This window comes from Xyrauchen texanus, chromosome 43, assembly GCF_025860055.1.
Source record: "Xyrauchen texanus isolate HMW12.3.18 chromosome 43, RBS_HiC_50CHRs, whole genome shotgun sequence".
Lineage (NCBI taxonomy): Eukaryota > Metazoa > Chordata > Actinopteri > Cypriniformes > Catostomidae > Xyrauchen > Xyrauchen texanus.
Genome location: NC_068318.1, coordinates 18,600,510 through 18,722,405, shown reverse-complemented (window position 1 = coordinate 18,722,405; position 121,896 = coordinate 18,600,510). Strand labels below are relative to the sequence as shown.

The following is a 121,896-nucleotide window of genomic DNA, read 5'->3' as shown; positions in this document are numbered from 1 at the left end:
TACAACTATGTTGCCATCACAACGTAATGCTGTAAATACGAATGTAAAAATGACGATGATTTAAACAACTTTACAGCTTAAATAATACACAAGTTTCAGCAGAAGAATTCATTTAACTTTTTGTAATTATTTTTGTAACTATTTTTGTAATTAATGTAACTGCTTTTATAAAACAATACATTTCTTATTTCTGCCTTTAAACGCTCAGAAAATTGGCCCCAATCACTTCCATTGTAAGTGCCTAACTTTAACCTCTATTTTTGTGGTAATCAACATTATGCCACAAATGCTGTCAATCTACCTTAACTTGTATTGAACCCAGACCTTTCCTTTAAAAATATGTCCAATGGAAAACTAATTTTCGCCAAAGTACTTTAATTACCACAGTTATTGCTACTACTGTAAAACTATAACAATTAATTTGGTCCTCATACTGTCCTACAATCTCCTTCAAACAGAACAAAAAGCTTAAAGAAATTTTCTGTCACTTGAGTTGAACTTTTTTGTTTTGATAACAGTGGTGGCTATTGACTAATAACACACATTTTAATGTAATAACATTAGGCTGTTGCCAGGGATTTAGAATGTGTATATCATTTCACTCATCAGCAACAACTATTTCTATCTTCCAAAATATATTGGAGTCCCATGATGGTTATGCATATTGACTATAAAATAAAACCTCTGTAGAACATGACATGAGGACTGAATGGAGAATTCTTTGGGCTAGCGTTGGACTGGGTCATGAGCTCTCTTTATGATCACACCTGTCAGAGGCACTTGTTTAAAACAAAGAAAACAAAACAGGAATTCATCCAATGTATGATTAAGGAGTCCATTAGTTCCTCAAACCTCAGAACTGTCAGCAATGTCAAGGCTGCTTCGAACTATAACAGGCTGTAGGCTAGATGAAACACTTGGGGCTTGTTTAGTAGGTGTCCGCCTTGAGCGAACCACCAATGCCATCACTACAACAACAAGGACGGTGAGAAGCAGTCCCATGAGGGCTCCCGCCACCGTTACTGCATTCTCTTCCACATTTCGTGCACTGAGATCCCGTGGAGACAGTCCGTCTGCGAACAGCTCCACCCCAGACGCAGCATGCCCACGACTGCGGTCCAGGGCAATGTGCATGATATTCGTTCCTCGGTTGTTCTCAGGTCCGATCTCCTCTGCCAGAAAGGGGACTTCTCTGTTGGACCGCTTAGAGCGTCCTCTGGCCTCTGCTGTTAGGTCACCTGACATTATTGAATGGTATACTACGCTTCGCTTGCCAATGCCACGTTTGGCATTGTCTTTTGAACGCAGTGTATAGATGGTGTGAATGTACCATTCCCTGCCTGCAGCCACCTAGAGGATGAGAAAGACAGTTGAGAATTTGCACGCCTTGACTATCTATAATATATGGTGAATTATTACAAACTTAAGACACTATGAAATCAAAATTGGAGATTTGTGGCTTTTAGTCCATGTCTATTGTCTTTGAGGCCATCTACTGTATATTCTACTACTAAAAGGTAACTTTTTGCAGATATACACAATTAAAAAATATTTTCAACATGTTCCATATTTATTTAAAATTGTGGTTACAGTATAGGGCACTTGCAATGGAAATGAATGGGGCCAGTCTGTACATGTTAAAATACACACAGTTTCAAAAGTATAGCCACAAGACATAAAACATATACATGTTAACATTATTTTAGTATGATAAAATCGTGTACTAATCTTATCAGTGTACAGTTCTATCAAATATTTGAACCAGTGCCGTTTCTGAGCATATGGGGGCCCTATGTGAAAACCTACTTGGTTGACCCCAACCCATCCATGTAACTGTGCAATTGAGCCATAACAGTCTTAGTTGCAGCTTTTAGTATATTTAACAAAAAAAAAAATAAAAATAACAAACCAACAACCTTGCTTTACGGGGCCTCCTGGTGGCTCCGGTGTCCTTAACGGCTGCTTAAACCACTTAGAGCTAGAAACGGCCCTGATTTGAAATTCATTGCCATGACAAAGAAAATCTAACAAAACTAATGTAGAACAGAGATTTTATCACACTAGAGTAATGATAACATACAGTAAATAATGTCTACATCTTGTGGCTATTCTTTGAAAAAGTGTTTTTTTTATGATAATGGACCGGCCCTTTCACTTCCATTGTAAGTGATTACTGTAACCGCAATTTTAAATAAACAAGGGACGAGTTTTTCTTTTTGTGGTAACCAACATTATGCTACAAATGCTTTCGATTGAGCTTAACTTGAATTGAATTCAGAGCATTCCATTAAAATGTACAGCCATCCTGGAAAACAGCCCATAAATATTGATGAGTCATGTTGCACTAAACCAATTTTTGTCCAATCAAATACGTTCTGGGCATGCTTGAGAATGTCCCTCCCCTCATACCACCTGCAACTGACTAGCAAGTAGTAAATCATAGTTTATGGCTGTGACATAAAGCCAGTTGGCTTAAAAAAATGCCTTTCATATGTCCTGCCCAAACTTTCTGTTTCAATAGGAAATACATCAACACAGGAATGAAATAGATTTCATGGGGTCTTTAAATGTAATTTCAATTCCATTAACCATCATGAAGATTAAACCTGGAATAGGGGAGTTGAATCCAGCCTAAATCCATCAGAGCCTGGTTGTTTCACCAGAGAGAGGGCAGAGGGGTCGTCCACAGCTAGCAGGGTGTTAAAACCCACATCTCCAAAACTCTTTGCCTGAGTCTCTGGCTGAGCTTTGTCCTAGAGGCAGATGGATTCATGAGACCATTTTCATTTAAGGAGTTTTCACAATAATCTGGTTCAGTCATTATGCATGAGCAATAAATAATTTTTTCTTACCTTACTATTAGTATCGTGCAAATGTCTCATGCAAGATACTTTTGTTTAATAGCTACTTTGGTATTCAATTTTGTTAATTTTATGCATTTATTGTGTATTTTTTGCAATATTTGTGTATAGTATGTGCCTTGTTCATATTGTATATGTTTTTATATCGTACTTTTATCATTATCTATCTATCCATCCATACACATTAAAATTATCTTTTGCTCCCACCTGCCGGCTAAAATCTGCGATGTCACAAAAATAAACATAAAGAGACACATATACTTTTTACACATCTGCACTGCTCTTACACTTTAGTTTAGAATGGAATAAACACAAGCGGAGAGATGCAAACAGTGAAGCATCCGAGTGCTGATGTTTGAGACATCAGTACTCATGGAACATCTCTCGTCCAATCAGATTCAAGGACTGGAACTAACTGTTGTATATTATATTATATTATAATAAATCATATTATGCTGACCTTCTTACATGGATGTTCTTATTTTCTTGCATTTTATTTTAAAGATGAACAATATACTCACAATAATCTTGAAACGGTAGAGCAGGGAAGGAGTGTCTGCAAGGCATCCAAACTCAAACTTGGTGGGGTTGTATTTCGGAACATATCCATCAGCTCCAGTGCACAGATACACATTCTCAATGTTACAGTAAAAGGAGTCACCTAAGTTCTGTACAGGGTCCACCATTACCCGTCCATAGATTGTGTCACCTTATGGAGAACATTCCTAAGTGTCAGCATTATATAGTATAATCCAGAACTGTGATTGAAACATAATTAAAAAATTGGTCCTAGGCTTTCAATGTAAAGAATTACAAACTGATTAAACCTGGTTTGACTGAAACACAACATCCTCAACATGCTTTGCTGTGCAAAAATGCCTAAACTGATCAAGTCTAAAAAGATTTAGCTTGACAATCTACAAGAAAACACAAACTGAATTAGTTCCATACATAATTACATAGGTGTTTGTAGAGGACGTACCCTGAGAAAAAGTTGCATCGCTCTCTTGACCGAAGCCCAAAGATCCATCTGACAGCCACAATGCTTTATCAGACAACAGAAACATCTGCGTATTCAGACTGAACTCCACAGCAACAGGGTCACTCACCTAAAGAAAGTGAATACATTTACGTGGCTTCTTTCAAAAGTATTTTAGATTTAACTGTTGTCTATATATCTGCTGATAAAATCCATTTGTGGCAGGGTGGAGGGTGGGGCCGGGTCGTGATTATACACACCCGGTCCCTTATCAGGCTAATCAAGCCTCCGAGAGGGATAAAGGTCGACTGCGGAGGATTGTGCGGGAGAGAGAGATAGTTTATGGACATGTCTGTCATGTGTGTGTTTGTGTCTTTTAAGTTTATCATTAAAACTATTATTTATATTGTCAAGCTGGTTCTCGCCCCCTCCTCTCCATTGATCCCTTTACACTGGTGCCGAAACCCGGGAAGGAGGAGGCGAGAACCGGCTTGACAATATAAATAATAGTTTATTTTAAAACAAGTAAAAGTAAAACAAACCATACTGAATTCTTGTTATTTGATGGCCTTACAAAACATAATATAAAATAAAATACATTTTACAAGCCATTTCATCTTCTTGTGAATGGAAAATTCATACCTAAAATACAGCAACAAATGTAACTTATTTCAATTGAGTACTGTGCTGAATGTCTAATTTATTAAAACCAATAGCTCATAACAGGCCTTTATGCACTACATTTAACCTAATTCCTGATTTATATATTTATTTTGTTTACCTGCTGAAAGCGGATATCAAGCTCAAAGGTAACTGGCTCTCTAGGGTTGCAGACTGGAGGTACAGAGTACTCCTCATTTAGTGCTGCTGTACAGGGGATCAACTTCAGTGTGTATGTGCCTGAATAATCACGAACCTGCAGGTCATGGATGTCACAGATCAGTTAATTATAAATACTAACAAATTAGACACTTATAACACATAATGTACATAATGGAAAATCTCTCAGTGAGAGCACATTGTTAAAAGAGACTTACGGCAAAGTCAGATATAAACATCCATTGCTGGACAGGCTGACTGTACGTGGGCTCTGTCCTGATCAGAGAGAGGTTAAAGGTCAAGCCTGGGTGGTCTGCACTCAACACCATGGACCTCACAGGTGATGCTATGTAATCAGGTTAGAGACAGCAAGTTGAGTTAATCAAATTGAACTAAAAAGTTAAATTAAGCTTTGATGTACTCTATGTGGTAAATACTAATGTATTTTAACAACAGACTGGGTTCTTACATGATCTTTTGATCCTATTTGCAGTCTTCAGACCCCTCAGATTTGCTGCTAAAAAGATACATTATTTGGTACAGTCCTTGTACTTCATCTTTGTTTCCAGGAGAAGTATTTTAATAAAGAAATATACAGTAGCAACTTGGAGCATAAGGAAGATATAAAAAAACGCACCAGGATGTGTCACCACAAACAAGCCCCTGAAGCGAGCTTCTGTTCGGAAGTTTACAACAAGTCTCCCCTGCTCATTAATCCTCATGCTGGTAGGATAAAGGGCACCTACATGAATTACATTTCTGTATTAGTTTTATAGCTTCGCTTGTGTCTTATGACCACATGGGACATTCATTTGGCCCCAAATCGTATCTGGACACTGAAGTCACACTTAAAAAAATGTATCAATGTCATTGCAATGTCATTGCATTAAATAAATAAATTCACCTTTCTTAACCATTTTGCAATGAGTTTTAAACAATTGGTCCCAAGATCATTTTTAAAGGATGTACTGTTGCCCTCAAGTTCACACAGGTGTTCTTGAAGAGTAACCACAGGTGTTGTTCATCACATTATAGGAATAGTTCATCCAAAAATTAACATTCTCTCATCATTTTCTCAACCCTCATGCCATCCCAGATGGGAATTTCTTTCTTCTGCATAACACAAACAAAGATTTTTAAAAGAATATTTCAGCTTTGTAGGTCCATACAATGCAAGTGAATGTTGACTAAAACTTTGAAGCTCCAAAAAGCACATACAAATGTATTGTTCTCATCCAAAATTTATTAGATTGCTTCAGAAGACATGAATTAACCCACTGGAGTCGTATGGATTACTTTTATGCTGCCTTTATGTGCTTTTTGGCGCTTCAAAGTTTTAGTCATCATTCAATTGCTTTGTATGGACCTACAGAGCTGAATTACGCTTCTAAAAATCATTTTTCATCTGCAGAAGAAAGAAAGTCATACACATCTTTGGGCAAACTATTCCTTTAACTATGTTCCACTATGTCTCATACTCAAAAAGTCTCCAAATAGTATTTATATAAATTATGAACATATTTTTACAATTGACAACATAACAAATGACTTTTTTTGCTTGAAAACAGAGCTTGTGATGTTTCACTTTAAAATAAAGGTAAATTGCTGTGATATTTTGTTATCTAATGCAACAGCTTTCATATACAGAATTTTTACACTTTGGGGTCACTGCATCTTTGAAAATATTTTAGGATTGTAAATATAACAGCCATGAGGTACTAGAACTTTGAGATCAAAATAAACTGAAAATAAACTAAAATAAACTATGTACGTGTTTTCACACTGAAACATGCATAAAAGTGGAACATCTTAACTTGCCTTGCAGTTCTGCCTGCGCAGGGCTGCCAACACCGTCCTGCCACAAGATGGCAGTGTCATACACGAAAGTGAGCCGCAGCTCTGAATGCAGGTCAAAATGCTGCCAGCCTCCTGCACCAACTGGGGAATGAAACACGTATGAGACGTGGAGTGGGACTCGTAGGGTCACGTACGACTGCACCAGGTTCAACACCTATGAAAAAAACACATTGCAAAAGTTACTGAAGATGAGTAAGTAGTAATATAGGTACATTTATTTATTACGAAACATTTACTAATTTCCATAGTCAATTATGATCAAAATACCAGACTATAAAATGTGCTCCCCAGTAATGAGGCCAGTGTGAACACCTGTGGGACCGAGTTTAATCAAGACTAGAAAAATCCTAGAAAAACGTTCAGTGTAACATGGTCATTCTGTTTGCTTGATGCAATATGGCATCACAAACTCTGTCTCAAACATTTCCAAACACTGTTTATGAAAAACATCAGGTGACTATTTGTGTACCCAGAGGGTATCAACTTTGTCTCAGATGTTTTTGCTAAAATGTCTTAAATGAAATCCAAATAGACAAATATGAAACACTTGTTCGTCATTCGATTTATGAACCTCTGACCTGCCCATCTGTTCCGATGGTTCCCCCGCAGTCTGTGAGCAGCTCAGACATGTCATAATAACTCACAAACTCCCACAGACAAGCCTCCAAGTTCAGGTTCCTGTAAAAGCGTAGTGTGCTCAGCCCCCTGAGAATGCTGCTGTACTGATACGGCAGAGCCTCTCTGGCACTCTCTATATTCTGAGTTGCCTTGGTCAGGAAGCCGTGGTTTGTGGAGACCTCATTAAAGTCCAGCAGATTGGAGCACCTGTGGTTTCCCACGCGAGTGCCATCGGGGCTGAGGGTCAGCTCGAAATTAGACAGAGACTGAGTGGAGACCACTGGGAGCAAGCCTGGTGAGCAGAGAGCACAACGCATACAAAGACAATGATGATAATTAACAAACTAATATTGTATTCATCACACTGACTAGCCTTAAACAAAAATTACAATGTCATACAGGTTCTAATAGGCTACAGCATTGAAATATAACATTTAAATGAAAAGTAAATTTCAATATCTGAATCTAAGGAGGGTTAGAAGTAAAGCATTATGGATTACCTTTGAAACATATGCACAGAGACACTATTTGAAACAGTATTTAAAGGGATAGTCCACCCAAAAATGAAAATGATGTAATTATTTACTCAGCCTCATGTTGTTCCAAACCAGTTGATTTTCTGTCTTCCATGGAACAAAAAGGAGATGTAAGGCAGGATACAATTAAATATTATAGACCTTATTCACAGCAGCACCATCTTTGATTGACAACTAGGCTGTGAGGGACAGACCGCAGCTGCAGTTTAAAGTGTTTCTGGATCATTACGCCGACTAAACACTGAGAAAACATATCTTTATAAGAACATTCAGCAGACCAAAAACTCCAGACAACATGAGTGGTGGAAAATCAGATGTGATCTAGTAGCTTAATACAGCTTTGTACTCTGCGTGCCATTGAAGAGATGGTAAGTCTATCCCTCACAGCCTCATTGTCAATCCCATTAAAAATCAAAGATGGTGCTAGCATGAATAAGGTCAATAAAAGAGAATGGGGGCAGGTTAAAAACAAATAAATAAATCATATTCAAGTCTTCTGAAGACATTTGATATGTTTGTGTTAAGAAATTTAAGTTGCTGTTCACTGGCATTTTAAAATGCGTTGCACCAAGTTTAATGTCAATAGAGCGCAAAAGAGCCTGCAGACTTTTTCAGCATCTTGGTTCCTGAAATATTATTCTATTGAATTTTTTCCCATAGGGATTAAATAAAATCCTTAAAAAAAGAGTTTTAAGTTATGAACCAAATGAACCAGCTCTGATTTGAATCAAAACATTAAACATTTTTATTTGAAGCAAAAAAAGTAATAAAAAATCTGACAAAAAGACAAAGTTATAAGACTGTGTAATTAATGTCTTTAAAGGGATAGTTCACCCCAAAATTAACATTCTCTTATCTTTTACTCTCCTTCATGCCATCCCAGATGTGTATGACTTTCTTTATTCTGCAGAACACAAATTATGATTTTTAGAAGAATATTTCAGCTCTGTAGGTCCTCACAATGCAAGTAAATGGCCAGAAATTTGAAGGTCCAAAAAGCAGATAAAGGCAACATTAAAGTAATCCATACGACTTCAGTATTTTAATCAATGTCTTCTGAAGTAATGTAGTAGGTTATTAGTTTGGTCTAGAACAGACCAAAATGTAACTCCTTTTTCAAGGTACATCATGCCATTGAAATCTCAAGGCACGATCATGATTTCAAGCTCAATTACAGTACATCGAAGTGTAACAGAAGTGTAATCGAGCTTGAAATAATGATCGGCAAGGAGACTGCTGTCAAGATTTATAGAGAAAAAGAAATCATATTTTGGTATGTGCTCTCCCCAAAACCAATTGGATCACTTCAAATGACATTGATTAACACACTGGAGTTGTATGGATTACTTCAATGTTGCCTTTATGTGGTTTTTGGAGATTCAAAGGTCTGGCCACCATTCACTTGTACTGTATGGATCTTCAGAGCTGAAATATATATTTCTTTTTTGTGTTCAGCAGATGAAAGTAAATGATGAGATAATTTGTATTTTTAGGTGAACTAACCCTTTAACGAGGGCATGAACTTCAATCACATGAAGCATTCCAAATGATGTAATCTAATTAAAAACTATGGAAAAATATAACCAAATGTGATGTCAATTTTTTTACATTAGTTAATGCATTAGGTATCATGAACAAACAATTATCTATGCATTTTTTACAGCATTAATGAATCTTAATTAACGTAAGTTAATAAAACTACAATTATTCATTGTTAGTTCATGTTAGTTAATAGTGCATTAACTAATGTTAACAAATCCAACTTTCGATTTTAAAAGGGTATTAGTATATATTGAAATTAACTAGGGCTGTTGATTTAACGCGATAATTCAGTGCGATTAATTTGACGCGTTAAACAAATTAACGCAATTAATCGCAATGCCCCCCTGACCGTAATATGTAAGATTCCTGAGAAATGCAATCTTGTAGTACCATCTATTTACTCCAGAGGGCAGTATGTGCAACTTCAGCTGTATGGCAATGAGCAGTTTATACAGTGAAGAAAACAACCATCCAGCAGACACCACAACACAAACATGCGTTACGTTCTTGCGTTCAAAACACTTGATAGAGCGCAAATTCGAAATAAGGGATCTCAAGATGTGTTCTAAGTATTAAACTATATTTAACTTGATACAGTGACCTAAAAATGTATGTTTATAACGCAATGCACCCGAGACGCTACACAAGCATGTCTGATGCAGGTGTACATTGACGGGTCCTTAAACAAGCCCGCATAATAAATCTTGAACTGATTGACAAATTCACTCGTGAAATGGATTGTTGTGAACTGTGTACAAATGATTGGGTTATGATCAATAATATGGTAGTAAACAATACATTGTATTCTAAAGTCGCTTTTTGTATTGTCTTATAAATGATTAACTCTTCTACTACAAGAATGTATGCATTTTAATTATCTGAATATGGTTTTATTTTATTTATATATATATATATATATATATATATATATATATATATATATATATATATATATATATATATATATATATATATATATATATAAATAATATAAATATTTGTATATGCGATTAAATCAGGACACCATGTAATTAATTCCATTAAAATTTTTATTTGATTGACAGCCCTAAAATTAACATGAACTAAGATTAGTAAATGCTGCAAAAGTATTATTTATTGTTAGCTCATGTTGACAAATGGAACTTTATTGTAAAGTGTTACCAAATTTGTTGTGAACTATGCCTTTAATTGCCCATTTTGCAAGCTGTAAAGTGAGTTGTTGCTGATTGTCATCACAAAATCTATAAAAAAAAAAGTTTTTGGAAAGCGGAAATAGCTTTTGATGTGCTGCAGAAAAGTAGCTTTAAAACACCTATCTTTGTTCAAACACTTGTTTTTGTCCTGTACTGCTGACATGCAATGTAACTTATGACAAGTATTTCTCAAAATAATTTAATATGGCCTTTGCTCCTTTGTATCGTTTCTATCTCAGAATCATTTTGATAAAAGAAAAAAATAGTTTTGACAGAAAATGCTCTCAGCAAATTTGCAACTTGATATTTGTTTATTTTTACACATCACTCCCCCTTTGATTCGGTTTTCTCAGGAGGAAACTGAAAATTTGCAACTGAATTTTCCCCAGGGGAATATGTGAGAGGTGTTTCTTTGAGGGACTGAACTAAGCAAATGATCTGGCAGCCAGAGGGGAAAATTATTCTCTTACCGTCTATGTGGGGCATGGTGACAGTAAGCTTGATGAGATTGGCATATTGAGGGTCTTCAGCACCTGTATAACGTAGTTTGGCAGAAAAGGGCTCAGCACCTACTGTGCCCAATTTACGTGGTTGGCACATCCCTGCTCGGAACATCAAAGACATAAACATTACTTCAAGCATATTACCACCTACTGACAGTCTAATTCCACATTGCAAATGGTATATTATAACCAGTGGCCCGGGAAAAGCATAATGTCCTTTGGTTCCATCATACAAAGCAAACCATTTTCATATAATCCCACTTAATGTGATGGTTTCAGCCTCACCTTCTTCCATGCTAATAGACACAATGAGGCTGCTCAGCTCCAGCCCCTCATCCCCGTTAGAATTCACAGCACGGGCTGCACACTGAACTCTAGAGCCCGCTTGGAAATAAATGGAGTCTAGGGTGATCATCTTGGAGGAGGTGAAGAAAGTGTCAAAGTCAGCTTCTTTCATGGGGCTGGTGACGCCATCCGGGCCACTGGGTGCGCTAATGAGCCATCGGTAACGCGTCAGGGTGTCATTGATGTGCTCGCTAATGCAGATGGAGCCTGTTGTGTCATAGTCTGGATATTTGGTGTTGCAAGCCTTGGAGTCAGAGAAGAAAACAGTTCAAAGAGAATTTGATAATTCAATTGCAATTAAAGTACTCCTAATTAGTGCAATAATATAATATAGCAGATCGATCTATCTATCTATCTATCTATCTATCTATCTATCTATCTATCTATCTATCTATCTATCTATCTGTCTGTCTGTCTGTCTGTCTGTCTGTCTGTCTGTCTGTCTGTCTGTCTGTCTGTCTGTCTGTCTGTCTGTCTATCTATCTATCTATCTGTCGCTCTTATCTATCTATCTATCTATCTATCTATCTATCTATCTATCTATCTATCTATCTATCTATCTATCTATCCATCTATCTATCTATCTATCTATCTATCTATCTATCTATCTATCTATCTGTCTGTCTGTCTGTCTGTCTGTCTGTCTGTCTGTCTGTCTATCTATCTATCTGTCGCTCTTATCTATCTATCTATCCATCTATCTATCTATCTATCTATCTATCTATCTATCTATCTATCTATCTGTCTGTCTGTCTGTCTGTCTGTCTGTCTGTCTATCTATCTATCTATCTATCTATCTATCTATCTATCTATCTATCGTTTATAAACATAAATATTAGGGGAAGCCATGCTTCTGGTATTTCTGGGCATGTACTATAGTAGTCATGTATAGTTGTAATCATGTAAATACAACTATACATGAATAACATGGTAGCCATTCAGCATCATCTGATACCATCATTGTACTATGAATCAACAAAAGTACTTTTTTGTAAGACAAAGCAGACTTCCATTGATAATAAAAGCATTTATTTCAAGGTGCAACATGGAGGATTTAAAAAAGTTTGTGCTCCTTGTGCTACTTCAAGAATATAATTTCCTTTCATTTTTATAATTAAATATAAAAAATTCTAACAATCGCTAATGTATTTTATTTACTTGTATTTCCTATTGAAAACTCTATTATAGTTTTTCTCAGTCGCTTTGGTGCATTTCTCACATCACTATTTACATTTGCACAACAGTTAGTTCAACCTCCACAACATTTAGTCATTTGTGCACATCATAGTAGCAGTTTCTCATTCCTTCCAACAAATTGCGAATGCTTTTGGACATGCATCAACTGCTTTCATACAACTCTCTGCTGTTCTATAACATTATCACTTGCTTATGTCATGTCAGTCAAAATGAACTATACTTGTGAATGCTGAATAGTCATTCCATATAAAACTAATAGTCCTCATTTCATTGCTTTAGTCATTACATACAAAAATGTTGAACTAGTTGTCAAAATCTGTCAAGCAAATAAAATTAAAAAAATGTAATCTTTTTTTCCTGAAAATATCTCCTAAATTGAACAATTTCTCTCAGGTGAATCTTTCACTGATGAGAAGGGGTGTGTGACGTATTAGTTGCAACCAATGATAAGCCACTTCTCTACAATCACTGTCAGAGCTGAATCCCATAAACCCCCACTTTACAAGCATATATGAACCAAGCAGGACATAGTGTGTACCATTTCTACAATACTGTGACACATAAATGGAAGGTCAGCCTCGTGGAAGAGGGGTGAGGGTGCGGGGAGGAAGAGGAAGGGGACAAAACAGGGGAAGAGGAAGAAGAGGCCAAGTACATAGGTGGATCCCTGATGAAATCAGGGCTACAATTGTGGATCATGTTGTCAATCACGGCCTAACAATGGCTGAGGCTGGTCGAAGGGTGCAGCCAAATGTTGGGAGAACCACTGTAAATTCAATTATTCAAACATTTCGTCGGGAGAACAGGTGTGTATAAATGGACAGTAATTCAGCACTTAACAATCTGCACTGCACTACTGTCATTGTGTCATACATGAAGCTTGCAGTGGGACAATAACTTGTCACTGTACATTTTACATTTAGACGTACAGCTTTACTGTATCACACATTTAGTGTATTGTAGTGTTACAGTAAAGATTTGCCATATTTACTGTAATTTTACTCTGCACCACACAGGATTGCAAGACAACCTCGCAGAGGTGGAAGAGGGCCCCTTTTACTCCAGCAACAAGAGGAAGCCATTTGTGCAATGGTGATTGCAAACAATGCCATAAGGTTGAGAGAGATACAAAGTGCTGTTATAGAGGATGACAACGTCTTTGGGAATATTGAATCTGTTTCAGTCGCTACAATTGACAGAGTGCTTAGGAGGAATGAAATGCGCATGAAACAATTGTACAATGTGCCATTTGAACGGAACAGCGACAGAGTGAAGGAGATCTGTCACCAGTATGTACAGGTAAAACATGTATGTGTTCTATGCATATACTGTAATGTTCAGTGCTGTAAACTGTTTACTTTGTGTAGTGTCATGCACTACACTTACATGACAGTTCTGTGTATGTGTATTCACAGTGCATACTGTACAATATGTTGTCCAAAATGCATTATGTTACACAGGAAAAGTTGTTATAGTTTTTCTCACTCCCTCTTCTGTAATAAAGCACGTACTGGAGCTGGAGGCCAGGGAACCGCTGCACACATTCATATACCTTGATGAGGCAGGTTTCAATCTGGCAAAAGGTAGAAGACGTGGAAGGAATCGCATTGGACAGAGAGCAACCATTGATGTCCCAGGCCAACGAGGAGGGAATATTACTATGTGTGCAGCCATCTCAGAAAACGGCGTCCTCACCCATATCCCCCGTCTTGGTCCATACAACACACAACATCTGCTGACTTTTTTAGACGCTCTTTACAGGGACATAATCCCTGAGAATGAGAGGGGTCTAACTGGAGACCATCTGAGCAAGCATGTTGTTGTTTGGGATAATGTGCGTTTTCACCACTCAGATCTCGTCAGACAGTGGTTTGCAGCACATGATAGGATGCTGGTGGAATATCTCCCTCCCTACTCACCATTCCTAAATAGAGTCCTAATAGAATCCAATAGAGAAGTTTTTCTCTTCCTGGAGGTGGAAGGTATATGACCGTCATCCACATACCCAAATGGCCCTGCTAGTGGCCATGGATGCAGCATGTGATGACATCACAGCAGAGTCCTGCAGAGGGTGGATTGCCACTCGAGAAGATACTTTCCTCGCTGCATTGCAAGAGATGATATTCGCTGTGATGTAGATGAAATTATGTGGCCAGACAGAGAGGAACGTCTGGATGTGCATGAATGATTACAGTACTATGTATGTTCAGTTCCAATATGTACTGCAATATTGTTTACAGTTGTGCACAGCTCTACCCAAAGGGAGTTTATGTTTGTTGTAAATAAGGGTGTATTTTTTCTTTGGCACAATGCTGTGAACAAATTAGAATTGCAAAGAAGTAACAATGTGAAACATACATATTCAGTGTCTTGTACTCAGTTATCTCACTAAATACAGTAATGTGTAACTTTACTGTATTTTTCAAATGGCTGTGGAAGTAGTATATAGTGCTGTCTTGAGCATTTTCAGGTAGTGTCACCAAGATCTGACTTTTTTGCATTGGAAAACATTTACAGAGTAAACTGTCATAATGAAAACATGACAAAGCCATTTGACTATCTTGTTCATAAACAATGGTGTCAGGACTTTTCATCTTGACGACACGGACACTTTCGTTGACATGAATACTTGCTTTTGAGGAATGAGCTATCCATTTTGAGCAAGTGACACGCTTTTGCAGGTTATCAACTAGGTTTTGCAGTTTGAACTAATTGTTTTGAGAACTGCATTAACTGTTGTGCAAATGTAAATAGTGATGTGAGAAATGCACCAAAGCGACTGAGAAAAACTGTAAATGTACCCCATAATCATTAAAGCTTATTTAAATTCTGATTCAAATGTACTTTGAAATTATCCTGCTAATAATAATGTGCTCTGCTAATATGAAATGAACAGATCAGTGATGCCTGTCAAAGCAATGCAAAAAACATTCTTAGCAGAACTTGCTTTCTTTCAGACAAGAGATTTTGCCGATATTACTGACAAACCCACCGTGACACAGACAACGGGATACCCTGCAGGTGGATGGGAATTCTCTTTAGTTTTGCTGACATCATCATAGTGTAGCAATGACACAACATGAGGCAGAGAGGGGAATGTGACATCAGCCATACTGTTGGTCTCCTCAATATAGACTATGGCTTTAGTCATCTGCTAATACAAGAGGCACAGCTTTAGTTAAACAAATGTCTATGTTAACAAAGTGTATAAATAAGTACAATATATATATATGTTTTATAGTATATATGTATATGTTTTGGGGCATTTTGCCATTTTTGGTGCCATTTTTGCTCCAAGCCCCCCCTAAATATCACCAAAATTCACAAAGCCTCAAAACGAAAATGCCCTAGTAATTAATCTTTCTATTTTTTATTTGTAACATCTTATATAATTCTTAAAATTCTATTTAAGTCTGTTACATACAGTACATTATGGCTCAAAATATTAATGAATGTTTTTTAGGGTAATTAGGGTAAGAGATAATAAAACAGTTTTCAATCTTGAGAACTTTATTAATGAATTAATTAACTGATGTGAGAAAACCCAGAGGGCATATATTGTTAATTTCTGATACTGATATTCAATTCTATTCTATTCTAGGCCAATGTAGTTTAGTATGGGTTTGAAGCACTGGACATAAATGGATGGCATTCTGTTGTGTTTTTATCTAGTAAGGAAAGAAAAAGATAAAAACAAATTCCAAGAGGGCAAATGTTGTTTGAGAAGATAGTAAAATGTATTTCTGACACTGGTGTGGATATATCTGTCACTTTACAATAGCTTTGAATGTGGCAAAGTAGAATTTAGAGCCAGAACTATCCATTTTACAATGCAAAACATATGCACACTGAACATTCAGAAAATGTCTCACCTGAGTTTCAGCAACCATGTTCTCATCTGGTTTCAGGTGGACAGTAAAGGCCTCTCTTATCTCTCTTACACCATCAAACAAAACCTCCACTTTCACTACATGCTCTGTGTCACCCACTTTAAACTCCACATCTGCACAAACACAAACAAAAAACAGCTGATTACATACTGAAAAGATTAGCACCCTCCTTAAGTATTCCGCTCTTGCGCTCCACCTAAACACTTCCACTCTTGATTGCAACTGTCATTTGCATCCTGAACTCTATATAACCTGATTTAGATAGGAAATGCATGCAAGTGGTAGCTACTCTGGGCCGCTGCTATAAAGCAACTGCCAATCTACAAAATAAAATTAGATGCAGCATATTTAAAATGCAAAAGAAAGGGTCTGGCCTCATGAATTCTGCACAGGCCCCAGTAGATTCCTCACCCTGAGAGATAGGATGGTAGTCTTCTCCAGATATGGCAGAGCCGTCCTTGGTGTGCACTTGCACCATGGACACCTTTGAAGTGTCTCCCGTCCTGCGGATGGGGATTTTCACCAGCATCATCTGCCCTGACTCTTTTGGTTCACTCACACTGAACTTTGTCTCAGCAAACTTGATGATGGGCTCTGAGATATGAAGATGAAGGGTTTGAGAAGACATAAAGAATCAAGAACTTACTAAGAGCTTTTTTTGTATCTTAACCAAAAGACAATTCATCACATTTTACTCAAGTTTGACCCAATTTCTGGATATCTTAACCTAAATGTCAGGTAATTCTTTTAATTTTTATCTAAAGTGCATTTAAAATGAAAACCACTTTGATAAATAATGTCTTCGTTTCTCTCTTACTGTCAGAGCTGTCTTTGATCTTGATGAGCATTTCGTTTTGGTTGCCTAAGGATGCTCCGTACCACAAGTCACTCATTGCGCTGCCCAGAACTAGCCTGAGTTCCTCTTCTTCCTCATGAATTGAGTCATCAATCAGCTTTAATACACATGGCTTGTCAGTCTCACCTGGGGAACAGAAGAGGAGGATCAAAGTCTGGAAAAACACAGGAAACACCTCAATATTTTTAATTCCCCTATACTTTTAGAATTACATTTACATTTACATTTATTCATTTGGCAGACGCTTTTATCCAAAGCAACTTACAAAAGAGGAAAACTTAAGCAAATCATCTTAAGGAGACAGTGGTACGAAAAGTGCCATACTACAAAGTTTCACTATCATCAGAATATTATACAAAACAGATTTAAGTGCAAAAAGAATTGTAAATTATTATTATAATTTTTTTTTTGTGACCGGTTAAGTGCTCTTGGAAAAGATGTGTTTTTAGCCGTTTTTTGAAGATAGAGAGTGAGTTAGCTTCACGGATTGAGTTGGGAAGGTCATTCCAACAACGTGGTATGATGAAACTGAAAGTCCGGGAAAGTGTTTTGGTGCCGCTTTGTTTTGGTACGACAAGGCGACGTTCCTTCTGGTGGGAACGTAGCTCTGCTTTTAGGTATGCTGGAGCAGACCCAGTGACTGTTTTGTAAGCCAGCATCAGGGCCTTGAATTTAGTATGTGCATGAACTGGCAGCCAGTGGAGAGAGACAAAGAGTGGTATAACATGTGCTCTCTTAGGTTCATTAAAGACCAGACGAGCTGCTGCATTCTGGATCATTTGCAGAGGTCTAATAGCACATGCAGGAAGGCCTGCAATGAGCGTTAAAGTAGTCCAGTCTAGTTATGACAAGTGACTGAACGAGCAGTTGTGTGGCATGTACAGAGAGGAAAGGTCTTATCTTCCTGATATTGTAGAGTGTAAATCTACATGATCTTGAAGTCTTAATTCTGCAGTCTTGCAGAATTAGAGCCTAAAACATTTCTATAAAAAAATAAAAATCTCTTTGGAGATCAAACTTAGCCAACGTTCACATACCAGCAGAATACGGCTGTCAGGCCTGAGTAGAGGGCTAAAGATGGTAATGTTTACACAATCTGGTTATAAAAGAGATAGAAAATCGCATTCTATAACCAATGTGACTTCCTTACATTTAAAGGTCTCGCAGCTGAATTATGAGAGCTATTTCGGTTGATATGTGCCGTACGAACAGAACCGCAGTCGACAAGGATTTTGTCTGTTGCATCATTGACATGAGGCACACACTTTACTCTTTGCTGCCAATCACTACTGTTACAACAGTCAATCTTTTTTTGTTTGTTTGTTTGTTCGTCCATTGATAAGTTTGTTGCAACCCCTCTAATCAGCAACCCTATTTATGTAAAGAGGTATTTTACCAGGCAAGAATGTTATGATTGATGCATCAGTGTTGGGTCTCTCATCAAAATCAGACACCACCTGTGCAGAGCCCTGCCGTGTGTAGCAGCGCACAGTGGACTTGCGTCTAATGTCGCCGCTGCGGTGGACCATTGCTGTGATGTGACCTTCACTCTCCTCTGCAGTTATCACAGCCTGTTTAAACTGCATCTTTGGCACTGAAGAAAGAGAATATACAAAATCAGCCACTAAGATACAACAATCTACCTCTAGATTAAGGATAAAAACTTGTATGGGACAAATCCAAATTAAGTTCGAAACGTAAGTTTGGGAGGAGCTTGTTAATTTAGGCCTCCAGTCATATCCCAAGGATATATAAGCGGCTATTTACCTCACACTGGTGACGATTCTATCGGCATCCCTCCACCTCCCCTACTCCACCTTTATATTTCATAATGTCTATACCAAATATTATTTCAAAATTGTCTTTCTTTTTCCATGTAGTCCAGGGATGGGAGGGCTCTCGGAGCTCGTAAGTTTACCTTAATGCACTCCTGGACTATATGAACCAATGAACTTGTGAATAAACAGATGTGCATTTGGGTGGTTGCATTATGTGTCAATGCACTTTTTGATGAACATCAAGATTTTAGGGTTAAAATGTAGACAAGTGTATGAGGGAAAGTGTATATTTGAAAGAAAATGAAAATTCCCTCATCATTTACTCACCCTAATGCCATCCCAGATGTTAATGATTTTCTTTCTTCTGCTGAACACAAATTAAGATTTTTAGAAGAATATTTCAGCTCTGTTGGTCCATACAATGCAAGTGAATGGTGACCAAAACTTAGAAGCTCCAAAAAGCACATAAAGCACCATAAAAGTAATCCATACGACTCCAGTGGTTTAATCCATGTCTTCTGAAGTGATCCAATTGGTTTTGGGTGAGAATAGACCAAAATATAACTCTTTTTCACTGTGCATCTTGCCATTGTAGTCTCTAAGCATGATCATGATTTCAAGCTCAATTACACTTTTTAGCACTTGACACATGTGCAGAGCGCTAGATGGCGCTAGGATGTGCAATCAAGATTGAAATTATGATCACCAAGGAGACCACTGATGTCAAATTCTATAGTGAAAAATGTGTTATATTTTGGTCTGTTCTCACCCAAAATGTATTAGATCGCTGCAGAAGACATGGATTAAACCACTAATGGATTACCTTTATGATGCATTTCTACAGAGCTGAGATATTCTTCTAAAAATCTCTTTGAGTTCAGCAGAAGAAAGTCATACACATCTGGACTGGCATGAGGGAGATAATTTGAATTTTGGGGTGAACTATTTCATTAAGTTATGTAACTGGTCAACTTGTAATTTTAAAATGAAGTCAGTGTGTTTTTATCATATTAAATCTACTTTCTGCCAACACAGATTAATTTTAATGGTCCTGTGGTGAGACAAATACAGTTTAAAATTCCATAAAAACTGCAAGCATAATAATTATAAAATAATTTTTAAAAAGTCTTATGGTAACTGAACCAGAGTGTTCTTGACTGAAAAAAATTGTGGCTACTGATTTTACATTACAGCATGACACAAATGAATAAATAAGTTGTTATATTTGCTAAGTTGCTATAATATCAGAAAGCAGAGGTCAAGTTTTAAAACTTTAGATTTAGACCTTTCTACTGATGAATATTGTACAAAGATTAAGTAATACTTGATACCTGTATTTAAAAACAAAGAAATGGCCCACCATTGTCAGCCTAAATGTAAAGAGAATAGTTTTAGATAGAGTACAGCATGTCACACAGCAGGACATGTCAAGTGTTAACTACCCATCCGCCTTTATCTCAGTTACTATCTATGATGTTAGAGTTCTGTACATCTAACACATCAGCTTAAAAACAACATTTTATTTGGCAACACTCACAGTCTGAAATTGAGTCGTTGATAAAGATCGTGACTTTCGCTGGCTCTCCCAGAACTCCATTGGAGGGCATCTGGAGGATAAGCTCAAATCTCTCCGTCCCTTCCAGGATGGGCTGTCCCAGGTCATCCAGGATGGTGACCCAGACTGTCTGCATGCTCACACCTGGTGCAAAGTTCAAGTTTCTGCTGATTCCCACATAGTCCAGCCCCGCTAACAGACGAGCACACAGAAAAAGGGGTAACAGTCAGAAAGAGGTCAGACTGAATTTAATGGCAAAAATGTAGCTTCCTTAATACCAATTAATCCTCTCTCAGAGAGATTGCTGTTTCTGCTTTTCTGTTAGAGATCAATGAACAGTGTAGAGCCTACAGGTCAGTTTGGGACAACTGCACAGAGTATTCAGATGAACAGAGAGACTTTCTCATTATTATTATTTCAGCTCAGATAAAAGCTCCAAGCTCTTAGATGCCACATGTCAGTTGTTCAAGGACTTCACCAAAAGCAGTAATAACTCCAATCTTTTACTCTTGCATTCATTAAACACGCTGTACATGGGAGTTTGTAGGTTTTCATACAGCACTTTCAAATCATTAAATGGGCCCTGAAGTCTTGCAGCAAAAATAGTCTGAATATACAGAAGCTTTTCATTACCATTTACCAGAATTTTTGGTTCTCAGGAAAACTGTCAAGAAAATGTCTTGGTCAAATTTAACCCCAAATTAATAATAATAATAATAATAATAATAATAAACATAAAATTATATATTGCATAAAGAAAATTAAGCCAATATTTAAGACAATTAGAATTTTTAGGATACTTTTTTTTAACTCATTACCGTAAGGCACCTGGACGTTTTACTATTGTTATTCTCATTGTTATAAATGATGAAAATATCATAACGGTCATCTTTTCTGGAACTGCGTTACTGAGAATTGGGGGTAAAACGTGCTTAACTGTCATGAAAATGAAAAAAAATCTTAATGGCCCTAAATAGGCTTCATTTTCTATAAGCAAAATACAATTTCTTATTTGTTCTTATTTGTGAATTAAAATAAGACCAGGACATTTAATTGACAGGTTTCGTGAGATTCACGCAAGGATTGATATGTACAATACTTGTACAAGAATCCTTACTTGCATGAGATTTTACCTACATCAAATCATAGGGATGGCTTAATAGCCGCAGGATTCCTTACCTTCAGCGGAAACAGGGTCTGTTTTGCGGGATCTAACAGTGACTGTAGCTGTTTTAGAGAGATCTGTCCCTGTTCTCCATACATGCACTTCAATGTGGCCAGCACTCTCGTCGATGTGGTACTCCTGATTGCTGAAGTAGAACACTGGAGCTTTGGGGAAAAAGAAAGAAATAAGCAAACATATATTTTTAGCGAATGTTTGCATTTAGATAGTTTTATCATAGCTTTGCAGTAGAAGTTAAAATATGTTTAAAATACATGTACTAAGTCTGACCCGACCCTCCTCCTTTCATTATGTGACAAACCAGAGCATCTTGGCTGTTTCCTGAACGAAATACTAGTGTCTATACATAATATTACAGCATTAAAAGTAAGAGTAGTATGGTTATATTATTAGTATTACTCTAATTACTTTGCATCTGTACAGTAATGTGTTAAAAATAACCTTGAATAAATCCTCTTGTTTTTTTAATAGTAAACCAATCTTATACCAAGCAATAAAAGTGTACGATAGCTAAAATCAGCCCTATTCTATAACAACCAGTTTCAGCAGTCTGTTTGCAGACTGAACGGTGGACATTGGTCTCCATGGCAACAAAGTGACACCTTGTATTCCGTTTTGTGTTTTTCTCACCCACAGTGGTTTAGAGCAGAGGTCCCTGCAAGGGGTTTTAAGTGCTGTTGTTTCACAATATCTGCACGAATTCACATACAAAGATATGCGTTTAACCTCTATGTAACCTTCCTGTTGAGAACAAGCTACCGACCTTAAGACCAGGTCACCTTTTGCAGTGTTTCATTTTAATTAATTAATTTACAAAAGCACAAGGTATAAATTCCACTTACCGACCTCTCAAAGATGAGTTATTGTTATTGAGTTATTGAGTTTAAATCTGTGAGAATTTAAAAACCAAAACTTGCTTCACTGCACTGTAAAAATTTTTTTTTTGCATGTTGTATTTTTGTCATTCTCCAGTGTAAAATTAATCTTATTTTTCTTGCCCCATTGCCAGTATTTTTCTTTATTATTTAGCCAAAATGTAATGAGGTGTACTGAATGATTAAAACAAGAAAAAGCAATAAATGACCTAAAAAAATACAATTAAGTTATTTCAAGTTATATTGTCTGATTCTCTGAACTTGTCTTATTATCTCAGACTGATCGGCCTGTGAATTCACTGAACTTGGCCTGTGCTTACCGAAATTCTAATCATGTGTGAGAACTAATTTCCAGGTGAAATGTCCACAGGGTGGTGCAAAAAGCAAGTTGTTTCTAGTTGTAAATGATGTAATACAGTCAACAAGAATATATATTTTATCTACCCTACACCCTAAACCAAATCCCAACACTGTTAGTGGAGTAAAAATGTAATTTTAGAGTGAAAATGCAACCTCCGAATCATGCTCATCATTGATTAAGTGAACATGATTACTTCCTGGGACCTGAAACAAAGGCTGTGTCTCGTTTGGAAGGATGCATCCTCAGGAGGTCGCATTTGTCTACCGCACACGTTATCGAGGCTGTGTTGTTTCAGAAAAGCGATTAGGACACTCCGAGTGCGACCTTCGTATGCAACCTACTTTCACAGGAATTCGTAGGATGTATGAGGTGTATCCTTCGTGGGCACTCACAACCTACAATTCTTTGCTTCAACGGAAATGTCTAAAAAAAATGACACCAATTTGCCCGTTAATATGATGTTCAAACATAAGTAATGTTAATTCCCAAGTTGAAGTACCTCAGTAGATGGGTGCAGAGTATATAATATGTATGATTATATAAATATATAAATAAAATATAGTATTAGACTAAAAGTACACCTGTAAAATCTATTTTCTTGTCTCTTTACATTATATAACTCTCCTAAAATGTACCTCATGCATTCCCTTCTAAAGGGACTTTGTCACCTTCTCACTCAAATCACTCGCGCTTGTTAAAGAGTGGCGTGTTGTCATAGCAACCATGTTTCATTCTGTTTTTGTTTGTCCTACGAAGGCCGTCTCGTTTAAACAAGGCTTGTTTAAAGGAGGACACTCAGTATACTGCAGTCTTCAAAGGACGCGTCCTACCTAGCATGCAGCCTTCCAAACGAGACACAGTCAATGACTCAGAGGCAGCTGGTGCAAAAAACTTTCAGTAGCACCACAGAAAAAGGTAAACACATTTGAATTGATCCAAAAAATGTCTGATGGAGGATGGCGCTTGTCAGTAATTCGACAGAATGGGGTAGATTTCAGGGTACCAGGGTACATACAGAAGTAACATCTTGATTTCCCTTGACTATTTTACACAGTTTTGCTGTTCAAATAAATGTATTTTCTTCTAAAGATGTTTACATATTTTTTTCCTGGAAAACAAGACAAAAATAATTTATACAATTGTTTATTTTTTTTTCCTCGCACCGTTCACTTTTATTTATTATTTTATTTTGAAGCCGTGGTCTAGTGTTTACCGTAAACACAGAACAGTTCATTTAGGACACGCAAATTCGATTCCAGATTGTGTGATCCCACTCCCGCTCAAAAAGCCTTACTGCAAAACATGTAACATGTAAACATGTAACGGCATTCCGGGCCGCGTCATCAGAGCGTGCGCGAATCAACTGGCTGGTGTTTTTACGGACATTTTCAATCTGTCCCTCTCCCTGTCTGTAGTCCCCACATGCTTCAAAACATCAACCATTGTGCCTGTACCGAAGCAAGCTATAATCACATGCTTAAATGACTGGCGTCCTGTTGCTCTGACCCCCATCATCAGCAAATGCTTCGAGAGGTTAATCAGAGATCACATCTGCTCTGTTCTGCCCCCTCTTTGGACCCATTGCAGTTTGCCTACCGCAACAACCGCTCCACTGATGATGCCATTGCATCTACAATACACACTGCTCTCTCCCACCTGGAAAAAAGGAACACATATGTGAGAATGCTGTTTGTAGACTACAGCTCAGCATTCAACACCATAGTGCCCTCCAAGCTTGATGAGAAACTCCGGGCTCTGGGCTTAAACAGCTCGCTGTGCAGCTGGATCCTGGATTTCCTGTCAGGCAGACGTCAGGTGGTTAGAATGGGCAGCAACACCTCCTCATCACTGACCCTCAACACTGGAGCCCCGCAGGGCTGTGTTCTCAGCCCACTCCTGTATTCCCTGTACACACATGACTGTGTGGCAACACATAGCTCCAATGCCATCATTAAGTTTGCTGACGATACGACGGTGGTAGGTCTGATCACTGACAATGATGAAAGAGCCTACAGAGAGGAGGTGCACACTCTGACACGCTGGTGTCAGGAGCACAACCTCTCCCTCAACGTCAGTAAAACCAAGGAGCTTGTTGTGGACTTCAGGAAGAAAGACGGAGAACACAGCCCCATCACCATCAATGGAGCACCGGTGGAGAGAGTCAGCAGCTTCAAGTTCCTCGGTGTCCACATTACTGAGGAACTCACATGGTCCGGCCCACACTGAGGCCGTTGTGAAGAAGGCTCACCAGCTCTCTTCTTCCTGAGACGGCTGAGGAAGTTTGGAATGAACCACCACATCCTCACACGGTTCTACACCAGCACTGTAGAGAGCATCCTGACTGGCTGCATCACCGCCTGGTACGGCAATAGCACCGCGCATAACTGCAAAGCCCTGCAAAGGGTGGTGCGAACTGCCAGGAACATCATCGGAGGTGAGCTTCCTCCCTCCAGGACATATACACCAGGCGGTGTGTGAAAAAGCTCGGAGGATCATCAGAGACTCCAGCCACCAGAGTCATTGGCTGTTCTCACTGCTACCATCAGGCAGGCGGTATCGCAGCATCAGGACCCGCACCAGCCGACTACATGATAGCTTTTTCCCCAAGCAATCAGACTGTTGAACTCTTGATCTATCAGGATCAATAATTAGCACTGCACTTTATTAATCTATAATCTCACACTGGACTGTCAACATATTCTCCTCAATACAACTGCTATATATATATATATATATATATACACATATATATTTCATATACTCCCACTTATTGTATTGTATTGTATATTCTGTTCTATATTCTGCATTGTATATAATTATTGTGTTGTGTAAGTATGTGTACATCTGATTTGTAAATTGTTTTGTGTAAGTATGTGTACATTTGATATGTAAATTGTTTTGTGTAAGTATGTTGTTTATTGTAATTGGTATATGTCTCGTCACTGTCATGACTGCTATGTTGCTCGGAACTGCACACAAGAATTTCACCTACTGTTGCACTTGTGTACATGGTAGTGTGACAATAAAGTGATTTGATTTGATTTTGATTTGATTTAAAAGGTCATAATTCCTGGATTTTTCAAAGGACTGGTTGACATTTTTAAACTCTGCTTGTTATGACAAAAATATGATCAAATATTCAACCATATCATGATTCAGAAGCATTCAAGTTGTTTTAAAATGAGCCAAATGTTAAAAATGAGGGGAAACATTAAAAAGGGATTACCATGTTGAAATATTCAGTGGCACATGCCCAGAAGGGTAAAGTTGAAGGGCAAAGCCCCTCAGGGTAAAATCTCATGCTGCATTATATTTTTATAGAAGGGCAGAAGCTTCAAGTAAGCCCATTTTTACAGGTCTTATCACAACGGAAATATGAATAAAGAAATATGAACTACACTGAATCATCCAATCATTATCATACTCAGTAGGGATAGCAAGGTATGATTCATCTATAAAACAGATGAGCTACAGCATCTGGATCTTAACAGAGCAAGGATTTTGTTCTTGTATCTACAATTTTATCAAGATAAAAGAACGTAAAAAAGTTCCTTATGATCAAGCATTTGGAGATCTTCATATTTGCAAGTTTTCCAGGCATAAATTAGCCCCAAATTTAGGATAAAACTCAACAAACTCATAATCCTCCCCACTGTATAATCTACAGTATATGTGGGTTTCCAAACAAAGAGCTTTGATTAAACAACACCAAAGGAACATGGTTAGATCCACAATCCAACATTCATAAAAAGCTTGAGTTCTTTCAATCCCTCAGTTTCATTTGGCAAATATTTGTGGTTCTCTACCCTGAGACCTGTTCCAATCTGAACCGCAGCACATCATTTCTATTTTCAGTAGACTTCTCTCAGGCAAGAGACTGTCAGCAGAGTTTAAAGCTTCAGGTGATGGAAATAAATTCTGTGTGTTCTCATGTTTGAACTTGTTAGCATGTCTGCCGTTGGCAGGGAGTGTAGATGGGTTTTGTGCAATATTAACAGCTTTGTGAAACATCATTCTGAAAACTAAGTAGGAAAAGGAGGAGAATTCAGATTTTTGCTTTGTTTAGTCCATTGTCTTCTCTGTCGAAATCTGTGTTTTAAAAAACAATTCAAGGTCAAATAGATTAGTTAACCACTAGCTGAATCTGCAAAAGGGACATTTAAAATATGTCCCCCCCCCCAAATCTTCCTTTATAAACATATACCAAAGTTTTTTTAGAATGCATAGTTGGTATCTGTTGTAAGAACATATGTACTCACAGGTGGACACAGGGATGCACCTCATCACTGCCAAAGTTGTAATAAAAATAAAGGAAATTCTCTTACTTTCCTAGATTATTTAGCATGAATCTATAGTTCCCCCAAAAACACAACTGTAGTAAAACAATTGTAAGTCTGATTGCTGTTGAAATCGATCTGTGCATACCGAATCTCAATTTACTTCCCCAGTGTCCAAAGCTGGAAGTGTTATTGAATGTATGGGCTCGGAGTGGTGCTAAAGGTGAATTGTATTTTTTGTTGTAAATTATATAATAAAGTCAATATGAATACATATTTTATTAATCCTACTTCCTAACCTCAACCCTAACCCTAAACCTAACCATCATTGATGCAAATTATTTTATTTTAATAGCGAAAATTTAACCTAAGTATCGTGCTCACCATTGTTTATGTGAACATAATTAATTCCTGGTTCCCACAGGACCAGAACCCGTGTCTCCCGTGTCGAGATCTCCAATCACATGCGGTCAGCACAAAATGCAGGTCAAAATGGGGTCTAATACATTTCGTGATCAGATCACAAAAACCAAATACAAACGTAATCAAAAATGATTGTGACCGTCATCATGAAATCAGAGACCCTCCCCTCGAAATCTGATCACAAGTGGTCAAGGTGTAAACAGTGATGTGTCACATCTGGCCACATGTGATCAGATCACGCGTGACGCATCTTAATATCAGCTGGAAACGGGGTAAGAGGAAGCTTGATCACATCAAATGTGATCAAACATTTTTTGCTAACAAAATGTCTAATGGGACCGCACTTGTCAGTAATTTGGCTGAATGTTGTTGATTTCAGAGTACATGAACTTTCAGGGCAGCATGTCAATTTCCTATGTTGAAATGTTTATAAGGGCTATCAGAGAACAATTAACATTCTATTGCAATATAAAATAAACAATGCATTTTCTTAAAAGCAACCTTAATTAACTTAACTGACATGAACCATTTTCAAAAAACACTTTAAAAGAACACAAGGTGTGAACACTGGCCCACTACCTGAACATTAAACATAAGTATTGATTTAGTCTCAAGCTACACAGTTGCTTTACTAATGCAAAGGCAGTCTTTATGCCCTAAGGCTTCAACAGTGCTCAATGATTTCCCAGTGATGGATATATGTGAGCAATAATACCATTGTGTACATTCCACACAATAATGACAGGAAACAGCACAAAGCATTTCTAGAGACAGCTGCTCTCTGATGTTACTTAATACTGCTTACTGAGAAGACTATTTTGGCTCAGTGTGGAGCAGTTTTTGATTGTCTACATGTTTTTGGGGTGCATCTTCACGCTGAGTTCTGACATCTACACCCCTAAAAAAATAGTAGGGGGTGAATATGTGTACATAATGTGAACGTAATGCTCATTCAAAGTCAGCATGAGTGTGTTTATGTTAATTCTGCAATTTGTTTTGAGCTCATTTTTAAATTGCTCTGTCATAAACATTGGACATTTTCTGACAATGAACATCTGTCACACGGAAGGCTCAAGGCATCAGGGATTAATTTTAAACTACAGATGTCTCCGTATATATACACACTTCCTCTACCAACAAATACATACACCACTGCTGCATCGGAACACTTTCTGTACTTCGTAGTTTGTACTACAGGACACGCAGATCCTATATTAAGCGAGACCCTGCATTATGGACAGCATGCCACATCAAGGAAAAGATGAACCTGTGAACTCCTTTTCCTTCTCAAGTAAAAGCTTTAAAGATGTTAAGATATACTACAGGAAAACATGACAAAAACACTAACTAAGAAGATAATTTTTGCCATTTATTGTTTGCCTATTGTATCATGATTACGGAATATTCTGACATCCTTGACATGCTGCTTTTTTAAATCTATGCAGTAGGGAAGTATGCCTATTCATGCAAATTTTGGGGCAGTTATATTGTTCACCAGTTCTCAACGTGCTGTTTGGTTTCTCACAAAGAAATAAACAATATATCAGTAGAAATCCACATTGTGTTCAGTTGCTGTTGGCCAAACAACACAGAACTTCATATCAGGCCATGTTTGTCTCTATCCAGATCATTAGCGCTCTCAGAGAGAGAAAGTGTGGGATGGAGTGTAGCTTTCTGTCTTAGTCCACCATAGGGCTCTGTGACAGGTCTCAGGTGATGTGTTCTGTTCATTTATTGTTTATTAATAGTTTATTCAGCTGATCAAATTTTTTCTCTCATGCAGACACTGTCACACCACCACTCATGTTTAACACACACACACACACACACACACACACACACACACACACACACACACACACACACACACACACACACACACACACACACACACACACACACACACGTAGTGTTTCCATGTTTTATGGGGACTTTCCATAGACATAATGGATTTTCAACTTTATATTCTATCCCCTAAACCTAACTCTACCCCTAAACCTAATCCTCACAGAAAACATTCTGCATTTTTACATTTTCAAAAAACATAATTTAGTATGATTTATAAGCTGTTTTCCTCATGGGGACCGACAAAATGTCCCCACAAGGTCAAAAATAGCGGGTTTTACTATCCTTATGGGGACATTTGGTCCCCACAAAGTGATAAATACACACTCACACACACACACACACACACTTGGAATATGATGCATCAGTGGAATGACTTCTTTTACTTAAAATACTTTTTGCTCATTTTTAAGCTTTGAAGTGAGCGCATCTCTATCAACTGCCATTGTATTGAAAAGACGGAACAAAGTATTCATTAAAATGTAATCTTATGTGTTCCGTATAGGAAAGAAAGTCATATGGGTTTGTAACAACATAGGGGTGAGTAAATTATTACAGAATTTTCATTTTTGAGTGCACTATTCATTAAATGAAACTGAGATCTCCTGAGCTTGGAAAGAGAAAATCTATAATTGAATACGAGGGATATTAATTTAGGGACCTGCTAGCACACAACACAAAACTGAGAGAGGGAAATTGAGTTTGGTGAGCTGAATATGAGTCTGCTGTTTTGACCTTCCTTTCCTTGCTTTCCTAGCTTCTTCTCTGCAGCATTTTGAGATACGATCATACCTGCATTGCCTGAGGGGGTTAACCTTTGTCTGTTTACCTACAAACTACTCCCTTACACACACACACACAGACACTCACACATCCCTAATCATCTGGGAGAGGTGTGCTGCTTTACTGTTTATCTCCACATCTACTCTTAAAATGAAAATAATCACTTTTAAAATCACCTTAAGACCATAACCATGTATCAAAACCAAACTCTCTTTATTCTGATCTGAAATATTAATAATATTTAACAAAAAAATTTAACAGAAATGATAAACAGCACAACATACTTAAGCGACCCATCCAAGGCCAGTAGATCAATAATTGATGTGTAGGTCCTGTATGTTTGAGTTTAAGAGTGTGTGCACACAAGACAGAGATATAGAAACTGAGGAGAGGGGGATGATACAAATTGAAGTGGTATACAATTTCATACAGAATATCATCTACTAATAAAAAATAAAAAGCTGTACACTGCCTACACAGACATATGCCTTTATCTTGAATTTCATATCTACTCTTCACAATTATCATTTAATAATTAAAAGTTGTAGAAAATGTTGTAGAAAACCCATGCTCTCTCACACACACACACACACACACACACACACACACACACACACACACACACAAACACACATTCACACACACGTACGCAAGCATGCACGCATGCACACACACATGATGGTCTACCTATCATTATGAGGACTTTCCATAGACATAATGATTTTTAAACTGTACAAACTACATATTCTATCCCCTAAACCTAACACAACCCCTAAACCTAACACAACCCCTAAACATAACACAACCCCTAAACCTAACCCTCACAAAAAACGTTCTAAATTTTTACATTTTCAATAAAACATTGTTTAATATGTTTTTTAAGCTATTTAAATTATGGGGACACTAGAAATGTCCTCATAAACCACATTTATAGCATAATACCCTTGTAATGACCAGTTTGTAACCTAAACAATTGTCCTTGTAAACCACATAAACATGCCCCCCACCCCCACACACACAAAACATTGCACTTCTGTGCAAGGCACAGAGAAAAATTAGAGACAGCACAACAGTCAAAAATGCCCATCTAGCACATGAAAAATCAAACTGAAAATGTTTTAATTAAAAAAAAAAAAATACAACAGACACACGGAAAATAACAACAGGATACTCAAATAAGCTTTAAAACACAAAGTGCTCACAAATAAAGTAAAATTGTCTGTTAGTCTAAAATACGTTTAAGAAGTGAATAAAAAAAGCATGTGCTGTATTTAACTAAAAGGTAAAAAAGTTTACCAAATTTTTACATTATTACTTTTTCATTCTGCTTTCTAAAACCTACAAATACATTTCAATCGAATGAAAAGTTTCAATAAAGTGTTTCTTCAGTTATACACACCTAAACTCACCACACACCTGGCTTTAGTACAATGTCAATATAAAAGCCAACTATTTCATTTTGAACCAATATTTATAATGTCTTTATCAGTCTTTATAATGTCATGCTTTCAGTTTTTTTAAGACACATTATAAATGAGTCTTTATACATGGAAATATATAACTGCCTTTATATTTTAGCAAAGGGGCCCCTTATATGGCAGTCATCATATTTGGGGATCCTTGGCATCAAAAGGTTTAAAAACCCTATTCTTTGAGGGCATGAAAGGGGCTGTACAGATCGAATGTGTATTTGCGAAAAGAAATACACATGCAGGTGTCTCGAGAGTTGAAGTTCTTTGTAATTTGACACGTCACTCCTGCGTGAGATGCTGAAAAAACAGTGAGACAATGCTGTAGAAAAAAAATGTGTCTAGTGAATATTTACACAGAAAACAATTACAAAATAGCAAAACAATTTTGGTGTGAACGGCCCCTAATGTTGCAGCCTACTTTTTGGAATCACCTTCATGTTCGGAGCACACCTATGATGGCTCAAAATGCTTTCTAGCTAGGTATATTTTCATTTTGTAGCAGATCTCTTGGTCTGCTTCAGCACTTGAGAAAATCAAGATATAGACATGTATATCTTGTGCATCGGCTTGTATATTGTATCTTTAATAGCACATGTTCTTGATTATATAAGCACTATAGAAATTGACCATAGATAAACTAAATTATTATAATCATAAACGTATTATATTGTATAATTATAAAAACATTTTAAGCCTTTGAAAGTATTTCCCTCCGTGCAAAAATAATCACAATAGGTTAAGCCCTGAATCTATATAGTGGTTTTAGTCAAGATTCACTGATAAGGGTCTTACATAGAGTGAGATATGATCTAATTCCCTCAGGATGTTGTACCATAGACAAGAGGATTGCTAGAGGAAAAAACTAAAACATCAGTACAGGAGCCTGAAGTGCATTGTTTATGTATGTGAGGTTTTTAAGGAAGAGTAAGACTCAGAAAAACGTGACAAAACAAAGCACTGAGACCAGCCACTAATTAAACAGTCGCTTACTTTAACACACACACACAAAAACACTATTACTTATGCATTAATAAAGACTATGGGGGAATGCTCTAAGAATGAATGGTGTCCACTGGTAGTATGGTTGGTCTGCATTGTTTTAGCACAAACACAGACAAATATTTAATGTTAAACACAAATTGCACAGCACAATTGTATGAATGAATGTTACATTTATATAGCACTTTTCTGACACTACACTCAAAGCACTTTACACAGTGAACAGGGCACTCTCCTCAACCACCACCAGTGTGCAACAGATATCTGGATGATTCAACCGCAGCCATAATGCACCAGTATGCTCACCACACACCAGCATTGGTGGAGAGGAGAGAGTTGAGTGATATAGCCAATTAATGGATGGGGATTATTTGGTGGCCATGATTGAGAAGGGCCAAAAGGGGGAATTTGTCCAGGAAACCAGGGTTACACCCCTACTCATTTCAAGAAGTTTCATGAGATTTTTAATGACCACAAAGTGTCAGGACCTCAGTTTAACGTCTCATCCGAAGGACAGTGCCATATTACAGTATAGTGTCCCCATCACTATACTGGGGCATTAGGAGGTGAGCACCCCCTGCTGGACTCCCAAATACTTCTTCCAGCAGCAACCTTAGTTTTTCCAGGAGGTCTCCCATCAGGTACTTACCAGACTCAGCCCTGCTCAGATTTAGTAGGAAACGAGTCTTGAGCTACAGGGTGATATGGCTGCTGGTATAATTCCCATAGTGTACATTTGTACATAATTTTAATTTTACATTTATAAACATACAAACATTTACCAATCTATTGACGACTGACTGGAACAGAAATTCCCAGAACCTTTATGAGGAAATCACTGCCGGTGAACGAGTTCAATACTGAGACTTTTGGTTTTTAAGTAAAAGAGTTTAAAAAACATTGACGTTGATATTGCACATTTCGGTGTTGAACAAAAATGTACCTGAATCAGCTCTTTAAAATGCAGAAAGCACACACAACTACACTGCAGATATGGATATATGCCCGGTTGTAAATCTATTCTTCATTTGATAAATTACTTCTGCCATGAACAATAGAAAATATAGGCAAACATCTCTTTTTAATACATTCTGTGGGTAATGATGATGCAATATTAATTATGCCAGTCAAATAGCGATAAGTTCTGCTAAAAGAATGACAATGATTTAATTGAAGTACTCATTGTGCAGTGCTACTTCAGAATATTTATGGCTGGTTAAACTGGATTGCATGTGGTTAGTGTGCTGTAAAAAATGTATGTAATTTTAACGGTAAAAAAAAATAAATGCACAGAAAAAAAATGTTAATTGATTAACTAATATTAACTGTAAAATATACAGTAATTTTTTTTTTTTTTGCTGAAATTACAGTAAATACAATAATCGTGCATTCTCACAATTCCCTCCATTACCCATTACATTTCATTATATTTGGGAATAGTTATGTTTCTTCTCATTTTTTATATTAGTTACGTACATTGGGGTGTTCTGTTTTATATTGAATGTAGTTTAGTTCAGGTTTACTTCATTATTTTAATTTCACGTGTGTTATTCTGATGGTGTTTAGTTTTTGTGTGAGTGATACTGAGGATGTTTATTAGTCATTGCTCCTGGAAGAGCCACTATTGGTGAACTTACGGTGATTAACAATACCTTATAAATCGATTTTATAAGTCGATTTTTACAGTTTCAGAAGGTTAATATCAAGTTTATGATATTTTCTTTACTGTACATTTAACAGATTTTTTTTTTTACAGTGCGAGCGTGGTCATGTAAATTACAACAGTTTTAAACTGTAAAATGTACAGGTTGTTCTGTAAAGTTGTTTACATTTTTATATTTTTACAATTATTTTGGCAACCACAGCTGTGGCGTAAACTGTTTAGTGAATTCGCTCCTTTTTGTCAGATATCCAGACTGCAACACACTTAGCTAAACTTAACTTTATGAAAATATTGCTTTCACCTTCATGTCAGAGGAGAATAACCACTAACGCACATTCAGTATTAAGCAGAACAAGGCTTCAGACACACACAGTAGTTTATGCACATATGTGCAGTGTTCCATTTCCTAGTCATAGTGAGTCAAGGATGAACTCTCTCCCTTGCGGCTCTCTCCCGAGTGCAATTTCACGCTTTCTGTCTGTGGTGGTCTGAGCCAACAGCTCCTATTTTCCTCCTCAAACTTTTTAGAGGCAGCATAATAACAGCAAACAGAGATAAAAGAATAAAAATCCTTTCGCTATCCAGCAGAAAATAATTCCCTTGCTTTGAGGAATGAAGGCTTAAGAATAATTTTGTGACTTTATCTGTGATTTCAGGCCTCATAAACCCTGAGGAGAGACACACCCCTGTGCAGACTCAGAACTTTGGCGTTGCCCACTTACATGAGCATTATGTCTATTTTGGGTTCATCTGCTGGCTGCTGCATGTGCTTAAGACACACAGAAATTCTGTCTCTCTTCGAGCCTCTGTACAGAGATAAATGACTCCTTAAATAGCACTATGTGTTGTTCTCACAAATACATATCTGTGTAGGCATGATATGGAGTTTGAATAGCTCTGCTTTGCATAGTTCACAGAAAGACTTGGTCTACATCAGTACATCAGTTGAGTCACATTCAACCAGTCGTTTTCCCTCCAAAATGTTATTTTTGGACTTTGGACACTTTAAATCAGGGGTCCCCAAACTTTTTTCTATGAGGGCCACATCATTTTTCCTTTCTATAATGGAGGGCCGTAGTCTAACAGAAAATGGCATGGGCCGGAGTGATTTATTGTGGAGATTTTATTATGATTTTAAATGGATTTACAGTATTATGCCTCCTAATGCTAGATTAATTTATTATTTATGCACCATACATATCAAGTGATATATAGCCTATTAAAAGAGCATTATTACTATCGTAATGACATTTTTTCATATTCATTGCTATTGAAATCAAATTATTTACTTTTTAATTTTAGGCTAATCAGTGTGAACTATGGGCTTGTTTCTGGCTGGTGAGAAGTCCAATGTCAGGTTCCATTCCTATCACAGCCAGTCTCAAAGACTGATGCAAATGTTCATCAGTGAGTCTTGATCTCATTGGATTTTTCATCAGTTTCATGCGTGAAAAGGTTTGCTCACAGATATACGTGCTGCCAAAAAGTGTGGACATCTTCATTGCATTCCTTCTGATGTTTGGGTAGGTCTCGTTAGGGAGGGCAGTATAGAATTCAATGAGACCGTTGGGCTTAAACGCGTCTTTCAGAACATCACAGTTCTGTAACTCAGCCAACTCAAACTGATAAGAAGGCAGGGCTTCGTCAATGTCAGCAGCAAAAGGGTTCTGAAAAAGGCTGATTTCTTTAGCGTGGACATGTAGCTCACGCAATCGCACATCAAACTCCGCCTTCAGCATTTCCAGCGCTTCCACTGACTTTTCAGCTGGGAATGGGACCACTGGTTTCTCAGCTGAGAGGCTTTGGGTAACAGGGAGATGGGTGAAGTCGCACTTGTCCCACAAGCAGTGCTAGTTTCACCTCAAATGCTTTTATGTGCGAATACATGTCACATATTAGTTTCCCCTTGCCTTGGAGCTGCACGTTGAGGCCATTCAACATTTCTGTCACATCTGTTAAAAAGGCGAGGTCCCATTTCTATTTTGTGTCGATCAGTTCTGGGACAGTTTTGCCCTTTGTCAGAAGAAAAACATTGATTTCGGATAGCAGCTCAGTAAAACGCCTCAAAACTCTGCCCGGCTTAACCATCGGACTTCTGTGTGGTAAAGCACATCTCCGTGAGAAGACTCTAGCTCGGACAGAAAGACTTGGAACTGCCTGTGTTTAAGTCCGTTTGCTCTGATGAAGTTTATACATGACACCACCACTTTCATAATCGATTCCCACTTCAGAACTTTGCAGCACAGTGCTTGCTGGTGAATTAGGCAGTGTACTTGTAAAGGGGGCATGAGACCTCTTTCCTCCATTTCTCTATTCATGCGTCCTATCAGTCCCCTTGACACGCCAACCATACTAGGAGCTCCGTCAGTCGTGATGCTGGCCAGCTTAGACCAGTCTAGAGCCAACTCTTCTATCGTTTGGCACACTTTAACAAAAATATCCTCCCCTGTCGTAGTACCTTTGAGACTTTTTAGGGCTGCCAGCTCCTCGGACACTTCAAAGTTTGAGCTAACTCCGCGAAGAAAAATGAGCAGCTGTGCCGTGTCCTGCACGTCATTACTTTCATCCAGTGCTAATGCAAAAAAAAATCTAATTCTTTCACTTTTTCCTTCAGCTGGGCATATACATTATACCCCATTTCTTCAATTCGTCTGGTGATTGTACTTGCGGACAGACTCACCGCATTTAAGACGTCTTTCTTATCGGGGCACACCTCCTCCGCAACAGCATTCATACATTTCTTTACGAACTCACCATCACTGAATGGCCTACCGCAGGTTGCAATCAGTTTAGCTACCTGAAAGCTAGCTCGAATGGATGACTGGTTCAACTGGGTTTGCCGTCCAGCAGATAGTCCACTTTTTAGCTTCGACACTTTGTCTGCTCTCATTTGAAAAAAATAATCACTTGTCCACTTTTGGGTAAATACCCTGCATTCTGAATGAACTTTTCTCTTTCCCAACCGTTTGGCCATTTTGTTGTCACTTTAAATTTTCTTGCTGGATCGCGTGCACCCGCTCGATCACGATGGAACGTTAATCCGGGTGAATCTGACAAATAATTTGGCTTTAACTTTAATAATTATAACTAAGGGAAATTTTATTTTGAAAGCCAATATGTATTATCAAATACAAATATGATATGATTAAAACATATTTAAAATTAAATTGTAAAAATATTTCTCTGCATGGCATTGTTCAGAGGGCCGGTCCAAATGTGGGGCCGTATTCGGCCCGCGGGCCGTAGTTTGGGGACCCCTGCTTTAAATGCAAACAGGAAACAGGATGATGGGATTCAGACTCAACCTTGCTTCATCCACACGAGTACAAGTTAACTACTAGGCCACGACTCCGAAACAAACATGCCATATTTGATACTGAAGTGTGAGTTTTGACCCATTTCCATTAATTTTCGTTATATTTTCAAGTTGTTCATGTAAGGATTTTTAACAATTTACTGATTGCAGTAAATCATGTTTTATGACTTTTTCAGGCCTGGAAATCACAATATAAAAATTCCCTGATACCCTCATTTAATTTGATGTTATTTATTATATATTTATTATTATTTTATTTAATCAAATATGAATTCATGTAAAACGTTTTACCAATAAAGAAATCTTTTTTGAATAAAAACTTAACAAGATGAAGGCTCACATGAGATGAAGAATCCACTCATATCAGTAGTCTAATAAATGCTATTTATTTTTCTTGGAGCTGGGCTGCCATGTTGAGATCACATGGCCAATCAAATACTTCTTATTTATATCGGCAACCCCCCATCATTCATGAAATAAATAAATCATAGCTGACTGCAAATAGTGCACTCCTACAATTGCATCAGTAACTATTGTTCTATCGTGATGCTGCATCCAGGCTGCTATGTCAATTTAAAAGAATAGTTCACCCAAAAATGCAAGTTCTCTCATCATTTACTCATCCTCATGCCATCCCAGATGTCTTTCTTTCTTTTGCAGAACACAAAATAAGAATATTAAAATAATATTTAAGCTCTGTAGATCCTCACAATGCAAGTGAATGGTAACTAGAAATTTAGTCAACAAAGCACATAAAGGCAACATAAAAGTAATCCATACAACTCCAGTGGTTAAATCTATATCTTCAGAAGCAATATGATAGATTTGTAGTAAAAAAAGACTTAAATATTGATCTGTTTCTCACCCACACCTATCATATCACTTCAGAGGATTATGAGCCACTGGAGTCCTATGGATTACTTTTATGCTACCTTTATGTGCTTTTTGGATCTTTAAATTAAGGACACATTCACTTCCATTGAATGGACCAACAGAGCTGAGATTTTCGTTTAAAAATCTTCATTTGTGTTCTGCAGAAGAAAAAAGTATGGCACGAGTGTGAGTAATTAATGAGAGAATTTTAATTATTGTGTGAACAATTCCTTTAGATCCAAGATGACTGTCATATCGGCCATTACAACATAAACAGATATTTAAGGCAACTTTAAGACATTAAGGCATGATTTTCTGCAAAGCTTCTTTGAATGTATTTTGAAGATCACTATACAAATACACTTGACTTGAATTTGACTTTGAATTGCCGTATATATATATATATATACATAAGTTCCTACCATCGTCCTGGTCTGGCAATATGCGGATACGTGCGGTTTGGTATTCCGGCCCTAGACGGCCTCCCACAGGCATGCTAAGAGTGACATTGAAGCTCTCCTCTCCCTCATACAACGAATCGTCAATGATCACCACACGACAGTACTTTACTGTCTCATCCTTATCAAAGCGCAGAATGCTGGCCTGCTCCTCTGGACGGGAGATGTAGTCAGAGTAGGAGAGAACAGAGGTGGGGACGGTCCCTGTGGCAGAGCCTGAAGCCAGCACAAAGGAGAAAAAGCAGTCCATGGGCCTGTTTATTGATGCTTATTATTATAAGATGTGGAAATCTTGGAAAACTCCTTTCCACTTTTGAAAATTCTGAACAAAGAATATGGTTAAGGTGAACAACCAAAACTTAAAACCAAAAGCCAATCACCAGAAAACATAACATTTAATTAAATCAACATTTGTAAAATTATAATTTATTGGGATTTAAGAATTATTTATTTTTATTACATTTTTAAATATGTAAATATTAACATTAACCAAGATTAATAAATGCAATGTGTTGCACCTTGTTGAGTGTGACAGACCACCATCAAGTCCTCACTAACATCTTCCCTCCTGTGCACTGGGATCAGGAGTTCTCCGATGTCCTCCTCTACAGCAAAGCTGGCCTGAGGAAAGAATACCGTGGACTCTGTCAAAGAAAAATGAAGATACAGCTCAGTATCAGAACTGCTGTTGCCTTGCTGTTCAGTTCTATCAGCCACAGAGGGATTTAGAGGCACCCTGGGAGAAAGACTATTAGCACAGGGGTTTATAACACCACAGGCGGTGGATTGATTCTTCAGTATGTAATTATTCCACATCATAAGAGTCTATACTGGGCATGAAATGACGATTTATATTGCACAAAAGGCAAAAAAACACATTTTATATGAAAGCATTGATTTTTTTAATATCGAGTGCTTTATATTAGGTTTTTAGTGGCCTTTGGATCATGTGGTATTGATATCTGTCCATACTGGTTGTGTTTTGCTTTTTGTTGTGGAGGAAAGCATCTGGCTTGAGTGGGAGCTTGTTCTGGCATTGCTTTTTTCAAATACCGTAGGTCAGGACTGAGTCAACAGTCGATTTTTTTATAGCCCACCGAACTGAAGAGAACGCTCTTGCTGAGAAGGGAAGACTGAATCGAAAGACAGAAGACATGTAAACAATCTATATTTGAAAAGATCAAGAATCTTTTATCTGTTATTTCAAGCTCAGATTTGAGTAAACCAATGAAAGCTGTTGACAGAGAAATGCTTTATTTTGATTAATTATACATTTAAAAAGGTATATTTCTTTTAATTAATTAAAAATAAATAATTGTATTATTTTTCCACATCTTGTTTTTGAACAATTAAAATGATCTATTTTGAAATATAACAAAAATATTAAATAAATAAAATAAATTAAATACATTTAAATATATTAAATCAAATTGTCTGGGTTCAATACCAGTTAAGCTTAATCTAAAGCATTTGTGGCTTAATGTAAAAATAAATAAATAAATAAATAAATAACCCCCAAACAAATTAAAAGAGAAAATCAAAGTTACAATGAGGTACTTACAATGAAGGTGAATAGGGCCAAAATTTTGAAGGTTTAAAAGGCAGATATGTGAAGCTTACTGTATAATTAAATGAATTCTTCTGTTAAAACTGAAGTATTATTTGAGCTGTATATGTTTGTGGTGTTTACATGCATTTTAAGTTTTTCTGTTTTATGGAGTTACGTTGTTGTGGAACTGAAGTGGTAAAATTTCTTTACACAGAAAAGGTTAATAAGCATTTTGATCACACTAGAATCATGTTAACATGCATATTGCTTACGCCTCGTGGCTATACTTTTGAAACAGTGTGTATTTTAATATTTACTGATTGGCCCCCATTGACTTTCATTGTAAGTACCTCACTGTAACCCAGATTTTTGCTTTATTTTGTATTTTTTTTTTAAAGAAAAAGAGGGACAAGTAGAAATACTTTTTTGTGGTAATTAACATTATGCCACAAATGCTTCAGCTTAACTTGTATTGAACCAGGAATATTCCTTTAAATATTTATATCTTTTGATGTTTGAGTTTTTTTAATTGTTTAATAAAAAGATTCCTCTTTCTGGCCTGCCCAGTCCCAGATCCTCCTAGGCAATTATCTATGATCCTTTGCAAACATCTCCGATTGTCAAGTTTGCAAGCGGTCAAGTGGCACAGAGAGACAGTGGAGGAGAAAATGGGGAAAACAAGCTGTCCAGGTAATAGGAAAGGAGGGAAAGATTGAAGAAAACAAAACATAGTTAGACAGATGGATTTTCAGTGAGAGCTAAGAGTGGGAGTGATAAAATTCTCCAGCAAAGTTAAGTGGAGCAGACTCTCGTGAACTCATACTCATAATAATTTCTGAGCCCAGAGAGCAGCAATTAGGCAGGAGATAATGGGTCTCTTTCACTAAGTAAGTAAGAGTAAAAAAATATATATTTGCATTATACTGTAGTTAGAGTTTTGGTTTACTCACTTCTATAAAATATTTTATTGTCTTTCAACTGGTTTTGAAAAGGCACATTTGGCATTACTTGAAGATGAGAATGCATCTTTAGAGAGCATACGGATACGTTTGCTGAGAGTGAGTAATGGCTATATAGTAGAGGTTGTGTGGAATGTCCATATATGGATATGGTTTGGGTGTGCATTATGACAATTACTAACTGCAGGTACGTGCCCCCTCATTTAGAATAATTTGGATTCATCAACTCTAGAACGTGGGTAAGAACAAATTGACAAATCACAACTGGTGGAAATGAATGCGGTGCATGAGAAACTTTTCTGCACACACAAGTACACTTGCACTTAATCATTACTGAATGAGATCCAATGTGAATTTCAGGGCAAACCATCCTGTGCACAGCACAATGTTAAGTGTCTGTACAGCTCTTTTGATAAAAGAACAACTCTTTGAGCCCTCAAGACTCAAACACTGACTGTGAGAAACGAATAACAATGAGGCAAATCTATGCAGCCTCTCAGGCGTAAGACACACATAATTTGAGCATCTCTTGCACTTACACACAGCAAATTCTAATGCATCAGGGGCCAAAATAATGACCTTGTTTTGCAAGTATCAAATAACAGGACAAAATAGAGAAAAAACCTGTGCATTTGCAATCAGCTCTTGGTAAGTCAGACAGGTGCACAGTCATATGAAATGGCATTTGCATTGCAATTATTTTTTATTTACAGAATAAAATGGTAAGTGTATTTTCGGCTAATACTGTGGTGTCCAAAGTCTAAGACTACTAGTAAAATTAATAATGTGTTTCTAATTGAATACAATTCTTATTTTTGTAATAACAAATTCTACTTTTGGTCATTTTGAAATTACAATTTTAATTCTTCATTACATAGTATGTCATCCACATATTAATTTACGAGAAAATTTGACTTAAAAAAATGTACCTACATTTCAGAATTTCTTAGTCTACCTTTGGCTTTAACGACAGCGTGTACTAGAGTTGCCATGAATTCCACAATGTTTGCAAAACCTGATGCTTCATGTTATTCCAGCATGTTTGAAAACGTTCCAAAGAGCATCTTATGTGTAAATCCTTACTGATTGTCTATAAAGAACAATTTTAATTATTATAGTACTTTATAAATATTCACTTTGAATGTAGATCATTGTGGCAGGGCGGAGGGCGGGGCCGGGTCGTGATATTACACACCTGGTCCCGTATTAGGCTAATTATGCCTCCGTGAGGTTTAAAGGCTGACTGCAGAGGGCCGTGCGGGAGAGAGAGATTGTTAGCCATTATTATAAACCATTATTTATATTGAAAAGCCGGTTCTCGCCTCCTCCTTTCCATTGATCCCTTTACAATGGTGCCGAAACCCGGGAAGGAGGAGGCGAGAACCGGCTTTTCAATATAAATAATGGTTTAATGGTAAACTTAAAAGAAGACACAAACACACATAAGACGGACATGTCCGCTAACGATCTCTCTCTCCCGCACGGCCCTCTGCAGTCAGCCTTTAAACCTCACGGAGGCATAATTAGCCTAATACGGGACCAGGTGTGTAATATCACGACCCGGCCCCGCCCTCCGCCCTGCCACAATCATGTATGTGAAAAACCATTAGCTGAACAGATGTTGCTTAATGTATATTGCTATATTTATCAGAGTCATTACCAACTAATGAAAAACACTGAACATATCATGCAATCAGTGTGGTCTTGCACTCCAAAGCCTGCTTCACTGTAAAATTAACAACCCTGCATTGCTTTTTAATTATTATATATATTAGAAATGCATTCAATGTCTTCTCTTGCCATTTGCTGTTAAACACAACTACATTTTGTGAGATTGCAATGTTTTTAAACCACATTGTCTTTGCAATTAAAGGGATAGTTCACCAAAAAAAATAATTCTCTCATTATTTACTCACCCTCATGCCATCCCAGATGTTAATGACTTTCTGTCTTTCGCAGAACACAAACAAAGATTTTTAGAAGAATATCTCATGTCTGTAGGTCCATGCAATGCAATTGAAAGATCAGATCTTTGTAGCTCCAACATTCACATATAGGAAACATGCTGTAGAAGTAATCCATAAGACTCCAGTGGTTAAATCCACATCTTCAGAAGTGATATGATAGGTGTGGGTGAGAAACAGATCAAAATGTAAGTCCTTTTTATTACTCTAAATCTCCAATTTCAAAGTTAAAGAGAAGATTTAGAGTAAAAAAGGACTTAAATATTGTTCTGTTTCTCACCCACACCTATAATATCATAAAGATTTTTGGAGCTACAAAGGTCTGATCACAATTCGCTTGCATTGTATGGACCTACAGACATGAGATTTTCCTCTAAAAATCTTCGTTTTTGTTCTGCTGAAGAAAGAAAGTCATACACATCTGGGAAGACATGATGGTGAGTAAATGATAAGAGAATTACATTTTTTGGAGGAACTATCCCTTTAAGCATTTCAGTTTTCCATCACCTTTTTAAACCCATTTTCAACATGACATTAAATCCAGTAAGTAAAATTGAAGTAAGCATCTTAAAAATGTCTTTCCCCCCTCTTCCCTTCCTTGATGACTCTCAATGCTAATGAACAGTGAAAGAATCTGGTTGTGATGCAGTAAGCCTGTCACATCGCAATCCTCCTAGTCCCAAATGGAGGTCTAGCTGTGGGCTTTTGTAAGCCATCATGTGCAAACTAATCTGTGGCAACTGGGTCAGACAGGTCTCCCTAGGCCATAGTCAGAAGAATACCACCTCCCTCTTAAATTAAAATATTAATGCGCTAGGATGGCAAGTTCAACTTTGAAGGGATGACCTCACTTTCTCAAACATACAAACACCAAAATGACAATTGAAGGGATTTTTCACCAGAAAATTAAAATTCTGTCACCATTAACTCTCCCTCATGTCATTCCAAACCCACTCTCTGTCATCCATGGAACAAAAAAAGAAGAAGTTTAGAAGAGTGTCTGAGCTGCTCTATTCCAGATAATAAAAGCGGATGGGGACCAGGGGTTTTCAAGCTCCAAAAAGGACAAAAACAGCACTATCATACCCATCTTGCTCAATACTACATTTTCTGGTCACCATTTACTTTCATTGTATGGAAAAGAACAGCTTTGACATTGTGCAATAAATAACTAATTTTGTTTTAAATGTAGTGAAATTTTTGGGCAAACTATCCCTTTTACCTGAAAGAAAAGAACTGTACATGGAGCAACAGTACTGCAGCGTGCGGACCGGCCCAATCTCACTTCCCCCCTCTTTCGCCATTGGAAGGAGCAGCCAGTCTCTGTCACGTTAAACCTCCCATGGGGCCTCAGCCACAGCAAACAAACCCCACCGTAAAACTGATAATTAGCTCCCTGGGGAAGCAGAGCAGTTTTCTTTCTTTTCTTTTCCTATTTGTTTTTGTTTTGTTTTTTGTTTTTGAATGGAGAAATAACTTCTGCAGAGATATTGGGTTTAAGCAACATTCAGATCGAATCTATCACAGTGTTTGGCATGATGGATGAAAATCTTAATTATCTTGGGAGCCCACAGAGGCGAGCGACAACGACAAAGACAAAAACACACAGAATAAAACAAAGTCCGCTGTTATTTGTGCTACACATTGAAATATGCTCGTAATTGTGAGAATATGAAATACCCCTGGTGATGAATAGGAAAATAATTCTGCCAGGGCTTTCGACTAGAAAACACAAAGAAGACTGACTTTTCAGAGTGAGACTGCGGCAGTTTGATTAACAGACCGACAAAACCATATTTTGAAACAACAGCTGCATTGAGATAAACAGTCTAGTTGGGGTCCAGTCCTGACCACCCTGTTGGGGTCTATTTTGCAACAATGACTGGCTGACTGTAGATTATCCCGCATATTACATGGCGACTTACCAACTAAATGATTAAGTGGTATGGCTGTCGATTTAACATGTGTCCATGTGATTAATTATATGAAAAATAGCATCTATGTAAATAATCATGCCACATAAATCCTGTAATAAGCCTTGATGCTTTTGTGTTCCGCAGTCAGCAGGAGGCAGCCTCAGCTTGGGCTATACCTAGAACTCCTTGGTCTGAACAGGCAACGTGTCTCATCAAACAACCAATAGGCAGGCAGCACAAAATTATAACGAAGCCTTTAAGAGATGACGCAATTTTGCATTCAAATAAAGTTGGGCAGCGCACAATAGAATGCAGGGATCTTAAGAAACCTTTTTCAAAGTTTCAATCTACTTTTAACAAGAAACCGCTTCTTAAAATGTGCATGTATTGTGCGAGACGCTGAAATACGACACAACCAAAGTAAGATGCTCCTCAAGAGCGTTCGTCTAATGCATTTGTACATACTGCATAGGCAAAATTTTACATAGGACTGACATACTCAATTTTGCAAGACAGAGAGGGAAGGAGAGAGGAAAAAGGGATAGGAACATGACCTAGGCCAGCCTCGAAACCAGATCTCCCAAATGGGGCATGACAGTCGAAACACTCAGACTGACCACAAGGCCACAGCTCCAACAGACTAGTCAATTTTTAAAACATGTAGTTTGCATATCCCTCGTATATTCTATATACAGAGTTTGTGCTGACAGGTTTCTCTGAGGCTGTCTCATTACAGATGTCTGCTGTTAGATCGCTGCATCTCTGTTTGGGTCCCTGTGAGTTGACCCCTCTAAACCCATACAACTATCTTTCACATGTGAAGCTGTTTAATTACAGAGAAAATTGGCGTAGGCATGTCAAACCCTTTTCAAGCACCCGCCGATTGCAATTTACATTTATAGACAAGATACTTTTGAAAAAAGACAGAAATTTGAGATGAAAAGAAAGGCCGCTGATATCCGGGGGAGGGAGGTATGCTGAATGATTCCAGGAAGGAAGAGATATAAAATGCTATGATAATTGAGGTCCACTGGAAGAGACAGAAAAAACCCCACCTGCAATATGTAGATAAGGCAAGTTTTTTTTATCTGCAACCCCCCACCAAAAAGAAAAAAAATCTGGCCTGGAATATGTTAGGCAGCTTTGTTGTTGTTGTTTATTTGGGTTTTGAACAACCGGCACACTTTGGACTCAAATTTTCGCTAGTTATAATGTGGTTTCAGAGTATTGATTGTCTGAGACGCAGAAGTTTGGATCTTTTGAAGATTAGGCGCGCTTGAAAAACAACTCTGCTGGAGTGTGATCTCAGATTCTTTCGATCAATATTTCCTTGTTTGAAGAGACCATGTGTATTAGCTAAGGTTGATGTTGATTACATGTGCTGATAGGGATAGTTCACCCAAAAATAAAAATGCTGTCATTATTTACTCACCCTCATTTTGTTCCAAATCCAATTCATTTCTTTCTTCCGTGGGACACAAAAGGAGATGTTAGGCAGTATGTCAGTTTCAGTCACCATTCAATTTAATTGCATCTTTGGTTCCATAAATGGTGACTAAAACATACGGCCTAACATCTCCGTTTGTGTTGCACTTATATGGCTCCTCTGGGTTTAGAACAACATGAAGTTAAGTAAATTATGACTTTTTGATCATACTGATTTATCAGGAAATGTTTGATCGACTTGTTGTGTTGAACTTACCATCTCCTGAATCCACAATCTCAACAGAAGCAATTGCTGGTGATTCCAGAGCCCCCATCACCGGTTCAGTCAGAATGATCTGGAAGGTCTCAGATTGCTCGTATTTCCCATCTGAGAGGATCCTCACTCTCCATGCGGCTGTGGTCTGGCCGGGGTTAAACTGCACCTGTTTTTGAGATTTCTCCAGGAAATCCTTCTCCTTCTCTGCACTGCCATCCAGAGTTCCAATCCCTTTAAAAAACACAAACACCACAATCTGACTTTCAATTTGAACAAACTTTGACTAACTTCATATCTCCAGCCTCCAGATGTCACGAGTCATGAGTTTGAGCAGGATCTACTCAAAGAAGCATATTATCAAAATGTATGAGCAGAGTATTAGCTAAGCCTGCATATATCAGATTTATCAAGCTGGAGCACAACAGTTCCAGACATCTGTGGATATGCCATATAGAGAGAGATTGACTAGGTTATTAAAACCATGCACACACTGCAGCTAAATATAGTTGTGATCAATTTTCTGCAGTTTTCTTTCTTGTGTTGAAGAATCTCCAATTTAAACAGGAATCTGGCGTGGGACATATGGAAGGGCATGTCAGTTTTAAAAACCTAGCAAATATGCTTTAGTAATGTCGTGGCCATGAACCATGATTTTCTACTTGCTTGTTGCTTGTTGGTTGCTGGTAGTATAAGGAGGAGGGACATTCTCATTATAGAGATCATTTATTATTATTATTGGACAAACATCTGTGTAGTGCAATGTGAGTTATTCATGTTGTATGGTGTGAAAATCAAAGGCAGTACCAAGGGATTACTGCTATGATGTTTAAAGACTTTACAATTTTGATAATATATAATTTTTCCATGTTGCGGTAATGCGAATATCTTAACTGTGGGTAGAATGTGTTTAACTGTCATAAAAATAAAGTCGCAATGAAAAATAATCTATAAAAAATATATTTTAAAACAAATTAATATTAATTGCCCTAAAAATAGGCTTAGTTTTCTATGTCTCCAGTCGCTAATTACTAATTACTTTTGTTGAAAATAGTTAACACCAAACAGGTTAAACTGTTGGCATCCATGATTCTTGCTTACAGCAGGGAAATGCCAACATGGTCACTATGCCAATCATAGTAGTTTCGTGAGTGACTCTGTGGGGAATATTCCATACACACAATGAATGATAATTTAGGCAATGCACTCCTGCATTTAAATGCAGTTCTCACTCATAAACTTTTGCAGAGTGTACATGGCCAAACAGCCTCTGGGCTGCAACTCTCTAATGCTCTGAGGCTGGGATGAAGGAACAAAATCAAGAAACATGTTCTACAGCATGAACACTCAACTTCCTCTCTAATGTAACATTAGTAAAAAGCTGTGATGGGCTTCCCACACAGTATGGAAACCTGCGGGAAACCTGCCTAAAAGCGTTTGATCTCTGAAACATCAAGCAGAGTTGCTGTCAGGGGATCCGTCTATCTGAACCACCCGAACAGATGTAAGGAATTAAATCACTTCAGCCTTCCAGATCGATGCTGGATGGAATGCTGATCTTCAATCCATAACAGTTATTACATGACAGCTTAAGCAAATGGAACATTATGTACTGTAGATTGTAGATACAGGCATCTAATTATAAATATTGATGTTTATATTGACCCAGCATTCAAATTTCTACAGAATACATGCTTTAAAATGTAATTTCTAATGTATTCCTTTGGATTACTCAAGGTCAGTAATGTATTCTAAATACTTTGGATTACTTCTTCAGCACTGGTAGATTTTTTCACTTGTTTTAACTATAAAAACTCTGCCAGTACAGTAAGACAAAATACACATGTTAAAATACATTCTCTGAAAAAACTAAATATGTTATGCAGTGTTGTTTCTAAAACAAGATAAATCAAACTGATCTTGTTTAAAAGATTTTTAGATATTTTTACAGGAAAACAATAAAAAAATTATTATCAAGAATACGATTTTTGCCCTAATATCAAAGGTTTTACAAAAAAAAAAAAAGAATTATGATCCAACGTGAATTTTCTTGATATAAAATTATGATCGTGCCTGATAACATGTGCATGTGAAATGGCTAGAAATAGCATTTTATCTTAGCGTAAAGCTGACAATTTACACAAGGTTTATTTCTATTTCTTCTGCTCCAAACTTACTTCAAACGTACTTCTCTGTCTGCTTGCATGAATGTAACACATCATAAGAAAGTGTTTCACCGCTGTTCAAATGCACTTTGGATCTCATCATTTATATGTATAAATGTTTTCCATCTGAAAGGACTAAATATTAAATGAAACAAATCACAATAAAATGCAAAGTAATCTCTTCATTAATAAAAATACTTTTTGAATGTAACTGTATTGTACTTACCAATTATTTAAATTGTAACTGTAGTGGAATACAGTTACTTATATTTAGTATTTTAAATATGTAATCCTGTTACATGTATTCAGTTACTCTCCAACCCTGACTGCAAACAATCTCAAGCTGTTTCCACTAGCTAAAAGTGCTACATATATAGAAAACTTACTCAATGAAAACTGAGTGGCCAAGTTTCTGAATAATGAAGAAGAGGCTTCATTAGTGAATAAATATGTGCGACTGTATTTATCTTTCCAATGTCAGAAAGTTCAGAACAAGGTTTTTATTTTTTGCAGCTTAATTTCAAAAATGTTTTTTTTTCACTAAGTAGGAAGTTTGATTTCTGAAAGTAATGTGTTTTATAGTATAATGAAATCTATTATCTCTAAGGATCAAGGACATTTTGATTCCCCATGAAATTACCCCTTTTAAACAAGCAGTAAATTAAATCTGCCAATGAAACAACACACAATACAATTGATAAGATTTCTTAAAACAAGTAGACATCTAACAAAGATTTCATACAATATACTGTAGATGTAAGACCAATAAATGTAATACTTTTTCTGTATTTTTAAGCAGGGTTCGCACAGACGCTTCAAATTAAATTCAAGGACTTTAAGCAAATGTTTTATGTTTTCAAGAACTATGCTCGAGATGCCATTAAAACAAATTCTTTAATTGTTCATTTTAAATAAAAATATTTTATTCATTCAGTTCATTTATCTTTTATAAAACACCACTTATTACAAGTACAACATTTCTCAATGAGCATCTTTAACTACACATTCTCACAGTAACAATTCCTGGTTAATTCATGAAGAAATTGATGTGCAATTGTAGTGTGCTCCCTTAAAATGCGCTTTGCTTTCCAAAATAAGTGAATAGCTGGGTCCGTAAACAGTAGTCCATATGACTCATGTGCTATGTTCATGGTTTCTAATGTCACAAAACAGATTTTTGTGAGGAACTGACTGAAATTGCAAATGGGTCACTCTCAAAAAAATTTGACTTTCCAACTTACAAAATACTGACATTTTCTGTTCAGTTTATGCCTATAAACACTGAGGGTAAACATTTTGTAACATGTTTATATTATTTGTATTCATTAAGGACAACTTGCCTGTTGTTCTTTCTTTTATTATTTCATTTTATTTCACGAATGAAGGCAGTTAACACTACGGTAACACTAATGAGGGTTAAATGGGTTACAAAATCACATTTTGAGGGTTCAATGGGGTACACCACCAAATATTTTTGTGTGAAAATATTAGTTAAAATGTGAATTAATAACTTTTTAATATGCTGGGAAAAATCACTATATGCATTTAAGCAGCCTCTGAACTTTGACCTTAATCATTATTTTCCACAACATTTTGTATTTAAAAATGTTTTTAACATAAAAATCAAATGGTTTAACATTGATAACACCAATGCCATGAAATCAAGGGACAAATTTTCTTTTTAAATTATTAATAAAAATTTTGATTTTTAGCACACTTGTTCAGCCTTGCACTAATGCTTGTATTAAAAATAAGTAAAAAAATAAATACACAACTAACTTTACATGTCATAGATGTGGTGTACCAGACGAATGGGACAAGGATTTTTTTCAGGCAATTGACAATTGCAAATATGTTTTCTAAAAAACTTGCATATCATTAAAGGATATGTTATATAATGATACCTTTAAAAGAAAATCAAAATTTGAAAGATTTTTCATGACAAAAAAAGTCAAGGGACATGTTTGTCAATATTGTTTGATATTGAAATGTTGTCAGAAAAAAACATACTTTGTGAGAGACAAATCTTTCTTTACACAAGGGGGCGCTAGACGACTCACAAAACTGAATCCTACTTTGATCTGCATTCAAATCTCAGAACGTTTTACATCTCATCTCATTTTTTCACTCTGGAGTTTAATTTATTTATTTTTTTTAAACTAATCGTTTCAAGGATTCAAACTTGTTAAATCCGCCACAGCAGTATCTATAAAATATATATTTTTAAATTAACAATTTAAAAACAATTGATTGTGATTGGCCCATTCTGAACAGCATAGCCAAAAGTAACAAGTGCCTATGTAACAGCGCCTGCTTCAGCAGTGGTCTAGTGGTCTGTCGTCATGTTTTTCTGAAAATAAATGTATACATTTCATTTATTAAATTAATTAAGCAACGTATTTTATGATTTTCTATAATTAAAGAACTTTTTAAGTACCTCTTGGTATAAATTTCTATTTTCAAGGATATTTCCAGGACTTACATGTGAAAAAGCCAAATTCAAGTACTTCAAGCACTTCAAGCAATTTGTACGAACATTGTTTAAGGGACTTATTCGTAACCATGCTATTTTTAATTTAAGATCAATTAACTTACATTTATTTAATTAGCAGTCACTATTATTCACAACTGACATACAGTGTGTTCCAGATATATAGTATATATAGCTTCAGTAGCCTAAATGTGTTCTGTGGATATGTGTTAAAGGGATTGTTCACCCCAAAATGAAATTTTTTTCATTACTCACCCTTATGCCATCCCAGATGTGTATGACTTTCTTTCTTCTGCAGAACAGAAATTAAGGTTTTTAGAAGAATATCTCAGCTCTGTAGGTTCATTCAATGCAAGTGAATGGTGGCCAGAACTTTGAGGGTCCAAAAGGCAGTATAAAAGTAATCCATAAGACTCTAGTGGTTAAATCCATGTTCAGTAGGGATATGATGTTGTGGGTGAAAAACAGATCAATATTTAAGCCCTGTTTTTCCTACCAATTTCCATTTCACACTCTTCTTTTGTTTTTGGCGATTCACAATTTTCCTGCAACTCACCACCTACTGGGCGGGGAGGAGAATTTATTGTAAATATTCATCTGTTTCTCACCTGCACCAATCATATAATTCATTAAACCTGGATTTAATCACTGGAGTAGTATGGCTTAATTTTATGCTGTTTTATGTGCTTTTTGGAGCTTCAGAGTACTGGGCATTCACTTGCATTGAATGGACCTACAGAGCTGAAATATTCCTCTAAAAATTGTTTTTGAGTTCAGCAGAAGAAAGTAAGTCAGAGTAAGTGTAAACGAGGAGAGAATTTTTATTTTTGGGTGAACTATAACTTTAATTCAACCATTGCTCTGCATTCAGAACACAACATCTTGTCGCTATAAAAGAGAACAAAAGCCTTCACAAGTTTCGTCCAACCATGTCCTGAAGACATCTTCTTAGAAAAGGCCAAAAAGGCAGGGTGCAGGCGAAGGCAGAAATTGACTGAAAGATATAAGCGGAGAGCGATAAAAAGAGAACAAGAAGGAGCGTTCACTTTCAATTCCATTTCTCTAACAACAGGGGGGCCCGTTCGAACCACAACAAGAGGCAGAGGATGGCAGCTACTGCAAGTAAGATATAAAGACAAGGAGAGAAAAGGAACAAGGCAGGCTAGGAGGAGTGTGTGGAAAAAGTAGAATGCTTTTTGAGTGTACCGTGAAAGAAGGTACAGTGATGTTCGGCAGAGATCACAGACCTCTGAGCTTCACATTTGCCTCACACTTTTACAGTTAAAAGAACAGTTCACTCAAAATGTAAAGTTCTGTCATAATTATCTCACCCTGGATCATTGTTTAACAGAATGTCCAAGCTGCTTTTCTCCATACAACAAAAGTAGACAGTGATTTATTGCAAAGCTCAAATAATAAATACATAAATAAATAAAAATAGATCATAAAACATCATTTTAATCACTATTAATTAATTATTATATTATTATATACTAAATATATTCTTAACTGTAATCCACTGTAATATATAAAACTTGACTGGACAAGAATTTTCAGTGACGTCAATGATTTAAAACATTATAGTTCTCCCATATCTTGTGACTGACTGAAACTTAGTACCATTGAATAAGGGCTGTCAATTGATTATTTATTTTTTTTTAATCAAATTAACTAAATTAAATGTTCCTTAATTAATACAATTATTCACAATTAATCACATAATAATATAGAATGAAATTGACCCCCAAATAAAGATCTTTCAAAATGTATAAAATTAAAATAACTATACAGCATTGATTAAAAATTACAAAAAGTCTCTTGAGAAGTAAATATATTGTTTAACAGTGTTGGGAAGTAACAGATTACATGTAACCTGAATTACATAATTATACTACAAAATCAAGTACTTGTAATTAGACCATTTTACGTTTTAAAATACTCTTAATCAGATTAAAATGACATTTTATGGATTACATGATTACATATTAATTTATTAATCCCTCTAATTCTTCATTCTAAATCAGTCTACAGCTAATATACATCCGGTAAATCTTCCAGTTGTGCTGGAATTGCACACACAGGACTAATATGAGCCACCAGCCTTAATAACACTGAAGATCGAGCAGTATTAGTGTGATAAAGTCCCAAATTGCTTTTGTACTCGGCTTCAAAAATTAACATTAATGCACTTTTGCGACTTTTGAGTTTTTTTTCTGTGATGTTGATTTGCAAAAGTAACTGGTTTGACGTGGTACCACGCATAGATGGCATTTGTAATGCCAAAATTGCCAGAGTAAGAACATTAAAGGTGGAGTAAGTCATTTTAATCCAATACACTTTTTGTCAAATTCCACGAATATCTCTTCACGGTCCGCTAGCTGTCCTTTCTGTGTATGCCCTGAAAAAAAAATCAGGTATTTGTATACAGCGCTGGCTCTATAAATGAGAAAATAAACAAAGTGGATAGGATCGATCCACACAACACTATTGCATGAATGAATTTGGGGGGCGGAGCTTCTGAAGGAGCACTGAAGGGAGGGGTGTGTTTGTTTGGCTGTTGAGTTAGAATATCAACAGTCTTTCTCAGGAATCGTTTACTCCACCTTTAAGTGCCTTTTAATTTCACTCAGAAAAAGACAATTATTGAGTAAAGCACACAAAATGTTTTTTAGCAATTCTCATATTTTGATTCATAAAATGTTTTCTTTCAAGCATTTAAGCATTATTTAACATCATTTGAATATGACACAAGCTTGTCCTACTCAAATTCATGTGACATCAAATACACAAGAATGAGGTCACAAGTAATCCAAAAGTAACACAAAAGCAATCTGATTAGATTACCATAAAAAGTCATCCAAGACATTACACTACTGACTTAAATTTTAGACATGTAATTTGTAATCAGTACCAGATTACATTTAAGATATAATCTAACAAGTACTGTTGTTTGGTTCATTTGAACATAAGCCTATTGCTGGCCTCACAGTCCACATAAATCAATTTAGCTATCGTATGTCTTCCGAAGACTTGGAATATAGTGTATGAGTCATATGGACTACATATATGCTACTTTTATGATTATTTTTTGTGCTTTTTAGAGCTTAAGGTTTACATGCATTAGTCTAGACTCTCATAATTTACACCCCTTCTCCCTCTCTTCATTTGTCCCCATCCCTTCCTCCCTCTCTCGCTGCCTTCTGCTCAATTTATCTTTCCACTTTTTACATTGCCTCTTTTCAACCACATCCCAACACACACACCAAAAATCCAACACAGCGTGAACAAAGCCCCTCATTTTCATGAATACTGACCACATGTTGGGTGCGCTGAGCACAGTGCAGAGCAAGATAAGCAGGTATACACCCGGAAAAGCGTTCAGATGGTTCTACAGAGGCTATAGAGAGCGAGGGCTTTAATCTTAGTCTTGCAGACATAAAGAAGCTCAATCCACTTATAAAAATATCTCCAACAGCTCCCTGTTGATAAGCTTAAATAATAACAACTCTCACTGTGAACAATGACACTATTGAATACTAATGATTCACTTTTAACGAATTTATGCTTTTACTTTTTGTCTGGTTTAATAATTTTTGGACATTATGGGCTTTCTTGTTTGTTTTTGCAACAGAAACTAGGCCACGAAGAACCGAGAATCTAAGAAAATGTATCTCAGAACTACAGTACTTCACACACAGAAACTCAAATAAAGCATAAGTAGTTGACTGATGAATATATGAGCAAAACAGAAGGTTTCAAAGACAGGAAGATATACACACCTACAAAGGAAGTTTCTCCCAAGAAACCTCTACGTCTGAGGACCACTTCGAGAACTTTGTCCTGCTCATCGACCACATAGCTGGGCTTCTCCAGAGATATCCAAGCCCAGTTCAGACGAAATTGCTGGTCCTTCAATTTGTTTCCCCCTGAAAACAGATACAAGTTATTAGTACCTTATGAATATGATCTTCATAATGGACTCATAAGGGATTAGAGTATAATTAAAACATGATCAGTATATCTAGCTCACACAAAAAGGACAATTCTGTCATTATTTATTCACCCTTGTATTGTTCCAATACCATATGACTTTCACAAACACAAAAGATGTTAGGCAGAATGTAAGCTTCAGTCACCATTCACTTTCATGGCATATTTTTTTCCACATAATGAAAGTGAATGGTGACTGAGGCAATCATTCTGCCTAACATATTTGTGTTTAAAGGGCAAAAAGCCATGCAGATTTAGAACAACATGAGTGAGTAAGAGTTCTTTATACCCATGCTCATTATATGAATAAATATATGTTTGTAATGGGAAATAATGCAATATAGTACAGTGCAAAACAGATCCAAGAAATATTTAGATGTTGTACCTGCTGAATTTGTACTTCTCATGCTTGGTTTCACAACTCTCTGTGTATCTCACAATACTTACATCTTCCAGCTGTATCACCAGCTGAATCATCATCATTTCCATTAGTTTAAAATACAAATCAGCAATGCAAAGGAGCCCTTACAAAACAGCACTGTGCCTGCACCATGGTGCAGGGATAGTATCAAGTGATAATATGATGGTACTTTAATACCATTAACATTTCCCTTACAAAAAAATCTCCCTCGCAGTACCAAACCATACGCATGTCCAAATAATGATCATGGTACTACAATGGTACAACCATACCATGAAACTACCATGGTATTTTCTATTGTGCAAGAAATGTTATCCGCATGGTATTTGCACAGCATTCAAAGAATATCATGCAAGGTATTTAAAGGAGTAGTTCAATTTCTCATCCTCATGCCATCGCAGATGTGTATGACGTTCATGCTTCTGCTGAACACAAATTAGAATTTTAGAAGTATATTTCAACTCTGTAGGCCCTCACAATGCAAGTGAATGGTGACCAACATTTTGAAGCTCCAAAAAGCACATAAAGGCAGCACAAAAGTAATCCATACAACTTCAGTGGATAAATCCATGTCATCAAAAGTGATATGATAGGTGTGGGTGAGAGACAGATATTTAAGTCCTTTTTCACTATCAGCTCTCCTCCCTGCCCAGTAGGCGGTGATATTCACAAAAAATGTGAATCGCCAAAAACAAAAGAAAATGAAAGTGAAACTGGAGATTTCTAGTAAAAAAGGACTTAAAGGAATATTTTGGGTTCAATACATGTTAAGCTCAATCGACAGCATTTCTGACCCAGATTAAGTGTAACCCAGATTTCAGCATCTGGGTTACAGTGAATCACTTACAATGGAAGTGAATGGGGGCCAATTTGTAAACTTTAAAATGCTCACTCTTTCAGAAGTACAGCCTCAAGACATAAACAATATGCATATTAACCTGTTTTAGTGTGACAAAATCGCTTACTTACTCTTTCTGTGTAAAGTTATAGCCAATTTTACAACTTCATTGCCATGATGATGTAATGTCAACAAACTCTAAAATTACTGTAAAAATGACAATTTAAACAAAGTTACAGCTCAATTAATACACAAGTTTTAACAGAGTAATTAATTTAAGTGCTTTTATAAAATTCTAAGCTTCACATTTCTGCCTTTAAACCATCCAAATATTGGCAACATTCACTTCCACTGTAAGTGCCTCACTCTTTTCTCGCTTTTTACTTTTTTTAAAGAAAAGGAGGGATTGAGGTTAACCCCGGATTGAACCTGGAATATTCCTTTAAATATTGATGTGTTTCTCACCCAGACCTATCATATCTCTTCTGAAGACATGGAATAAACCACTGGAGTCCTATGGATTACTTTTATGGTGCCTTTATGTACTTTTGGAGCTTAAAAATGTTGGTACCCATTCACTTATTTGTGTTCTGCTGAAGAAGGAATGTCATACACATCTGGAATGACATGAGGGTGAGTAAATGATGCGAAAATTGTCATTTTGGGTGAACTATTCCTTTAAAATATTATCATGGTTCATCTCCAAGAAAATCATGGTAGTGCCATGGTATAATATCCAAAACACATGGTAATACCATGGTTTTCTTTCCATTTTTTGTTCTAGAGCATAGGCCAAGAGTGGTTTTTAAAAACATTTTTAAAAAGTTTGACTCCTAATTAACATAAATAAACAGATTCATTTTAAAGTATTATTAATTAAAGCTATTTTAAGCAAAGTATGGCTCTCATTATAACATATTTGTGATGTGAGAGAGGATTTCTGTGCGTGTGTGTGTGTGTGTGTGTGTCATAGTAAAACATACAGTATATCTGAAGATTTGATCATGCTCCACTGAAACAAGCTCATCATTCAGTTACTACTATAAAATCATAGCCAGTGTAATGATGCTGAAATGAACCAAACAAAGTGTTAATTGAGTTGCCTAAAAAACAGCAAGAAGTCATGCAATTGGTGTTTTTTATGCATGTGCCAGACACATGCCATCCATATCAGCATGGTAAGCAGTGCTTACCTAACAGAAGAGTTAAAAGAAAAATGACACTGACATATTTAAATACAACTGTTAATATAAAATACTGTTTTAGTTCAAATTAATCTCTTTCATTCTTTAAAAAATCTGTGTTATTGATACTAGTTCATAGATACTAGGTCATTGTTTCTGGTTAGTCTGAGGCTAGGAATTGGTGATCTGGCAATCATATCCTTCTTGTGTTATGCTCTGTCTGTTTTATAGTTCTAATGTTAGGGCGCAGAGTCTGTTTAAAAAATTATATTAAGGGATGAGTGCAGTGTTTACGTTACATTTGCCTTACATTTGCCTTGTGCATTCAGGTTAAGATTGCTGTCTTTGGTGGTCAGATAAGTTCATTGCTGCTGTCCATTCCAGTGTTTCTGAACTGTGGGAAGAGTGATGTAGTGAAACTAGTAACTTACAATCTTTTTTTTTTCTTTTTGTTGTATGACAAAACAAGCTCTTCTGGCACTATGGTTCATTGTATGATTTAATGTACATAAACATGCTCAGCTTAATATATGACAATCTTTCATTTGTGTGATATGAGCAATATTACTGTCCTGAGTTTAAAAAATTTAGTCATGAAGTTCAAAACTGTGACAAAATTGTTCTCATTGACTGATGAGTTCTAAGGCAACAATTTACTTCTATAACATTTCTGCGACATTACACTCACCTGTATAATGTGTCTTGGGCACAGCATTTAATAAAGTGTATTAAGAATCTTTGATGCTTTCCCAGTCTCAAAGCCCATGGCACGTGCCTGGCATGTACGCATATATTATAAGGACATAAGGAAGACCCTTATTCCTTCAAAGGCAGTCAAAACTCATCCAAGATTAAAAACTAGGGAATACCAAAGAACAAAGAGCATGAATTTACAGAATTACGAAAGCTGTGATAAAATCTGTGTCAAAGGCAAAAGTCTGTTTAAATGTAGGCCTTCAAAACCAGCACTAACACATTAAAGTGATAGTTCAACCAAGAACGAACATTCTGGCATGTCTCTTCCATGGAACACAAAAGGAAATGCTAGGCATTTGAATATTAGCCTCAGTCACCATTCACTCTTATTGTGCAATAAAAATGAGGCTAACATTCTGCCAAACATCATGCACAGTGTTCCACAGAAGAAAGTAAGTCATATGGGTTTTGAACAACATCAGGGTTAGTAAATGATTATATAATTTTCATTCTTGGTTCATACTACACTCATACAGTATGTATAGACACACAACCTTTCTAATCTATATTCACATCATATATCAAAATCTGCATGTGTGTGTAGATAGCCAACTTCACATGCATGCCAAAGATCAGAGACAAATTCTCAATTTCACAGAAAAATGTCAGAAAAAATTAACATAATTTCAATACCAATGTATTTCTAACTCAATATTAGTCACTAATGGTGCACGGTTGCAAGGTGATAACTGTGCAGCAGGTGATATACTGTGTTTATAAATTCAGAATGTTTTGGAGGAAAATAAACATCTTTATGCATTAAAATGATTATATTTGACCTTTAACGAAGATTAGCAGTGTATGCTGCATGGTATGTCAGATTATCATACTGGTTCAGGGTCAGTCGGTGTGAATCTACTCACATTTAGAGGTGTTTCAGTTGTGGATTGCAGGTAAATTCTCAGTGATAACAGTAACAACTGTACCACCTTTAATTTCACAATCGTTGATCCTGAAGTCAAAGATAGCCTTAATTTTGTATGACTTTCTTTAGTAGAACCAAAATTTAGAAGATCATAGCAGAATGTCTGACTAGCTTCAGAACACATGGAATATAGTGCATGAGTCATATAAAGTAATTTTATGGCACTTTAAGGAGTTTATTTTTTGTTGTTGTACTTTTGCAGCTTGACAGCCCTTGGTCTCCATACACTTTCATTTTAGGTAAACAAGCAGTGTGAAAATTATTTTGTGTTTCACAGAAAAAAGAACATTATGAGAATGAGTAAATGATGACAGAATTGTCATTTTTGGGAATCTCTTAAACCTGATATGAGACATATCAAGAATGCATCAGATCCTATGAAAAAACTACTATGCTGGTAACCACATATAAACCGATTACTTTTTTGAGCTACAATTTTGTTTTATTATACTATTGTGAATGGATATAATCAGCTTAAAAGCATTTCTCTCGTCATTTCTACAGTCAATGTCTAAGTATTAATGCAGAGCATTTTCTAAGTTACATTGCTGCTATTTCTTTCCTCAGGTTCTACCAATTTAGGAAAGAAGTGATGAATAGGGTGTGATTTTTTTAAAATTAAGTTTCTGCAGTATCTATTTGAGTGCAAAGAAAAGCTATAGGGCTCCACTCTTCTCTGCATTCATGCCTTTTAGAAATAACTTTTTTGACTTGGGCCAGTAAGAATCCACCTAGCAACACCTTAGCCATTGCACAGCAAACCGCTAAAAACACACAAAAATACACTGGACATGACCCACAACACCATAGCATCATGGTGGTGATTTTTTCATATAACACTCATCTTCAGAAAATATTCAAATCTAGTTCTGTAATAAGAAAACAAAAAGTGGATCCAAATTGATTGCAAAAGAAAAGAAAAAAAAAGTAAAAAGAAAACATAATATTTGCCCTGAAGGAATAATATCACAACTGTGAATTCAGAGTTCTTTTGAATTTGTTGTGTTGTCAAGCTGAACAATTCCAAGCTCTTATTAGCTTTGCTTATAAAAAAAAACAAAAGGACTGACAGTGGCTTTGAAGCCCATAGATTTGTCTACACCCTGATGATAGAGACTGTCTACATACAGCCTCTCAAACAAACAGTCCCTAATGACTTTATTAAACAGGAGAGATTCAGAGCTGGTTAGTTCAGACGGTATTTGCTAGAAAGACATGGCAACACGACAGCTGACACTCACTCAGAATTACTCATTAAAGGCTAATCAGTGTCTAGTGCATGTGAAGCTACTCAGGCAAAAACTCTGAACATCCAAAAATAGACCATACAAATAATTCATCATTCCTCCACTCAAAGCCCCAGGCTACTGAATAAAGTCTGACAGAAGTTAAATGGATTTGACCCCTAAGGTACTTGCAAGTTACCATTGTGATTCTTAAGTATCTGAAAATAAAGTTCAACATAAGAATGAATGAAAATGGTCCTATAACTTTTTAAAGCATTATTCCTGGTGGAGCTGTAATGCACACTCTTTTTATTTATGGTACACCAAAATCAACACAAAACAAACCACCAGGAGCTCCCCAAGTCATACACGAGTGCTACTTCTTCTTTACAAGAAAGTTTGAGTTCCCTCTCAAAAGCTTGTGTTCCCTCCCAATCGTTTTGCGTTTCCTTGTAATAGTTTTGCTTTTCCTCACAATTATTTTGTGTTCCTCACAATACGTTTATCCATCGCTTATGAAAATGACCCAATGTTTCTCTATAGTAACCTTAGTTTAACTAGGATATTCTCAGTAAAACCATAGCAATAATACAAAAAACTATGGTAATCAAAATCATAATAATTGATTTTTTATGCCAAAAACAAGCCATAAAACATGGTTAGTTTAACTATAGTAACACTACGGTTAATTTGTGCTACAAGTATGGTTTTTAATCATTTTTGTGGTAAGAACCATGGTTTTAAAAATACATGAACCTGAACCACAAATTGTGTTATAGTAAAACTGACCATGTTTTTCTTGGCAGAGTGATTATGATTTTAATTCCCATAGTTTTGAATATTATGGTTAAAATATGGTTACTGTCGTAAAACCATTTAAAATGTTGTGGTTACATTGGTTTTACTACAAATACCATAGTTCATCCATAACTCAAACATAGTTAATTAACCTAAAATAACTGTGTGGGAATTCAAAACTTATTGGGAGAGAACGCAAAAATATTTCAGAAAATTAATTCCCTTCCCTCTTAGGAGCTCCATGCTATTTAGAATACCATTTAAAAAATAATGGTGAAATACATTTATTTTGATTGGTCAAAGGGAAAGCTCACCCAAAAATGACAAATCTGTCAACATTTACTCATACTCATGTAGTCAACCTAAGATGTTAGGCAGCATGTTAGGGACTGACATCCTCTGTCACCATTCTCTTTAATTGCATTTTTTTTGCCATAGAAAAAAAATGAATGGTTACTGAGGATGTCATTTTACCTAACATCTCCTTTTGTGTTCCACAGAAGAAAGAAAAGTTTCAAATGACATGAAAGTGAGCAAATTATGACAGAATTTTCCACCATCTAGATTCTGTCAAGCAACCTTCTAACAAATCACTTTTTGACTTGTTTATTCATTTACATTTACATTTATGCATTTGGCAGACACTTTTATCCAAAGCGACTTGCAAGGCACTTATTACAGGGACAATCAACCTGGAGTTAAGAGCCCAAGGACACAATGGTGGTGGCTGAGGGGAACGAACCGGCAAACTTCTGCTTACCAGTTTTGTGCTCTAACCCACTACACCACCACAACTCCTCCTATTTCCCATTCAGAAAGCTTTTGTCTGGAGATAAACATGTCTCTTTGGCTGTCAGCAACCTCCATCGAAGACAGACTAAAGACACGGGTCATAGAAGCCTCATTGGTCCAGCACCTGTCCACTCGATCAGTGGCATTTCAAAATGCTTAAACAGGAAAGCTAAGTGTCAGTGTCTTGAATACCTTTTGAACAGGTGTGGTCTCACCTGTATCAGTCAGCCATGCAGGTCTAAGTGTACCACATCTAAGATACCTGCACTACCCCCACAACCAAAGAAAACCTCTCACCTTTGACTGGCTCTTCAAGAGATAAGGCTTTCAATGGCTTTCAATGTCACCATCTCGGTGAGTACGCTGGTTTGTTCCAGTTTGTGCTTACATGTTTCCTCGATTGATTCAGATGCCGCTGGCTCACATAATCAACATTGCCGTGGGAACCTTGATTGTTTCCACGGAAACACTGATCATTCCAACTTACTGCAAGCGAGCAGCTCCTGATCACTATTAGTTCCCTACCTCACTCCATTTTATGTTTGTTACTCAATTGTTGTTTGAGTCCTGTAACTTACCACTCTCTCCTTCTGCCCTAGTCAGTCCTGCATCATGTTCTCTGTATTGGTTGCCAGTCTGTGCTGTGTGCTCCTGGATTGTGGTTACTTTCCAGCCTGTTGTCTCACTTCCCTCGACACTTCTCCTGAGTTTCCCTCAGCGATTAACTCACTGCACTGGATCTGCTCCGCACACTACCACGATGCACACAAACCTACGAACACACTACTCTTCAGAGGATTCCTCTCAGATCTATGCTACACTTCCACTATGCACACAAGCCTATGAACAGACTCTCCATCTCAACGCTGCAGTCGGTGCCAGGCACCTTTGACGCTTCATCAGATTAAGCTGTTTTTAAGTAATAAACTGTTCCTTGCCTGCGCACTTGGATCTTGTGTCTCATCCTTCTGACAGAACAATTGAGCCAGAATGGATCCAGCAGAGGAGATCGAGCTGCGATCCACACTCGCTCAGCAGGGAGTGTTTTTGGGTTGGCAGGGCCAGCAATAAGATTTTTCAGTTCTCCCAGATGCAACAGAACTTTAACAACTAAAAGTTGGTGAACAGCTTGTGAAATGGCTTTCAGCTAAAAGCCGGAAACAAATGTTGTTTAATTGACATAAAATGGTGAAGATTTAGTTCCCAAGCTGATGTTGATGGTTAGGTAAAACCATCTGCTGAACATAAACGGTGCCTTTTTTTTTTTTTTAAATACGAAATTACTCAATGGCATTTTTCACTTTAGAGAGAACAATGAGGCAAATTCAAATCAATAAATGTTGAGAAAAAACAATTTCCTCTGTCCCACAGGCCAAAAGTAACTGAGTTATGATGTGCCATATAAAGATTTCCTCTGTTCTCTGCAGACTCTCTGTACATCCCTGTAGCCATTCCTGTCATCTTTCTACATCTGCCTTTGAGGCATGATTTTAGTGAGAGCAGTAAGAGTATTCAGGATGAGCGTAATTCGTCATGACCTTTAGCAAAGGAAGTGTAACCTAATAAATCTGTTCTCTTATATCCCATTAAGTTTTGGGGCTCCAGGTTGTAAAAACCTTTTAGTGGAGGATGGCATGTATTAGCGTCAGTCAGAGGGAGTGTATCTGACAAAAAATGGAGAAGTGTGTATTTTTTTTTTCGATGTTAAAATACTAGTATCTTAGCGTATTAACAAAGTAATCCATTGCTTGGCTGATTTCACCAAAAAGTGTTAACACTGTCTCTGTGTAACTATAAAAATATTTATTTTTGTTTGAGTATCCCAATCACTCAAACTCAACAACATTGATTGCTTTTGGGAACTTATCGTCTGATTATTGACAGATGGTGGGAGTGTTAGGTAAACCTGTTTGAAAACAGTAATTATTTTTGCAATTCTGTTTTGTGACGCTAGTGTTGCAGAAATTAAACACTTTACAATGGCTGAGCGTTACCACTTTTTTTTCCTGATCTGATGACTAGAGTCATCATGCGTGCATTCTGTGCATGCATCAAGCACCAGAAACAGTAACTAAGCTTGAAATCGTGATCATGCCTAAATACTGCAATGGAACGAGATACAGTAAAAAATTAGTTATGTTTTGGTCTGTTCTTACCCTGAACCAATTGGATCACTTCAGAAGACATTGATTTAATCACTGGAGTCATAATGGTGTGTATGATTACTTTTATGCTGCCTTTATGTGCTTTTTGGAGCTTCAAATATTTGGTCACCATTCAGATGCATTATATGGACCTTCAGAGCTCAAATATTATTAATAAAAAATCTTTGTTTGTGTTCTGCAGAAGAAAAAAGTCATACATATCTGGAATAGCATGAGGGTTAGTGAATGATGAGACAAAATTTTATTATTGGGTGAATTAGTCCTTTAACATCAAATAGGCCTAAACTGCGAATTATCAGACTCCTTATTTGTTTTCCATTTATTCCAGTTAAAAAGCCCTTGAAAACTCCTCAAACACCCGGAAGCTACAGAAGCAGCACAGATGTAGCGATAAAAAGAATGGGATGAAGAAGAAAGAGATAGAGGCAAAGAATAAAAGCAAGATAGTCTGGGCCAAATTATGATGGACAGGAGACAAATTAAGATAGAAAATCACATTAATGTTCAGCCAGCCAAACACCAATAGGAATCGATTTCTAAGGGAAAACATAGACAAACACAACACTATGTCTAAAGATATCCTCAGGTTACTATCTCACTTTGTTTCCTCTAAAGTCCTCTATACTGTATGTGGAAATTGTGATAATTCTACAGTTATAAGAAAGCAACACGCCTTGAAAACCAGCCCCACCATAAAACCCCTCTGGAACACTACTTTTAATAAATATAAGTCACAGTCTAACCGAGAGATTAAATTAATGCAGCTGTTTAACACAAATTGGCTGTAAATCAGAGTTTATGGTGTTTAATGTGGGTGTTGGGCACTTTGGAAAAGCAGAATTTAAGATGCTCTAATTAGCTCAGCTTCTTCAAACATATAAAGATGGCAGAGAGTTTGTAATCTTTGAATTTCATGCTAAACCTCTATATTATGGCACATGTGTCAAAAGAAGAAAGGTCCTAAGAGAGAGCCTTAAGGTACCTCATGAAAAAACAGCTCTGCGTAGCCCTTATGTGTTTACATACTTAGTCAGTATAAAGAGATGAGAAAGAGAAAGTTTCCTTACTGTTTGGGGTCTTCCCTTAAAGTAAATGCTACGTCCTCAAGTGGGATGAAACCATCCCCAGTAATGCACGGAAACAAAACCAGGAATGACCCACATTCAAGAGTCAGACTGAAATTCCTAAGACTTGCTTCCTACTCTTCAGTCATTCCTACCAGAATTGAGACACTTCCTTGAGGTGAGATATGACTGACAGAGGGACAAAGAACAAGTTTTTCCAAAGGGGGAGTGAGGAAAAAGAAAAGACATATTGGGGACAAATAGAAACTTAAGGAAAAATTTAGGAATGTATCGCTTCCATGTCGGCCATCCGTTGATGTTAGTGATTGCTTTTATTCATTGGTGTGACGAGGAGGAGGGTGTGGCTGGGCTGTGTATCATGATACACGGCTGGCTCTGAATCAGCTAATCAGCGGGAGAGCGAGATAAAGGGGAGCCGGAGGTGCCAGTTTGAGAGATACGCACGTGGCGCCGTTGCATGTGTGTTTGTTTCTGTTTGTTTTATGTTGAGTTTCTTATTAAACTTTATGTTTACTCTTCAGCTGGTTCCCACTTCTCCTTGCCCATCCTTTACCTCGTTACAGTGTTGCAGAAGCCCGGGAGGGAGGAGGGATGAGCAGTTGCAGAGTCCTCGCCGCTGCCATTTGCCAAGGGAGCAGCTGCTGCCATCTGCCTGGGGAAGGAGATGTTGCTGCCAGCCGCAGAGAGTCGTAGGAACCGCTGCCATCTGCCATCCAGAAGGGGAGGAGCAGTTCTGTACGCCATGGACCGGAGGACTCGCTGCCATCGTCCGGGGTTTAGCGAGCTGGCCTCCACCAGAGTGCAGAGGAGCGGTTGAGGACTGGGCGACAGCTGGCGAACAAGTTCTTCTCTTTCTCCTCTCTCTCTCTGTGTGTCTTCGCACGCCCTTTCCCTCTCCCTGGACCACCGGCTGACAGAACAGCTGGAAGGGCAGTGTATCCCCTCCAGAGATGGGGGGAGTTCGTCAGACCGGTGGCACTCAGGCCTGAATCGGGCGGGGGAGTAGTGTGACAAGGAGGAGGGCGTGGCAGGGCCGTGATGATGCAAGGCTGGCGCTGAATCAGCTGATCAGTGGGAGAGCGAGATAAAGGGGAGAGACGCACGAGGGTGCTTTGCATGTGTGTCTTTGTTTGTTTATGTTTGTTTTATGTTGAGTTTCTTATTAAACTTTATGTTTATTGTTCAGCCGGTTTACGCCTCCTCCTTGCCCGTCCTTTATCTGTTACAATCGTTCATAGTCAATATTGGATATTTAGTCAGACAATATTGGACATTTAACATCTATAATATTATCCAAAGCACTAAATGTCAAATTTATTCCAACACAGTACCTTTAGTTTAGATGTTTTGTTCAAATAATTACTATGTTTTTTTATTCAGGGCTATTTGAACTTACTAGTGCCTGTGCATCTGTTATAATTATTGTTTGTATTACACACAATTTATCATTAAAATCCACTGGTTATATCTCTCCAAACTCTATTTTTAAGCCAAAGAAACCTTATTTTAAGTACAGTCTAACTGCGCCTCTATTATAACCTTCTATTATAAAGAGGATTTATTTTACTATTTAATTCAAACAGTATGTTTCATTCTATAGCAGATTAAAAAATTAACAGTAATAAATCTTCAACAGTATATATTATAACTGTGTTTTTCAACATTTTATTTCCTATATCCATTGACACCAAACAAACAATGTGGTCCATTTTTATTCATATTATACTGGATATCATTATTAGAGATATTATTAAAGTAATTTTAATCAACAAACAATCAAGACTGTGGTTGAATCATCAACAGAAAATCGCTTTTGCACTGATGTTCTCAGCCAAACTGAGTATAACTACTAAGGATGGCCGTAAAGTATTTTTATGCCCTAAGCAAGCACTGTCTTTCATAAAAACATTGAAGTGAGTAAGCCATTTGTTGTTTCTCACGTGAGTGGATTGAATCACTGTTCTTAATATCTAAGTCCCTCATTTCATCTGTGGAGGATTGCTCAATTGGAGACATCTAAGTCTCAGATCACGTCCTCGTGAGTTTAGAGATGTTGCCACATACGGAGAAAAATAAATCATATAGTTGCCGCTTTAATGTATCCCTTTTGCAAAATCCTGATTTCCAACAAATGTTAAAGACTGAAATCAGTGTTTATATGGAGACCAACTGGTCCTCAGTATATTCTGTGAGCGTGTCTTGGGAGGCACATAAGGCTGGTCTCAGGGGTCGGTTCATACAGTATGCCTCGTTCACCAAAAAATCCAAAGCACGAGAACACATGGAGTTGGAAGGGAATATTAAAAGTGCAGTGGCTGAGCTGAAGTGCCAAATGTCTGATGGCCTCAGTGAATTGACCAGTTTGAAATACAGATATAATACAATTTTGTTGCAGAAAATTGAGTTTTGGTTATTCAGGGCAAGACAGCCATACTTTGATTTGGGGGACAAAAAAGGAAAACCTCTGGCTAGATATATAAAACAGAGAGAGTCTTTTTCTATCTTTCCCTCAGTGAAATCTGCTGGTGGTGACATTTTTACCTTGGCCATTTATATTAATAATGCCTTTAAAGAATTCACATCTTCATCTATTGATGAAGTTATTAGAAAATTTGTGGAACTATTAGACCTCCCTAAATTCATGACTGAGCAAAGAAATTCTCTTGACTTCGAGATAACCTTGGAGGAGCTTGATGAGGTTATTAAGGCCGCTGGATTTTAAAGATCTTATGCTACAGAACTGGCTCCACATTTGTTAGATGTTTATATGGAATCATTAAAGAATGGAAAGCTTCCTCCAACCATGACACAAGCCCAGATCAGTCTGTTTCTTAAAAAGGACAAAGATCCAAACGAGTGTAAAAGTTACCATCCAATTTCCCTGATCCATTTAGATGTATAGATTTTGTCAAAAATTCTGGCTAACCGATTATGTAAAGTTATGACAGGTGGGGTTTATTTGGGGCTGCAGCTCTTCTGACAACATTAATCGTCTCATCAATATTGTGTGGTCAGTGGCGAATTATCAGACTCCTGTCATGGCTATCTCACTTGATGCCGAAAAGGCATTTGATGTGGTAGAAAAGGATTATCTTTTTAAGATTTTGGAAATATATGGGTTCGGAAATACTTTTATTGGATGGATTAAGTTACTTTATAGACACCCTGTAGTGGCGGTACAAACAAATTGATTAATTTCAGATTATTTTACTCTGAATACGGGCACTAGGCAGGTTTTCCCTCTTTTCCCATTATTATTCTGTCTTGCCCTGGAAACATTAGCAGCCGCAATAAGATAGGAGGACGCTTTTCCAGGGGTGACGGCGGGAGGGGTGGCGCATAAGCTTTTACTTTACATGGATATTTTATTATTTGTCTCCGACCACACTAGATCTATGCCTTGACTACACAGAATTATCAATTTCTTCTCTAAATGTTCGGGATACAGAGTTAATTGATCTAAATCCAAAGTGTTGGCTCTGACTGCATACTGCCGAGTAACAGCTTTTCAGCCGGGCACCTTTCAATGGTCCAAACAGGTAATGAAGTATTTGGAATTTTATTCCCAGCAAATTAAGATTCAACATTTTTTGTTCATTTCGACCCTTTAATAAAAAGATTTTCGAGCAATGTAGGCAGGTTGGCTTCATTATATTTATCTATGATTGGGAAGGTTAATGTAATTAAAATGAATTGTATTCCAAAATTCAACTAACTACTACAATCTCTACCTGTAATGTCCCCCTCTCTTATTTCAAGCAATTTGCTAGTATAGCGAAGTCTTTCATTTGGAATGGAAAGCATCCCAGGTTACATTTCATTAAGTTACATAGGCCGGTTGATAAAGGTGGGCTAGGCGTACCCAAGATGTTGTTTTATTATTATGAATTTGGTCTCAGACATTTGGATCATTGGTCACTTCCACCTGAGAGAGCCCCTTCCTAGTTTGGAATTGAACATAAAGTTCTTGCCTCTATTTTACTATTAAAGCCTTTCTATTAAACCAATTGGAGAAGTTAAGTCACAGTTTTGTTTTTTACCATCTAGGTTACGGATGTAACCTCCGTTCCCTGATGGAGGGAACGAGACACTGTGTCGAAGAAGCTACAATAGGGGTCTCTCTTGAGCGCCGAATATACCTTTGATCTATGAAAAAAAGGCCAATGAGAAGTTGGCAGACAGAATTTGCATGTCCTGCCCCCGGACATACGGGTATAAAGATGGGGAAATATGTCTGTTTCATTCAGGATTTTTCTAAGGAGCAGGAAATGGTCTGGCCACAACGTCTTGTTCCCTCCATCAGGGAACGGAGGTTACATCCGTAACTTCGATGTTCCCTGTCTGTCGCTCACTTCGACGTTGTGTCGAAATACTAGTTGTGACATGTGGCGGGAGCGTACGGCGCCTTGGCGATTTATGTACGCTACCGCGGAGGTGCAGTCTGATCTGATCAAGACGTGTTTGCCCTGAACCAGTGGGAGAAACCTCCACAGGGCAAAGACTACAGTCAACAACTCTAGGCAGTTGATGTGCCAGCGCAGCGGGGCCCCTTTCCAATGGCCCGCGGCTGCGTGCCCGTTGCACACGGCGCCCCAACCCAATTTGGAGGTGTCGGTCGTGACCAGGACGCGTCGCGACACCTACTGCAAGGGGACTCCTGCCCCCAGAAAGCAGATGTCTGTCCACGGTTTGAATGTTTGGCGGCAGGCGGTGGTGACCATCACACGGTGTATGCTGCGCCATCATGCTCGTCTTGGGACTTGAGTCTGGAGCCAGTGCTGAAGCGGTCTCATATGCATCAACCCCAGCGGCGCGATCTCTGCGGTGGATGCCATATGCCCCAGGAGCCTCTGAAAATATTTTAAAGGGACCGCAGTGCCTGGCATGAAGGCGGTGAAGCATACCAGCACTGACTGCCTGCGCTTGTTGGTGAGGCGTGTTGACACTGAGACTGAGTCTAACTCATGCCGAGAAAAGAGATGCTCTGAACCGGGGCGAGCTTGCTCTTTTCCCAGTTGACCTGAATCCCCAAGCGGCTGAGGTGCCTGAGCACCTGGTTTCTATGGACGCATAGTAACACTCGGGAGTGTGCCAGGATGAGCCAGTCGTCGAGGTAGTTGAGTATGCGGATGCCAGCTTCTCGGAGCGGGGCAAGGGCTGCCTCTGCGACCTTCATAAAGACGCTAGGGGACAGGGACATGCCGAAGGGGAGGACCTTGTACTGATACGCCTGGCCGTTGAACGCGAACCATAGAAAGGGTCGATGTCGAGGCAATATTGAGACTTGGAAGTACGCGTCCTTCAGGTCTAGTGCTGCGAACCAATCTAGATGCTGGACGCAAGTTAAGATGTGTTTAGCGTGTCTTGTCCGTCTCACACATTTCGACCAAGTTCAGTCACAGATGACGTTCCTGAACCACAAGTGTGGTCATCGCCTGCCCAAGTTACTGTGCTGTGGCCTTCGTGGCCCTGAGGGCGTGGTCAGTTGCTGAGCGCAGTTCCTGCAGCACGTCAGGATCAGGACTACCCTTGTGCAGATCTTTGAGGGCCATGGCATGCAGGGCGGAAGCGGCCTGTCCGGTGGCGCTGTAGGCTTTGGTGGCCAATGATGACATAGTCCTACAGGCCTTGGAGGGGAGTACAGGGCGACCCCGCCAGGTGGTGGCATTCTCGGGGCACAGGGAATCGCTGTGTACCCGTGGGCCGCTCCGCCGTCGAGGGCAGTGAGAGCGGATGAGCGAGGGGGACGGGGGGGGGCGGTGGGCATGGCCGCTCGGGCAAGCATGTCGGATATCTGGGCATCAGCCTCAGCCTGGGCTTGCTGGCCCGAAGGCGGCAGCCCAGACGAGTCATCCGCGTCAGACGGACTACTCTCCGATGCAGAAGTGAGCTCATCCAGTTCGGGGGGCTCCAGAGGATAGGCAGGCTGGCTGTGAGGCGAGCCGCTGTTGCCTTGAGCCCGGACAGAAGTCAATGAGCGTGCCGGGGGGCGGGTGGTTCGAGGGGGTGTACCCAGCGACCGCATCCAAAGATCGCCTCTATCGCCAGCCGCATCACCCTCAATCCTGTGGGAAGAAGGAGCAAAGCGTGGGGCGGCTGGCGATGGAGGCGATCTGGGGATGGCAGCGGGCTCGATTTCGCTGGGAACACCCCCTCGAACCACCCGCCCCCCGGCACGCTCGTTGACTTCTGTCATGAATGTTGCCATGGTCATGTTCTCGCAGTGAGAACATGAACCATCCACAAATGCTGCCTCGGTGTGATCACAGCCCAGACACAAGAGACAGCGCCTGTGGCCGTCTGAAGCGGAGAGCACTCTACCGCATCCAGGAACTACACAGGGGCGGAAAGGCATCTTTAAAAAGACGCGTCTTGAAAAGGACGTTCAACGCCAGCTGTGAATTTGCTCTTTTAGAGAAAATAACTCTTTTAACTGCACTGTCGATGAGCCCAAGGGCAACTGCACTGCCGTGCAGAGAAGGAGAAAGCCGCTGTAATGCGCCACAGAGTCCAACAGCATGCAGAGCGTCAGAGGAATACAGGAACAGGTGTGACTCATAGCAAACAGCATGCACAACCATCGGCTCCGAAGAAAATTTCTGAATGAACTAATAGTATTTCCTCGACTTTATACCCGTATGTCTGGGGCGGGTCATGCAAATTCTGTCTGTCAACTTCTCATTGGCCTTTTTTCATAGATCAGAGGTATATCGGCACTCAAGAGAGACCCCTAGTGTCCCTTCATCGACACAACATCGAAGTGAGCAACAGACGGGGAACCACAATTTAGACATTTAACTGTGCAATTGGGCATCCTTTCAAACAGTTAATGTCTCTTGACTTGAAGGTGCTAACTGGACTGATTATCTCTATTCAGAGTTAGAGAGCTGCATCATTGGAAGTCTTTATAATGTAGTGAGTTTAAACCAGCTGTTTCTACATAAAGCATGCGTTTTACCAACACTTTGCAAAGCAATGGACCCTCTAAAACTAAGAGTAATTTTAAGCCTGAAAAGAGGCATGGCTTACACTCACTACACAGGCCCTAATTATGTGTCATCTTGCCTCTAGTTTTATGTATCAAACGGCCCTTTGTGTTGTGTGTATGTAGACCCTGCAACCCACTACATGCCCTTTAGAGAGACATTACACCAAGTTCCACCTGTAGTGTTCCATTTCCTGGAAAGATAAAGACTTCCTGCATATAACACTTCTTATGTACACATAATTAACTTTCAAATTAAAACATAAATCATAACATAAAGTTAGAGTTTAGCAAGGTCTAAAATTACAAGCTCTTCCAGTGACTGTGACTGGATCCTCATGTGGAATGTAATTTATGCATGATTATCTATGCTTTGCCACATGACAGATTTAATCCTACCTGCTGTAGTATGACCTGAGGGTCATTCCTACCAACAGTGAGTCACTTTTAAATTTTTCTTTGATATACTAAAAACTCATTTGGAATTTTTTTACCGTCAAAAGTAGCAGAGCACGTAATAATCTGCACATACAGACCCACAGTACCTCTGAAAGTAAAACCCTAATTAAACACCACACATCTAAATATATCCCTCTAGGGTCTAAAAGATTCATCATTAATCATCTAAACTATTTCATTTGCCAGGAAACCAACTGTAAAACAGCACATTTTATCATTTATGAATTCAAATGATTTGTGTTGTTGTATTGTGCACTTGAATTGATACAACGATCTGCTAAATTAATAAACGCAAATGTACAATCCAATCTTTAAACTTACTTGTAATTTGTCTTAAGTCAAATGCAAAAATGCATGTTTTGAAATAAAAAAAATGTATGACTTACCACTGTCTTCCACTGTGAAACTAAAGAGGTCACTGGTGGCATTGTTGTTGTCTCTCAGGATATAGCAGATCTTAAAATCATCTATGTCAGCTGAGAACAAAAAGAAATCAATAATGTAAAATGCATGCATTTATTATTTATTTAGAAGAAACTATATCAAATGATTTAAAAATACATCACTTTTGATGACATACAGTGATTGGTGTGGGTTCAAAGATGAAATTGTTTTATGGCCAGTTCAACCCATGAAGGTCTCAAAGCCCAATTAATTTAAACAGCTTGCAATAATTTCAAGATTTACGCATTTCAATTTCATATCAAAACGCCATCAAGTTAAATTGAGTAAATTTAGAAGTTATTTACATTTAAAGTTGTAATAAATAAATGTATTTAAAAACAACATAATTAATTTAGATTTTGATTCAATGACATTTAAATGTGAATATTTTAAAAATAGGCTTGAATATGTTGTTGAGTGTACACTGTAAAAAATGTGAACCAAATATATGTATTTACATCTAAATTAACTGGTTTGATGTCATAAATACTATTTAACATCACTGAATCAACCAGAATACAACAGATTACACCAACAAAACTCATTTTAAAAGTTGGATAAGGTAGAAAAAGCTCCTTAATGTGACAATTACAGGTTACAACACTTTGTGTAACAGTGCAGTTACTATAAAATTAATCTGCAAGCTTTTTTAAAAATTTAACAAAACCAGGCAAGAATTTTCACAAAACACAAAACAATCAGCAGAACAGGTGACAAGCAGTTACCTAATGACAAACAAGACCGAGAATTTTAAACACAGGATTCCATGACTCTCACACATCTGGTCTGTTGCATCTCCAACAATTAGACCCCTTTAACCACATTTACATTGATACACTATAGCTAGGTACAGTGTACCATTAACAACCTGACTGCTCCCTCCACTCTGACCCACTTCCTTAAATTATTAATATCTGAGGAAGAGGCCTCATAAAAATGTAAACCTGTGATTCTTTATGCACTCATGAAACCACTTTTCATATTGAAAATAAAACGTCTCCTTTCATTGCCAGAGTGCACTCTCATCATGAAATATTTAGCAAATGCCACAGAACAAGTGGTGGCAGAATGTGTGGAAAGGGCGAAGTAAATAAAGAGATGTGATTGTCCCTTCTGCTTCACTGCTTGTACTGATGAGGCCGAGTCAGGTTTGCAAGCTCTCTCTCTCTTCACACTTTTGCCCTTTTCCAATGTCTAGAACACTTATCAGACTAAGTTAGCCTGACACAGATTTCACACCTTCTCACTAGGCACTCATGTTTGAAGCAGTGTGTTTATGCTTTAGTTGTTAGGGGCCATGAACCTGTGCTGAGTAATACACTTCAGAAAAACATCAAATTTGGATTTTGGTTGATAGTTCCAGATTTTACCATTGCATTTGTAAACAAGAGAGAGGTATGTTACCTGTGCTATGCCCTTCTTATGTATTTTTAAAAAGGTCTGCGGTATTGTTTCAATAAAGTTACCATTCAAATTTAAATTGAACTCCTATCCTCATTTGAGGAGGCTGGTTCGGTTAAAGGGATCCAGTAGTTCACCCAAACTGCCTCAATATACTTCCTACGAAATCAAAGAATGAATGGGTGTAATATAATTTATAACAAAATCTGTCCAAAAAGAAGGTGTATTTGTCATTTCGGTGGATCATAAAAGTTCATAAAATTCTTAACAGCCGCTACACACCTTCTTACTGCCATTGGTCCACGTCATCATTAGGTGTGACCTGGAGCTCCACCTTCCTTGGAGCCAAAGGCTAATTTTGTTTACGTAGCTCAATGAGTCAAAATCAGTCAACATGAGTTGGCTTGAGTTATTAGCGATCTGGTGCAAATTAACCCACATCTGCACAATCGTTCGCTTAGAGACATTTTCCAAGACCAAGTCATGTGATTTTGTTTTTTATTGTCTACTAAAGGAATCTCTCTCAAGTGCCCATTCACAATGTGCCATCTGCAGCAAAAGCCATTACACATCTGTCTAAAGTAAGATTTGGCTCTATCATAATTTTTTTTGTCTTTGTTCTGCACATTAACACTTTTATACACTCATCTTTGCAATGGTATCAGTGTCATAATAAATTACAATAATAGAGTGTAACCGGCGCATATTATGGCTGCGTGTAGCATGTTAGCGTCATGAATTCATAATGTAAATAAGACTACTGCATATATACTATATTACCTTAAATCATCATTGTGTGGTTAAAACAGCTTCTTTTATTGACCTTATGTGAATTCATAAAGTCATTGATAACACATTGTTAATGTTTTACGTTTAGCATCCTCATATTTAAATGTACTTCTAAATGCCTCCAACATTGGTGTGGCAGGTGTCTGAATGTTTGGAAACAGTATACCATTGCTCGGATCTTTAGAAATTATTTATACCCATAAATGAAGAAGAACTTCTACAGAAGTATATCAAGGCCTTAATTCTTTAATTATTTGGGTGCATGATCCCTTTAAATCAGGGGTGGGGAACGTCAGGCCTCAGGGGCGTATACGGAGAAATTATTTGAAAAGCAAAAAATGGCCTTGATTCAATTAACCTGAAAACAATTCCTTTCAAATAATGTTTAAAAATAATTTAAAATGATAACAACACAAAATATTGTATAATAGACAGACCTTTTACGAATGCGTACATTAATTTCAACCCACAATAAGAAATTTCAAGCAATTGCATGACCCGCGAATAATTTTGTAAATACTCAAATGGCCCTTAACTAAAAAGGTTCCCCACCCCTGCTTTAAATAAACAATTTAATAATTAACAAATAATTTTTTTAATTATTTTAAATAAACAACAATATCGGAATATAATTTTATTTTTAAAAGTCATACAGGTTTGGAGAAACATATTGAGTATATGATGACAGAATTTTCATTTTTGGTTGAACTATTCCCTTAACTCAGCCAACAACACCTCTCTTGAAGAATAACCAGTCACTATAGAGATGTTAGAAGGCAAAAATATGACAACTTAATAATTGAATAGAGATCTGTGAACTGTGATCTGTTGTCTCATCAAGAATTTTATCTCTTAGCCAAAGGTGGCTTGTGCTTTTGGCTAAGGGTAAAATGTCTGTTTCTAAACTGAACTTACATTATTTCAAGCATTAATAAGAGCAGAGAACATGTCCAAGAACATGATGGATGCTTCACTACAATCATGAAATTATGGTTCTACAAACATTACATTTCTAAGTTCTAAAATTCTAAATCACAATGACATAAAATGTATTGAAATGAGTCTAAGGAGAGATAAGATTTAGATTTCATAAGCAATAATAATAATAATAATAGTGTTACTGTGCTCAAAATACATACCTTGTGTAAAAGTGTTGATTGAGACATTCCCTCTGTCCAGGTTGATCAGGTAGCCATTCTCCGGCGGTGTGGTGATGTGAAAAACCAAAGCTTCTGGGCCGCTGTCTACATCCAGTGCCTTTAGTACTGTACTTGTGATATGATATCCCAAATGACCTGTGGACAAAACCTTTAAAGTCAGAGCAACTTTGTTAACTACAATCTGAGGAACACTGTTGTCCACAGATACAATGGTGATCTTTATGGTCTGAGATATTTGTGTCTCAAATATGGTATCATGGAAGACATAGAAGTGTGTTCCATCTGTGACTGTAAAAGAAAAGCTGTCCTCTTCTGACTCTGTGCCATCATGTTTGTAGCTGATCATATTCTCATTCAGGTCCTGCTTTGTGAACGAAGTACCTGGTCGGCTATTGTTGAAAAGCAGTTTGCCATGAATGGGCAGTTGGGTGACTGTGAACTTCAAAAGGTGATCAGCTGTGTCTTGGTCTTCAACGGTCAACTCAAATGGTGTAATGAGTTTTGTTTGTCCTTCGATCACCAGAAGGTCATGAACTGTCAGTACTGGCTTTTTGTTATCAACATCAACAATTGAAACCCGGAATGTCCGGAAAACAGGGTTGTAGCCATCTGTGACTTCGAATTCAAAGCTGTCTATCTTGACTTCATCGTCTGCGGTATGAATGTAATATATTTTGCTCCCAGCCAGCTGTAACTGGGTAAAGGACACAATCGGCATGCCTGGTGTGTCTGTGCTTTCCAAATGTCCCCTCACCGGTGCTCTTGTGATGGTGAAGACTAAGTTCTCATCAGGGCTGTTGAGATCACTAGTGCTTAGAAGTTTTGTAGTGAGTGTCACTTTACCACCTTCTTTTAGAGAAACTCCCTTACTAATGATGTCAGGAAATACCATATCAATGCTGCCCACAGTAATATAGAAGTACCTGTCAATTAAAGGATTGATACCATCTGTAACATCGAATTTCACAAGGTCACGAATTCCTTCCTGTCCATTATGAGTGTACAAAATGAGACCACTGTTCACCTCACGTTGTGTGAAGTTCATGCCAATAGTGATGTTCTCTACAGACACCACCAATCTCTCTTTTCTAAGAAGGAAGCCCTGATTGGGGCCATAGCGAATAATGAAAGTAAGGGACTCATCATCCGAGTCTAAATCAGTAGCCTTTAGTACTTTACTATTTATCTCTTTGGTCTCGCCAATCTCGATTTCAAGTCCATCATTAATGGCGAGCCTTGGCGTTTCGTCGTCCACAGGAATAATCACAACCATGATAGTACCCTCAACAGAATGCTTTCCATCTGTAAGAAGGACATCAAACTTGTCTTCTGTAGTTTCAGAATCATCATGTTCATAAATTATGCTAGAGGCCTCCTTAATTTGTTCCAGGGTGAAGTTTGTGATTGGAATGGAGCCTGTTGTGAGCTGATTGAGTAGGAAGCCATGAGTTGGAGGTTTGGTGATAATAAACGTCAACTCTTCTGCAGGAACATCACCGTCAACTCCGTTCAGAAGGGGTGTGTCAATGATAACATTCATGCCTTCCATTACAACAAACTCTCGCATAAAGATCTCTGGTTTTTCATCATTCGTGGGAATAATGACAATGGGAAAGAATTGTCTCTCTGAGAAGTTCACCCCATCAGAGCATCTAAACATGAACCTGTCCTTTACCAGCTCAACTCCTTTGTGTATGCTTTGGACATAATGAATGTGACCTTCATTCATATCATTGATGGTGAAAGCACTCACTGCCAGTCCTGACCTTGACTTCTCCGACCCTGGTGATGGAGAGATATTCTCCACATATCCTGATGCCGGCTGAACTACAATAGTACACAGGATGTCCTCGATTGGCGTGTCTGCATCCTTAATCATTATTTGATGCCTACCAATTGTGTTTTTGTCCCCTTCAAAGACATTAAAGGTTGGTCCAACTGTCACCACTGGAGTCTGGCTATCCACAGGGAGAATGGTGACATGAACATGGACTCCATTTACTCTGTTACCCCCAACGTCCCACTCATCAGACATGTCTGATAGAGTTAGATTGAAAAAGTCCTCTATTGAAGCAAGACCAATTTCACCACTGGTATGAGCATACACTACCAGACCACTGATGATTTCAGCTAGGGCGAACCTACTTGCAGGAACTCCATTTACAATAATTTTTCCAAACTTAGGGACCTCCTCCACAATGAACGTCAATCTCAGGTCATCAGTGTCCTCATCTTTTCCCTGGATGATATTGGTGGTAATTTCGGTGGCTCCATTTTCCATCACGTCCAAGTGAGAGCCAACAGTGCCCTTTGAGAGGCTAAGTGTTGGTGTTTCGTCATCAATAGGTTTCACTACAACTTTTACAGTGATTGGTATGACATGGACGCCATCACTAACATCCAATTTAAAAGAGTCACTCGTTGTCTCATCCCCATTGTGGACATATGCCACTTTGCCACCAGAGATATCCATCAAATTGAAACTACTTCCTTTTTTCAAGTCAGTAAATGTCTGTTGAATGTGGCCATGCAGGGGAACTTGATTCAGTGTAAATGAAATTTGTTTAGTATCAGTGTCCACGTCATTTGCATGAAGTTCGGCACTTATGAAGACATGCACTCCCCTCTCAAGAACTGTGAATCCTGTGTTAGTTATCTGTGGTGGTTTGTTGTTTACAGGCAGTAGAAAAATTGTAAAAACTCCATTAGCACTATTTCCAGCAGTGTCTTCTACTGCGAAATGGAACTGCACCACATGTGGTATGATGCCTAGCTCAATGTAAGGAGGGCTATAGGAAATCTTATGATGGTTAACTTGCGCTTGATTAAATTCTTTTACCTCATTATCAGAGCTTTCAGTTAAAACAATAGACCCAAATTTAACAGAATTATTTTCATCTGTGTCAGTCGGTGGCCGAGTTATTGTATATTTCAGGTCACGATCTTCAGAGTCCAAATCAGTGTAACGCAAAACATTCTTGCTGAAATGAGTCAACTGGTACTCGTGAACTGTCATCTGCAAAATAGTGCCAGGGAACAGCACAGGTGGAACATCATCAATGGGAAGAATTTTAATAACAAATGCATTCTCACCAGATTGGTTGGGAGGGTCGGCATCATCTTGTACTTTAAACACAAACTGATCTGTAACCGTTTCAGTGATGTGTGGACCTGTGTGTCTGTAGAAGAGCTTTTCATCTGTAATATCTTTCTGGAGCCACTGTGTCACTACTTTCTCATACACGCCATCTTCTGCAATAAATTTCCAAGAAGATGGGTCTTCTGGTGCTTCAGACTGCCTCATCAGAACCTCGCCAATAGCAGAGAGTGGAGGCACAATAGAAAATGTAATGGTGGAGTCTTCAGAGTCAATATCCGCTGCACTGAGCATTAGCTTTGAAATGGGCACCATCTGTTTTTTGAATAAAATCAGCCCTGTGTTTGCATTTATAATGGGTGGTTCGTCATCTGTGGGAACAATTGTAATGGGGAACAAAAACTCAACTTCGTTTTTGCCATCTGACATTCTGAAAATTAAATTATCGCTGTATGTTTCACTGCCGTCATGTTGGTAAACGACAATGCCAACTTCCAGGTCAGCTGGGGTAAAACAATTCCTCTTGGAGCCTAGCACAGTTAACTGACCATGACGAAGGCCATCAACCACGGTAATCCTCACGCTGTCCAGGTTGTCCTCATCACTAATTTCCAAATTGTTCCAAGTGAACAGAGACCTAGACTGACCTTCATACAACAGCTGACCAGTATTTTTAGTCACTACTGGCGCCAAAGTGTTCATGGGCTTCACAACAATCATGAATGCAAAAGGATCCGAAATACCACCATCTGTGTCTATGACCTCAAACTCTATTTGAAAGATCCTTTCGGTATCGGAGTCCAGCGATGGAGGTTTATACGCAATTTTCAGATCTTTTAGATCTCTCTGATAAAAAGATGTGATAGGTAAATTTCTGTCATCTGTACTCACAATATAACCCTCCTCAAAGGATAGAGGAGAGGTGATGTTGAAAATGAGATAATCTGGATTGGATTCAGTATCCTCAGCAACCAACATATCTGGAGTTAAAGCCATCATGACAAACTGATCAACCTCCATCATCATCATGGCAACAAAACTCGGTCGAGGAGGAGTGTTTTCATTGCCCTCTTTGATCCGGATCATCACATGAAAAAACTCCTGTTTCAGTAAATTGTTTTCTTTGTTCCGTAATTCCACAACCATTGGGACATAATCCTTATTAGGAGATTTGTGAGTAGAGGTATGTTCATAACGGATATTTGCTCTGAGAAACTGGTCACAGTCCGTCATTTTCTCCAATTTACTCAGATCAATAACTTTACCATATCTAGGCAAGCCACTACTGATCGATAATGATGTGACTTCACATTTCTCAGAGTCTTTATCATAAGTAAAATCAAGCACCTTTTTGTCAATAGGATTACTAGTCCCACGCAGATTATTAACAGTAAGGGGCATGTTTTTTGTAACAATCTCCAATTGTGTGAAAACCACCTCCACCTCCAGCATAAAGGGGATGATTATAGTTTCAGTCTGAGTGTCGTATCTGAGTTGCAGCTTCACTCTGTCTTCTGCAGGGCTCCTGGAACCGAATTGGGAGTATCTGACATCGTTAGGACCAAATTCACACGGGAACTTTTTAGGAGACAGGTGCCCTCTCTGAGACAGCGGATCATTATCCAGTACTGTAATACTGCATCTATCTCCCGGCTGAACTTCAATGACCACATCGTTGATCGGATCGATGTAAATTGATCTCCCGAAAGGCACGTGTATTCTATTGTTTGCCACTAGTATCGCATCCTCCGAGAGTTGAGGTGTGTAGGCGTACGACAGTCCGTGTTTGTCAACTCCTTGAGCGGAACAAACTGTCAATGAGGCCAAAAGAACGAGAAACGTGTAAAGTTCCATTGTTCATCCGCCTGTAAAGAGCTACAGGGTTTTTTAATGATTAAATGAAGCGCGAGTTGTGCTGTTATGCTTTAAATCAACGCGAGGACAGGAGAAAAGGATGGAAAGTTGAGAAATCCCACACGCGCGTGAGGATGCTCGCGCGCCATTCACACAGCTTCTCCGCGAGCGCGGCTTTAACTTGTGCCTGTCTGCAGGACTGGAGTGCGAGAACACGCCCACAGTCTCATTCTATTTGATGCTGCGTCGCATTCCCACGACCGCAGGTGAGATTTGACTGTCTATTTTATTAATAGAAACGAAACACTATTTGAATATACATTTGTGTTAATATAAAAGCTATGCAGATTGTTCACCTTTTAAAATCTTTACCCTAGTTGATGTATAAATTACTAAATGTTTTATTGCCCTCTTTCTTTCTCGTCCTATTTATATTCCCTTGTCCATAATGTGATATCTGTTATTTATTTAATTAGTCTTGTTATTTATATGCACTGGGACAAGTCCATTGTTTTATGGATCAAATCATTAAATAAAATGAAAAATCATTTGAAAATAATAATAATAATTTATTAAAAAACATTATTATTTATTATTATAATAAACAAGTTCGTTGAAAGAAATACAGCTAGTTGTTATGTCCAATTTGTTTTTTTGGTCACCATTAACTTGCATTGTATGGAAGGGAAGGCAGGGAAACACACTGGACAGGTGGCCAGTCCATCACGGGGCAACACACACACAGGCATACAGATTCACACTCTCACTCACACCAACATGCAAGTTAGGGTCTCCAATAAACTTAAACTATATGTCTTTTTTGGGACTTTGGGGGAAACTGGAGCACCCAGAGGAAACCCACGCCGGGGGACATGTAAACACCACACAGATAGGCCCAGTTGTACCGCCTGTTTGGCACATACAGTATGAGAGACAACAGTCAGTATATTTTCACATGTGCTCCTTGTGAATGGCTGTTTCCCACAAACCTGTAATCAATCATCTGTTCAGACACCATAGAAAATACAAATGGCTCGGCTGAGTTTGGCTCTTAGTATTCTCGCTCCTCCTCCAGTTTTTCAGTGTAATTTTCTTGTCAGCATGGAGCTCTGGGAAAATGTGTCCTCATTATTGGTGTTGAGGTTGACAGAATCATTCAGACCTCTAATCTCTGTGATCAAAAATATAACAACTTTGCCCATAGAGACCAAAAGTACCTTGACTTTGATTGAACCAATAGTTCTTTAAAGTCTGGGGAAATTATACAAGTAAAAGTTTGAGCTCTGAAATGTATTTTTCTAAGTGGACTGAACCGCTGCAAAGACTATGGCAAATTGTCTGTTTAAGTTCAAAGCATCATCCTATCTACCAACAACCAAGAAAAACTGTGTCCAGGTGTACCTATGATAATGGGTGCTGTTTAAAAGGCAAAGATGGTCACACCGAAAATCTATTTAGGTTTTTTATGTTTACTGGACTTTGTATGACATTACGTGATAAATGAAAACTATTTATGTCATTATTTTTAAAAACATCCTCACTATACAACATTTTTCACAAGTGCTTGAAACTTTTGCACAGCACTGTACACACACACACACACACACACACACACACACACACACACACACACACACACACACACACACATATATATATACATTATTATTTATTATTATAATAAACAAGTTCGTTGAAAGAAATACAGCTAGTTGTTATATATATATATATATATGTGACGCTCTTGTTCTACCTGTTCCATATGGGACTTGAACCTAGGTCTGGGGAGGCGGGTGCTCTAACAAGGAGACTAAAGGCTACAGCCCCTAGTCCCTAGTGTACCTCTTGAGGTCAGGAGACTGTTTACACACTGCACAGCTATCTACCAGCTGGCTCCCGTTACATATATATAAACTGTATGATTTAGGTATAAGGAGGTCAGAGCTGCCCAGTGACACACAACATTAAGTGAGAAAAGCATTTCTTTTTTTATTTTATGTATTATAAAATATTTACCTTTGCATTTATTATTCTTGTAGACTTGACATCATCTGTATCCTTCATCTGAAAGAACATCCACTCACATTAAAGTTCACAGCTGTTAAACGTCATTTCCCAGAGGTTTCCTCTGTGCTGGCACTGGCAGTCTGTTGTATATTTCTGTAAATCACGGCAATCTGAGCAAATAAATTATTAGAATTGCAATGGCAAGTATATGTCTGCTGTTGTTTCATTTTGATGGCAGGAAGAATCCCCTCCAAACACATTTTAAAAGTCCTACCTGTCTGACAGTCTAACTGAATGAGTCATTGTTTACAGATGACAATGTCTGTACTTTATAACTGTCTTTTGAAACTATTTTAGTGCATCAATGGTAACCTTGTTTATGGACATTGAGAACGTGTTAAGGGAAGACTTTCAGATCCAGGGCTTAAAAGGATAAAAAGAGCAGTCTGTGAAGTGTATAGATAGATGAATAGATGGATGGATGGAACAGGTGGACAGACAGACAGATAGATAGAGGCAGTACAAATGCATTATTTCCAAAGGACAGATATGTAGTGCACTGTCAGGGTAATGCAATAACAAGAACATTTTGTAGGTTTTGTTCCCCCAATGGATCTGGAAGGTGCAAAGCGACAGTTACAATCTCTATTGTCAAATAGTGCATTTGTGCACCTTGAAAACCACTGAAAAGAGTAAAAACATAATTGAAGGGGTTTGTGAGTGACAGAGTAACAGAACTTTAAAATGCATTTCCAAAAGGTCACTCATTCCTCTTGAGAACTGTTGCCATTTGTTGCTTGAAGGGAAGGGAAGGGAAAAATACTCTTATGCCCAAACAAATTTTGTCTAAATGTTGGGAATGTTCATTTAACATAGAATTTTTGGGGGGAAGGCGTTACCCACCTCCAGTGCTTTAGGTTGAAATTAGAACTTTGTTTGAAAGAAAATGATAATCATTGAGCAATCACTGTTCTGCTAATGCAGATGTGTCCTAGTCAGACCAGACATGCATTTGCTCTATGGTTTGCTGTTATATAATTCTCATCATCGCAGAGACAACCAAACAACTATTAATGACTCTTTTCTCATTAATAGTTGTTTGGTTCAGCTCCCTAACAAACAGTTCAACCAAGCATGTATTTTAATTCTTAATAATTGTGTTTTTATTCCCTAATGAGAAAAACCTAAATAAGATTATTCCAACATCTCTGGCATAATTGCCTCCTTTTATTACTATATTTTCTTCACTGTCTTTTTATTTGTTAATTATTTTGTTTACATTATTACTTTACATTATGTGTTATTGTTTTTTGCTAATTGAAATAAAATAATGGAATAAATAAATAAATGGAAATCAAGAAAATTAAAAGATAATAAATGGAAGCTTAAAGAGTGCAATGAGGAAATAGGGAAAGTCGGAGTATAAGACTCACATGTTGTAATTTGAAGAACGTTTTGTCTTACACATTTCTTTTTTAATATTACAACACACCTTTGGGGTGAAATATAACACATGCAGATATCACATATATCAAATGGAACCTCTAGGGTAGTTCTCAGTTCTGGTGTTGGTGAGGGTGTTAATTAAGTTAATTAATACATTTTCAGTCATTGTGTAAATGTCACACTCCATAGTAAATATTTATTCAGCTCCACCAGACATGCCAGAAAAAGCACTCATTAGTCTCATTTGCACTCTATTTTGTACCATGTACAATATGTGAATTTCTTTTTAACCCTTGTGTGACCTTGTCTTTTCTTTTTTTGTTTTTTTCTCGAACATTTTGGCTGTGGTAATGCCCACGGCATATATTTTGTCAAAGGTGTGTATTTTGGGGGAAATGTTTATATTTCAACTTCAGTTCCTATAATACATCTATAATACACAGTGTACACAAAATAGTTACACTCAGGACCTTAAGGACAAAAATATCCACATTGAATTCCATTAAAACAGCAATATTTGATCACAGTGCCATTAAAGCATAGAAATCATGAATTCAATGATATTAGGCCCAGGCTTCAAAATTTAAATGTTTTATATTTTCCACTAGATGGAGACATTTTTTTCACGTTTAGCCTATGGAGTAAATACATGATTTTTTCCTATTTTCATTTTGCTTTATTATAGAGCACTGCAGGCCAATTTAATAGATGATGCAGCTAAAATTGTGTGGGTGTGTTGGTATGGATGTCAGATTGTGTTGTGTATGTGTCTATTGAGAAATGTGTGTAAAATCAACAGTGGCATTATGTAAACAAACTGGCATTTAAAGGGTTACAATCCTGGAAATGAATGAATAATTGGTAGTTATGATCAGGACTGATGTGAAGTCAGTGAAAGTGGAAAATAATATTAATATCTAATATTTTTATGGCAGTTTTTTGATTGACATTTTTGTCCTCTAAGGTACTGAGTGTGAGTTTTTTTTATTTTTATCTGACACTGCACAAAAAATAATAATGCAATAAAATCAATGTTATTGCTAATCATTGACATATCCCAGACTGTGATAATAATAATAATACAAAAAATATTCCCCTTAGCATTTATTATATTGGAAATTATTATTTTTTCATTAAAAAAAATCAAACAGTGACATTATATAAAAAAACTGAAAATAAATGAATATTTGGTATGTAAGATCATGACTGCTGTTGGTTAAAAATGTAAAGTTGAAAATAATATTACTATATAATATTATTATGGTAGTTTTTTTTGACATGTACATTTTTGTCCTAAGAACCGCTGAGTAACTTTTTTAAATTGATGCACAAGGGTTAATGATATATATATATATATACAGTGTAAGAACACATACACCTCAGTGACGGATTTGCTTTGTTGTAATACAAGTAGGCAGCCTGAAATGTTTCATTCGCTGTTTTTACCCAGGCTCATTTTCAAAAGTAATCTGCAGGAGAGTAAAAACTCTCAGTACTGGTGCCTTTCTATTTGCAAATTCATTATTACAATTGCATGTAAAATATCCCAAAACCTTGTAGTAATAAGGTTCAATATCCAGAAGAGGGCCCTGTTGTACTGTTCTTTATGATTTACTGCCACAGTTCAGAACACAAAAAATTACACAGACTTCCAAGTGATAATGCAGTGTCAAGAATTTTAAAGAACCTGCATGGATGAGGATTAAAAAAAGGGATACAGGGAAGGCAAAAACAAGAAATGTAAAACAAATGTGTGTTCAAATCTTATCTGTGAAAGGTCCCTTAAATTTCCATCAGAGGCAGATAATCTAAAATGAGATCTAATGCAGGATCCACGGAGGGTGGACAGATAGACTTGTTGGTTTCAGAACATACCACAGGGGAATATCTGCTCAACATGTAAGGGATGTTACATCAGAGGGCTAATAGTTCCTAATATCACTGGGAATATGAGAGAATATGATAAATTAATTAAAAAAAGTTTTACAGTTGGTTACATGCTTTTCTCAATACCTACTACATCAATTTCTTTTTTACTTTTATTATCAACACAATATCAGGGTCTGAGTGTGGACTGAACTGTGGATCATCTTGTCAATGCTTTGATACCAAATGAATTCAATGAACACATGTGTCAAATTTCCTGAAATCTTATCTCACTTAAAAGCAACCATTAGATACACTCTGTTCCCTTTTAGTTGACAACCTTCTCAGCTGTTTTTCTTTACCAATATTGTGACAATCTAAAAAAAAGGGGCCAGGTTTGTAATGATTATATGCAAACAGCTTACAGAGAAGGTAGAATGGTAGCAAGAGGACAAGGAAGAGGAAATTGAGTGCAAGACAATTAAGAGGAAATAAGTGTTTTTTTAATATAACTTTTGCTGTGGTAATGAGCTGATTTTGAGGCATGTATGAAATATGTTGGTGGTTTTAGTAAAATGTAGTAATTGATATGTCAAGCTGCATGTTGCAAAAGACAACTGTATGAAGTGTTTGCTGAAAGGTTTCTCAGTATTGAGAAAAGCATGCAACAAATTGTAAAAAAAAATTATTATTGCATCTCAGTGTGGTAACTGGAAAAGCTTCAAGCTTATGGAAAGAGTATATAGTAAAGGTACGTTAAAGACAAGAAATGTTTTCATGAAATTGTCACATCATTTACTCACCCTTGTGACATCCCAGATGTGAGTCTTTCTAATGAACACAAAGTTTTTAGAAAAATATCTCAGCTCTGTTGGTTTATTAAATGCAAGTGAATGTGGACAGAACTTTGAAGCTCCAAAAAGCACATAAAGGCAGCATAAATGTAATCCATATGACTCTAGTGGTTAAATCCATGTCTTCAGAAAAGATATAATAGGTGTGGGTGAGAAACAGATCAGAATTCCTTTTAATTCCATACACTTTTAAACAACACTCCAATGAGCGTTCATGGGGGGCCTTCTTTTCTTTTTTGATGACTCGCATTCTTCATGCATATCACCACTTCACACCTACTTGTCTGTTGCACAAATATAATTTATTTCTTCTCTTCCTTTCCTTTGTTCCTCCTTTATGTTTCCTTTCCTTTATTCCTCCTTCCTGCCCAGTAAGTGGCGTTATAAATGAAGAATTTGAATAGCCAAAAAAAGAATAGAACACGGTCCTCTCTTGAACCTATTTGAAAGGGAAAATTTGTAGTAAAAAAGGACTTAAATATTTATCTGTTTCTCACCCACACCTTTTATATCACTTCTGAAGACATGGATTTATATGAGATATGGATTGCTTTTATGCTGCCTTAATGTGCTTTTTGGAGCTTCAAAGTTTTGGACACCATTTGCATGGCATGAGGATGAGTACATAAGATTTTTTTGGGGGGGGGCGAACTATTCCTTTAAGTAGAGAAAAGGGTAATGCAGCTTTAAAATTAACACACTAGGTCTTTAAGGTACCATTATGAACCCAAAACTTGTTATACATTTTAACTAAATTAAATTGTAATGTAACATATGAATCTGTATATCAATAATTATTATTTGAAAGGCTTTCAAAAAGTAAGCATCATGACAAAGTATGTACATACATTAATACAGCACTATACACTATTACAATTAAAGGTTCTTAACAGAACCCAAAAGGGTTCTATAACTCTCGTAATATTTGGAACCACTAAAAGATTTTATAAAAACCCTTTTTAAGGTTCCAATAAATAGTTATTTTTCTAATCTAGTTGGGGTACCAAACATGGAATCATTCGTTTTTGTTTAGTTTTAAATTTAGTTTTTGCTTTATTGCCAAAAAGGTTAATGGATATGTCAATAAAAATAGTTTATATAGAAATCAAAATAACCATATACACTATGCAAATGTATCTATATGCATATATATATATATATATATATATATATATATATATATATATATATATATATATATATATATATATTTTTTAATCAGAACAAGTTGAAAGTCTAATTAGTAATATTTTTTATCAATGTCATTGGATGTTATTATAGGTTTGGCTTATAATGCACCACTCAATTATATAATTATTTAATGGAGGGTCCACCAAGGGTTCCTTGACCTAAGAGAGTTTAAAGACCACTGATATTCCTATATATATTTCCCCCTCCCCAAACCCACCCTGTCTCAAAGCATAAATCACACAAAGCACACATATAAACGAACAAAAAAGATTTTGAGATGATCAAAAATATATAAATCAACAAACAAAGAGAAAAGAACAGAATCCACAATTACTAGCACAATTTTGTCTCTCTCCTCATGGTCCTCACTGAGAGCCTTCCAGAAAGGACAAATACCTGTCACATTTCTTACCAAACAGGTCCAATCTGCCAAGCCGCAGGGCTGTTAATCAGAAGGTCACAGGTTCTAACCCCATGGCCACCACCATTGTGTCCTTGAGCAAGGCACTTAACTCCAGGTTGTTCCAGGGGGATTGTCCCTGTAATAAGTGCACTGTAAGTCGCTTTGGATAAAAGCGTCTGCCAAATGCATAAATGTAAATGTGTCACATTTTTTACGTGCCCTCTTGGCATTCTAATCAAACATGCTGAACAATATTAACAGCAGCTAAACCTTGAAATGAATTCCTGGCTCGGGGGTACCAAGATGATCTCAGCTAGCAAATACATGTTCACAAAGCACTCTTCAATCATTCTGTACACAGACAAAGAACCTCGATTGTACTTCGATCTGTGGTGTACAAAATGGATTTATGGACAGTAATGCATCAGTTGCGGGTGACTGAAATGCTCATTAATGAGACTAACAAAAGAAATGGGCAGGCTGACCACTCTCTCTCTCTCTCTGCACTTAAATCTTGATCTCTGGAGAGCCCTGTTGTTACTTTGTAGAGCCAGCCGCTACAGAAAATAGGCTGTCATAATTGGTGCTGCCACATCATACTTTTCCTGTCCGAAGTAATGGAATGGGTGAAAAAGAGAGATAGGGAGAGAAGGAGAGAGAGAAGGAGAGAGAGAGAGAGAGAGAGAGAGAGAAAGAGAGAGGGTTGAAGTTTAATAATTACTATTTTACTAGCTTATTTGTAAAGATCACAGAGTGATGAGCAGAGAAGCAGGAACAATGGCTCACAATACCCTGATGAGCGGTCTGATACAGCGGTTGTTACTCAGAAATATCAGACTGCTAGATGGCGTCATTGACGAATCAGAATCGAGTATTCCAGAGAGCTGTAAAAAAACACTGCTTTCATTGTATTAAAACAGAAGGGAGCCTAATATTTTTCATTGAATCATTGCTTTCATGAAAAAATAACAGTTTTTATGTTCTGGAAAATATTTTGTTAGTTTTTTGGGATTTACTCCCATTTTTCTCCCCGATTTGGCATGCCCAATTCCCAGTGTGCTCTAGGTCCTCGTGGTGGCGTAGTGACTCATCAATCCGAATGGAGGAGGATGAATCTCAGTTGCCTCCGTGTCTGAGACAGTCAATCCGCGCATCTTATCACGTGGCTTGTTGAGCGCGTTACCGTCGAGACCTAGTGCGTGTGGAGGCTCACGCTATCCTCCGCGCCACCCATGTGAGAACCACATTATGGTGACCATGAGGAGGTTAACCCAACGTGACTCTACCCACCCCAGCAACCGGGCCAATTGGTGCTTAGGAAGCCTGACTGGAGTCACTCAGCACGCCCTGGATTTCAACTTGCGACTCCTGGTGTGGTAGTCAGCGACAGCGTCTTTACTTGCTAAGCCACCCAGGCCCCTTTGTTCGTTTTTAGCTTTCATTTTCATTCCTTGAAGCATTTCTTGTGCCAGTTTGTGTTCATGCACACATTCATGAGACACACTGCACAAGCGCAAGAACTTCATACTTTGATTGGATGTGACGGTTAAGGCATAGCACGTCTGATTTTCACAAACATTTAAGTAGCAATTAAATTAATATACTCCTAACCCAACCTCTAAACCTAACCTTAACAATAATAAGCAAACCAGGTCCGAATTTGTGTGGCAAAACATTCAGAACTAACACAGATTTCCTGTCTGTGATCATATTGGTCCAGCTAAACACTATTGTTCATGCTGGCAGAGCAGCTCAAATCAGCTTAGGCTGGTTTAGGCTTCTTTTTTCAGCAGGGTATGCACAATTACAGCTCCCACATACTTCAAACCTGAAACTAAAGGAGACAACAAATATTAAATAACAAATTTATGAGGGGCTGAGTGTGTTGACAAGGCACTCTCTGCCCGTAACATTTGGCAAACAATACCATATAAAGCTGACAATCATTAGGACATAGTATTTGATGATTATTGAGGATTTCAGCAAAATCACTTCTCGTCATCTCGTTATTTGAGATGCATTTATATCAGATTATGCCTTAATCATGTTTGTTGATAGAATAATTGTAAATTAAATTCAGAAGGCTTTCAATGGTGTTTTATTTTGAATATGGTACTGCAGTGGAGTACAGTGCCGTTTTCAGATTCACTTGAAAGTCTCTTGAATGCACATCTGCAGATAAAACCTGTCTCAAAATCCAACTCAGTGTCATCTTTTCAGACAGGGAACAGGTGTCTTCGTTCTTATGAGGAAAAAGAATTATTGCCTTTGGACTGTCTCTCTGACACATGGCACAGACACACAAACATTCCTCTTCCTTCAGAGGCATTTCAATTCCCCAGACCTTTATTATCACATGAACTGTCAAAGCCTTTTCATTTCCATTTCCTTCAAGCACAACCAGACCAGTTGCTCACCGTGACATGAGCCTTGCATTTGCTTTTCATGTTCTAAATGTGTGTGCATGCCATGTTAATTGCCTGATCCTTTTCAATTCTCTATTCTGTTTGTCTATAGGTTTATTGTAATATACAAAGGCCTCTCATACAGCCCATCTCCTTAAATCATCACTTTATATTCTAGCAGGGACACAATGATAATTTACTGCTGCTGCCAGCTGGATATTGTGAAAAATGAGTGTCAAATTGCACGAGCAATATCGGAAACTTATAAGATTCTCAATTAGTGGTTGAATGGAAGTGCCTGGCAACCAGGAAAAACTTATATTTTCAGAACATATTACACTGAATCAACACTGCTTGAACCCCACATTGTTCAACACACCACTGCTAATGCATTGTTCACTCATTCCTGTCACAACAGGTGTAAAATGAAAGTGAAGCTTTGCTTTACAAAGTTTCAACCCTGTGTCGGCATGACATTTCAGCAAATAGAATTGAAAGCAGGTAAAGACCCTTCAAGAATAGATAACAAAAAATTACCGAGGTACAAGGGTGATGGATTCATTTCAAATATCTTTGGATGACCTCTGAAAGGCTATGCTGAAAAAGACCATTTAAAAAAATGTAAAGAGAAATTGTTGCCTTTTTCAGATTTAAAGGAATATTACAGGTTAAATACAAGTAGAACTTAATTGACAGTATTTGTGGCATAATGTTGATTACCACAAAATTAACTTCGACTTCATCTCTCCTTTTCTTAAAAAAAAAAAAAAAAAGGGTTTGTCTGGGTTACAGTGGGGCACTAACAATTTAAACAACCTTACAGCTCAAATAATACACAAGTTTTAACAAAAGAATGAATGAAAGTGCTTTTATAAAATGATAAGGTTTGCATTTCTGCCCTGAAACCCTTCAATAATTGTCCCATTCACTTCCATAAGTGTCTCACATTAACTTCGAGAAAAGTTTTTTGCTATCAAAATTATTCCAAAAATGCTGCCGAATGAACTCTTGAATATTTCTTTGAGGCATACAGTTCATGGTGGTGACAAGAAGCAAGGCAAGACTAGACTTGACAGACAGATAGATAAGAGTTGTAAAATCAAAACATTTATTGCTGTGACCGAAACCTTGTGCTGGAGAAGCACAATGGCAGTAAAACACATTCAATAAACTACCAAAGCTAGTGTTTCCTTTGCTTGAAAAACCCAGCAAATTAATTTGTTCTGTGAACTCAAGAAAATGAATCTGCTGGTTGACTGTGTGAGAAAGACAAGCTGAATCTAAATTCATGTCACGGATCTTTCCATCTCAGAGATACATTAAGTGAGAAGCAAAATGGACAGACAGCGATAGCTTATCTGTAAATTATGTGGACAACATCCAGCGACTGAGGAGGTGGGAGAAGAATATGACTTATTTGACAACAGTAATTCAGAGAGCCGGTCTTCATGTGCCTGTTCCAATCTCTCAAGCTCTCTTTTCAAGAACAGAGAAGACAAACCTCTTACTTCTGCTCTTCTGGATGAGGTGTTTCTATAGAAATATGAGGACAAAATGTACCTATATGTGTAGGCACATAAACAGGTATGACAAACATGTTTCTTAAGCTTATCTTACAAAGATACATATACAAGACAACACTTAACGCTATTAGAGACATGGTGCCAGGCCCATTTTATCCTCTAAATACAGACAATCTTATCTATAATCCCTATATAAATCAACATCTAACATTAATATTCATCAGTTCTGCCACAAATTTGCTTAAGTACGCCTCTTACTTGTGACGAGGAATTGAATTTATGCAAATAACTACATCACTGCTCGCCAGTGTGCATCTTTTTAATATAAAGAAGACTTTTGAAGTCTATCCTTACCATTACAAACATAGAAACATGGTTAATGATAATCTATTAAATTCAACAAATTCAAAAGACAATACACTCAAACATATTTTTATGATGTATCCATTTCAGTTTAATAACACATTTCCATCTAATTGAATTGAATAGTATTGAAGAAAATTTAATTAATAAAACTAGCATTTTTTAAGATTTATAAATTTTATTTGGATAAAGATCAGGCAATTCAATTAGATGGAAATTTGTTATTAAATTGAAATATTAAAAATGGGCTAAAATATTTTTTTGAGTGTAGTATGTACAAACACAGACAATGTGTTCAAAGCTTTCTTCTTTTAATTCATAAGGTAAGTGCATCTGCAAAAGTATCTGTAATGACATTTTTTTGTTGATGTTTTTCAATTTGACATTTTATGGAGGCGAGTTCATTTTTTCTGTAAAAGCACGGCTTGCTCCACAGCTAATGAACAAACCGCATCATTTCCTGCCAAATGAGGCTGGAGGCAAGCAATGCCTTTTCAAATGTGATCCAAAGTAGCATGTCTGTTTGAATAATGTTGGCCTTGCTATACTTGTAATGCACTTCTCCCCTTTCCTCAGTAATGAGTGGCAGGGAAAGGGCACTGCATGCCTGCTCTTTTATTAAAACAAATGAAAGATCCATTATAACATCGGACAGAATAGTCAGACCCTCCTCCTCTGCCTAGCACTAATAGAGGGTGTAAAAGCAAAGGTAGAGGCCTGTAATTCATCAGTCTAATGTTCTGTTCAAATGCTTCAGTAAGCAATGTTTTTAAACCTTAATTCAAGAAAAGAACTGCTGACTAGAGTGACCCGAGAGAAGTTAGTAATGTGGACCTTTTAGAAATGAAAATCAAAGACTACAAATTGATGTATGCAACATTGCAATTTTTTAATACGTATGGGAAGATAATGTTAATTTATTAAACACTGTTTTACATAGTAAGTCTATTGTGAAATGTTTGTTTTGTATTCTATTTAGAGCTTTATTGTTTACCCATACTTTTATATATTTAGTGACCTACAAAATGGCAGTGTGATGAATTTCATCACAATGACATTTTCATTATCTGACAATCATACTTATATAATACGTAGCTCAAAACATGTGTTTCTGGAGGGAGGAATAACAGATCGCTTTTGTACAATATATCTTTGATAGGAACCTAAAAAAATTAATTCAAAAAAGAAGAATTCATGATTTGCTTTCTGTGAATTTGCCTTGTCTCACATTAAATACTGTTCAAACTCTGATTTTGAAAATGTGCGCTACAAAAACAATATCCATAAACAACTAAACAGTCTGAAACATCACTAGAAAATCTGGAAAATTTGGTGAAAGACCAGAGTTGTATATAATCATTCTAAAATCTGGGGCACAAAACAACTTTTCTATATTATTTATGTCCTGCAAACAAAGATCTATGAGAGGGGACTGTGATGGCGGCACTGTAAGATCTGTGAGGCACTCTTGACAGATTTGTAACCGGAGTGGTGTCTGTTAGAGTAGCTGAGAATTGACATCTCAAGGCCGGACAATAAATACACAAGTTTGTTCATCGTCTGTGACAGATAATCACTGGACAGTCAAATCCAAGGACAGTGGCTTCCTCCGACTCGATCTCTGGGAATGATGCGAAGCTCTGAGCCATGTTTCAGGAACACATTTCCTGTAGATGTGGAGAGATATACTATTTTACATACAGTATTTTCGGCCAATAAAAACATAACATATACAAACATACTGTGTATATACACTCACCTAAAGGATTATTAGGAACACCTGTTCAATTTCTCATTAATGCAATTATCTAATCAACCAATCACATGGCAGTTGCTTCAATGCATTTAGGGGTGTGGTCCTGGTCAAGACAATCTCCTGAACTCCAAACTGAATGTCAGAATGGGAAAGAAAGGTGATTTAAGCAATTTTGAGCATGGCATGGTTGTTGGTGCCAGACGGGCCGGTCTGAGTATTTCACAATCTGCTCAGTTACTGGGATTTTCAGGCACAACCATTTCTAGGGTTTACAAAGAATGGTGTGAAAAGGGAAAAACATCCAGTATGCGGCAGTCCTGTGGGCGAAAATGCCTTGTTGTCAGAGGAGAATGGGCCGACTGATTCAAGCTGATAGAAGAGCAACTTTGCCTGAAATAACCACTCGTTACAACCGAGGTATGCAGCAAAGCATTTGTGAAGCCACAACATGCACAACCTTGAGGCGGATGGGCTACAACAGCAGAAGACCCCACCGGGTACCACTCATCTCCACTACAAATAGGAAAAAGAGGCTACAATTTGCAAGAGCTCACCAAAATTGGACAGTTGAAGACTGGAAAAATGTTGCCTGGTCTGATGAGTCTCGATTTCTGTTGAGACATTCAGATGGTAGAGTCAGAATTTGGCGTAAACAGAATGAGAACATGGATCCATCATGCCTTGTTACCACTGTGCAGGCTGGTGGTGGTGGTGTAATGGTGTGGGGGATGTTTTCTTGGCACACTTTAGGCCCCTTAGTGCCAATTGGGCATCGTTTAAATGCCACGGCCTACCTGAGCATTGTTTCTGACCATGTCCATCCCTTTATGGCCACCATGTACCCATCCTCTGATGGCTACTTCCAGCATGATAATGCACCATGTCACAAAGCTCGAATCATTTCAAATTGGTTTCTTGAACATGACAGTGAGTTCACTGTACTAAAATGGCCCCCACAGTCACCAGATCTCAACCCAATAGAGCATCATTGGGATGTGGTGGAACGGGAGCATCGTGCCCTGGATGTGCATCCCACAAATCTCCATCAACTGCAAGATGCTATCCTATCAATATGGGCCAACATTTCTAAAGAATGCTTTCAGCACCTTGTTGAATCAATGCCACGTAGAATTAAGGCAGTTCTGAAGGCAAAAGTGGGTCAAACACAGTATTAGTATGGTGTTCCTAATAATCCTTTAGGTGAGTGTATAGCTACCAACAGCTTTGTCAATGGATAACACCAAATTTTTTCCTTTTCTCATTTTCTCCCAATTTGGCATGCCCAATTCCCAATGCGCTTTTAAGTCCTCGTGGTGATTCGCCTCAAACCAGGTGGTGGAGGATGAATCCCAGCCGCCACCTTGTCTGAAACAGTCAACCAGCACATCTTATCACATGGCTTGTTGAGTGCGTTGCCACAAAGACATAGTGCATGTGGAGGCTTCACACATCCACAGCGGCATCTGCGCTCAACTCACCACGCGCCCAACCGAGAACGAACCACATTACAGTGACCACGAGGAGGTTACCTCCATGTGACTCTACCCTCTCTAGCAACCGGGCCGATTTGGTTGCTTAGGAGACCTGGCTGAATCACTCAGCATGCCCTGGGATTTGAACTAGCAAACTCCACGGGTGGTAGCCAGTGTCTTTACCACTGAGCTACACAGGCCATAATATAATATTTTTAAATGTTCATTAGTTATTGGTAAAATGTGTACATTTCAGCATTTTTGTGCACATTATATTTAGTCATTAATGCCACCCTGCTCTCAAGATAGTTGTCTCAGCATCGGCCATTGAAGAACCCCTATCTGTCAAACACCAATGCTTTCATCGGCATTCATCAAACAATGGCATTTCCAACATGATCTCATGACATTGTGTAATAACGCGCACGACTTTGCTTGAATTTTATTCACATGGAGACTAACCGATTAACAAACGCAATTTTAAATCAATACAATACAGGCATCACATTTTGGCTAGCCTCCTATCCAACATATGTCAATAACCTGTCATACGCTTCCCTCTTCTTGTTCCAAACCCGATGTTTTCTTTCCTCTGTGGTACATTAGATACGTTCCTAATAAATCATGGTTAGGTTTAGGGTTTGTGTAAGGGGTTAGACTTCTCTATGGGAGTAAACGTTGTACATTTTTGTGCGAGCCAACTCGTATAATTTTGCCATCTCATACTATTATTATGATTTGCCATGAGACTGGTTTGGCATTTCACAAAATGATATGAAAGCACTTAGACACCTAAATGAGATGCTGTTGGTTGGTTCATTCCCATGTAAGAAATTTACTCATCATGTGAAAAAGAAATGGGTCTATTCAGGTGTCTGAATATAAGATATATTTAGTAGGGGATGGTGTAACTTGCAAAGCAATACAGATGGTACATGCAGATTTACAAAACCTGTTGCATGCTGGGGTCGGGCTAGATGTTGTTGCTATAAAATTAATTAATTACAGCACAGATGACATTTAAGGGCTCAACCAATGACATGTATGATATATAATGGGCCATTTCCATGCGATTACATGCAGCACAGTGCTGTAAGTCATTAGAATAACATATTACAGATCCTGACAGATATTCTGCTCACGGGTTACAGGGTTAACCAGCTGCTGTTTTAAATGACAAGCAAAACATAAAGAAACATTTAAGGGAAAAATCTCAAGGGAATCATCTCATAATTATGGGGACTGATATTATTGGTGCAAGCATCCTTGAAGCACATCATCAATATTCATTAGGTAATATGTGTCATTTAAATGCAAGGCCTATTAAAGGATTCTTTCAGCATATCATCCGATCTCTCAAAAAGGTCCCACAGGCAGACAAGCATAAAAAATATCAGTCAGTAAACAGAAGAGTCATCTATGCATTTGCATGCAGAACATTATGAAGGACAGGCAGAGAAATGGAAAACAATCAGTAACACGAGTGAACGACAGATAGTGAGATTAAATAATTTTGTAAGATTGTTATGAAAGAACACGGGCAAGACAAAGTTAAACAACATGGAATGGTTAAAACTGAATGGTATCAACAGGTTTGACAGAAAGTGGACTACAGCAAAAACAAACAAACATTTTGAACATAAAAAAGACAGAAATGTCAATGTTTCTGAAGTTTTGTGCGATCCTTGGAAATATTAAAACATTTTGTCATTACAAAACGACATTAGAGCCAGATGCTGCTGGGGCACAGAGACTTCATTCAGCCAAGCAGCACGAATAAATTTTTTTTGTCATGTCCGACTCAAACCCATTAATTTTTGCAGTTAAAATAAATTTTTTCAAGGTAACCTTATCCGAATAACCTGTGATTTAAAATATGATTAAAGGAATATTCTAGGTTCAATACAAGTTAAGCTCAATCGACAGTATTTGTGAATAATATTGATTACCACAAAAATGTATTTCCACACATCCCTCATTTTCATTCATTATTTTATCACACTAAAATCATGTTAAAACACATATTGTTTATTTCTTGTGGCTATAAATATGTTTTTATCCCCTTTTCTCCCAATTTGGAATGCCCAATTCCCACTACTTACTAGGTCCCCATGGTGGCGCGTTTACTCACCTCAATCTGGGTGGCGGAGGACAAGTCTCAGTTGCCTTTGCTTTGACACAGACAATCAGTGCATCTTATCACGTGGCTCGTGGCTCGTAAATTTAAATACATTTAAACTTTTTGGCCCCATTCACTTCCATTGTAAGTGCCTCACTGTAACCCAGATTTTAGCTCTTTTTTTTTTTTATAAAAGGAGGAGCAAGTCAAAATACATTTTTGTGGTAATCAATATTATGCCACAAATGCTATCGATTGAGCTTAACTTGTATTGAACCCGCAACATTCCTTTAACATCCATTTTTTTTTTGGAGTGATTGTGTCTAAGTCTGAATGGTCAGATTGGAACTCAATTGCAACACATGTATAGTTATACAAATATTGTCTGAAGTTGTGTCTGAATACACAAATTTTCATTCACTCTTTCCTTATATAGCAAACTATAAAACATAACTATAGTAAAGCTGAGTATTGATACAGATTTTGTGATTTCACTCTATTCCATTACACAAGCTATCAATTTGTTTCTCGATTCACATTGCATTGAATTCTTAATAACAATTATTATTTAAATGTCCTCATATGTTCCCTTTGACCAAGGAAACTTAATTAAATAATTCAAGCGCAAGGGTATTCCCCATTGCCTCAATTTGAGTTATTAACACATAAAATGTTAAGTCTATAGACTTTTAAGATAAATAAGTTAACCTTAAATGAGTTAAACTTGACATCTCAAGTAGTGTTTAATTAAGACAACTTTTTTTTTTTTTTCAGTAATGACAACAAAGTGTTTACAATGCAATTCAGTGGGCACCAGTGTTTTTTGGTCGAGCGCACATTTAACACATCCGTGCCATTTAGAATTAAATGTTTCTATTTTTGTTGTTTATAACTTAAAACTGACTGTAAAGAACAAAAATGATACTAAAAGAGACTTTATTCAGTGTTAAAAAAAAAATGGACTGCATGGATCTCGTCTTTGGACACACATTACATTAAATGAGTTAAACCAAACTTTACTCTCAACATGCAGTGAATGGATCTCTGTATTAAACTTCTTCGCCATAGGGGGACTGGGTAGCTCAGCGAGTATTGACGCTGACTACCACCCCTGAGTGACTCCAGCCAGCAACCAAATTGGCCCGGTTGCTAGAGAGGGTAGAGTCACATGGGGTAAATTTGTCACGATAGTCACGATTAAGTGGTTCTTGCTCTCAATGGGGTACATGGTAAGTTGAGCATGGAACACGAAGAGTAGCATGAGCCTCCACATGCTGTGAGTCTCCGCGGTTTCATGCACAAGTAGCCACGTGATGAGATGTGTGGATTGACTGTCTCAGAAGCGGAGGTAACTGAGACTTGTCCTCTGCCACCCGGATTGAAGTAACCATGCCACCACAAGGACCTAGTAAGTAGTGGGAACTGGGCATTCCAAAATTGGGGAGAAAAGGGGATAAAACAAAAACAAAAACAAACAAACAACAGAATGCAGCCTTGACCGAGGGAAGAAACAACACTGACCTGCTGTCTGCGCAGGGTTGATTCCAATGCCATCTACAGAAAAAAATCATTAGAGACATCATCAGCATTGCAATCTAAACAAATTCAGAAATAAATCAAACAATGAAAAACAATCAATACATCAGACAGATGGGCAAGCACAGAAACAAAAATTTGGTGAGGGTGATGCACTGAAACGCTGAACAATCATCCTTCAAAGCATCTAAATGACAATAACCAGTCTGTACTGGGCCAGAAAAGTGAGTTATGGATTTCAGTTTAGCATTTCTACAAGAATTATTACAGAAGAACTCAACACAGCATTACATCATGATTTAGCCTGAATGGAATGACAGGATCAACATGATCAAATCTACATGGTGTTGGACAATTCAACACAGCATCAGCAATAATAACTGGATTTTTTCATTTTCTGAAGAAAAGTGGTGCTTGCCAGTACCAAATTCATTGGTCGCTAGGGTGTTGCTAGTCAAAAAAGCCCATCCAAATGTCTCAATGATATTCTGGTCTGTAGATATGGCTTATTTAGTAAGAATGCTTACTAAATTATACTAAACCAATTTGGATTTTTTTTTCACCTGTTTCATCATTTGCCATACTGTAAAAAAATCATAACTCTTTTCACTTAAAAGTAGTAATAACACACCTGTCCTCAACAAACCAAACAATTTGAGGTATCATTCATGTCCCTAGCACAAACGAGCCTTGTTAGCACACACTAATATTCATCCCGAACCCCAAATCACCCCGAATAAACAAATAAGTTACTTACCGTTTGTAATAATGGCACTGGTGGCTGCTGGCACTTTAAACTTTAAATTAAAGAAAACAAGAGGGATTGTTTTATTGCATCCATCAACCATTCACGCTGACAGCCAGGCACCTTACATAAACAATAGTCCTGCACAAAATATCTGTCAAGCAGGAGAAAACTTCAATTTGAATTTATGTTTGCATCAGGTAATTTAAAGAGTCAGTATTGCCAGATAGTGGAAGCTTTCAAAAGCATGAGGAAAGAGCTCTTTGGGCTCTTTCTGAGCAGAAGAATGTGCCAAAAAGAGCAAAGGAAGGTAAAAAAGAAAAAGTGTCAAATTCGTTCTGAAGGGGCTTTGAAAACCTCTCCAGGCACCTGTAAGGCATTTCTTCACACTGTGAGTCCAAAGATGATAGGAAGGGGCATGCCTGGCTGTGAAAATTACTGACCACAGAGAAATTAAGTGCGCTAACTTTCCGTAAAGAAAACAGCTGTTGTCATTGCTTTAGCCTTCTTAGGCAAATACCAATGTTTCTTTTTTGGATAAGAATGCTTGCTAATTTATTTACTGAGGACTTTTGTGCGGGTTCACACATTCAATAATTTTTTTATTTTTTCTGACATTTTATCAGTCAAGCACCTACAAATTTTGAGTCCCTGGGATTACCAAAAAAACTGACGTAACCTTTACTAATACATCACCTAAAGCAGGAATGCCAAAAAGGATTTCTGAAAACACAAAAAAGCTGAAAATTAGCCTGTCCATTTTTATTTAAAAAGGCACTTTATCACTCTTTCCTTCCACTTGACACATTACTTCTTCCTATTATGAGGCTGTCAGACTTGGCATTTCATTATTTCAAGAAAGGAGCGACGACCTGAGCTAATCTGCAACGCCATTCTGTTAAGTCATGGGTCTGCATGCTCTGAATATAGCTTTGAAACAGACGAGAAAGCCCACAGGGAATGAAGAGGGTTTTGTCAACTTTGTAAAACCTAATTTCTAAATGTTTAAGGCTTAACACATGCTTTCATTTAAACTGATTTTGTTCTGCATTGATTTTAACAATGGAGGCTGTGGACACAGAGGTCATGTACACAATACAAAGTTTCGATAGTGATAATCGCATTTAAATGTGGGAGTGAATCCCCTAAATTTTCATTCCACGTGTAAACGGACAACAGGACTGTCTCCCACAATTGCAATGAACCCAGTATATCCTTTTAATTCTACATTATTTTGATTTGATCATATTTTTACATTTGTTTTATTTAACTAATTTCAAACAGAAACATCAAAACTCAATGGCAAAGACGTCGCTCTACAACTCAAACAACTTTCAAACAAGGCTGCAATAGGACAAATATGAATACTTATCTGCTCGACTGAACTGTTAAACTCTGATTTTATGAGCACAAGTGTTGAATGGTCAATCAACTCACCTCTTCTGCTGCAAACTTCAGAACGGCTGTGAACGGTGTGCTCTCAGGTACACTTAATCTGAAACACAGTTATGCCAATGAATACAATTTACATACACCTTCTCCAAAAACATTTAAAGTCAGTTTTTCACAATTCCTGACATTTGATCGTAGAAAACATTCCCTGTTTTAGGCCAGTTAGGATCACTACTTTATTTTATGTGAAATGTCAGAATAATAGTGGAGAATTGTACCATTGTACTATAGAATTGAGAGAATTGTATTTCTTTCATCACATTCCCAGTGTGTCAGAAGTTTACATACACTTGGTTAGTATTTGATAGCATTGCCTTTAAATTGTTTATCTTGGGTCAAACATTTTGGGTAACCTTCCACAAGCTTTTCACAATAAATTGCTGGAATTGTGGCCCATTCCTCCAGACAGAACTGATGTAACTGAGACAGGTTTGTAGGTCTCCTTGCTCGCACATGCTATTTTTAGTTCTTCCCACAAATGTTCTATTGGATTGAGGTCAGGGCTTTGTGATGGCACTCCAATACCTTGACTTTGTTGTCCTTAATCCATTTTGCCACAACTCTGGAGGTATGCTTGTGGTCATTGTCCATTTGGAAGACCCATTTGTGACCGAGCTTTAACATCCTGGCTGACGTCTTGAGATGATGCTTCAATATATCCACATAATTTTTCTTCTTCATGATACCATCTATTTTGTGAAGTGCAACAGTCCCTACTGCACCAAAGCACCCCCACAACATGATGCTGCCATCACCATGATTCACGATTGGGCTGGTGTTCTTCGGCTTGCAAGCCTCACCTTTTTTCCTCCAAACATAACGATGGCCATTATGGAGAAGTACAATTTTTGTTTTAGCAGACCAGAGAACATTTCTCCAAAAAGTAAGATTTTTGTCCCCATGTGCGCTTACAAACTGTAGTCTGGCTTTTTTATGGTGGTTTTGGAGCAGTGGCTTCTTCCTTGCAGAGCAGCCTTTCAGGTTATATCAATATAGGGCTTGTTTTACTGTGGATATAGATACTTGTCTACCTGTTTCCTCCAGGATCTTCACAAGGTCCTTTACTGTTGTTCTGGGATAGATTTGCACTTTTCGTACCAAACTACGTTCATCTCTAGGAGACAGAATGCGTCTCCTTCCTGAGTGGTATGATGGCTGAGTGATCCCATGGTGTTTATACTTGCATACTATTGTTCGTACATATGAACGTGGTACCCTCAGGCATTTGTAAATTGCTCCCAAGGATAAACCAGACTTGTGGTACACCTCCAATTCAGTACACCTCCAAGCAGAAGCTGATGGCTTGACATCATTTCTGAAATTTTCCAAGCTGCTTAAAAGGCACAGTTAACTTCTGACCCACTGGAATTGTGATATAGTGATTTAAAAGTGAAACAATCTGTCATTAAACAATTTTTGGAAAAATTACTCCTGTCATGCACAAAGTAGATCTCCTAAACGACTTGCCAAAACTATAGTTTGCTAATATTATATCTGTGGAGTGGTTAAAAAAATGAGTTTTAATGACTTCAGCTTATGTGTATGTAAACGTCTGACTTCAACTGTAATTGTGCAATAAAAATACAATGAGAACTACACTACAAAAAGTGTAGCTAGCCCATGTGTCGTACTGCAAAAATCCTTTTGCAACAATACATTTTGAGTGAGGTGGATACACAAAGCAAAAGGGGTTTTATTCCCTTGCTTAACACTTTTTCCATGGTACTATGGTTGACATTTGCATGGAATTGACCCAAAATTAACTCACTTCCACTTAATGGCATTTTCTTAACACCAACATTTTGAATATGATTGCTAGTTTATCTTAAAATCTCAGGGTTGTCTCCAGCCTCTATGCAATATATTGCTACCAACTTTCAAACCAAATCTACGCCCTTGAGTTTAGATCAATCTTTTACCAATTCTGTTATAAAACAGAAAATGGCACTGTAATTCCAAGGTTTTATTCAATTATTTGATGAATGAATAAATTAACGAAGTAAACACTCCTTCAGAAATAGAGAAACATTGAGGCACATAACAATATATGCGCCTAAGAATCAATCAAATCAGAACTGATGAAAACATTTAAAGCAGGAATATTCATGTTGATGTGTAATGTGATGAATGCTGATTTATAGCACAGTAAAAGGAGGAACATACATATTTATGACGTGTAATATACTGAATGTTAATGTATATAACAGCTAAAACAGGAATGTTGATGCTAATGAATATAACTGTAAAATAAACATGAATGTTTATGGCGTTTAACACTTATTTATGAGGCAGTTAAAGCAGGAATATTAATGCTGATGGCGTTTATGTGTTGAATTCTGGTCTTTAACCCTTGTGTGACCTTCAGGACATTTTTGACTTTTTCATTTTTGTTTTTTCTATCAATTTGGCTGTGTTAATGCCAATGGCATAAATTATGACAAAGGTGTGTATTTTGGGGGGGAATATTGATATTTTAACCTCAGTTCTCACAATACAACTATAATACACAGTGTACACAAAATAGTCCCCAATGAAACCCATTAAAACAGCAATTTTTGATCCCAGTGCCATTAATGCATACAACCATTAATTCTATGATATTATGCTTTCATTCCTGAGCCCAGACTTCAAAATAAAAATTGATATTTTCCACCAGATGGCACCATTTTTCTCATGTTTAGCCTATGGAGTAAATACGTGCTTTTTCCCTATTTTCTGCACTGCAGGCCAATTAAAAAAATTATGCAGCTAATATTGAGTGGGTGTGTTGGTATGGATATGTGTGTGTGTGTGTGTGTGTGTGTGTGTGTGTATGTATGTATGTATGTATGTAATGAGACGTGTGTGTGCATAACATGTTAAATGTTGTCAAGTGTTAAAAACCTGAAAATGAATTAATATTTGGTAGTTATGATCAGGTCTGATGTTGGTTAAAAAAAAATCTGTCCGTAAAAGTGGAAAATAATATTAATATAGAATATTTTCTGAGAAGGACATTTTTTTTCCCTCTAAGGACCTCTGAGTAACTTTTTTTTAAATTGACGCACAAGGGTTCAAGCAGAAAAAGTAAGCATATTAATGTTGATGATGTGTCGTGCCGAATGCTGATCTGTCACTCACACTTTATAAGGTAACCGAGGGTCCGACGTCAGTGTGATTTTAAACGTTACTTTCGACCTAACAGAAACAGAAACAGAGACGCTTATTAACTGAGGTTTATATACACATGGAATGGATACTAATAACAAACATATTGTTGTTACAGTAATAAATGGCTTTACTTACATTTTTCAGATTTGTATGAAAGCACTGCACACTGTTTACACCGACACGGAAGTTGCAAGGACCCGATGATACACGTCATCTTTCGATAGACCTTTCTTTCCCCTTCTTTTCTATATACTTGTTTTTAGTCAGGGTTTATTATATTTAACCCATTATCTCATATTTAGATGTTTTAGATGATTAAAAAAGTCCTCAGTTTACAAACTGGTAAAATTACAATCTTTTCGACTACAGTATTTTCTGTCAGGCAAGATTCAAGCCAGCCTGGTATTACCGTAAAGATTGTTGTTAATGCACCGCCTACATTTAACAAATGTTGAAAGTGCAAAGACCTTTGAAGTCAACTTTTGCAGGGTAAATAAACATCGACAGCTCTGAATGGGAGTGAATAGTAGATCACAGCGAATATTATTTTCACTAACCCATTTGCTCCAAGAACAATAGAAAAAAGACACTCTTACGTTTTAATGACTTATCAGAAGAGGAAAAAAATAGAAAGCGGTGGATTAAGACAGTCAGATGCAAGGGTATGTACAAGTAAGTACAACCCCCACCCCCACCCATAGTTATACCGTGATTAATGGAAACAAGTAAATGCTTCACGCCGCAGCCCCGCCAATGTTCAAGCCAAATCTATGCCCTTGGTGAGATGGGAGAACATGCCAAATTTTCTGTCACACTCTCAGCAGCTGTAATAGAACCCCCCTTGCAGCTGTGGTAATTAATATTTTTCAAAACCTATTTTTAGATTTTCTCCCCGTTTCTCCCAAATTTGGCATGCCCAATTCCCAATGCACTCTTGGTCCTTGTTGTGGCGTAGTGACTCGCCTCAATCTGGGTGGCGGAGGAGGAATCACAGTTGCTGCCATATCTGAGACCGCGCATCTTATCACGTGGCTTGATGAGCGCGTTACCGCGGAGACATTGCACGTGTGGATGCTCACGCTATTCTCAGCGACATCCACACACAAATCACCACACGCCCCGACGTGAACGAAAACAACATTATAGCGACCATGAGGAGGTTAACCCAACGTGACTCTACCCACCCTAGCAACCGGGCCGATTGGTTGCTTAGGAAGCCTGAGTCCTGACTGGAGTCACTCAGCAGGCCCTAGATTTGAACTTGCGATTCCAGGTGTGGTAGTCAGCGTCATTACTTGTTGAGCTATCCAGGTCTCCTAATAAGCACAATGTTATACATTTATATTTATAAAAATCGAGATTTACGCTAATAAATAAGGTGGAAACACGTTATCACAGTCTGTGAAAAATGTCTATTCTGTACAATATGTTTATATGTTAATATGTCATATCTATTTCGAATTAACATTCACTTAGCATCAGTTATACATTAAATGGTGACACTTTACAATAAGGTTCCATTTGTTGACATTAGTTAACACGAAATAACAATGAACAATACTTATCCACAATATTACTGAATCCCATGACGTTTTGCGAGTGAAGTGGGCGGAACTTCTAGTAAAGTGTATACAATCGTTATTTTGTACAACTTTGTAAAATGACAGAAACTTGACAACAAATGATCACAGTATTAGCCTATAGCGAGGCGATATTGTTCTTCTCCACCTACCTGTTAAAGATTATGGGTTTCAGAATGATAGCCAAATATTGCAAATAGAAGCATTTTTTGTTATTTTGTTGAGTCTTTATCCATCAATGGAAGAACCTGAGCAGACTAAGCTGGTAAGCTATGTAGCCTATTAGCACCTTCACAGCTGTAAATTGGACGTTTTGAGAACGTATCGGTTACCTAACGTAACCTCGGTTCTCTCTAGATGAGGGAACGAGTATTGCGTAAGCTAGCTTAAGCTACGGGAAAGATTCATCTTTTCTGAGATATTGAAGCCAAAAAATTATCTTTAATTTTTGTATCCATTGTCAACGCAGTGCGGCAGCTGCAGACCTTGAGCGGGCTATCTAGCGAGCTCATAGGTTGCTCTGCGGCAACTGCTGCAGCCTATAGACGAGCTTGGGCGAACTCGCATCCAATGAGAGGCGTCCGCGGCTCACTGCATCAAAGCCCGCCAAAATGGGCGTGACTAGAGTGCATATAAGCGTGGTTCAGTAGGCTGGAACCCTGGTTTTCATTGACTGAAGCGAAAAGTCAGCACGTGGCGCGAGCACGGCCGGCTACGCAATACTGCGTTCCCTCATCTAGAGAGAACCGAGGTTACGTTAGGTAACCGATACGTTCTCTTCACGAGAGGTTCTCTCGTATTGCGTAAGCTAGCTTACGCTCACGGGAACCCATTGTCAGCGCCGTCGCGCTCAAGCATCCACTGTATGAGCCCCAGGGAATTAAGGGGGACCGGGGAGCCCTTATGAGTGGGGAAATAATATTTGGCCGGCAAGAATGCGGGTCATTGATTGTGTAATACATAAGCACATAGTGGGAAGGGAGCGACAGAGCGGCGGTGCGGTCTGTGTGGAATGTGACCCATCAGTGCAGCTCACCAGGGGAGCTGTAGCTTATTAAACCGCTAGTAGTTTTGCCTGCAGAGCGGGCAATTCCATATTGTAAAATCTGACAAAGGTGGAGGGAAGTCCATCCGCTGCCACACATATGTCGTAAATGGAAATCCCGCTGGACCATGCCCACGAGGATGCCATGCCTCTAGTGGAGCGAGCCCTAATGCCCAACGGGCATGGCAGGTCTTTTGACGCGTATGCAGCAGCAATAGCGTCCACTATCCATCTAGATAGTGTCTGTTTCGAGCGGCGAGACCTTTGGTGCGCCCTCGAGCGAAACAAAAAGCTGCTCAGAGCGTCTGAAAGCGGCGAGCGCGCAGTATACAATCTCAGTGCTCTGACCGGGCAAAGGAGATTGGCGTCGCGTTCAGCTATCGGTGCTGGCAGCGCCGATAGGAAATGACCTGTGCTCTGAAAGGAGTACCGATCACCTTGGGAACATAGCCGTGTCTAGGCTTTAAAATTACCTTGGAGTCACTTGGTCCAAACCCAAGACACGCAGCGCTGACAGACAGCGCGTGAAGGTCTCCCACACGTTTGACTGATGACAGGGCAGTCAGAAAAGCGGTTTTGAGTGAAAGGTATTTCAAATCCACGGATTGAAGAGGTTCGAAAGGGGGCTTTCATAGTTTCGAGAACTATAGAAAGATCCCAGATAGGAACCGATGGAGAGCGGGGGTTCATCCTTCTAGCTCCCCTGAGGAAGCGGATGACCAGCTCGTTTTTACCCCATGACTGGCCGTGCAGGGGTTCAGCGAACGCCGCAGCGGCCGCCACTACACTTTGGCGTGGATGGGGATCTGCCCTTATCCAGCAGCTCTTGTAGGAATACTGAGCAGCGACGACACCCCACATGTCCGCGGGTCCAGGTCTCTGTCGGTGCACCATTTTGAGAACACAGACCATTTTGGCGCATAGAGTCTTCTCGTGGAAGGGGCTCTAGCGTGTATGATGGTGTTTATTACTCCTTCTGGCAGAGCGACGGGTAGTCGTTGATCACCCACGCATCCAGCGCTCTGGGTGGGGATGCCAGATTGTGCCGCGAGCTTGAGAGAGGAGATCTGCTCTCACTGGGATGGGCCGCGGCTGTCAGTGACAGCTGCGTAAGCTCCGGGAACCATGTCTGATTCTCCCAAGCGGGGCTATGAGGAGCACCGAGTGGCGCATTTCCCTGATCCTCTGCGTTACCTGTGGCAATAGCGAGGCGGGAGGGAAGGCGTAAGCGGGCGTCTGGGCCAGTCCTGGGCCAGCGTGTCCTCGCTTTTGAGAAAAATATTGGGCAGTGAGAGTTCTCTTTGGGCGCAAAGAGGTCTATCTCTGCTCTGCCGAATAGGTGCCATAGCGTCTGGACTGTTTGGCGTGCAGGGACCATTCCCTGGGGAATATTGTCTCTGGACAGTCTGTCGGGCCGTCGTTCAGGTGGCCTGGCGCGTGCGTTGCCCTCAGCGGCGCAGGTGGCACTGGGACCAACTCAGTATGCGTTTAGATCAGATGGAAGAGGTTCCTGGATCTGACACCGCCCTGGCGGTTTAGGTAGGATACCACAGATCTGTTGTCGAGCGGACCAGGGCGTGGTGACCCTGAATGACCGGGAGAAAGCGCCGCGGCGTACTCGACCGCTATCATTTCCAGACAATTTATGTGAAGGAGCTTTTCCTGAACTGACCATAGGCGAAAACCGGAGAGCCCTCGCGGACCGCGCCCCAACCCGTGTTGGATGCGTCTGTCGAGATGACTTTCGGCGAGATACAGCTCCCATTGTCACTCCCGCTGATACCATTCAGCCACTGTCCAGGGCTGCAGAGCTGATATACAGGTCTGAGTCACCTTGATGGGCTGGCGGCCTGTGGCCCAAGCCCGGCGAGGCGCGGTGTTTAGCCAATGCTGAAGCGGGCACATGTGCAGTAAACCCAGCTGAAGTACTGCTGCGGCTGAGGCCATGTAACCTAGCACTCTCTGGAATTTCTTCAGAGCGTGAGGCTGTTCATCTGAAAAGATGCGGCTAGTCAGCTGAACACGGCGCTGCTGTGTAGATAAGCGAGCCGTCATTGCCACTGAGTCTAGTTCTATTCCAAGGAAGGAAATTGTCTGACTGGGCTGTAGTGAGCTCTTGGTCCAATTGACTGCAAGACCCAAACTGTTCAGATGGCTGAGGAGAACTGCTCTGTGAGACAGAAGCTCCATATGTGACTGTGCCATAATCAGCCAGTCGTCCAAATAGTTCAAAATTCGCAAACCCTGACTCCACAGGGGTGCGAGCGCCGCATCCATGCACTTCGTGAAAGTACGAGGTGCTAAGGACAGGCCGAGCGGGAGGACGGTGTATTGATAAACCTGGCCGTCGAGGCGAATCTCAAGAATGGCCTGTGACGGGGATTTATCTGAATCTGAAAGTATGCATCTTTCAGATCGAGAGAAATAAACCAGTCCCTCTGGCGCACATGCGTGAGGAGTTTCCTGATTGTAAGCATTTTGAACGGTCTTTTTGCAAGCACCTTGTTCAAAACCCTGAGATCTAATATGGGTCTGAGGCCGCCGTCTTTCTTGGGAACAAGAAAATAACGGCTGTAAAGCCCCGCCTCGCTCAGAGAGGGTGGCACTTTCTCTATGGCCCTTTTGCACAGAAGGCTTGCTATTTCTGAACGAAGCATGCACGCTGCTTCCGTGTTCACAGTGGTTTCGAGCCGCGCTCTGAAGCGAGGAAGGCGGCGATCGAACTGTAGCAAATAGCCCTGTTGTACTGTGCTTAACACCCACTTGGATATCCCTGAAATAGCTTCCCACGCTTTGAAGCGTACGCTAGAGGGTGAATGGCCAATTCGCTCTGATTGCCGCACACAGAGCGCTGAACAAAATGTGTGAGCGCGTTTAGTGTGTTCATGCATGATTGCTCGCAGACAGCATGAACAGGCTGTTTTGTGAGTGACTTCCCGATTGGAATGAATGGGGAAAGAGTCACATCTGTTAGGTGATGCGCAAGCATAGTCATGGGCACGGGACTTACACACAGAGGAATGTTTGCTGGCCGTGTAACAGAGCGGGCAGAGAATGGGCGCGCGCGCGTATTCGTGGGCGCATTTATTGACTCTAGCGCTCGGCGGTTCGTAACCGCTTTATGTGAGCATGCTCTGGTGGGGACACGAGACATGCAGTGCTTGTGTGCAGAAGTGAACACTGGATTGTGGGCACATTTTCTACACATAGGGCTGGTGCGTGTGACAGACCGGCCAGAGAATGGAGCGTGCGCACGCATTTGTGAGCGCCTTCATTGACTCTGGCCTTCGGCGGTTTGTAACAGCTTTATGAGGCGTGCTCTGATAGGGACGCGGGATGTGTTATGCTTGTGTGTAGAGGCGAACACTGGGTTGTGGGCACATTTTCTACACATAAGACATGTTTGCTCTTTACAAGATTTATTTGGATCGCCGTGAAAGCGGCGTTTGAGTGCTGAGCAAGCGGGCAGTGTCACCGGCTTGTTGGCTGCTAAATTCACCACTGTAGTAGCCTGAGAGAAGGGGACTGACAGGGGCAAAGCTTTGGCGGTGGTCCGGCGGCGGGACTGAGCCGTCGTTTGTTCAACAAAGTTAGGAAGACTTTGGTTGCTCTGGTTTCAGCGTTACCTTAAATCGAGGCCAGCGAGGCGGTCTGCGGCGGTCTGCGGCGGCTGTCTGGCCTGATCGAGGCGGCCGCCCTGTCGGCGCTGAGAAGTCTGAGATTGTTGAGCTGGGGCTGTGAAGAGGCTCGTGCAGGAGGCTGATCACGTGGCGGCCTGCAGAGGAGCTAGCGCGACGAGGCAGAAAGAGATTCATGGCTTGTGTGGCTTTTGGACCTCTGAAAACCGGTCAATGATACCACTCACCGCGGAGCCGAAGAGACCGGATGGAGAGGCGGTGCGTTGAGGAGCGTGAGCGCTCTGCTTCTCCCATGTCGGCTAAGCGTTAACCACAGATGTCTCTCGGTCACAGTCAGCTGGCCATGCACTTCCCTATAGCTTGGGCTGCAGCTTTGGTAGCGCGAGGGCGAGGTCCGTAGCACTCCGTATGTCTGCAACCGCCTCTGGATGCCTACTTTCCTCATCCCACTCCCGCAGAAGGTCCGCTTGGAGGATCTGTAGGGCTGGCCATAGAGTGCAGAGCAGATGCAGCTTGGCGGGCGGAATAGGCGGCCAACACAGGCGGAAGTTGTTCTGCAGGCCTTAGGCGGGAGCACTGGTTTAGACCGCCATCTCGCGGAGGCGGGCAAAAGGTGTGCTGCTACCGCATCCTCGACCGGAGGGATGGAGCGTAGCCCTTCTCAGTGGCGCCGTCCACGAAGCAAGAGAGGTGGAGGCGTGGGATCGGACCCTGGCGAGAAAGGCGTTCCATGATTTGGAAAGCTTCGGCGTGGAGTTCGGCAGGAAGGGAGCGGCCGGGTAGCGGGTGCTGCTGGCGGCGGCTCTGTAAAGCAGCCGTCAAGTCTGTTGGGTGCCTGCTCAAGGGCGGTGACCACTCGAGCCCGAGGTGGTCGGCGGCCTGTGTGAGGCGTGTTAGTTCCCCGCCGACTCGGCGCGGGTCCTGCTGGATTCCTGGGCGAGGAGGAGCGTGTGAGCCTGACCACTCCTGGCTGTCGAAGCGATGATGGAACAGCCCTTATCCTCCGCTTCTTCGATCCGAGATGGCAGCAGAGCAGCGGCTCGGCGGCAACTGCGCGTCCGGTGGGCGGGGAGGGTGAAAGCGATGCTTTCGAGGGATGGGCTCGGCGAGGCAATCGCTTCTACCATTGTTTTCGGCAGCCTTTGAGGCGGCGTTTTTCTCTCGTGGCTGAGCGGAAGCGGCGGCGGCTTCGGTCCTGGCGGTTCGAGTCGAACCCGCAGGGTCGACATCGGCAGCTCCTCGCAGAGATCGCATCCGCCGGCGGCGAGCTCTGCATGCCCCAGTCCCAGGCAGAGGCGCCAGATGATGTGGCGGTCTCCGGTGCTGAGAGGAGCGCGGCATGAGGCGTAAGTGGAGCGAGGCATCTTAAAAAAGCGCTCATACTCTTTTGTGAAGTTCTTAAGAACTAGCTTGCTTTTAAAAGGATACGTCGCCGGATGGCGTAGCTTCGCAGGGCGGCTGAAGGTGGCGAAGGCGGCCGGCTTCTTCGGCGCTGTCCACGCTTGCTTGATGCCCCTCGAGCGGCGCGGCTTCCAGTTCAGTGATGCGAAGAGCTCGCTGAAGAGATGAAAATCAGGGTTCCAGCCTACGAACTACGCTTATATGCACTCTAGTCACGCCCATTTTGGCGGGCTTTGATGCAGTGAGCGCGGGCGCCTCTCATTGGATCGCGAGTTCAGCCCAAGCTCGTCTATAGGCTGCAGCAGTTGCCGCAGAGCAACCTATGAGCTCGCTAGATAGCCCGCTCAAGGTCTGCAGCTGCCGCACTGCGTTGACAATGGATACAAAAATTAAAGATAATTTTTTGGCTTCAATATCTCAGAAAAGATGAATCTTTCCCGTAGCGTAAGCTTGCTTACGCAATACGAGAGAACCTCTCGTAAGAGAACTGTAGATAATTGTTTATTTTAAAGCATATATTGAGTCTTGTCAGAAACTGAAGAGTTTGTTGTACCGAGATTATGTACTTACTGTAGTTACAGGAGAGGTCTGTATTGTCTGTATAAGAGGTCTGCAGGATGCTCATGAATTACAGGACTCAGGTGATGATACTGTTCTGCTGCCATTTTTCAGATAAAATACAATTATTTTGTGGGAGATGACGATGAAGTAAGCTCACATACATAATATCCATATATAAATGCTGTAACCTACATGAAGTGCTTTAATGTTGACTGAACAACTGATCCTTTTGATAGATTGAATGTATTGTTCTTGTGCAGGAAATAACGATGTAGCAGCCACACAATAACATTTAACATACAAAAAGAACTACGTGCAATAAAATAAAAATATTTATTTGAACATACATAATAAACATTGTACACAAAAGTTCAATGTTGTCTGTAAAGCAACAATAAAACAAAAGTAATAAAAAAGTATGTATTATTAAAAGCACTAGCTGTACAAATCAATTTAATTGATACTGAATTAATTTCCACAGTGTTTTCCAAATCAACTTTCCCCCTTAATGGGAGACATGCACATTCTGCAAAGACACTCAAAAGAAAGTGAATTGCAGGCAGGAAAAATGCAGGAAAGAGTAAAATCATTATGCAATTAATTTAAAATGTGATAAAACATCTCACTACAATACTAATCTAATAATTATGGTCTTTCACTGTATGATTTATCATTTATCAACATGAAAACAGTTGAACACATCTTCACAGACAGTTCAGGAAAAACATTGTTCCTTTTATACTCTGTAATAATGCCATTTCAAAACATGTAAAGGATTCACAAAAGTCCAACGCTGAATAGAAATGAACAAACTCTAGAAATATGTAGGAGTGGTGGTGGCGTAGTGGGCTAAAGCACATAACTGTTAATCAGAAGGTTGCTGGTTCAATCCCCACAGCCACCACTATTGTGTCCTTGAGCAAGACACTTAACTCCAGGTTGGTCCAGGGGAATTGTCCCTGTAATAAGTGCACTGTAAGTCCCTTTGGATAAAAGTGTCTGCCAAATGCATAAATCTAATGAAATGTCAGCACATGTACATACACACTTGTGAGCACAATAACTATCATTTGTATGTAAATCATTGTGCTCCGTTTCTGGACATCTATCGCAGCTGGACAGTAACGGTGAATAATATTATTAATCACCGCTGTTGACTTCTTGCGAATAAAGTGAAAAGAGCACACAAACAAATGATTCCAAGCTTTATCAAACAGATGTTCCTAACCCAATCGTTATGTAGGCAGCCGATGGAAGAAGCAGCATCTGGGACTGGAGCACTTTGCAATGTCCAGGAAATTTGAAAGACATCTTACAACATTTACAAAGCAAGAATTACACCGCATGATGACAGGCAAGCAAGCAGAGACCGGCTAGACACCAAATGTCAACTTCAATAATCACACGTCCGCTAGAGAACCGGAAATTCAACCCACCTAGCGAAATGCTGTGATAGAGCGTTTATTAATCTTAGTTAATGTTAATTTCAACATATAGCCTACTTAGACATTTTAAAAATCAAAAGTATTTGTTAACATTAGTTAATGCACTACAAAGTAACAATGAACATTTTTGTCTGTCAACAGTTTTTATTAACTAACATTAACATAGATTTATTAATGCTGTAAAAATATTTTGTGACTTCAATTTGAATTTATTGGCCAAGTATATATATATATATATATATATATATATATATATATATATATATATATATATAAAAACATTTGGTGCAGATTGTCACGATCCCCTGTTGTCTGCCACGTGTTGCACTACAATTCCCATGATTCCCGGCCCTCATCACTCTGTCAGTGTTCGCACCTGATTGTCGTTTGTGATCATCCTGTGTCTGTGTATTTAAACCCTGTTTGTTTCTCCATTCCTCTGTCGATTGTTGAATGTTTCAGATGTGTTTATGTTCCGATGTTTGCGCTGTTGCCTGTCTTGCCGTTGTCATCCTGTCGTGTTCATCCAGTTCCGTGTACCTCCGATGTTTTCATGTTTTAGTTATAGTTTCCCCCCATGGATGTTTCATTTGTTCCTGTTTGTTTTGTTTTCACTATGATTAATATAGAACCCGCAGTTAGATCCCCACTCCTCGTCTGCCCTTGTCTGCATTCTTAACACAGATGGTGAAAATATACAGACAACAACAACTACCACATCAATTGTCCAATGCTAAAGTAAGCTGTGCTATAATTATGATCATTTTTGTGTGTTTAGAAATCATGCAGATTGAGGAAGAAGGTCCAAAATGTTACATGAGAATACCGGAACTGTCCCTGTTAATGATAGATATAGCCTGAGGGAAGAAACTGTGTTGATAAAGGGTAGAATTGTCAGTTCATGCTACCTAATGTATTAACTAATATTAATGAACCGGGCCTTTTGGAAAGTGTTACCAGTTAAGTAATCATTGAACACTTTAATTTTGTGCTTGATAACAATCATTATAGATTTACCCCTATAGTTTTGTATGTTTTGAAACATATTTGTTTTTACTCTGCTAAATCTACATGTCTTATTTCAAATTTTTAGTCTGTGAAATTTGAATCTCCCTAGGCAGCGGCTTAGAGGAGTCAATAAAGACTATTGGATAGGCTACTGCTATTAGTACTGCTACTACTGCTCCAATGAATGTGACTGGACCAACAATATAAGACACAGTTTAAAATAAGGCTAAAATGTACAGATCAGTGTAGCAGCACTGATGAATATATGCCTTTTTGTATTTATCAAGCATCCTTTCTACATTAGCAAAAGCCCACTTAGACCCAATTAGGAATCAGAGAGGACTGGTGTTGGCACATTTCATTAATCATATATCAACTACATAGTTGATCCTTAATCTGTTCAGCACAAAGGTCTATTTTCTGCCTGTTCTCAAGAGTTAAGATTTACATTGGTGTCTGGTGGATTTACAGAGACCTGCAAGATAACTTGAGTCTCATGAGTCATCCTCATAAAGCTAACCCTGTTTCTAGCACTGTAGGGCACACTGCCAGCAGCTTCCCTAGAGGGACATGTGGGTGTTGAAGAAAACAGTCTTCTCGGTGTGACTTCACTAGACGCTGTTTTGCTAGAGTCCAAAAGGCTTTTGCCACAGACTTATTGAAAGCACTTAAGTAAACCTGGAAATGCCATTCTCCTGATGACCAACCAGAGAATTGCTTCTTTGCATCTTTAATCAACTTCACAGCTCAAACAATACACATATTTCAACAGAGGAATGAATGTAATTACTTTTATGAAATTATAAACTTCACATTTCTGCCTTTAAACCCTCTGAAAATTGTCCCCATTCATTTGCATTGTAAGTGTCTCACCGTAGCCATTATTTTGACTCTTATAAACAAAATGAGAGATGATTCGAAATAATTTTTATCTTGTACCTAACCTGGAATATTTCTTTTCCAGAAATATTTGAAATAGCTTGAAATAGTGACTCCTTATTCTCTCCAAGTTTGTCAGTGAATCAGCACTGACTAGGAATAAGAGATGGAAGGGAATATTTTGGAGAATTGAAATGTTGCTTCTAATTGCTTTCCTCTCTGTGTTGCTGTCCATGGTCCTGAAACCAGAGCTGTACAATCTCAACAAGTCAAGTCAAGTAGTTTTTATTGTCGTTTCAACCATATACAGTTAGTACAGTACACAGCAAAACGAGACAACGTTCCTCCAGGACCATGGTGCTACATAAAAACAACAAAGGACCAACACATGGACCACATGAGACAACACAACGAAATAAAATACCTATATAAAAAAACCTACATATACCTATATAAAGTGCACGTGCAAACATGTGCAAAAAGTACAGGACAGTACAACAAATTTCTGACAATGAACAGGACAATAGACAGTGCAGCGCCGACCAGTACTCAGTAGTGCAAAAAGATGACAGTTTCTGAAAATGTAAACATAACATACTATGAGATAATGTTCTATGCACATAGCAGTTATTGAGGTAGCAGACAGTTATAAAGTGACAGTAATTAAAGTGCAACTCAGGACACGTGTGTGTCAAACCAGTCTCTGAGTATTGAGGAGTCTGATGGCTTGGGGGAAGAAGCTGTTACACAGTCTGGCCGTGAGGGCCAGTTGATTGAACAACAATCAAGCTGATGTCAAAGCTGTTCAATATAAAACAAATAGCCTCAAGCATAATGTGTGCAGACTGCAATGATGATGCAACATTGCAGAATAAATACAGAGAAGTCAGTATGACTGCAAGAATTATGCAAGGGCTCAAATGTCAAATGCTTTCTTTTTAAACTATACTAATCATTGCAGTCTCTAGCTGCAATAAGTGAACCAAAGGTGAGTTGTTCGCAGAGGTCCAAGCACTGAAATTGACAAATATCGGCTCAGATTATTGGAGAACGATTACCCTTTGTTTTTATTCCAAAATAAAATATTTTACATCTACACGTTTTGTCCTACTGTGCCTTGATTTCAGAGCCATTGTTTTCTTTCTGATCTATGCATTTACTTCAAAGATATTCATAAGCAGCCATGCAGGAGTTTATCAGAAATCCACGTTTTCCCTTTCGTTGTCTTGTGAGTGACATCTCACCTGTGCTATAAATAAGACGTGAAATCACTTTGCCATTCCTTGAGTCTCTACAACAGGATCTAGACTGCTATTTCAGACAGAATTTGGAGGATTTAGACAGGCTTAGAACATCTGGTATCTCTTGATAAGGGCAAAGGAGTGCAGCATCCTCAATGCAGTGGAACAGCAGAGCATTAGGGAAGCACAGGACTGCCCTCAGGGACACAAGCTCCAAAATGTCTCTGCCTGCTCTTGTGCACACAGTTTCTTTGCTGCCTTTGTAATAAAGGTGAAACATGATCATTATGCAGTACATGTCTACTGTGTTATGGAACTCTGTAATTAAATAATATTTTAAATAAGCAATGTCACATGAACAAGAGTGCTGTTGTTCCGAACTTCAGCATGGTTATGATTCAGCTAGGCATGAGACTGTAGGTATGCAGCTGAGACTTTTATGTTATGAGTGAATCCGTCAATGCTTGAATGAGGAAATGACATAAAAGATGATAATTTCTCGCCACCTACAGGAGTAAATATGCAATCTCAAGAAATGGTCAGTGAACGAATCAGGGAATGCAATCAGCAGGGAATGCAATCAATCAATGATGAATCAAAGCCAAAAGGGCCAGATGTATTGTATTAATAACAATATATTGAGATGCAATTTTTAATCAGAGATGGATAATGTAATATTGTAAAGTGGTGACCTGGTCAAAACACATATTTGGAACCACTAATAGAGAACTCTTAGCCTCTTAACCTATTTCTTTGACATATTTGAAATATCAGTTTGAAACTATATTTTCCCCTCCATAAACTATGTTATTCGGAATTCAAACAAAGTCTCATGATTGTAAGCAGTCAGATGTATTTGGACTGGGTTTGAAAGGTGAATTGGTTTTTACAAAATGTTAGCTGTCTGTTTCAGCCAAGCCTGAAAGAGATATTTTTTTCTCTGAGCAGATATGCTGAGACCTTCTGCATTTCATTTTCAATTCGAAAAAATGCTTCAGAGACGTTACTTTGCTTGGCATTTCAGATATGGTAAATTATATTGCTTATGGTTTTATTACTGGTTCTATACACTGTAGAACTGTTATGTTAACCTAAATATGTCCTTCAGGTGGTAACATCTAATAAAAAGCATTAATTCAGGATCCCTCAATCAAACTGAATACATTAGATTTCACAAACAAAACTCATTTTAAGGTTTAGATCAGGTAGAAAAAGCTCATTAAAGTAATAATTGCAGATGACCACCATTTTTTTTACAGTTTTTAAAAACTCTGCCCTATGGCTCATTTAATACTGAAAATTGCTATTAAAGCGGTAACATAGAACTGATATTGAATTAGCACCTCTTTGTATAAAAACAGCGTGTTGCTGGTGTCTCTCATTTAGAAGAACAAGCATCTTTTGTGGATTTGCATTCACTTGTGTTCCATCCATTTGTGATATTTAGAAATTCTGTCACATCCCCTTTCAATAGAACATAACAGTTAGTCATTAGGCACTATAAGCACATATTAATAATCCAAACTGAAGTGCTTGTACATCAAAATAAATAAATAATAAAATAAAAGGCCAACTGTGTGCTTCAATTGCACAGCTTCTTAAACAAAGAGCAGCAATCAGCACAAAGTCAATACTCTTAATTCGGTAAGATTTAATGTCCCGCTGCTGTTAATTTGCTATTGTAGGTGTTCTTTTTCAGAAATGGCCAAACACTTTTAAGTGCTATTGAAGTATCCTCTCTGCTTTAGCTGGCTGTGACTGTCATCAATCAAAATGAACTAGATGGACTGTTTAAAAAATGTGTCTGTTTAAAAGGATTTAGTTCACCACAAATTTAAATTCCCTCATTATTTACTCACCCTCATGCCATCCCAGATATGTATGACTTTCTTCAGCTGAACACACAAGATTTTTAGAAGACTCTCTTAGCTTTGTAGGCATACAATACAAATCAACAGGATTTAAAACTTTGAAGCTTAAAAAGTATATGCAAAGACAGCAAAAAAAATAAAATAAATAATAATAATAATAATAATTAATATGACATGTGATCCTTTATTAATATAAATCTCCACTTTCAAGCATCGCTCTTAAGCCCACTTGGAGTTCTTGTTTTTGACAATTCACATTTTTGTGCGTGTCGTCACTTACTTGGCAGGGAGGAGAATTTATAGCAAAAATGGACTTAAATATTGATCTGTTTTGAATTATTGATCCTTTTCTCACTCACACCTATCATATCATTCAGAAGATATGGATTTAACCACTGGAGTTGTATGGATTATTTTTATGATGCCTTTATGTGCTTTCTTGAGCTTTAAAACTCTGGTCACCATTCACTGGCATTGTGAGGACCTACTGAGCTGAGATATTCTTCTAAAAATCTTTGTTTGTGTTTAGCAGAAGAAAGAAAGACATAAACATCTGGGATGGCATGAGGAATGGAGTAACTGATGAGAGAATTTTCATTTTTGGCTGAACTATCCCTTTATGTCTGTCAATTTAGAATGGTTTTATCTGTAGTTTGATGTAACTGTGAGAGTTTCTTGTTAAGGCTTTCACATATTGTACTTTCTCACTAATTAAATGGACACTTAGAGAACAGCTATGCTCATTTCAATAAGGAAAGAGTTAGCCATGT

At 38.4% G+C, this 121,896-nt stretch overlaps 2 protein-coding genes across 4 annotated transcripts; both read right to left on the bottom strand.

Annotated features, from left to right (window-relative positions):
* Positions 1 to 285: 285 nt before the first annotated feature.
* LOC127636036 (FRAS1-related extracellular matrix protein 2-like) lies at positions 286 to 82,169 on the bottom strand. 3 transcript variants are annotated; one of them, XM_052116399.1, is made up of 25 exons: positions 77,198 to 82,169; positions 73,811 to 73,900; positions 55,580 to 55,726; positions 47,148 to 47,378; positions 39,576 to 39,701; positions 39,022 to 39,273; positions 21,709 to 21,858; positions 20,512 to 20,721; positions 18,593 to 18,790; positions 17,158 to 17,322; positions 16,752 to 16,934; positions 16,323 to 16,453; positions 15,443 to 15,601; positions 11,194 to 11,497; positions 10,876 to 11,007; positions 7,095 to 7,426; positions 6,478 to 6,670; positions 5,293 to 5,401; positions 5,129 to 5,142; positions 4,878 to 5,005; positions 4,622 to 4,756; positions 3,844 to 3,970; positions 3,383 to 3,570; positions 2,607 to 2,753; positions 286 to 1,350 (listed from the first exon to the last, which is right to left on the bottom strand). In XM_052116399.1, exons 1-25 carry the CDS (start codon positions 82,167 to 82,169, stop codon positions 847 to 849), a joined length of 9,327 nt encoding a protein of 3,108 aa, XP_051972359.1. In that variant the 3' UTR covers positions 286 to 846. The 3 variants fall into 3 exon arrangements, with proteins under 3 accessions (XP_051972359.1, XP_051972357.1, XP_051972358.1); XM_052116397.1 differs by lacking the exon at positions 5,129 to 5,142 and having other exon boundaries at positions 5,297 to 5,418; positions 6,474 to 6,670; XM_052116398.1 differs by lacking the exon at positions 5,129 to 5,142 and having other exon boundaries at positions 5,297 to 5,401.
* A 12,308-nt stretch (positions 82,170 to 94,477) lies between these two features.
* Positions 94,478 to 106,677, bottom strand: LOC127635899 (ubiquitin-fold modifier 1). The gene is made up of 6 exons (XM_052116176.1): positions 106,593 to 106,677; positions 106,428 to 106,484; positions 103,293 to 103,350; positions 101,868 to 101,907; positions 101,096 to 101,128; positions 94,478 to 95,894 (listed from the first exon to the last, which is right to left on the bottom strand). Coding segments are annotated over exons 1-6 (273 nt in total). The 5' UTR covers positions 106,595 to 106,677; the 3' UTR covers positions 94,478 to 95,811.
* Positions 106,678 to 121,896: the final 15,219 nt, after the last annotated feature.

Coding starts and splice junctions, on each gene's coding strand:
- LOC127636036 (XM_052116397.1), bottom strand. CDS start 82,169: ATGGAACTTTACACGTTTCTCGTTCTTTTGGCCTCATTGACAGTTTGT. Junction 11,498..15,442: donor ATCCCGTTGTCTGTGTCACG/GTGGGTTTGTCA, acceptor TCTGACTCCAAG/GCTTGCAACACCAAATATCC. Junction 11,008..11,193: donor GTCTATTAGCATGGAAGAAG/GTGAGGCTGAAA, acceptor TGTTCCGAGCAG/GGATGTGCCAACCACGTAAA.
- LOC127635899 (XM_052116176.1), bottom strand. Junction 103,351..106,427: donor CCTCGGTTACCTTATAAAGT/GTGAGTGACAGA, acceptor ACTGTGTTTCAG/ATTAAGTGTACCTGAGAGCA. Junction 95,895..101,095: donor CAACCCTGCGCAGACAGCAG/GTCAGTGTTGTT, acceptor CCACATCTACAG/GAAATGTGTTCCTGAAACAT.